The sequence below is a fragment of the Lepisosteus oculatus genome, chromosome 25 (assembly GCF_040954835.1).
Source record: "Lepisosteus oculatus isolate fLepOcu1 chromosome 25, fLepOcu1.hap2, whole genome shotgun sequence".
In the NCBI taxonomy this organism is placed as follows: domain Eukaryota; kingdom Metazoa; phylum Chordata; class Actinopteri; order Semionotiformes; family Lepisosteidae; genus Lepisosteus; species Lepisosteus oculatus.
The window spans coordinates 13,364,867-13,486,762 of NC_090720.1; the positions used below are offsets into that span (position 1 = coordinate 13,364,867).

At 38.0% G+C, this 121,896-nt stretch overlaps 4 protein-coding genes across 13 annotated transcripts in view; 3 read left to right on the top strand and 1 right to left on the bottom strand.

Annotated features, from left to right (window-relative positions):
• Positions 1-20,661, top strand: part of LOC107075499 (up-regulator of cell proliferation) — a 24,207-nt gene extending 3,546 nt beyond the window's left edge. The window contains exons 2-5 of one of the 8 annotated variants that reach the window (XR_011183619.1): positions 2,389-2,505; positions 10,451-10,561; positions 13,921-20,153; positions 20,533-20,661. Coding sequence is in view for 5 of the 8 variants with exons in the window: in XM_069183806.1 (XP_069039907.1) it covers positions 10,540-10,561; positions 13,921-18,659 (4,761 nt within the window). In the remaining 3 variants the exon portion in view is untranslated. Of the gene's footprint in view, positions 1-1,878; positions 1,990-2,388; positions 2,506-10,450; positions 10,562-13,920 lie in introns of those variants that run through there. The other 7 variants (XR_011183621.1, XM_069183807.1, XR_011183620.1 and 4 more) reach the window with 7 other exon arrangements.
• A 26,659-nt stretch (positions 20,662-47,320) lies between these two features.
• cldn19 (claudin 19) lies at positions 47,321-70,668 on the top strand. Of its 2 annotated transcripts, none has more exons than XM_015336794.2 (5): positions 47,321-48,184; positions 59,401-59,565; positions 60,970-61,054; positions 61,425-61,571; positions 67,836-70,668. In XM_015336794.2, exons 1-5 carry the CDS (start codon positions 47,962-47,964, stop codon positions 67,870-67,872), a joined length of 657 nt encoding a protein of 218 aa, XP_015192280.1. In that variant the 5' UTR covers positions 47,321-47,961; the 3' UTR covers positions 67,873-70,668. The 2 variants fall into 2 exon arrangements, with proteins under 2 accessions (XP_015192280.1, XP_006641921.1); XM_006641858.3 differs by having other exon boundaries at positions 47,322-48,184; positions 68,353-70,668.
• A 19,932-nt stretch (positions 70,669-90,600) lies between these two features.
• On the top strand, positions 90,601-103,019 carry LOC102685572 (claudin-16-like). Of its 2 annotated transcripts, none has more exons than XM_015336752.2 (6): positions 90,601-90,691; positions 93,144-93,273; positions 94,621-94,723; positions 99,365-99,529; positions 101,109-101,300; positions 101,937-103,019. In XM_015336752.2, exons 1-6 carry the CDS (start codon positions 90,666-90,668, stop codon positions 102,023-102,025), a joined length of 705 nt encoding a protein of 234 aa, XP_015192238.1. In that variant the 5' UTR covers positions 90,601-90,665; the 3' UTR covers positions 102,026-103,019. The 2 variants fall into 2 exon arrangements, with proteins under 2 accessions (XP_015192238.1, XP_015192240.1); XM_015336754.2 differs by having other exon boundaries at positions 93,152-93,273.
• A 7,529-nt stretch (positions 103,020-110,548) lies between these two features.
• LOC107075491 (claudin-16-like) lies at positions 110,549-117,178 on the bottom strand. The gene is made up of 5 exons (XM_069183953.1): positions 116,619-117,178; positions 114,936-115,071; positions 112,928-113,092; positions 111,516-111,580; positions 110,549-110,968 (listed from the first exon to the last, which is right to left on the bottom strand). The coding sequence occupies exons 2-5, from the start codon at positions 114,979-114,981 to the stop codon at positions 110,741-110,743; spliced, it is 504 nt and encodes a 167-aa protein (XP_069040054.1). The 5' UTR covers positions 114,982-115,071; positions 116,619-117,178; the 3' UTR covers positions 110,549-110,740.
• Between the last annotated feature and the right edge of the window lie 4,718 nt (positions 117,179-121,896).

Sequence of the window (121,896 nt, forward strand, 5' to 3'; positions counted from 1 at the left end):
GATGGCAGTAATCCTGGCCAGGTGCAGACAGCGCAGCTTTAACCTGTTTATGAATATCACTAACAAGTTTAGACATTTTCCGGCAATATGCTACCAAACATTCGTCTAACCGGATGATGTCTGTGGCCTCTCCCTTCATTCCTGGGAGCCCTATTCTCATGTAACATCCAGTAAGAACCTCGTGTGGTGAGAGCCCCGTAGTGGAATGTGGCCTGGCCTTTAAATACATTAGCACCAATGGGAGGCACATCACCCAGTTCATTCCTGTTTCGGACATCATTTTGGTTAGTTTATTCTTTATGGTCCCATTAACTCGTTCCACCACTCTACCACTTTGGAGGTGGTACGAAAAATGCTGTTTTAAATCAATGCCCAGGCCCAGGCAGCTTTCAACACACCGTTTGACAAAGACGCCTACGTCTTGCCAGCGAAATCCTGATGCTTTAGCAAGGGAAACATGAGGGTGCATTCCTGCTCGATAAAGTGTTTTCTGTTAAGGCAATAGCTAGTGCTGCAAAGTCTGTCGAGATTAAATACCCATTGCCTGTTAGCCTATCACTACACTGTCCGACACGGAACCACGCCGTCTCAAATTCTTCAGCTGGACGTCCAAAGCTAGCCTCCGCAGTACGATGTAAAATTACTCACATCTTGAAAATCACCAAGGCCTGACCACAGTATTTTAACATCCTGTAAAAGGAGTTGTGGTGTTTGTTCATCATCCTGCACTAAGTCCCAACTGTAGAAGTAGTCAGGGACTGTGGTGCGTGGCAAGCAGTCTTCATTGCGGGTTAGCTCAAGCCCCTGTTCTGAACAGACGATGCTGAGGCCCATTTTGCGGAGTAAATCTCAGCCACACAAATTAACAGGGCATTTTTTAGAAAGGAGGAACGAGTGGTTACCAGGCCCAAATACATTCTGCTGGCATTCCACTGTTAGGGGTGTAGTAAAATAAGACTTTGTCGGATGTCCCGTTACTCCTACTGTTAAAATGGACTTTGAGGAAGGTTTGAACCTATGGATATTGTCCCTGAGCAACGAGTGTGTGACTCCAGTATCTACTAAAAATTCATAAGGGTCTCCATTTATGTGTAAAGCAACATTGGGTAACTGGGACAGAGGGGAGAGGGCAGGTAAGATAAAAGTCTCTGTGCCCTTAGGGCCTACCTCAGCTTGCGATGAAAGTCTGTCCTTTTGCGAAAAGATTAATCCCTAATACAAGAACTGTACATGACCAATAAAGTGATCTTATGATATACTGGGGTTCTCAGAAACAATAACAAGCATGAATTAACGCAATTCAGTTTTATAAGATCATGATTGCAAAACTGCAACTTATCTGCATGCTTGTCCCTCCACAAAAATATACTCCATTGGCAAATAGACTCCATGGGGTATGTGACAACTATGAATGGCTTTGCATAGGAAAGAATATAATTTCTTTTGTGGATAGTACTGTGAATTAATGGGATTCAATTCCAAGTTGTTTTTGGAAATGTGAACTTGTAATAATGTTTAAAGAAAATCTGGATATTTTCACTGAGATGAAAAATGGATCTCAGCTTATCAGGCTGTAATTAGAATTCTTATCAACTCTTATCTTCAGTCTTTAAGAAATTCTTATCAGTCAGTCTGAAAGGGAGCTGGTTACTGGAATACCAAAGTGATCAATTAGTCCCACACATGACAACATCATGACCTGGGAACACCTGAATCATTTTAACTTTCCTACTTTTAAGATATATAATCTTCTACTACATTTAATGTGACGAAAGATATAAGAGGTGAAGAAAGGGTTAACTGATTCTTTTCTGCACAAGGACTGGACTTCTTGTGACACAAGGCATTCCAGGAAAGGGGAATAACTGATATGGATTCCAGATGCCAGCTAGAACCCCCCCCCCAAGGAAGGAAACCTAAAACTGAGCATTAAGAGTGGTCAAAGCCTGGGAGACTGTCTGAACACCGTGACCTCTCCCCATGACCATGGTAATGAGCTACATCAGAAGCGGCTGAAAAGTGCTATATAAACAGAAGGTTTTGTACTGGTACTTTGAATAATACTTCGGTTTTATTGTTACTTGCTATAATTAGACTGCCCTGACCCCACCTCTGAAGTGTGAGGATTAAGCCAGGGGTGTAGAGGGGTGGTGGGAGAACTACGAGAGAGATGCACAGTGGAAAATCCTGTGTATGAGACTTGTGTGTTCAGGGAAGGGAAAGTGTACGAGATTAGGATCTACTTTATTATAATCCCATACAAACTGAGTTTAACTGATAAACACCCTTCTTAGAAAAGCAATTTCTTTTCTGTAGGTGTGTATTTTGGAATCGGTTAACGTGAATAATCATGAAGGGAATGAGGAAATAATGCTTTTTTTCCTCAAGATAACACCACAGTTAATAATCATTCAAGAGAGAGACTGCACCTGCACACTCACATGAGCAGAAGCATTCAGGGAGTGTCCACATTCAAGGATAATGCTGAGAATTCACATATTAAAGGTAAGCTTTTTAGTCAACTTTAAAAGAAAACATTACTATTAAGAAATCCTGTGTAATATATTGATTCAGTTTGAGGTAGGACTAGGTTCTTGGTTAGGGCTCTGCAATTGCAACTGTAGAGTTGTGAATTTGAATCCCATGTGAAACACAGCTGTTTTAATTCTCTGTTTTAATTGAAGTAGGTAATTGACCTGAATTGTTCCAATAAAATTCCTAGCTCTACAAATAGGAGCAAAGGCAAGTTGCTTTGAATAAGAACATCAGCTGAGTAAATATAAAACTAAATATATGAAATACTTTCAACAGAAAATGAACCTTACATGGAATGAATTCAGAATGTTTGCTTTCACCTTTCCAAGCCAGACATCTTGGAAGCTATAGATTATTGGATTATTAAACACCTGGACCTCAACAGAAGAGAAATATAAAGAAACATGCTACACATTTTCTACATATATACTAATGTAATAGCATTTATATATAGCAATTTACACTTATTTCCAATGAGCACTTTTTCGCTTTTACATTTTGTTTCATGGAGATATACAATGTAAGTAAACAAACCAATAGAACCTGAGGCAAAGGTAAACGTCTGCAAATTACGTTTGGGAGAGGAGTTAAGGGCTCCTCACACTTTAATATGAACAAAAGTACAGTTGCAACTGAAGGGAGGATTTTTGTCCCATTTTGCTCATTTGGTAATTCGGCATTTTAAATTAATTTGAATTTTATATCTTGTTAAAGGATGTCAGAGTTTGGGCTTTAAACACTGAGACATTAAGAAAACTGTGCCCTCATCTTTTTGTGTGAAGGAGAGTTTTTTTTTCAGTCCTAACTGAACCTCCTTTGATTTTCTTGTGCCTACTCACTACAGAGCTTGAAATAGTTACTGCTGTCTGTACCCCTTGCTATGTCACGTACGCTGTATTTGGATCTAATCTCTGCTTGATCTAATTTGTTATAAAATGATTTAGCTGCTTTAACATACAGTATGTGTGATAATCTCTGCTCTTTTCTGTCAATTCCTGCTGGTGGTATTCATGGGTGGGATATAAAGGCAGCAAAGAGGTGGAGAGCGTCTCATTTTGAGAGACTGGATGGAGATGATGTTGGACAATCTGATGCTTATGTGAACGGGTCAGTGCAAAACGTATCCATGCTGGCATGATCTGAAGCCATGTAATGCAGTGGAAAAATACAGCACTTATTCCCCATCTAAAACTTCCCCTTTCCTTAGGACAAGAAGGATTACAACATAAAGACAAAAGAGGAAGCGCCAGTACATATTTTGCAAAGATTAGCAGTTGCATTCTGATAATTTGGTAATGTAGACAGTATATTCTGTTGTGAGAAACAACTGTCTTATGACAATCTGCACGTAGCACAGCAGTTACACCCTGCTTATATATTTTCAAAGACTCCTTACATTTTAAGAATCAATTTACCTATTAGATTCCCTTTTCAATTCCCTCCTTTTTATTCTTAAAATGTTTAAAAGTTAGATCCTTTATATGGATCCCCAGGAGGTTCCCATTCTTCGGATTCTTGTGTTCTTAACAGAATATACTGATGCGTAAACATACTTATTACCATATTGCGAAGCATTGGAATAATACATGTCATACAGCAACATAATAACAGGAATGCAATAATGCAGCCACTATAACCGGTGCCAGCAACTTAAAGAAAAACATTCTCCATGGCCCAAACAGTGACTCTAACCAGGAGAAGAAAGCAGGGGTATCTTTAATTCCTCTTTCTCTGTTTCCCTTGTCTTTAAGTGCTTTCAGGTGGTGGATAGCAAGAGTAAGGTTCCCATGATCATCATCATTAGCAGGAACATATGTACAACAGGAGTCTCCTATTAATCCACAGACTTCTCCACAGGCTGCATTTTGGAGGTCTAACACGAATCTATTCTGAAGCTCCATTAGTCGGACTCCTCTTAATTCTTGTTTGATTGCGTCTAACCCTTCCAGCGTGATATTAATAAAAGAGTATATTTCATAGCGAGTGATTTGTAACCAGTGGGCATTAGCTATAGACTGAATACTTAGTCCTGAAGAAACTTAGTATTTCATTTCAGCTGTAGTAAATAGTCTATAGTCATTTGGTATATCAGACATATCCGGGCCATATCTGTCAGCCCAACTGAGAGTGCGTTTGACCCTTGGATTCCTCTGAAGGGGCTTCTCTGAATTTAATAAGTGAGAGTTTACTGGGACCATGAGAATGGGGTGATGGAGAGTGACTAGAGCAAACACTCCTCTCCACTGGGAAGGAAGGCTTTCATAACCATTCGCACTGCATTGCCAATACCAATCCATTAAAACCAGAGTGCCGTCAGATAAAGTATGGTTCGTAACCGTGGTGTTACAGCCTCCTGTTCTTCCTAATGAGGGGCCATGGCCTTTGTTTTTGTAGCAATAAGGGTGAGAAATCATTGAGGACAGGTGGACTACAATTTCAACGGGAGAATCAGTTCAGGTAATATGATTTTTTAGGTAATCCCATAAGGGAGGACATTCTGATCGGTCGCCACCAACATTGGAGTGAATAGTGAAATTCCCTGCTGAATCGCTGAGTGAGACGAAGTCCAATGCTACTGTAGTAGATCTCTTTATCTTCTGGCCTTTTAAATATGAACGCCCCTTGGAGTAATTTAAAGACATTATGGTGAAGGTAGGAAAATGTTTAGGGTTTGGCTTTGGAAATCCTGCCACTAGACTTTCATTCATCCTGCCACTAGACATTCAGAGATGAGACTAACAACCGGTCGGGGAACAAGTCATGTGGGTGAGGCTGTAGAATGAGGCATTATTGTGCATATGTAACAAGATACATTCAATTTCTTTGATTTAACAGTATGATTCATATATTTATACCACAAATTATTCATATCCCCATCATTAGCAGTCTCATTCAGCCAGTCTGCACATGAAGGGACTTTGCGTTTAGTTTTTTCTTCTTTCGGAGTGGTGACAGGCTTCCACATAAAAAGAGCTGTCCACAGCAGTCCCAAACAGGTGAGTCCCATCCGTGGAGATATCACTTCTGCATTCCTCCTAGTTTTCTCGTGAGCTTTTTACAGTGGGATGAGTGGATCCAAGGCACCCTCTCAGCGACCTTCATGGCGGAAGCAGTAGTCAGCAACACTTGATAAGGTCCCCTCCACCTGGGTGAACACCACTTCTTCCTTTTGAAGTCTTTCACCAGAATCCAGTCTCCTGTCTGGAGGGGATGGCAGTAATCCTGGCCAGGTGCAGACAGCGCAGCTTTAACCTGTTTATGAATATCACTAACAAGTTTAGACATTTTCCGGCAATATGCTACCAAACATTCGTCTAACCGGATGATGTCCGTGGCCTCTCCCTTCATTCCTGGGAGCCCTATTCTCATGTAACATCCAGTAAGAACCTCGTGTGGTGAGAGCCCCGTAGTGGAATGTGGCCTGGCCCTTAAATACATTAGCACCAATGGGAGGCACATCACCCAGTTCATTCCTGTTTCGGACATCATTTTGGTTAGTTTATTCTTTATGGTCCCATTAACTCGTTCCACCACTCCACCACTTTGGGGGTGGTACGAAAAATGCTGTTTTAAATCAATGCCCAGGCCCAGGCAGCTTTCAACACACCATTTGACAAAGATGCCTACGTCTTGCCAGCGAAATCCTGATGCTTTAGCAAGGGAAACATGAGGGTGCGTTCCTGCTCGATAAAGTGTTTTCTGTTAAGGCAATAGCTAGTGCTGCAAAGTCTGTCGAGATTAAATACCCATTGCCTGTTAGCCTATCACTACACTGTCCGACACGGAACCATGCCGTCTCAAATTCTTCAGCTGGACCTCCAAAGCTAGCCTCCGCAGTACGATGTAAATTACTCACATCTTGAAAATCACCAAGGCCTGACCACAGTATTTTAACATCCTGTAAAAGGAGTTGTGGTGTTTGTTCATCATCCTGCACTAAGTCCCAACTGTAGAAGTAGTCAGGGACTGTGGTGCGTGGCAAGCAGTCTTCATTGCGGGTTAGCTCAAGCCCCTGTTCTGAACAGACGATGCTGAGGCCCATTTTGCGGAGTAAAACAAATTAACAGGGCACTCTTTAGAAAGGAGGAACGAGTGGTTACCAGGCCCAAATACATTCTGCTGGCATTCCACTGTTAGGGGTGTAGTAAAATAAGACTTTGTGGGATGTCCCGTTACTCCTACTGTTAAAATGGACTTTGAGGAAGGTTTGAACCTATGGATATTGTCCCTGAGCAATGAGTGTGTGACTCCGGTATGTACTAAAAATTCATAAGGGTCTCCATTTATGTGTAAAGCAACCTTGGGTAACTGGGACGGAGGGGAGAGGGCAGGTAAGATAAAAGTCTCTGTGCCCTTAGGGCCTACCTCAGCTTGCGATGAAAGTCTGTCCTTTTGCTCCCTCTGCCAGGGTGAGCTCACGGTTACCCCGGCTGGAGGGGGTGGATCCCAGTTGTCATCGTCGTTTTTTCCTTCAGCTGCATCTTGTTCGGGGCAGTCATGAGCCCAGTGTCCCACTCGCCCGCACTTGAAGCAAGCCTGGGAGTCCCCTCTCGGGCCTCTGCCTCTTCCTCTTCGTCCTTCACGGCCGCGCAGCCCTCGCCATTGGCCTCTACTGTGGTTACCCTGGTAAAACTGCAGTTGAGCCATTTGCAGTTGGTAAAATTGATGACTGTCCTTTCGGGCTTTTCGCACTCTTTTGTCTGTGAGCTGTCATTCAGTGTGATAAGCATGACGACATACTTCTGTTAATCGGGCGGTGTCCCAACCGAGACAGGTAGTTTTTACCATGCCGCCTATTTTGGGAAGCAGTCTCTCTACAAAAAGGTTAGTGAGTTGGGTTTCATAAACTGACCCTTCCCCTCCTGCTAGGGGTTCAGGCAGGCCACTAAGATTACTGAAAAGAGGAGTCAGTCTCTCCAAAAAGTCATTGCAGGTTTCCCCGGGTTTCGGCTTAATTTGCAGCAGCACCACCCAATCCACTTTCCCCGGATATCTTGCCTCTATTCTGCGACATATGCCATTGAGCTGGTTCTGGTAGCCACTGTCAGCATCACCGCTGTATGGGTAATCGGGGCTAAAGGCATCTCGCACATCGCCTTAATCAAGCTTTAAAGTCTTTTGAAAAATAGTCTCTTGCTCTCCGCTCGTGGGTCTACACTGTGCTATCAGGGCTGTCGTATACTGCGCCCATTGGTTTTGGGGTTTTGTAGTTCCCTAATGACTGGTGCCATCTCAGTCAGTTTCCATGGGCAGAAAATGAGGATGGTAGGTTCCTCATCATCACCAGTGTGGGGATTAGGACATTCACTCGTTGGCGTGTGAGGCACCCTCTCATCCTCATCTGAAGACGAGTGGGGAAGTGGAATGGTGGAGGGGTCCGTGGAGCGACCCCCACCATACTGTACCCCTCCTCTGGTGTTGGGTGGAGAGAGCACCCTGCCAGGATCACCCTTTCCCCCATTACGTCGCCTATTATCTCCCCCGTATGGTGGAGGTGGCGGGGGGGGTCAATCACAGGAGCAGTAGCTACTGCAGTACAATCCAATTCGGGGTATGCTTTAGTAGTACTCAACATCATCTGTTCAGGCTTCTCACCCCATGGTGGTCTATGTCGTCTAGCACAGTCATCCCACACACTTACACATTTTTGCATATACTCATAATTCCACACTGGATCTCCCTCTGGGTTAGGCGGATCTGTCATTTCGTGTATTAATCGTATGGCCTATGGCTGAAAACTACCATCACGGGGCCATCGTTCACTTATCCATCCTGACATATCGTCAGTAAAAGGTTGACAATATACTAACCCATATTCTCTCCCCACTATGTTCATGGGTGTTTCTGTCTTTTTTCCACTGTTGCCCAGTTTAATTTGTCTGTCTCTAACCTGCGCCTCAGTTTTCCACAGCTCAAAACCCTTCCAGTCGACTTTCTTGTTTCCCTTTTTCTCCTTTTCTTTAAACTGTTCTTCTAGTTGTTGTACCTGTCTGGTGCTAAAACTACCATTTTCTGGAAAACCTAACTTACTCCATAATGGAAGACACTTTATTCCTACTTCCCCAAACTTATCGTACATGTATTTCGCTGGACCACTCGGTCCCGTTTTTGTCTTTGAATTTTCATTTCCCATCTCCCCAATTACTTGAAAGCCTTACTTAAAACCTAATCACATTAACTACCCCGCAGGGCACTAACCACACGTCTGCGTTAAGATAAGTTCTTTTCATGAGTGCCGGACTCATCAAACTCACGTGAGAACACCTTTGTCGGCCTCCTATCCCTCTGCAACAAAACTGCAGGAAACACTCTCAACCATCTTTTTACTTTTTGACCACCCATTTACTCAAGCCCCAGGCTTATAATGAGATCACCTCTATGGTTTGGAAAAAAAGATTTGTTAAAAGGATCACTTACTGACCTCAGACTGCCGTGAATTCTCCAGACACTCTCTAAGCAGTTTATCCCCCGAGATTCGTCCAATTTGCTAAAATTGCAGCCGTCCGCACTCAGGTTTGTGATCCCATCCTCATCGCCAAAATTGTCATGGAAAATATACCTATAAAGGAAGCCACGAGAGAGCTCTCACCTGAGTAAGGTCTTTATATCAATATTGAAAATATTGTCTTCCTTGATAGGTATATTTTCAATGACACTACAGTACTACAGGTGCTGCATTGGTCCACTGTTGTAAAGTGACAATTGAGATCTCGAGCAAATCCTTTAGTTTACATGGCAACCAGAATGAAGTTTCTCTTGTCACACTGTTGGGTTCATTCTGTGTGAGAGCAGTCAAACCTCGTAAAAACAGTAAACCAGTCTGTGCAAGTGACATATGCTACAAATACTTCAGTAGGCACTAATGAAAAGTCTTGCCATTTTTACTTTACATGTCTGCTTAAGCTTCATAAAAGCCTCACAATTTACCATTCTCTAGAAGTGATTGTTTTGGTAAATCAGAGGTTTCATGTCTGATTTAGGCTCCTTAGATTCAGATCTAAGCCTGATGTAGGTGCTGACATACTATAGGTAGAAAACCATTTAAATTAGCAGAGGAAAAACAAAGGTGGAGTGTCAAGCACAGAAAATCATCGTGCTAAATGACATTTAACATTAATAAGATAAATTCATACTGGTATGGAAAACATACAATATAAATATTATAATGTCCACTGCTTAAGGTGGAACTCAGCTGGAGTCTGTGGGTCATAAGATGAACCTATTGTAAGAGCAGGCAATGGTGATCAGATAAAACACCATTCAAGTCATGTTCTAGCAAAGAGGACAGATCCAGGAAGACATGGTAGTGAAGCACAAGAAAAGTCCAAACCTAAGGTTGACAGGATTGAAACTGAATAAACACAGAAGACTGTATCATGTGATTGGGAAACAAAGCCAAAACCATTAACAGAGTGATATGCACTGCCAGGTCAGACCCTAAATAGAATAGCTTGCATCACCAGGAGATGGGGGTGATTACCCACAGGTGAAGCAAGCTTCCTGTCTAAGTGCATATCCATAGCAACTGGCACTGAGTGACAGATGGAAGAGGTGTGGCCAGCAGTACTCCACAGCACTCCAGTGAGGGTGGAGGGTGGGCATGACACATATCTCATGGGGATTGATCTGGAAGCTACTAACAAAAGAGACTGGATTAACTACTGTATGTGGATTTTTCTGTTTCCATTTCTATTTGTCAAGACAAAGTGTGGAAGTACTGGTAAGACCTCATCTAGAATATTGTGTTCAGTTTTGGTCATCACACTACAAGAAGGATGTTAGATTTCAAAGAACAAATATCTTTTATTGACAGTCTTGATGTCTTTGCAAAACCTCGACAACATTAAGCTACTAGTGACTAAATAAGAAAGATAAGTTAAAAATGAGAAGAGATGATTTGACTTATGTTTTTCAGATAGACTTTTTCTCAGACGAAGACACTGAAGAAAGCTCCAAAGTCATTGTTGCCAGCTGACGCCAAGGATTCTTCCAAATCTCTTCATCATGGCAGCTGCACACACAAAAGGTGAGAATTCTTGGAAATGAAGGTTTTGCTGTTGAAAGGTTGTCAGGTTATTCTTCCCATACACAACAGAAAAAAAACTTTGTAGACTCATCCATCCTTCTATCCATTTAATAACTGCTTTATCAGTACAGGGACACCAGAGTCTAACCCAGAGGTTATGTAATAGATTTATGACCCTGTTGCAGCACACACACAGATAAACACACACTCATACCAGCCAATTAATGTATGCCTTTGACAGTGGAAGGAAACTGGAGCACTGGATGAAACCCACACAATCTTTGGAAGAACATAAAACTCCACACAGATAGCACCCCAGGAATCGAATCATGCCAGCATGCTGAGCTGCCCACATTATAGAGTGCCTTGCAAAATAATTTACTCCCTTCCAAAGATGTCCCTTTGTCTTGAATGATAAAGGATGTATATACAATCTCTCAATCTCAAATAAATATGTTTGATCAAAATGTTAACAAAAACTGCAAAACACAAAAACTAATGTTTTTGATAAAAACTTAAATTAATATATTTGTATATTAATATATTATATATTAATATATTTCAAAATGTTATGCATACTTATGCAAATAATATTGAAGTTCTTTTATTTTTAACGCTGTTAATTTAAAATCTAATATTTAACATCTCGCTCATAAAAGTGTTCAGTTTTAACTTCCAAGTTCCAATTAAAATATTCCATTAAACACATCTAAGCATTATTGATAATTTATCAAAGAAGGGGTTGAGTAGGGATTGAATACTTTTACAAGACTTTATATACAAAGACCTTTATTTAGGAATTTAGGAACAGGTAAAGGTTTATTTCATGCTGAAAAAAGAAGAAAAGAAACACAATGTTTCCAAGTGTGACACTTCTTCCTCTGACACCTGAAGAAGCCTCCTCAGCCAAAACGTTGTGTTTCCTTTCTTCTCTTCTACAGAATAAAATAAACTTTTACTTGTTTCTTTGTAGCCTATGCATGCTGACACAGCTACCTACGACTATAAAATTTGTTGAGAAATAGATATTGAAATGTCTAAAATAACAGTTTTAAAAACAGTATAAACATATTTTCATATATGTTTTGGACACACATATTTGAAACACTTTCGCAAACTGTTCATTTTCTGCATTGAATGTTACTGTGGAAAATGATTACAAAAATATTTTTTCTATAGTATACTTTGGATCAAAAGAAACATATCACTCTAATGATGAAAGTATGCTTTATAAAAAATATATCATTATCATTTCATCAATATATCATTAGTCTGTTTTGTGATTGTTTTCACAATGCCAGTTCCACTCCATCAGAAACACAAGGTCCTGTAGTTCCTACAAGACAACATCTGCAACCTGATGCAGAGAACGCACTGCAGCTTGTAACACTCCCGTCAAGAACCACACATGCTGCTAGCTTGTGACTTTCACAGTAGATGTCTTCTTCTGATGAACTATGTTGATGTCAAATGATAATCAGTATAATGCCTTCACTTAGGTCAAGTCTAAATAAAATATAAATTATCATCCTAAAAGATTGTCATCCCCCTGATAACCATGAATTTGTAACAGTTCTAAGTGATATGTTTGCTCTGTATCAGCTTCTTCTGTGGCTTCAGACTGAATTTAGTGACAGAGCAGTACTTTAGTACTGTAATCTAATTTGTGAGGCATTTAATTTTTGAGGAACAAATATAAAATTTAGGCTAAAAAAGGTGCTTTAAAGGGGATCTTTAAAATAGGCATGGCCAGGAATACAAACAAACACATCTGTAAGGTAAAAACAAACTTTGCTTTTTTATTTACACAGCAGGAATCATAATATAAAATAGAAACCAAAAGCCAAAATTATTTTTTCGATCTACTGACCGACTTCCTCATTACCTCCCAAAAAACAATCAGGCAGCTAAGCTGTATACTGGCTTCTTAAACTATTCTTAAACACAATACTCTCTCTAGGACTATCATAAAACTCTTCCAAAGTTCCCACAACTTACAGACTCCAAAGTTTCAAGGTTTGTCACTTAATACACCCTCTCATGAATTTTCAAGCAGAGAATCTACCCTTTGTACCCAGGCAGCAGATAGACCAACTCTGGAAGTATCTCCTTCCTGTTCTTTAAACTACAGTATATCCTCACCAGCTGTCTTCCAGTAACGGATCCGGTGACTGAGGTCAGCACTCCGGGAAATGTAGTTCAGACAAGGAAATCCATCTTGTCTTAATGAGAGCTGAAAGACACATCTATAGTTTGTAGATAAGATAAGATCACTTTATTGGCCAAATACAATTTCTTGTATTAGGCATTTTTTCATATTATTATATATCATATTACTCTCCATGAGACACACAGACAGGGAGAGAAGCTTGGGGTCAGAGTGCAGGGTCAGCCATTTCTATGGCACACCTTGAGCAGTTGGGGTTAAGGGTTTTGCTCAGGGGCCCAACAGAGTATGATTCCTCTGCCAGCTGCTGGACCTGAACCAGCAACCTTCCAGCCACAAAGCCACCACACCACCAGCCAGTATACAGCTTAGCTGCCAGGTTGTTTTTTGGGAGGTAATGAGGAAGTCTGTCAGTAGCCCAAAAAAGTTAATTTCACTTTTCTTTTGGTTTCTATTTTATATTATGATTCCTGCAGTGTTAAAAAAAAGCAAAGTTTGTTTTTACTTTACAGCTGGCCAGTATTCCTGGCCAAGCCTATTTTAAAGATCCCCTTTAAGGCACCCCACCCTCAAGTACTGTATACCTTGTACAGGAATATTAGTGTGTAGAGGAAACCCCGACCCAGGCAAATGTGGAAGAGGCCACAATAAAACTGGGTGAGAACGAAAAGTAGGAATAATCAACCACAGCAAGTAATGGAACTAAACGTAAAGACTAAATCTTTTTAAGCCTAAATTTTATATTTGTTCCTCGGAAATTAATTAAGGTTAATTCTACACTGAACAGTGGAAAGAAAGGAAACAATGTTAAGGTCTTCTGCGTGTGTGCTGCACTGACACAGTTCCTCACTTGAACCTTTAGTAACATGTACAACTGTTTGGATGTATGATGACACAATAAAAGCAAATAATAAACTGTATATATAGCATTTGTAGACAGCACACTTGATAAGCTCTGAGAATGTAAAAAAGCTTTTAAATGGCAAGCTGAAATTTAGAGAAATACAAATACTGTATAAAAGCCCCTTGCTGGAAAAGATGTGCAGTTTATGTCTGTTAGGTGTTCATTGTTTCTAAAAAAACATTACATCCATCTGTTTAGAGTTTGCACTGGGTAACTTCAAATGGTATTTATAGTGTGAGACTTGGTGAATATGAATGTGGATTTATTATTCTCTTCTTCAAATTGTAGTGGATTGTCTGGAGGAACTGTTGTGCAAGTTGGGACTGGAACAACTCTATCCAGGCAAGCTGACTCTCAGTTCTATGTTGGAGATCAGCCGAGAAAGCATAACCGATGAACAAATGCCTTCACTCAGGACTCTGCCATGGCTCTTTCTGAAGAGGTTAATGATGATCAATGCAGATGCAAGATGTATTTCATTCAACAATGAGGAAGCAGACATACAGAAGATAGTGGAGAATTTTGAGAGCATGAAGAGCATTGTCAACCTCTACAATGAAGAGAGTGCTGATGAAAATCTTGTGAATCCTCTGGACGTCATCACAGCTCTCTTCCTCTGTGCAGACAGCTTCTTCCGTCAGGAGATGATGCTGAAGATGTCCATGTGTCAGTTTGCTTTGCCTCTCCTGTTGCCTAAAGGTCATGGTAACCAGTGTACCTTAATGCTGTGGGCCCTACAGGATATCCTGAAGGAGTGGAGACCCCATTATTTGGCTGAAACTAGGGGGTTTGAAGAAGACAACATTGTCCATGCTGAGATGCCTCTCATCTCTTTCGTCAGGCTGAGAGACTGCAGTTTCTCCAAGTCGCAGGTTCTCAATCAAGTGTTCAGCAATCCTCAGCAGTTCCACAACTTCTTCATGCACAGGGGCATGGAGTGTGGGGACATTCCCAGGACAGTCTCCAGTGGCTTGGTGGAGATCTTCTGGTACCTCCCTTGTGGGAACAAAAACCTTGACATCTTCCCAGGTCCTGTGGCCATCACCAACTTGCGAGGTGATATCTGTAGCTTTCAAACACAGTTCACCTTTCTTATGCAAACATCATCAGCTGTTTTTGTTTTTTTGGACAGAATGCAGGAGGCGGAGTACAATTTCATGGCATCTTTAAATACTATCTCAACTGAGCTGTTTCTGGTGATTAATTCTGAAGGAGTGAAGAAGAAGATGGATTCTGATGCAATAACAAATATAGTGAAAGCACTTAAATTAGAACCAAAAAATATGTTAATTAAAACACAAAGAGTGAATGAAGCCAAGTTTGCTAATATGCTAAGTGCAGCCATTAAAAGAGTCATGCAAAGTAACTGCAAAAGATTTAATTTGCAAAGCATATCAGCTAAAGCACAGGACTTGGGCATCTCACTTGATGAAGTTCATGATAGTGTATCATGCAGCATTGCAAAAACAAGAGCTGAAGAAATCATCAAAGGGATTGGGGTGCGTGTTATAACAGAGTACAAGGCAAAATATTTGCCTCTTCAAGGTGAGCTATGGAGGAGACTGGCAAAACTGGAGAAAGAGGAGTGCAGACTCAAGAACTCGGGAGACCAGAGATTGGAGGAGTATAAATCTCAGTTAAAGGATGAGAAACAGCGCATTAGAGAAGACCAGAGCAAGTACAAAGTGACAAGACCAATGTGGAGCTTCATTGATGCTGTGTCAGCCCCAGACAGAACAGAGAGAATCTTCTTTCTGAAGTGGCTGAGGATTAAGCTGGATATGACTTCGCGCAAACGCATTTCTGTCCTGCGCCACAGATACAATGAGCAGTGCAACAGTGCAGCCCAAGACAGGAAAGCCATTGCAGAGTTGGACCAACAACTCCTTGACAGCTCTCTGGGGATTGAGCATTACATGAGGGAGATGGGCCAGATCTATGAGGCTTCCCTTTGTGGCTCAGAAACTAAATCTCCACAAGTACTCCATCTCCCTAGTCTGGCTGCTGACCTCCTTCTAGATGGCTTCCCACTGGAGCTTGTGGATGGAGATGCATCCAACATCCCAGTGAGATGGGTGAGTGATGTTCTGATGCAGCTCCACAAGAAGGTTGGTGAATGTAGCCGGCTTTTAGTGGTAGCTGTGCTTGGGGTCCAGAGTACGGGCAAATCCACGTTATTGAACACCATGTTTGGGGCCAACTTCTCTGTCAGCAGTGGCAGGTGCACCAGGGGTGCCTTTATGCTGTTCCTCAGAGTAAAAGAGGAGCTAAAAGAGGAGCTGGGTTGTGATTTCGTACTGTTGATCGACACAGAGGGCCTGAAGTCCCCAGAGCTGGCTCAGCTGGAAGACAGCCATGAGCACGACAATGAACTGGCCACACTGGTGACAGGCCTCAGTGATGTCACCATTATTAACATTGCCATGGAGAACTCTACTGAAATGAAGGACATCCTGCAGATTGTGGTACATGCCTTCCTCAGGATGTCAGAGGTAGGCAAAAAGCCCAAGTGCCAATTCGTGCACCAGAATGTGCCTGGAGTGTCAGCACACAAGAAGAACATCACAGAAAGGAAGCAACTCCTTGAACTGCTGAATGAGATGACACAGATAGCAGCTGCTATGGAGAAGCAGCCTACAGTAAAAAAATTCACTGATGTGTTGGATTATGATGCTGATAAGAATAACTGGTACATCCCAGGGCTCTGGCATGGCACCCCCCCAATGGCACCAGTCAACACAGGGTACAGTGAAGCTGTGTATGAGTTCAAACAGAACCTGTTTGGAGTTCTAAAAAGCTGCAAAGATGAGAAACCTCCCTCCCAGATACCAGAGTTCCTGCTGTGGATGAGTAGCTTGTGGAAAGCTGTGAAATATGAGAATTTCATTTTCAGCTTCAGAAACACACTGGTGGCAGATGCTTATAACAACCTGTGTATTGAATTTTCAAACTGGGAATGGTCTTTTCGAAAGCATATGTACTCTTGGTTGGCCAATGCAGAGGATCATATTTCTAACTTTCAGTTGGATGGAAGTTCTGATGAGATTAGCAGTTTGGAAGTATTGCTGAGACATTTGAAAATGGAGGCATCTTCAGAACTGACATCTGAAGAAAAGATGATGATGGATAAACTAAAGAAATATTACGGAAGAAAAGAAAGACACATCCCTCTGGTAGAGAAGTACAAGGCTGACTTTTTAAACAGCATCAAATGTCTTCGAAAAGAAGTAGAGCATTCTTTGAACAACAAGTTGGAAAATGCTGTTGAGCTTTCAAAGGAAATGACAAAGGTGAAAGAGATTCATCATGAGCATACAGCCCTGGTTGAACAGAAGGTATTACAGTTGTTGGAGCATTGCAAGAACAGAAATATACCTCTGAGCAACCAGCAGCTCAAAGAAGAGTTTGAAAAGATGTGGAATGACACAGTATCTAAGCTGAATTTTCGAGGTCTGGAACGAAAAGATATTCATTCAATTGTGCTTCACCAGCTGAGACACAATTTAGACAGACGTGGAAGTTCAGTTAATGAGGAACTGAACAAGATTGAAAATTTAGTAGAATATGGACACAAAAATTTTGAAGCTCGTGGCAGACATTTAAAAAAGAGGGAAAAAATTCGGAAAGTGTTTCTTAAAAATGATAAAAAAGCACAAGTACAAAAAGTTGCAGACGCTATCTTTAAGGACTGCAAGCAATTTGTTTTAGAAAAAACACACAAACTGATGGATTTCAATGAGATATACATCCAAGAGTTGTTACAAAATATTGATGAATTCTTGAAAAAAAACACACATCTTCCAACGAACTCCAAGTTTGAGGTAGACCTAAAACTCTGCATTTGTGGCTTTGCTGCCCAGGCCTTCCATCAGATGCATGAGAACTTCCTCAGAGAAAAAGATCCTCGCAGACACCTTGAGAAGTTCAAAGCTCAGTACTGTTCAGATTTCCAGGACCTGTACAACAAGAAGGATCAGGATCAAAAGACAGCTCAAGACTTCACTGATCTGTGCCTCAGACCTGCAGTGGTAGAGTCCATCAGGAAGGCTCTGGGGATTGAACTTGTGGATGAGATCTTAGCCAGCAGCCAGTCTGTGCATTACAGTTCACGGTACTTCTTTCAGTTCACCATTCTGAAAGAGCTGTTGGAGAAGAATAACTTTCATGATTATGTTTCTTATATTCTAACATATGAGACTTATGTCAAGGACTGGATATTTAATCACATCATGGAACATTTTTCAAAAGAAGCTTCTGTTGTTGGTTTGAAAGTAAAATGCCTTGAGAACATAATGGCAAAGGTTGAAAGGGCTATAGAAATGGCAAGAAACCATCTTCCATCAAACTACAGTGAAAACCCTGCAGAGTTTCTTCAGCGTGTGTGCAGGGCCCTGGGCACAGACATAGTCATTCCACTGGATGCCATAAGAAGATTACAGCTTCACACCCCAACCAAGTGCGATCTCTTTGCACAGTCTCTCTTAGCTTCTGTGAAGGAATTGAAGGCAAGGCTACAAGCAGAATTCTCTGAAATATCAGATATTAAAGGGACCCTGGTGAACCTCCCTGTGAGACCCCAGGATGAACTGTTTAAAAGGGTGTTTGGCTGTGGGGAACAGTGCCCCTTCTGTAAGGTTCCCTGTGAGGCTGGGGGAAGAGATCACAGAGAACACTATGCCTTGGTACATCGACCTCAAGGCCTTGGCTACAGTAAATATGTCTTTAATAACAAACTGGTGGAGACAATTTGCACATCTGAGATATGCAGTGAACACACATTTGAGAACATTGACACACAAGAGAAACCTCACCCATTTAAAGATTACAAGGCTGTTTACCCAGACTGGAATATTCCCCCAGATATCAGCATAGAAGCCTCAGACTACTGGAAGTATGTGTTGGTGCAATACAATGAGTTATTTGCAGAGTGGTATAATGTGGTTCCAGCTGATTTCCCACCAGACTGGAGAAGTATTACCCAGCAAAAAGCCCTGGATAGTTTAAAGACATCTTTTAACATCAAATAACTGGACTGAAGTTCTTGTTCTTTGTGCCTTCTGTGAGCCACTGACGATCATCACTCTGCATCTAAAGTATATAGGATTTCTGTTTTCAATTTCTTCTGGTAATGTCAATTAAAATTCCACTTCTTCTCATGATGTTTAACAATTTTCATTTGCCATTAAATATAAGTAAATAAACATATAAGAATATCATTTCAGGGTTTTGGACACATCATTGGAAAGTCATAGTTTCACATCTTGGGTGGGTCTGATAATGGACCCTTGAAGTGCGGCGAGGAAGCAGATTGCAACAACATCATGCCAGACTTTACAGGACACCTGGGGCCCCGAGCTCGTGTCTGGTTGACCCAGTTCTACACACCGGTCATGAACTAAAGCACCATCCCAAAGATATGATGGAGAGCTAGGGTCATTGCCACACCTAAATCTGTAAAAGACCCCAATTTTCTGTAAAAGACCTGATTTCCCAGACACACAGACTCCCCCAAGGATTGGTATCGGTTCCTACCCTGCTCAATCTGCACATAATTGACCTCCCAAAAACCAAATCCTGAAAGTTTATAAATGCTGATGACATCTGTCTGGCAACACAACCCCCCTGTTTTGACGCCTCAGACCAGATCCTAAATGAGGGCCTAACACAACTTAGTACTTCAATACATGGCGACTCAAACCAAGCCCCACAAAAACAGAATCCAGTCTATTCCACCTCTACAGCGCACAAACTACAACAAAGCTCAACATTCAGATGAGCAATCTGAAACAGCAGCACCAGCCAAGGTGAAAACAATGAACAATCTGATCTCTGAACTTGGTGAAATATGGGGCGCTGCCACTGCCACCCTCCAGACCTCATCCTGGGCACTGTCTTTCTTAGCAGCAGAATACTGCCCTCACTGTCTGGTCAAGATCATCAATAGGCATCCAGCTGAGTTCTATCATGAGCAACATCACTGGAGCCCTACACTCCACCCCACTCCCCTGACTCCCACCACACATCTGATGACTTGCAATCACCCAGGAAATGCTCACAAAGTTCCGAAATGCTGCTCACTTGCCCCTACATGGGGACATATTTAATACAAAGTCCACCTGGGCTCAAGAATGGGAATCCCTGGACCTAACAGTCACAGGCCCTATCCAACATCCCCCTGACCTTCTCTTCCCAGGACACTCTGAGTTGCTTCAGGACTGGCCAGGGTCTGTGTCCTGCCAGCCTCTATAGACGAGGAATCGATGTCTGTCTTCTTGTGGGATTTAGCAAACTATGCAGCTTATCCTAGATACCTGCCCACTCCACAGACTCAGTGGAGGTCTACTTACCCTCAACAGAGTGACCAGAATCTATCGCTGGGCTCAGGGACTTTTGATTCACTAAATAACTATAAAATTGTTCTGAATTTACAGTGACAGCTTTACTGACCACATTCAATACTGAATTAATACAAGTTTTCATTTATTTACAAAAAACGTGGTTGTTAATTGGAGATGCTGATGGTATGTATATATATATTCATCAATGTTTTTTTCAGAGCTGTACTTCACCTTGAATAACATCACACATTATTAGAATGATATAATGCACAAATCTAAGCTCACAAAGAATTCCAATAATTTAATTTTTATCAAAAGAATTTATCTTTCGAATGTGATATACCCATTCATTGGGCAATTTATGATGCAATTAATAATGATTAGCTGATTTTTGTGTTGTTTCTAATTGTCAGTTCTAAGGCTTTTCAACCTATAGCTTGCCAAAATATGAATATAAGTATGTACTAATAACTGTATAATTGAACTATATAAAAATCTTTAAATATTTAAAGATTGGCATGAATTACCTAATCAATATGCATATATTTTATTTTTTCTATAGATTCACTCAAGGTGAAGACAGCTATGGTTCAATTAGTCTTATTCCTAAAACAGTGGATTGTCTGCCAGTTCCACATGGATTACTGCACATGATTTGGATTGACTTGAGCCAATAAATGATTAAACACAACCATATTTGCGCAAGCTGATCTTTATTTCTTTCTGTTTTTTCACATTTTATTTTATTGGAAATAACAAGAAGCAAGAAGAAAATGCATTTAGGAATTTTTATTGAGGCATTTGGCATAGAAATCCACTTGACTGAGGACAGACAAATTGAGGAATTTGTAACTTTTTGGGAAGTGATGTCATGGATTATGAGCTAGAGTACCAGGGGAGAAGGAGAACCCATTATCCATTATCCCCTTCCTATCCTTTGTTTCAGACTCTGTTCAAAAACTTTGGCAGATATTATGAGGAAATCTCTGATGACAGAGATTAGATTATGAGATTATCTTTTTGGGGGGTTAAAAGTAGTCACTGATAAAAACATTTTCACCAATAAACTAATAGACATAATTTCCTTTCAATTTAGAATTGCTTTTCAGAATTTTCTAGAATTTATTTTGTCCTGTTCATATTGGGGAAGTTTTTTTTATCATAATGCACACAACAGCAGTGTATTGATCATCCCTTATGAACACAGTATATTGTGAAAACATTCAACTTGTGGTCCTGACACCAGGGTGCTTAACACCTCCCTTTTACGAGACGAAAACCCTTCCCCCTTTAGTCAGGAATGATCCCCAGTGTGGCCACATGCTTTTGTTTTGTTTCTGGCACATGTATCAAATACAGTTGAGATTAAACTGTCTGCCTTGGCATCATCAGCTGGGTCTGTCCTTCACTAGAAGTTTCGTTCCTGAACCCAGTACTGTACTTCTTCAGGATAGTGGGACAGCAGTGATGACACAACTAAATCAGATTGTTTCTCTGGACTATGTCTGGAAACACAAGTCACTTGTCTAGGTCGATCTCCATTGACCAGTCTCTGCTAAAGTGTCTTCGAAGGATACCAGCAGGTCTAGCTCCAGCTAGTGCTGTGTACTTTTCTCCAGCCCTGATAAAGTTAGATCATGCTGGTTGAGGTTTTATACTTTTTCTAAATGTATCCAGGTTCATGGCTAGTGCCCTGAGTACCTTTTGCATGATGCCACCGATACCTGCCTTGCCCTAGTGCCACACTGCAAGACAAAGGAACTGGTGGTAGATTTCAGGAGGAAAAAGGTCAAACCTACTCCTGTCTACATCCATGGGAGTGGCGTGGAGATGGTGGACTCGTACAAGTACCTGGGAGTGCACATCGACGATAGACTGGAATGGTCTAAGAACATCGAGGCCATCTATAAGAACGGACAGAGCCGACTTTACTTCTTGCCGTCATTCTTGCCGTCTGCCATAAGACTGTACAACGCATCCACCTTGCGTCTTGGCAGAGGCAACAGCGACAGTGACCTGTTTCTGGACTAAACGCATATACACATATACTGCTACATCTGTTCTCTTTCTTTTTCTTTTTCTTTTTCCCGTTTACAACCACTTTTGTGCAATATATGCCAGGGACCTGTGCAATACATTTATATTTATATTTATATCTATGGTTACATCTATATTTATATTCATACGTGTGATACGATTTTCTGTGTACTGTTCTGTTCTAGTTTCCTCTTGTGTGTCCGGACTGTGAGTAACTCTTGTATTGTATTGTATGTATTGTACTATTAGTATATAATTCGTTACACTGTGGCTGTGTTGTGTGTGTTAAGCTGCTGTTGCACTGCAATTTCCCTCACGGGATCAATAAAGTATCTATCTATCTAAAACATGTTCAAGGTTGCCTATTCTTCCACACAGTGTGCAGCAGGGGCTTTCAGTTAGCCCCCATCTATGGAGATTACTTGGAGTGACATCATAGACTGAGTGTAATAGAAACCGAATCCGCAAAGGCTCAAGTTTCCAAATGTCACTCCATGCTAGCTTTGTATCTGTTGTTTCCCATCTAGTCCAAGCTCCCTGTTTTCCCAACTGTATAACTGTAGTTTTCGAACTACGAACCTCTCCTTCCTTCTTTCTTATCTCTTCTTGAATCAAGCTGCTTTCCTTGACTTTCTTTTGATACTTGTAAATTCTAGACCTTGACGACCGACAGTTGGCTCACCAATAATTTTTTGGTACTTCAGTTGGCTTTCTGCAGATTCCACTGCACTTGCTGCATTCCATTTCCTGCCTGACCTAGTCTGTATTCTTGCTTTTCTCATCCTTTTATCTTTCGAGTCACGTAAAGCTACCGCAACTCTGTCTTTTGGCTTTTGACTTTTGAACTCCTCGACCAAGGCTGAAACTGTAACTTTAAGGATCTGCTGTAAAAGCCAAGGCTAGCAAAGCTAGGTGGAACCCCTAGCCAGCAGTGGAGAAAGCTGTTTACCTTCTTCTCCAAAAATTCATAGTGGTTTTTGCAATTTCATAGAGCATTAATGGTCACAGAAGCCTTGGCAATAATTCATATTGATAAAGCCAGACCTCTAACTTGCTTAGTAAACCAGTCCTGTCGATCACCCTCAATCCCTCTTGTGTCTGTACATTTTAAAAGTAGTCTAATAAACAAGAGTCCAATTTAAACTATGTTTTTTACAATTATAATAGCTAATTAAACACAACACACAAACTATAATCTACAAATTACTTATATAAACTGCAAGTTCAAGCATTCTACAGTCCCTTGTCTGCCTGTCCACTTGTCCACTCAAACAAGTATTTAGAACCAACCTTAATTAAATCTAATCAAGAACCAGCTGTTTAGTGAGATGATTCTATTTTCTAATAAAAATTATGTTTGGGAGAATTTTTTTCTTAACCAGATAAGGAATCCAGGGAATAGATCATTCTGTCATATAAAAGTTACAGGCCTTTTCCCTACATTTACCAGCGGTCTCTTCAGTGCTCTAAATACCTGTTAGATTTCAGTTCTCTGTTCTCAAAGAGTAGCTCCAGATTGCTTGACTGCTTCATCTAACAGGTAGTGGAACTCATTCACATTATGGTTAAACTTTGATAAACTGAGCAAGACTTCTTGACTGGCCAGTCTGTGATACCATTGCTATATTTGGTCATCTTATACACAGGGCTCAGCTTATGTGCTTTTCACACTCAAAGAAACAAAATTGTGACTAAACTGGACGGTTATTTCCTATTTTCATCTCCAAGCCCCAGTGAAAGCCATCTTCTAATTGAACTGAATGCTGAACAGAAGATTCAGATTGATTTTATATTAATCAAGTTCTTCCTGAAACTGAACTTGTAGATTTCAGTACTATAAAGAAGATGTTACTGGTCTACCCAAAAACTAAAACAGAGAACCTCTGTTGTCTGTTAAACTGTTTTACAGAGAGAAATCAGCACGCGGACAATTGAAGGTGAGTTTTCTAATAACATTGTGCAAAATGCCATACCTTATTTAGTTCTGTTTGTCTCAGGAGTGTCCCCAAGCCACCCCCTAGTGGCCTAAACCAGTATTAACCCAAATCCAGCTTCTCTTTTACAACGAGAAACACAATATTATGTAAAAATGCTTAAATCAGCCCTTTAAATCATGCTTCTAGACTTGACCATAATATCCCACTTATCCCGTGTTGTTTTAGTACAAAACTGGCCTCTCACAAAAATACAATTAAAGATTGAAAACCACGTACAAATAAAATCGCAATACTGGAAGTTTATAAATAAATTCCCTGAAGGGCAACAAAGGGGACACAATAATGAATGTGATGATTACCTGTTTCAATCAGGAAAAGATAATAAATAAAGGATATAAATAGGTAAATATTGAGTGTCTTCCTTCTCTTATATAAAAGTCGATGTTCAGAATAGACTTTGAAGCTGTACAGATGATTGCATTGAAAGCAATAAAATTTAAAACCTTAATGAACTCTCTCCAATGAGATGTCATAAAATATTCTCCTGGAACTAATAACCTCAGTACTGTAGGAGTGTTTATGATTAGGTATTATATGGCATTTTCAATATTTTGAACATTAATGTTAATGTAAAATGAGGAGATAACATTTACTGTAATATGTGCAGTATTAATGATTTCTCAATATTTCAGTCATTTGGCCTGGTTTCTTTCCTAAAAGAAATAATTCACAGTATATAAATAATTGTAATAATTTGCCACCAGCAGTAAAATCTACAGTACTGCATTTGTTAGCATTTATAACACCTAGTCTTATCACACTCTCATGGTATTGATAAGTGACAAAGAAGTGAATTAAGAGCATGATTCTTCACTATGTTCTCCTTATGTTAAAGCCGTACTTTAACTTTTAAAGGAGCCTGTAACATTTCATATTCAGAAATTTCCTTGTGTTGGGTTGCATTGGCACACTTTCAGGGATAGTAGTTCATTACACTTCTCAGTATAGGAGCCTCACTAGATACTCAAGTAAGAGACAGGACAGAGGGCTTGTAAGATTCTGATGCAGTGAGTCAAGGGGATGATTTGAGTTTATTGGGAGTAGTTAATACATAGGTGCATGATTCCAGATTCCTGAAGGTTTTCATTGAATGTGTCTCTAAATCATCTACAGTAAAGACTTATGGAAAATGTTAAACTGGTCCAAATAATTTATTAATTAGTTCAATAATGACATTAGAAGCAGATGTGGAATGGAAAACTGCAGACATTGTGGCCCTCCAGGATAAGAGTTGTGCATTATAGATCAATTCTTCATAATTTGCCAGGTAAAATATGATCCCGTGGAAATTCTCTGAAAAAAACAGGACAGAAACATGAATAACTGAAAAGGTATAAATTACTTTCTCCTGGATGTACAGTATGTAAAAGCAACTATTACATGTATGGGAAAAACAGATCGATTTTTGCAAAGAAGTTCTATACTTTGTGATGTCGAAATACAAAAGTTATTAACTAATTAATAAAAATGGCTATAAACAAAATTAGGAAAATTGTATTGTCTAGCTCATTTGATTGATAGCAGCTAATTGACCTGCGAATCTCACCAGTCATAGCTAGAAAGAAACCTGAGTAAAAGATTTGACAACAACCTTATATGGGAAAGACAATGTCTGTTTACTACAATGTTTGTCATTTCCAAACAGATGTGACTGGAAAGCCTTTCCTGAATTAACTGACTTCTTTCTATCTTGTATCTTCGGTTCTTCTAAAAAGAATCATCATACATGTCACAGGAGAATTGTCCAGTTATTCACAGTGTAAAAACAAGGCCACAATGTAAAATTAAATATCAAGCAAAGCCTTATAATCTGGTTTATGATTTTGTATTGTCAACAATGCTTTGATTTTGCTGTGAGAAGGGTACAACCTGTATTCCTAATTGCTAATGGGTTATGAGTTTATAAGAGGCTTTTATAAGACATCATTTTCAATAAAAACTTTTTTAAAATAAAAAACAAACCAAAAAGCAATCTAAATAGTTCACTTTTAACAGCCAAAACATTCATTCACAGTTTATCCCACATGATGGCAGTGTAGATTTATCATACATTATTATTAGTACCCTCATTCTGTGCAAAGTCAGAACAAAAGACTACGTACAGCAGATGTAGAAATACTCCCTAGAATATTACTTATTTCTGTTGTCTTACATGCAGGTGGGCCATGGAAGTGAATATACTGTACCTTGTGTTCTTTGTTTAATTGTTTGGTAATGAAAAGGACTAAGTTCATTGCTCATCTGAAGGTATAGATAGGTGAAAAGGTCAAAATAAAAATGAATGTACTGTGGTACCTGTCTCAACAAAAGAGAGAAAGAAAACACCTGGATAATTGTGATGAGGAAGAACATAAAAATGGTCACAAACTGAGAGAAGGCCATTCATTCCATCCAGCCTGTTTACTAGTTAATATATCAGAGGATCTCATCCAACTGTTTTTTTTTAAACAAAAAGCCAAGTTTCATGTCTGGGTACCCACTTTCATACTCCCACAAACCTTTATGTTAAAGAAGTGCTTCCTTTTGTCAGATTTAAATGCTCATCCATATAGAAAACTCATGCAAACACAGAAACTCCACACAGATGACACTTCAGGAATTGAACCCAGGGCCCCAGTGCTGTGAGGCAGTAATGCTGACAACTGTCTGCTATTCACCCTAGTGTGTGGTTATTATTTAATTCTGTTTTTTTTCTACATAGTGGGTGGAATAGCCTCATAAAAAACGCCCCCACTGTAGCTTGATTTGATTTGCCCTGCTGGGTATATTGATTTTACTTACAGCCCCCACAAGGAGAGATATTCATGCAGCAGGCAAATTAGAAATGTAAATAATTTAGATAAACTATTTCAGTGATTTTGAATTGCAGAATAAAGTGATTGTTCATAGATACAGTCTTCGCATAATTTGGGAGTTGAAAGCATATATGTGTATATTTGCATAAAATCTGAGTAATTTATATGAACATCATGTACATTGAACTGTAATGAAGTGGTTTAATTGATCTAAGGAGGAACCAGCAACATTAGATATGAGCTTTTTTTAAATAAGTTTTTCAGAGGCTCCCAAGTGGCTCAGCTGCTGTGCTCACAAAGACAGTGGACAGTTGCCAGTTCTGGCAAAGTGTTGGCTGTTTTGCTATCTGACTGTGACAGAGATTTCAAGTCAGGTTGAGGTGAAGTTTACAACACTGAATGTTGGTTCCCAATGAATGGGAGCAAACAAGTCCAAAAACAGTCCAATGGAGGAAATCCAAGGTGCAGTCCAAAATCCAAAACCAGGCGATCCATCAAACACATGACGATTAAAAACAGGAAAAGGGACAAGGAACTTAGAAAGTAAAAACAGAGTGACGAGGCCAGGAGCTAGGTCAGGACGCCGTTAGGAAGCCTATGCCTTCAAGTCACGGACATGGGTGACTTGATGCTAGGTGGGCCTGCGGGCCTCAATCTACCAATGTGAGCCCTGAGCTTCCGGAGCTTAAATAATACCGTTGAATCCAGGGACAGGTGTAAGTGATAATGAAACAAACACAAAAGGGTTGGAGCGCCCTCTAGAGGAGGGATGACGATCGTGACAGGTTAGCCTTGACTGTGCAAGGCTGTGATTGGCATGCAATGTGGGAACAACCTGTGAGCCTTCTTGTGTGCCTGCAGGCTGGCACTGTTGCGACAATGCTTTGCACCTCCAGTGAATGCTAACCTTCTGGCAAGGCATTGTGTAAAGTACAGTGTATAAAACAACAAATGTTTTGGAGGGGAGTGTGCAAGGCCCTTATGCTAGTACAAGGGCCAGAGACGTGATAAGAGTTTATTAAATTGGATGTTAATAGCCAAGAATAAATGTTTGAGAAAGAAGCTTGTAGAACTGTTCATCCAGCAGTAGACTGATAAAAGGCTGCTGATGACACATACCGTATATATGCAGTAAATGGTAATCATGACGTTGCCTTAATCAAAGCATTGTGCTAGATGGCTTTACATATATTTAAAAATATTGTTAAAAAAATAACAATACAATCAGTAAAATTTATCTCAAAATTGTAACTGCAAATCACAACACTCTCATTAAAGCTACTGTAAGTTTGGCTAAAGGGCTGGGAAATAATTATGTTTTTCTAGACTAAACATTGTTCTTGGTGTGTTACAATAGCCATTGAACATTCCGAAGAGACTTCAATTTGTTCAAACACATTTGTGATTACAGTATGCAGTACTTGTAATTGTTGTTTCAAGTTTCAATTAAATTCTATGTAAATTTTTTTCAAGGAATAGTGTTCCTTGTGTTTCTAAGAAAAAGAAGCTTCCTTTGTTTGTACTCCTACAGTTGCTGCTTAGAGTGGGAGTAACAAGCAATGACCAGAATGTCAAGACTAGCTGGAACAACGCTTAAATATTATAAAGAGTGCAATGATAGTTGCTCTAATAACAAACACAAATGCTTCAGGCTTTAAGCTTTAAAAATTTAAAACTTTATCATTTTTAACAGTGACCTAAGATGTAATTTCAAAGGTTTTGTGTTGGACCAGAAACAAAGAAAAACCTATAAACATACAACAATGGGAGAGGTCGGGTACATGCAAAAAGAGTTTAGTTTTAAAAGGTCATTGGGAGTCTTACGTGTTCAAAGAATTACACTATAGAACATTACTAATGGACAAAAAAGATAAGTTTAACATTTCTGTTCTCTAGGGTTTATGTAAAGAATTTATAACATGCATAAGTCCCATTAACTTTGAAATATTTACTGTGGTGTATTCAGCTTTCTGTTCAAAAGGCATGGGTCACAAATCTCAAAAAGGTTTCTCAGTTAAAGCTTCTGACAACAGAGCCTGTGGAGAGCTATAGCCAAGGGACTGCAAACAGCTACATCTCCTGTAAATCTCTTGGAAGCCATGAATAGGGCATCTGTTTTATCTGGCCTGCAGCCACATTTAATGACACCTTAAAGGAGTAACTCTGGGCATCTGCGTCTCCCTGTTATTACACTTTCTACATGTCACCTATCCAAGTGTTTGTTCAGCCTGATTCTCGGTTTTCTTCTGTCTGGGCTGTTATTACAGATCCTAACAAAATGTGTTGGACAAAAATCTGAAAACAGTTTTCTAAGCTCATTGGGGGATGAGTCGAGAGCAGCTGTAGAAAATACTTTCAACACCACAAGCTATTTTCCTTATTATGCTGCTGTGCTCCTCCACATCTTTTCCTCCCAGTTCAGCCAGGAAGTCTTTACCGATGCTATTTTTGCTGGACTATTTCTGTAACAGGTAACCCATAAAGTGGTCACAAATGTGACTCTGAAACTTTGACTAGAGATTGTTTTATGTTGTTATGAATCTGGGGGTTTTAAAATAGAGAGGTTTGTAAATCTATATAAAAAATCAGGTCTTGACCACATAAGAGTAAGAGAAAGTTCTCAAAGGCAAAAAATAAAGACAAATAATTTCACCCCCTGAAGCCAGGACTTACTGAGTGTTACCTGGTGAGCTTGCTCTTTGTCACACAGCATGATAACAGAGTAATAATCAGACCCAAATTTGAACAGATAAAAAAATATTTCTTAATAAACAACTTTAACAAAACAACACAATATATGGAATGTCCTCAGAATCAGAATTCCCTCTCTATAATCTAAAAGCACAAAACATGTTAACAGGCCAAAGAGAGACAGCATGTGTCCTAATAACCGCAGGGGATCCTCACCACTACATCTCCCTCTCTACAAATGAACATAGATCATATTTTCCTATTTTACATAAAGACATCATGAAAATAAAATAGATATTTAGCCTGTCAGTTGTATAAATAATAGTTTTCAATTAAGTAAGACAGCTAGCTATTTTTCATGATAAAGCTCAGAATCAGGTTCTCTCCCATTGCCAGGTTAATCATTTAGAAAAATGGTTTAAAGAAACTGGTTTAAAGTCTGATTAGAAAGACGCACTCTCTCATGACATAATGACTTTTGGAATCAGTTTCTGACTGTGATTATAACTGGCCTCATTTCTCCCTTTTCTTGCCTCTGCTGATCTTTCATTTTGCTATTTTGTTGTGGTACATTCCAATGGAGACTAACTTAATGACCTCCTTAGGAATGGCACAGTCACACAATCTACTGTATTCCCAAATATTGCAGTCTTAATGTTTTACAGTGAAGTTACTTACCTGAGCAAATGATTAGGACTGCTTTTGATTATCAGTGTCTCTTTACCTTTTAATTTTCCACTGAGTAAGGCAATCAGACTGGGAAGTGTGGACAAGCCAATCACAGCAGAAACTCAGCTGTCTCCCCCTTCCATAACAAAATTATTTTTTTTCAGATAGATCTTGGGCATGCAAAGAAATGGCTGCACTTTATTTCTTCACAGCTAAGAAATCTGGCAAATCACTCATTCGCCACCCAAAGAAGGCACCACAGCCAAAATGTTTCCTTTTGTGTTTCCTTTTTTCTCTTTTCAGCCCAGAATAAACCTTACTACGTTCCTTTGCAGCCTATGCATCCTGATGGAGCTCCCTACTTGAACTAAATCACTCATTCCACATGACAAAAGTGATCTTTAAATTTAAGGCAATATACTTGTATACAGTATGCTGTCATACTACATCTTATAAACAGTTAAAATCATTACTTACAGTGGGATTTTGCTGGGTAACCAATATGTTTTTACATGATGTGCATGAGAGCAAAAAAGATGTTTACTGAAGCTTTTAAACACCACATTTAATCTCGTAACCCCCCGAGTACTGTTCTTGTAGTGGGTGTATCTTTACAAAGAACAGCTCATTTTGGTAGATTTAAATGAATATTTAACTAATTTCACTCCAGTTGGAATACCAGATGACCCTCTGGTCCTGGAGAACTGGTTTTGAAGAACAATGCCATAGATAAGAATAAATCTGGAGAATATCACTTTGTAAATTAATCATTTAGATAACATAACATACTGGACTATTATTTAAGGCACTCAGCATAATCCACTGTCAAATACACTAATTATTTTTGTCACTGTTTCACATCCTCTGCCAACCTGAGATTTTTGTAAAGCTCAGGAATCATTGATGAATATTGATTAATGTTTGTCAGCTAATGCAGGTCTTACAGTATGATTTAACCATCCACTAATGCAAAGGTACTTGAAAAAATAATAAATATGGGATAGGTTTAAGTCATAGCTGAACATAAAGAGAATGATACTGAATTAAATACACTGTGCATGAATTTATAGTACACTAATGGTATTGACCCTTATAATGTTTTTAACACCACTCAGAATATACTGTATATATGATAAAAATTGTCAGCATTTCCCTAATGACACAGGAAAGAAAAAAGAAAATTTTAAGCTATCCCTTATCCCAGTTTTGAAAAAATGGTAAATCTCACAGCACGGAGGCTAAAAATGGTTTGGACATTCTATTGCTTTTTTAATGACCAGAACCAAAAATTCGACTGCAAACTTGTTTGGGAGCTCAGTGAAAGAAAAAGATGGGGGAGTTGAAAATACTGCCAAATTAAACTACTATTAAGCATTGCCTCATAGCTTTTGGGTTCTATTATTTAATTCCACTCTTAAGAATCCAATTTATTATTACTGATTAAGCTGGTTGATGCGTTTATCCAAAACATCTTACATTTGCAACCATTTGTGCAGCTGGACATTTTATTAGAATTATTCTGGTTTAGTACCTTGCTCTAGAGTGTGATAGTGTGTCTAACAAGGATTTTAAGCCCCTAACTTTCCAGTTTCAGGTGCAAAAACCTGATCACTGTTCCACATTGCTGCAACTTCTTTGTCTGGGGAACATAATTGTGTCTTTTCATGGCTTTTCTCTGGGTGAAATGGCCTGCCTGCTTCCAAAGGCATGCTGGCTAGGTTTGAAGGGCAGCTCAAATTGACACAACACAATATAAATCCATCCGTTCTGAGAGGGCTACCTATTCCTGGTAAGAGTCACAGCAAGTTCGTACCTATCCTGGTAGGACAGGGCACAAGGCAGGACTACTGCCTGGACAGGACACCAGTACATTGCAGGACACACTCACACAAGAACAATTTAGAGACACCAGTTAACTAGCCAACATGTCTTTGGAAGATGGGAAGGAACTAGAACACCTAAGAAAAGCTCACGCAGACATGGGAATATCATACAAACCCCCCTCAAACGGTGCCTCGGCAGAGCAACAGCAACACCATGTCACCATACAACCGACTGAAGAAGATTCTGACATGGAATTCACCTTTTTTTGGTACATCCATCCATTTTCTAACTGCTTTAAATAATTCAGGGTCTCAGGGGAGCTAGAGTATTTCAACAAGCAATGGTCATAAGGTACTAGATGGAAAACCAGCCCATTGCTGGGCACACACAGACAAGCACACACTCACACCAGGCCAGTTTTTCCAGGAGCCAATTAACCTACCAGCATGTCTTTGGACTGTAGGATGAAACTCGAGCACCTGGAGGAAGCCCACACAAAAACAAGGAGACCATACCCACCACACACAGATAGAACCCCAGGAAGGGTCCCAGGGCTGCAAGACAGCACTGCTAAGTATGGCTTCACCACGCCGCCCTCTTTTTTTTACTATTTAATAATTTAATAATAATGAAAAAGTGATTTCTGTATAGACTCTGTTTGCCTGCTTTTTGTTTCTGAATTCTGACCTTTATCATCTCAATGAGAGAAAGTATTGTGGGTTTTAACACAAACGTAAACAGATCTCTATACAATAGCCCCTGTCCTGGACATCCTGTGGTTGACACAGGCATTCATTGTTTTCTTGGTATCTTCTGAAAATCTTCTAGGGCTTGTTAACATATCATCACCTCTTTTGACACTAAAGACCAGCACAACATAGAACCACAACATTTATGTCACCAGACATCTGCAGATAATTCTTCAATTTCTCAATGGCTCTCTGTTTTAGACCAACACTTCAAAAGCAGTATTCTGTATAATCTTAAAAAACATTCAAGGAAGCATTTGTATACCTCAAACCCATGTGCAGCGGATTGAAACATTTACTTATTTTTGTAATCTGCGGAGAATCCTACAGATCTCTTCAATTTTTTTAATTTACAATGTTAATTCTGAGAATGTCTACATGCTACCAAAATTGTCAAAATTGCTCCAGTAAAAGCCCTGCTGTATCAAAGGGGCTCTTGGTCATATTTTAAAAGTGAATTTATTCTTCATTGATTTGGTAAAAAAGGAACAAAAAAGCTTTAAACACAGTAGGTTTTTAAAAGCTTGTAATTGAAGTGGAAACAAATAGAAGAAGAAATGAGGATTTTTGACATTGCACTGCCAAATCTTCTCATTCAATTTATTGCTATTGTAGAACGTCTTTGTGCCCCATACTTGATACTAATTGTTAGGAAAATATTATGTATTGGCTGGAGACTGGTAACAACTAAGGACACTTCTTTGAAACCTTTTATGTTTAAAACTAACAGGGCACGACTCTATTAAATCTCACCTCTGAGGGCAGATTATGCTCATTTTCTTCACTCTGAGGAACTTTATGGATGAAAGCAACCATTACCGGTTACCAGGGTAACAGACCCAGCATGCACCTTCCCTGGCAGGATTAGGCCAGGCACAGCAGGCCCCAGCCTAGCTAGATTCCAACTCTTTCAGCGGGGAAGATGGTTGGAAAACTGAAACAACACATGGTAAAGACCTGAGATGTGAACCTTGGAAGGGCACCCTTGTATTAAATACAAATACAATATGTTTTTCAGTCTCACTCCTGTGTTGTTAAGCTGAAGTCCAAGATCTTTTTCACTTCCCAAAGAGACATTTCATAACACGGAGCTACTGTTGAACTTTTGGCAGACTGGGAGGCACATGCACAATTAGGTTCACATTGAGAGTATCAAGAGTTTAAGACTTGTCTCTCTGAAAACAAATTCTAAAAGACCAAAGGTTACTGACAGACAACAGTCTTCTCTCTACTTAGTTTTCAAACTTCATAATTCACAAATATATGTCTACTTATTAAGTGCATAATAATAATGAAATCTTGTTAGATATACTGTATCTGTATTCTTATTATGTGTTGGATATCCATGTTTACATCCATTCATTACTATATAATATATTCAATTGCTATAAGAGAAAACAGTGTTTAACTTGAAATCACAGTCCGACGTGTTTGATTAGAAAAGAACAGTGAGAGAAGTGTGCAATGTTCTCATAATTCACAAATATATTTTCCCTGAAATACTGTGTATAGGACATATGTTTCACAAAAAACATTCTTCATACACAAATCTTGCTTTCCTTTCTTTATGTATTCTTTTATTAGATAATAATTTGGAACTGGCAATGATCTATAACCATTTTTTACTGCTTAGACCCTCGAACTAGCATGGAAGAAATGGTGGACAGGAACCTGTTTTCCGAGGACCTCGTTGTCATCTGCTGTTGTTATAATTGAAAGTACAACACAGCCTATGGAAGAGTTAGCATTTTATCATGGGCTGAATCAGCTCTCACCAACACTACTGCCAGTTTGGAAATCCACTGGTGCTACTGTTAGGGGTAAATCCAGGATTTCCTTGCTGCCTTCTGTCTATGCAGCTTTGTGTCCTCTGGCCAATTGTGTGAATCAGGTCACAGTCAACTAATAACCTAATAACCCAATCAAGAATCATGCTGTCCAGACTAGAAAGTACTACAAAATTCTGACAAAGTTATTTCAAGTGCTAACATTATTATTATTATTGAAATCTAAAGCAATTTTACTTGAAGAAATGCCTTGCTTTCATATAATTCACTGAATATAACAAATTATTCATTTATATCTATATGATAGGATTCTGAACTTTGAAAATGCCCCTGTGTTATGATTAATTTGTGGTGGTGATAGCTTGTGCTCTGTGCTTTACTTAGATTGTCTGGCTTACAAAGGTAAAGTCAAATCATTTTTCATGAAAACCGGGTGACTTTCCTTTTAAAACCAAAGAACTGAGGATGAATGTGCTGATGCTGACTCCAGCAGGCACTGGAATGAACTGTCTTGTTATTCTAGCGATGTACATAATTTTAGTGCCTGGCTGGGACAGGCTCCAGATGTCCGGTCACTGCGGTAGACTGTCTGATATCTCTGGGCGAGTCTCATTGGAGCTGGCAGTGCAAGGGGTACCAGGGTATGTGAAGGGAGCTGTTCACAAAGCTGCGTCCGGCAAATGGATTAGAGATAAGTGGCTTTCCAAAGGATTCTTTATAACAGGAGAGTCCTTTCTACAGTGTACAGACCTGAATGGGATTAAAATGTAAAGAACTAATATTTTGAAAGCAATGGGGAGCGCAAAACCATAAAGACTGGAGAATAGCATACAGCTACTTCAGCGCTACAGTTTCATGTGCATTTGACAGGTTATGTTAACTTAGCCTCACTAATGGCACCGATGCCTTAGCATTCTCAGCATATGAGATTTACTGTACAACGGTATTTATGCCTTTTGTGAATTTTGTTTCTGCAGACTTTTGTCAATGACCTTATTGTTGACTTACTTATGGAATTCTGTCAGTCAGTGTGAAGTTTAAATTCCCCACTGGTGCTCACCGAAACATTCATGTGAAGCCCTGCATTGTCCTGGGAGGGGCAGAGGAACAAAGCCCACATGCAGGCATCCTCTCACGGTCGCATGCCCTCAAGCTGGGAGCTTCGTTTCAGCATACACTATCATGCAAAAGAGTGCTGCTGATTACCAGAGGAGCAAACAAAGTGGCAGTCCAGCAGTCACATAGCCAGTTGGCTGCTGTTGTGTGGTAATACTGTGGGGCTCTCATGCTTTTGTATCATCACAGTCAACTAGATTTACAGAAGTTTTAGAACTAGTGAACCCAAAGCTCTATTAAATATTGTAGCATTTTTTTGTAGTCCTTCCTTCACAAGACCTTGCTTCAGAGAGTTTGGGCTGCTAGTCTGCATTACTGGATTGTGGCACTTGTTGATTGGAATCAGCCTATTCGAATTGTTTGACTCTGACATCAAACCCTTATTGTATTATGATTTGTCTGATGTCATGAAAGAGTTGTGGTTTGATTAATTACTTAACTTGTCATAACTGTTCAGTTGAATCACCCAAAATCATATGATTTTATATTTATTGAGTTTAAATGTTTTAGTACGTTTTTCAACAGGCCTTATGCAGACCAATACAAATTTCCTTTGGGGTAGGAACCCGATTAAATATGGGCACTTTTGAAGGTCTACATCCTGCAGACCTTGATGAGTGTTTGCCTGTCAGATAAATATGTCATATGTTGTCATAGAGATAGAAGACAAAAACTTCAACAACAGATGGAAAGACAACGGCAGGCAAGGCTTTGTTGCGGAGCACATTGAAAAGTAAAAGAACGTGGTAACAGTTTAGAATAGGCTATAAACATAATTTCTGAGTAAAATCATAAACTCTCAGAGACGAACCTACAGTATATCATTGAGTGCATATTATTATTATTAGCATCATCATCATCTGCATATTTGTGTGTCTGGACTGGTGTCCTGTCCAGGCTGTGCCCTGCCTTGTGTCTGTTTCTTGTCATGATAGGTTCCTGACCTTGAATTCGATGAAGCAGTGTGAAAAGGATTTATTATTATTAAATGTTAGAAATAATTGAATAATTACGGGTGGAGGGAGTTGTAAAAGGTGATTTACTGCACTGTATGTAGGCAAATCTAGGTGAAACACACCTAGGTGAAAAAAATTGCGATTAATTTACAATGAAATTAAACAAAATGAAAAACAAAATATAGGCTCTTTTGTGAGATATAACTGCACTTGTCTCCAATTGTCTCTCTGTAGGTAGCTGGGAAGCTGATGTGAGTCTTTATCTGAGACTGAAGCTTCTCTCTAAAACTCTTTTTCCAAAAATAGTCTTTCTGGTAAAACTGCAAAGTTGAAGTCTTTCCCTTCTGTTCCCTTCTTTCTGTGGGGCATAACACAGGCTCCCTGTCTCCTCAGAAGCATCTGCTTCCTGGTTTTAATCTTCCCCTGACCAATTGAAATTTTCCAATTAATAAGGTCAATGGTGGTGTCACATCCGCTGCTATTCGGAATACTCCACACAGACGGTCTCGCCCCAATCAAGTACCAGCTGGAGGCAATCCCTGCGAACGCTGCAGATCAGACCCGTTAACCAATCAGGACAGCTCACTGGTTACCTCCACATCCAGACATATTTAAACCCTCTCCTATTCTCATTTTATTGCTCTGTATTGGTAGCTCCTTAGGAATGCCTTGCCTTGCATTTATTGATCTCTTTTATTACTAGTGGCCTTGAATTTCGGAATCTGTTCTTGACTTTGTTTCTCATCTAGCGATTTGGCTTTGGTAGTACCGATAACTTTCGCAGTTCACATCTGTTCTGACCAGCACCTGAAACTCTGCATAGGGTCCATTATACTGCATCAGCACTGCACACCCTGACAGATGGTGGCTGGGCATTCCCAACATCTTCAGAAATGTGCATTTCAGAAATGTGTTGCCATCAAATTACAACATGTTCTTAATGTGTGTAATTTACTTATTACACATTTATAAGGTGTAAAGTGCAACTTACTGAAGTGTTATCATCTTATGGAGCATTGTATGCAAAACACTGATTGAAACAGGTTAAATAATTATAGAAAAATAATTGATTTACTACTTGGCAGTGTGTGTGATAGTGTTTTAGTGAAACTCTTAAGATTACAGCAGTGAAGGGATAGTCTTTCATTCATAAAATGCATTCACAAGCTGACTCTTCTTCCTAGAACTGACAGAAAGCTTGTGTATTCTAGTACACAATTATCTGATTTTACCCTGAAAATAAGACTCACAGACTGCATATTTATATAGATAATGTCCACACACATTATTATGATTCAATACTTGGTTTTGTACTGTATTGAACTTTTATTAACCATGTGTATTCATGTGAAGTGCTTTTTTAACTTAGTAACTATAATATCCACATTTTTGCACTATAAGGTGTCTCCCCAGTCAGTACCACAGAGGTACCATTGACTAATGTGACATTAATGTTAAATACACACTTAAGAAAGACTAGAAAGAAATAGGGATTTGGTTACAGAGTTTATAAATATAATCCAATAAACATTTAATTTTGTACATTTTACAGATTCACAAACTTTTTTCTATGCATTTATTGCAGTAAATGTGTTTTAATTACAACATGCTTTAACTGTTATGCCATATCTCAACCACAAATGAGTAAATGTTAGGCTTTACTGGATACCAGGAAATAATTTTGTAAATATATTAAAAAGAAAAAACGCAGACAACCTGCCCTACTTCTGTGTGAGCTGTAAACAGTTTTAGAAACTCTTCAAAGGAAATTCCTTCATGTCCAGACGTTCATTAAGGAGACAGAAAAGTACATCGTAGGAGTATACGTTTTTTTTTCAGCAAAAGCAAAACGAGCCAAGTGTGCAATGAATTCGAAACGGTACATTAGGCATTGTTTGCTGACTGACTTCAAGTGAGGGTTTTGTGTTTTCAATGACAGCCCTTTTCCCCCCTTCGTCCCTGAAGCTGAAAGACTTCAGCATAATGGAGGATTAGCCTGGCACATTCCGTCTCTAATCTGCCCTTTTCCAGCTCCATTGCCCAGCTCAACTGCTCTCCCCTGGGGGATTGTCTTATGGTATGCGGTTGTTGCTCAAGCCCTTGTCCGTTATGTGCTGTAATTCCCTCAGACAGCCCAGTACCAGGTGGGGATACCTCTAAGAAATGGCCTCCAGGGAATTTTCTCTTTTCTTTGTGGCAGGTGCTTTCGAGGAATAGCACAAGTTCCACAATAGACCTGTCAGGGCTTGACATACTATACTTACACACTTAAGAGGGGTCTCTTGTCTGATCTGAAGCCCTGAAATTATCAAGTGTACAGTAGTGGCTTGGAATTGGACAAGATACTTGATACTCAGACCAGGCCAGGTGAAGGTCCCACCACTGAGAAATGACGGGGCACAGTATGTTTTGGCCCTTACTGGTTTGTTGCAAGGGAAGGGTGAGTGAAGAAGAGTAATTACAGAACTTTAATTGGGTCCTACAATCACTTGTGATGAAAGCTCTTTCTTTCCCATGTCAAGGCAAGTAAAGGTTAGTCTAGGTCTATGGGAGGTCATGGCCATGCAGTGGGAAATCTACAGTCTCATTAGCAGTAAATATGAGTTTTGTTCTTTGATCACGTCGTATGAGTTTTGAACTGAGCTTGGTGATGGGAGGGACCAGAAGGGCTTGAGAGATGGTCTATCAAAGGTTTTGAGAGTTTAACCAGAATACTTACATTTTTCTCCTTCTTAATGTTCAGTGGCTGCATGGAAAACATGCAAAGCAAATGAGAGAAATGGGATAGGAACCATCTGTACCTGTAAAACAGCAATGAAGTGATGAGAAGTCAGGACAGTTCTGCCATAGCATCTGAAGTCTGCTATGCAATTATTTACAACCTGATTATTTCTAATCATGAAATACAATGAAACTGGTTTTTCAGTTGTCTGAATTAACTTGCTGTGTCTTTGCGGTGTAATTTATTTGTATTTTTTGAGAAAAGAGTGAATTTAAAATAATCAGTGAAGAATAATAATAAAATTAGGTGTCTCAAAGTATATTTACTTTGTACAATAGGTATAATCATATTTTAATTTGTTTGCAATGGCTTAATTAGACTCATTTAAATTGTGACACAAATCTACAGTATGTGTGAAAATGATCAAAATACAGCGCATGTAAATGAGTACGATGAAGTAAGATGAAGAAGGTCATATAAAAACAAAAAAACTAAAAGAAATAAGCAAAAAATGTGACATATTGGTCAATGATCTAAAATCTCTTTATTCACTGGTTTCACCATCTTTACTGAGGTAACTCACCTGACCTAGGAGAGTCTGTAAAGGTGATCCAGAGACCTATTGCAAGGATGAAGATGGGTTAGAGGGACTGAAACCTATTAGTAATTCACAAAGTTAACAACTTATTCTCACTGGCATGAATATTCAGAGCATGAGTAGTTGACTTCAGGGACACAAGACTGACGTCTATAGCTGGTGAGGAATGGAAAAGAACCAGCTCTGTAGAATAAATTGTGTGTATTGCCAATATTTTAGCAAACAGAAGAACAAAGTGACATAAAATACATACTGTATTTCAGTTGTATGTAATTTAATTTAGTTGTTTTTGCTGCCACTCTGTGTTTATGTTTTGGTGTTTCCTTCCTCTTTGTATCAAAGCATACATGAAAATAAGCATTTAATTGCACTTGTGCAAATGCCAAATAAACTGAACTGAATGAAATATGTACTATATGGCTTGCAGAGTACCTCTTTTATCTTTGATGAGCACATGGCTGACTTCATATCAGATAAAACCTTTTCAGTTTCTAGTTACTAACCTCTAACCTTCCAGAATTCACTGGGAATGACAACACCCAAGACAAAAGTGTCATGGAGTGAAATTGTGGCTTAACCCGCTTGGCTGAGGGCTGATCATTATGTTGCATTTTTCAAACCAACCAGTGGAGAGGTATAAGTATGAGAACATGGGAAAAATCTCCTTTAATCTCCTTTAACACAATAATTTGTTCAGTGTAGACTGAGGACATCTTCCACAATACATTGAAGAAGTGCTTGGGCCAACAGTTTTTTGGTTCTCAAACTGACTTAAACGGATGTAAATTTTCTATGAGAAATTACACAACCACAGTGGTTTTTGTAGTCAATTTGTTCTTCCCGCTTGAATCCGCTAGAACATCTGTGGGCCCAACTTGCTAATGCAACATACTGGAAACAAACTATAACCAACAAACCTGTGATCGTTTGTCCAAAATATGATTAGCTTTATGCATCAGTACTGCCTGATGGGATAGGATTGAGGCATAACTAATTCTAGCTTGTAGTGCATTCATTGTTGATAGTGTGTCAGGTTTGATAATGAAAATTGTAAATCTTCCTTCTGCATTCTTTGGTCTGTGTTCATGTTTTCTTTTAAATATGTGGAAGGCTAATGAGATAAGCTCTGGTCCTCTCTAGATGGTAATTACAGAAAATAGATACACTTCACTCACTACAGCTGTGCTACACCCTGCTTAATCAACTCTCATTCCCTTTTCAGGAAACCATGACTCTTCAAATAGTCTGTGCCAGCCCTCCAGGGCCATAAATCCTAAAAGCTCTGGAGTCTGAGCATCTGTTTTTTCATTTTTGGAAATTGTTGTTTTACAATTAGTTTTTTTTAAAGATTTTGGTCTATTAGGCAAAGCTGGAGGTTCTCTATTATTGAAAAATAATTTTCCTTTTCTTTTCCTTTTTTCACCTTGGTGGTACTGTATCACCCTTAAAAAAATGTTTTGTTGATGTAACATCTTAAGTCTAACCCTTCTCAGCAGTTTTGTCTTTTAATTCGGCTTGGCAGGCTTTATGCTTTTTTAAAATCCACTCGACCCGAGTACTGTTGCTTTTTTAGACCAGTCTGCTTTAGTTAAGTATCTCCATTAAAAGAAGAATTGTCCTTAATTCAGAAATAATCACCTGTATCCAAACAAAACAGCAGTGAAATAACTTAATCTTAGAAATAATGAAATTGTTGGTTCCAAACATTTGTCTACAAAATCCATTCAGTCATAATTTTTATTGAAACGGCTTTTTTTAATGTTTGGAAGAGTAAGTTCTGAATTGTAAGATAAAAATTGTACCACTGAACTGATGAATTAGTTTTCTTCAACGATCACTCCCTGTTTTGTTTTAAAATTCAAAATCCTCCTTGGTCTAATCCTTACTTTATTTTTCTCATTTCTGAGCCTAACCCTAGAATGATTAAAAGCTGATTAGTTAATAGTGAACTCTACTGTGAGTTCAAAGCACTTTTACAGGAACTGTGTTGATCTGGGGACCTACAATGCAAGATTGTAATCCACATAAATTACAGACTATCCCTGTGACTCTTATCAACGCATCGGAGAAGTTGCCTCTTATTCTTTAATAAGTGATTCTTATTAAAGAATCATAGAAGAATTACCAAACACTATAATTCAATAAAATCACATCCAATTGTTTCTTATTCTTAAAATGTGTATTATTTCATGGACACTAAGAACAGGTATTTAAAACTGGAGTCTCTGAAGCAGTTCCTGAAGCACATGGGAATGTCACTCTCCTGCAGTTACTCTGAACCTGGGAAACAGGTCCTTTTGGAGAAAATGTGGAACATTTATTGACGGGCTGCATCTGATGTTTGTTTTAGCAGCTTGTATGTTATGATGTGCCTGAAAGTTCTATGTGAATCTGGGGGAATAATTTGAAGTAGTTCTATTTTGATGTTTGCTAACCCGAAAAGAGTGCAAAATAAAATGAGAATGTGTGCAATGTCAATGACTACTTTTGTTATACCTAACCTGCAGGGCTATGTTTATTCATATAAATTCTATAATAAACTTCCAGTCATTATATTTAATTTGTATTATGGAATCACATTTTGGCAGGCAGGGGAGAGAAAAGTGTCCACAGACATGTTTTTCCCTTGATGTTTTAGACATACCCTAAATGCTAATCTGTGGCCTTTTCTAATTATAGGATATATTAAACTGCTGGTTTGGGTGAATTTTTTTCCATAGGAGAGAGTGAGGGAGATACAGACAATAGCAGATACAGATTGTTCTGACTAGCAAATTATGTCCAAAAGGAATAACCTTGATAGTAAATCTACAACAAATTTGAAAATATATTACATGAAAATGTACTGATGGTTACCTATTGCCTTTGCCAGTAAATGAAAATAACAATTTTATTCATTTTGGGGGCAATATTTGTAATTGCACTCCAATCAGTAAAATAATGTATATCTAATAAAACTTTAACCTTGACCAAGGTGTTAATGGCTAATAGAACAGTGAGAATAATGCTATTAACTTAGAAACCTTGTTGCAGATTATAGCCTCCAGCTAAAGCTAAATAGTTTTTTCCCTACTATGTTAGTTAATGAACAAGCTGAATCTTTCCTTCTGAAGCCCTGTAAATCTCTTTGTTGCGATGAGAAACCCACAATGTGTTTCCACAATTAGAAATAAGGATTCTATTTGCATTTAGGTTTCTATGCTCATTCAGGAATGACTCACTTGCTTATTCATTCCCTGAGGCCTGAATGGACCTGTAGATTGTTCACAGAAGAACCTGTGTAGTTCAACATGCTCTCTTGTGATGTTTACAGTAGATATATACTGTATATTAGTCTCAGAGACTTTTCATCTTGCTTAGTTTTCTCAACAACCCTTTCCAGTGCAATTGTTTAAGCTTTAAAGTGTGCTAAACATCAGCACAACCTCTGGTTTAAACAACTTATGTTTTATACTGTATATATTTGAAATGTATATGTGTTTCTCAGGGAGGTGACACTCTGAATTAGGGATAACTAATGCCGTTCATAAAAGTTTAATAAAAGAAGAAAGTATTCAAAGACTGATAATAACCAACTTCCACTGTAGATTGCTTTTATTTCAGTGACAAACCCTCTGCCCTGGGTGATGCACTGTTATGTAGAGAATGTACTGTGGTAAGCTGCATTTTATAATAAATGTCACAACTGTGAATTTTAAGCCTTTGTACTTGTAAATACAAATGAAGCCCGTTCACTCAGAGTTGACCGTAGCAATGAAATAAGAATGGCTTCAAAAACCTCACTTCTGCTGAATTCAGAGATTCTAGAGAATCTGGAATCATTTCCCTACTGGAGGAATGAAAAGTTATTTGTAACAAAGCCTTGATATGATAATTTCATTTTAAAGTCTAATGAGCAGCTGTTACCTTCTCAGCCACTTTTGTTCTACAAGAACAGCCCAGTTAGAATACACTTGCATTTGCATAGAACTTCAATTTTCATTAGAAATACTAATCATAAAGTGATATAACATGGCAATTGTCAATCAGGTAATCTTATGTTAATTCAAAAGTTGTATTTGTGCTGTAGGCACCTCACCTCACAAAATACAAATTTATGTTTGATTGTTGTTTCTTTACTCAGACCTTGAGGGTTTTTCTTCAGCTTCAGTGATTTCCAGTACACTGGGTATAAAAATATTTTTTAGCACCATGGACCATTTCATAACTATAATTGGCTCTTTGAAAACAGGAGAAAAATCACACCAGGAGCTTACATTTTTTACGTTTTTTAAGTGGAAAATCTTTTTTTTATCTCCAGACATTTATTCGAGAAATAATCTGTTTAACAGTGTCATCATGGTAAATCATGCTCTTCTAAGAAGTTCCAAAGCAGTACATTAGCCCGTTTCTACTCTCAGATCATGATATGTGTTGGAGGATTTGCTGTAGGTTCTAAGCTTATTGGATTTGCTATCTTTGTAGTAATGCTCAACTTACTACTTCTAATGTTTATTTCTGTGCAGCCTTACATGCATTTGTAAATATTTTCAGGGAAAATAAACTTTTGTACAGCATTTTGTTTTCCAGTAGGGATCAATAGCTATTCAGCCGTTGATTTCACATCAGTTCTGACTACATGCAGTTCTTTGTGCTGGGGCACACAAGCATGGCCACATGGTGTTTTAATCCCTCCAAGAGTGAGTGCTGTTTGTGAGGGTTCATTGAAGGCACGTAGTCCACTGTACTGCAGCCCAGTGTAAATACTGGGAAGAGGCTCCGCTGGAGAGGTCATGGTTATCTAAATAATTAACCCCAACAATGACTGCAAATCTAAAGGGCGCTCTTAGCAGAGTTCCTTCCCTTTCAGTTTCACATGAAAAGGATTTAATTCTTTTCTGACATGGATCATGGAGACTGCGTCCTTTATAAAAACCCTGGAAACTTGGTTAAATCAGTGATCTGCACTTCCTCCTTCTCCTCAGTAGAGAAACGTACAAGGATTCCTGGTTTATTAGTCGAAGTAAACAAGTTGTGTTGAATCTCTGACAGAAACCTGTCAGCAGGAGCTAAACCTATGGTAGAGGGCAAGTTTCAGAGTTCCAGTAAAAAATATATTTAAAAGGTACCAGAAAAAAAATATCCTACACATTCATATACCTGTGATGAGGCTTTTAACTCTTATAGGACCTCCATGAAATTTAGGAGAAAGGTTGCTGTAAATCAGTACCTTCACATGCAGTGTGCTGATGTCATACAGCTCAGGGGAAGAATATGTACTGAATAATCAAGGCTGTATCAACAATCCTACAGTCAGTAGTGCCTGCTACTGAAAAGAATGATAACATGAAATTATTTATAAGGGATATTACAGTATATAGCTTTTAGTTATTACTTCAGAGATCTGTGAAATTGTATTAAGCAAACATAAGTCTAAAAGTTACAAAGGTCAGTAGTACAGGAATTCCCCTATGGTTCTATTTTCAAATAATGTGGTACATATAGTATAATAATGTATTAACCAGAATAGATATTCTTTGCTTGCATGTAGTTTATACACTTAAAATAATTGGTGTGGTATCCCACTGTACTCTCCATCCTGAAGGAAAACATTTGTGGATCAAAGCACTTTCAATGTGTGTGACGTACTGTATACAAATCTGGAGTATTTTTAATTTGCAAAAAAAGAAAAAAATGATGTGAAAGTTTTGTGTGTTTTATTTATATGAGGGGAGGTTAATGAGAATGAAAACATTGTCTATTAATATGTGTTAAGTGTGTTTTTTTCCTGTTGTTTCCTTCTACCATTCACCTTATAAAAATCTTCACCATTCATTGACTGACATTTTCCACTCCTGACTTTAACTTTTAACAATTTTCATTTTTTCCCATTCTACAAAAATAATGCAGTATGCATTCAATCAATCAATACAGTTCATACATGATTGTGACAGTTAAGTATGTCTCCATCTGTCCCTGTGTGGCTTTGGGTTCCTTGTTGATATATCTGTACAGCAAAATACTGTCAGAAAATGTATCACAATTTGATGCATTTTGTCAGGTTTGCATTAGGGAGGCCAGAAGGACTTAATCTCAAATCAAGTTAATTGCAGGGATATTTACAAAGCTTTTCTTCAACTATCATCATAATAATACAAATATTCATCATCATCATCATCATCAACTTCCTAGTACAACACCTCACTGTGTGACACAAGATGGATTATCTCCTTATTTTAAAGCAGGCTACTAATTCTACTTTTAATACTCAGCATCTGGTCTCTTATTAATGCACTTAGTTGCTGGCTTGCTCTTGAATGCCTGATTCTCACAGAACATCATTTTCAAGGTTTCCATGATGATGTCAAGATTGTTGCTGTCCAGATCTGGCTTTCCACTTTAATTTGCACATGTGGGGTGGTTTCAGATGGTTTTATTTTAGTTATTTAGTTAGTTATATTTTAGCTTTAAATTTAATGAAAAAGGGAAAGAAACAAACTAGGAATTGTAAAAATACATATTCTTGTATCTTTTGATATTCTGCCAAAAAGTTCTTAAGATTAAAACACACAGGTAGAAATATTTCAGTCACATCACAACTTTCCTCCTTGCTACCACAGCAAGTTAAAAGGACAGTGTCTCATTGCCAACATTTAAAGAAATAAAATAAAGAAACAAAGAAAATAAAGACATTTTTCATTAGAGTTAGTACTTTCATTTTACACCAAGGCCAGGTCAACAAAGATTTGCTGAACATGATTTTAAAAAACATAATCTGTTTAGTGTTATTTTTTATCATTTAACTCTTGAGGTGTCTTTCTGGTGATAATGTTCATGAATTAACTGTAAATGTGGATGAATTTGATTTGGACGCCTTATTAAGACCCATCCTTCACCACAAAAAGACAACAGTTAATGGGATGTTTCATGATTGGTAACAGATGCCAGGTAGCTAATATTAAATTAGTTAAATTAACATCAATAAGTGATGTCATTATTATGTGCTAACAAACAAGCATACGTGTATTTACTGTAGCTGAAACTCAATTGCCTGGCCCAATAATAATTTACCTAATGTGAACATATTGCAAAGTAAATGTACATTAACATGTGCTCTGCATAAACTGTAGGTACTTCCTAGCCTTTTCCAAAAAGTATTTGAATCTACTGTACCATACAGTTTCAGGGAGTTCAGAACTGAAACAGATTGTGTGGCAGTGGACTCCTCTGCTCTTGTCAAGGTTTTTCTTTGGTTGCAGTCTGCTTGTGGACTTCATGCAGATGGCTAGCATGGTATGTTTAGCAATTGCACTGCCGGGAATTTCTTATTCTTCCAGTGGGCGTCTCTTAGCAGCTCTGCAGACCAATCACCAGCCTCTCTTTCACCCCCCTATCCTTTTGCATTCTAAAGCTGTGCAGCCCATCAAGATCTTTCTTGCTCCCAGTGAAGTTTTTATTACTGTTCAGTCCCTCCAGCGCTTTCCAGACCCACTGGAGTGTGACAGGAAAGCTATGCAGGCTCTAAACAGCCTTCTTTCCTGATCCTTTGGGCTGCTGCACACACTGAGAAAACCTACAGACTAGTCCACCAGCCAGCAAGCAGGGGGCTTCTTAAAGGGACACTGTCACCATCGCCTCGAAGCTGGCTCCGTTCTGAATGCAGGGTAGCCCTCCCGTTCGCAGGCTTTTCGACCGCAGGGGAAGAAGAGGAACCTCCAAATGACAGAGTGTGCTGTGGCCACGATTGGCACAAAGAGGGACTTGCAATTGACTAGAGAGGCAACAAAAAAAGATACTGCCGATTGATTCAGATCTGTTTTGTTGGCTGTGTGGTTTCAAATCCAAAAGTGATTGTAGTTTGGATTAGTGGGAGAAGAGCACAAACTGTACCTGGTGCCACACTAGCTCAGTCTTCACAGAGGGGGGGGGACATCTGTTCAAATCTTTTCTTTATGAAGGATTGGCTCTGGGGAACAGTGCTGAGCTATCTTGAGGACTTTCAAGATTAAAACGTCACAGAAGAAGCAACAGAACCAGAAGAAAAAGAAAGGGTGCTTAACTCAAGAGCAAAATGGCCAATTCAGGTTTCCAGCTTCTTGGGTACTTCTTGGCACTGGGTGGGTGGATTGGCATCATCTCGACCACAGCGCTGCCCCAGTGGAAACAGTCTTCCTATGCTGGTGATGCCATCATCACTGCGGTGGGGCTTTATGAGGGGCTCTGGATGTCCTGTGCCTCACAAAGCACCGGGCAGGTGCAGTGCAAAGTCTTCGATTCTCTGCTGTCTTTGGATGGTAAGTATTGGTGAGAACTGTGTTGCACTGGGTTGTTCATTAATCTTGTTTAAGCAGCACACACACAATCACATTAGTAAATATATGGGAACCTGTGATCAGACACATTCTTAAAACCCTTATCTCTGTTCGTTGAATCACTGCACCATATTGGTGGAAGTAACAAGATATCTTTTTAAAGGAGTTTCACTATTAAACTGCTAATAGTTTGCACATTTATGCACAGTTGTATATGACAGTTCTGAAAGACGGCTCAAGTACCATGATGGAATTATAAGTGATATCGATATATAATATTAATAGTGATTAAAAACAATAATGATCTATAACCTTGATGGTGTCTTCAGGTCTTACTTACTGTATCTTGTAGAAAATATGTAGAAATTTAATGTAAGGTAGAAAATGTGGCAGATTTGGATGGACATCCTGGTTTCTTGTTTTGGAAGAGTACTCTGCTCTCATACATTTGCAGGAGAATTTACCAGATCCTTGGAATAATTGTGGCAAGGAGAGAGCTAAAGTTTGTTTTTGCAAATGAGGCGAATTAAATGAGGCCAAAAAAAAACAGAAACGCTTATTTTAACCCATTTCGGGGTAAGTGTTTTTGGCTGTTAAAGAAAAAAAATGTTGTTGGATGATATTCCCATTTAACTAAAATATTGAGAATTAAAATAGATGCATTTAAAAATTCTAAACATTCAGCATAATGTCTGGATATTAAAGTTGTAAAAGGAAACATGCTCACCATCTACATTAGCTTTCATTCAATAAATGAAAGTATTATTATTAGCTGATCATTTTTATTCAAAGCAGCTTACAGAGTTTTCTACCACCTGTTGTTCAAATAGCAATTTTGGGAACCAATGTATACATCTGGGCTTGCTGGAATATGAGGTTTGACAATGGATTAGTGCATATTTTATGATCAACACTTGGCCCTCTTACTAAATGTGCGATTTTATACAAGCAGTTTGTAATCAGTCTTTTTCAGTCATCATTGTATTAAATACTTCTTAAGTATGACTGGTGAAGCTGGTGATTTCACCATTAAATACATAATAAATAATGCAAACTACAGTCATAAAACAGCAGCAAGGTATATTATGTACTGTACGACTTAACATATATGCACAACATAATGGGTGGCAAATAAATGAAATACAAAATTCTTATGTTAGCAAAATACTGTAGTTTAACTGTTTACATCAGTGTGGCACCTGTATTATACATCAAGGAAATTATGGTACTTTTTTAAAATTATTTTTCAGAAAAGAGTTTTTACTTGTAGTTTCTGAATCTGCACTTTATGAGTGTTTTCTGTAAAAGGTTGCACATTTTTGTTATTTGTCTGTTGTTGAGGAGTTTGGCAAAAATATTCTTGTAAAATAACCCACTGAATGTGTGGCCAATAATTAGAATCAGTGTGATAGCGGATGAATTTGCAATGGTTAGAATTTCCTGTGTATACTGTATAAATTGTCCTTAATTAAAGGAAAAGAGCATTCGACTTATTTTGTTGGAGTTGCAACAGTCAGAAACACTTTTCTTGCTAAATTCTTTATTACAAAGCTGAAACTTCGTAATTTCCCCCCAAGAATATTATAGTTTCTAAAAATGAAACAACGACATGATTCGATGAGTTGAAATACCTCTCTTTCCAAGGACCCAAAGGCTTCCACTCTGCCTTTGCCTGTCACTTTCATAAACAGTTCTTTGTTTCTGGTGGTTAAAACAGTTGTTTTGAGAAGAAAAGCTCACTGTTAGGTGAAGAGCTGCCACAGCTATTTTCAGAATGTAAATCCTATTTTCTCTGTCTAAACATTGTTTGCTATTTCTGTGACTACACTCTTCAGTCTACTGTAACTACTGGGAAGCAAACACCAAACACTAATTAACTGTAGGTAAGAATTCCAGCCTAAATCAAGCCACTAAACCTTTAGCTTGCGTTATTTGGAGTATTGTTCCATGGTATTTCAAATACACCAGGGAATAATGTGATAGGTTATAGTTAAATATTGAATTAATTGCTAAATCTGTAACTATAAATCTTTAAAAGACTTCTCTGTTAATTAACTTCAAGACTAGTTGTCTTCCAACAATATTCTGTTCTGAATTGCATCAATTAATCACCTATGCATACAGTATGAAAAATATAAGTATGTTTCAGTATAAAGACACCTGTTTAACTATTCCCTTTTATATCTGCTACAGAAACAAATAAGGCAAGTCAATAGCCAAAATTAATACGTTAAAGCTCAACCTCAGTGATCAAAAGATTATGAATAAGTGATCCAGATATGCACACCGTTGATTATAGTCACACATCATGACAATGAGATCAGTGAAAAAAGTTAACAACCTTTGCAGAGGAACAAGTAATAGGTTTATTCCATGCTGAAAATAAGAAGAGAGAAAACACGTTTCGGCCGTGGAGCCTTCTTCAGGTGGCATCTGAAGAAGGCTCCACAGCCGAAACATTGTGTTTTCTCTCTTCTTAGTTTCAGCATGGAATAAACCTATTACTTGTTCCTTTGCAGGCTACACATGCTGGCGCAGCTACCCACCTGAACTAGTACAACCTTTGCGAGTTCCTTCTAAGAACAGAGGAATTATTTAATTCAAATAATTTGTAAATAATTACATATATCAGTTAATATGTGTGTTAATGACACTCTTTTCCATTCATTGTATAGTATGGTTTATTCACAATATATTAAATATTCAGGAATCAAATGGGAAGGTATTTATGTAATAGATAGAGAATACTTTATTAATCCCGTAGGGAAATTGATTAAATTGATGAAATTCTGTACTAATAACAGCACAGAGTAATTCTGTGCAAGTCAAAGATTGTGGTTTGCATCTTAAAGTTACTGCATTAATTCACAATGATAACAGTGAAACTAAAGACAGAAGAGGTATGCAATTAACAAAACACTGATTTACTTTTGTTAATTTGTTTTGTTAATTGCTTCCTAAATTCAGATAATTTAAGGTAAGGTAAGGATTTAAGGTAAGTAAATGTTATCTCTTTCTAGGTTATAGGATAAGAATTTCTGTACATTAGTGAAGTTTAATTACACAATTGTTATGTTGATGTTTTGCTTGTAATCAACTAAAATATTTTTTTCCATACACAAAATAAGAACTTAGTATGCCTTTGAAACTGATTGGATCAATCAGTTAGGTATCAATTTTAATCAGCATGATCTCTGTTAAAGTGTTTGACAACATACTGTATACTGTTTTTATTTAAATCAAAACATACTGTAGGTTCAATTCAATTTTAACTTAATTTCTTTTCTTCTCTAAAAATGGTAAAGTATTCCCTGGTCAAAATGAAACAAAAAGAATAAAAATACTCTGGTAGTGAAAATAGTGACTTCATAGTCAAATCTCAAAGCTGTAAAATAGCACAAGGAGCCAAAAGCATTTTTGACAAACCCTGAACAAGGCAACGCCATATACAGATACCACATTGGACTAATATATTTAAAATGTAATTATAGCTTGTGTTAATGTTCTAACTGGCAACACAATGTGCTTTTCTAATATGACTTTAAATGTGTTCTTTGAAAAATCCTTACAAGGTTGATGATTGTAACACTATATGAGGTCTTTGGGATTGTATTTATGCTTGAGGTCTTGTTAATGAAATAGGTGCCTGTATAACTTCATTACTGATGGCTTCCTTCAGTTTTTCTCCAACCTGCAATGCAGTAGCCACACCATGTGTATTGTGACCTTTTTCATTGGAATTTTCTGAGCAACTGTGTAATCGTTCTCATACTGTTGTAGTAACGATGTGGGGAGGACAGTGATGGTTACTGCTGCCACCATAGTGCTCTGAAGGTTCTGGGCTTGAATCCAGCCTTGGATATTTTCTGAGGAGTTAGAATGAAGTTCTTGGTGCACTGATTTCCTCCTGTCGGATGTGTGGCTCTGTGGCTCTTGCTGGTTAGGTTTGTCGAATCCTGTCCAGGGGTAGAGAAGCTGTGTGCTCACAGCTCCCCTGTGCATGTGCTCCTACTGTAAACTCTGGTTGCTTTTGGCTCTCCCCAGGATAAGCGGCTTACTGATAATGGAAGGAAGAAAAGATGTTGCACCTGCAGAATTATCAATTCTGTGGTGCTGAAAGAACAGTTCTTTTTGTAGAACCGAACTGTCCTTCATTGATGATTGCAATGGATGTTTTTGCAATCGACCCTTCTAAGCTCTGTAAAAACTTTGAGGATAGGAAATGTTTCTTCTGCTCTGATAGTTCTGAAGCATATCTAATGCAGTTATTGCTGAATAAGGCTTATATAAGGGAAAGAGGAAAACTTTCAGTCCACATATGTATTTTGGTATTCAATTAATTATTTCTAAGAATATAAGCATAAAATATACATAAAAGCAGTTATAAATGAGAGGAGTCTTGCTCATTTGGTCATTAGTAGTTTGTGGAACCAAGAATGTCATCCATCCATTTCTTGTAAAGATGCCAGCATATCAGCTTTACCAGCATGGCTGGGTAGCGTGATCCAGATTTCCATAACACTTTGGATAGAGAAATGTCTCCTGTTATCAATTTTAACTGCAGTTCCAAGCACTGTCCAATTTTGTCTTCTGATTCACTTTTCACTGTTTATTTCAAAGATGTCCATTGGATATAGTACTCAATAATGCCCATGGATATTTCTCTATGAACTGATTTCAGATTGGTAATATATTTTCTATAATGCGGAAAAATAGTACACAATATACAAGCTATTGACTGTACGTGATCTAATATTTTTATTTTCCTCATCCATTACTTGCCTTCATTGTCTAGAAGATCTAAATGTCAACATAAACACCTACAGAAAGTGTTTTAGAAGCAGTGTGTTATAAGTAGCCTCTTCCAGGTTAATGTTTCCCTTTATTTATGGTCTGTTTGCTGCATGCAAAACCTTGATTAGAATCTTGAGTGCTTCAAGTACCGAAAACAGTTCTGCCTCTTTTATGTTGATTCTTTACTATTTAATAAAGATCTTTGTACTTTTGCTGCCTGGGGCTTCTTCCTTAGCGAACACCTGAGTGAAATACTCAATTGAACAGCTTCTTTGATTGTTTAACAGCTTTCCATTGTTCTTCTGAACACATTCATGTTAGTGTTCAAAGAACACACCTCTGTCAAAAACTTGAATTGTTAATACAGCTACAAAATGACAACAGTAAAATTGCTTTGAGCAATTTTTGTTGCTTTTTGCATTGCCTGAGGGAATCATCCTACATAAAATGTGATGCATTCAACAGCAATTTGGCATTCCTACACCAACATTCCAATAATATACTGTAGCAGTGATGCGTACTGTAATTCAGCTTCTCTGACTTTACTATACTGACCCATTGAAGTCAATGGAAAAAGATTTTGGGATTTAGTTAAGATAAAAACGTGACTGCTAACAGTGCTGGCAGCACAACACTACTCTACATGAAGTCTGTATTAAGTTCTCAGAATGACACAAAGAACGTGTCATACTGTAACAGTTTGCTAAAAAAACTCCAATATTTTTACAATATTAATATACAGTATATGTATGATACTGCATTATATACTGTATAATATTTGATAATATAATATTTGATCCAGGTGGATGCTGCACATTGTTGGTGGTGGAGGGGAATCCCCATTACCTGTAAAGTGCTTTGAGTGGAGTGTGTAGAAAAGCGCTATATAAGTGTAAGCAATTATTAATTATAATTATAATATCTATGTTCACAGAAAATGTTCTGCCAAGGTGGATCAATACAGGTCACTAAAGTTAGTCTTCTAACATTTTCTGAATTAAATAAATAGCTTCTGTACATCTTTATGCTGTCTAGCTGTTTGTGCCTGTTTCACCGAAGACTATACATAAAAATGTGTTGTGTGCTTTGATAAAGGCTCAAGAAATCACTTTTTTATATTTTTATTTTGCTTTATTCTTTTATTAAGTTGATAATAACTCATTGGTTTTAGTAATGCTTCTTATTGTTGTTATTTTATTCTTATTTTGCACTGGAAGAGAACTATTTAAATAAATAGCACTTTTGGAACGGGGAGCTATTTAAATAAAACTGTTACTTCAATGTCTGGACATAATTGAAAAAAAATTAGGAGGTGTTATAAATCTTTCCAGTAACACTAAATATTGCACTCAGGCCCATTATACTCCTGAATGGAAGGTCTCCTGCATAAGCTTTGGTACCGTCCCATAATGAAAGCTAACAAATTACACATCACCGTGTTTGACAGACAAATGGTATTCACTGGGTGATATTCCAAGTGGGAGTCTAATCCCATTCCCATCCCACAGTGGTAGAGGCAGAGAGGAGATGTCTGTTGGACTGCTTGTAGAACAGTATCCTCCATGTTCTTCATGTTACATACTAAGTGCTAAAATCCTGCATTGCGTTCATTTCAAATAAATCTCTGATGTCTTTTCTTGAGTGATATATTGTTATAGTATGTGCATCACCAGCTAAAATCATCTGAAATATCTGTAATAAACCAAGATCTTTCATAGACCATAGCATAGCCAACTGTGCTCAAAGGAGAGTCTTTTTTGCAGGGCTGAACAATACTAAACATTTACAATGCACACTGCTCTGTGAAACTATAAAAGCAATTTGCTGTATTTTTCAAACCGTTAACTACAGTAAACACATATAGTATATAATTTTATGATTTTGAACATTTACTTAAAATATAGCATAAAAAAGACTGTTTTCTTATAACTTGTAATTTGCAAAGGAAATTAAACACATTTTACTGACCTAGATTAATTTTTAAGGTATTTTGGCTCCTTATCATCTTCATATTAAAATTTTAAACCTTGTCAGAAATAGTCAAATTAAAAAAAATGTAAGTGACTTCAATTTATAGAAACCGTTGATCTCCAGAAACTGTAGTAGATTTTTTTCCTCAGTATTTCTGAAAATCATTATACTGTATACTTTTATACTTTTAAATACAGTAGTGAATGTTTTCTGTGCAGTGGACTATGACATAAAAACAGTCACGTCACAGTGCCTTCTTAAAGCTTTTTTTCTTTGGTTGAGAGGTTAATGAATTCACAGATATTTTTTTTCCATTTTGAAAAGTTGCAGATATCAACTTCATGATTTGAACAGAAAAAAAGTTGATAATTGTATGGTGTATACATCTTGCTGCATAATCTCAAAATCTAAGGCTGAAGATGAACTGGCTGTTTGACACTGGGACACTGGATCATAGCCATTGCAACATGGCTACAATAGTGGCATGATATCACAATAAACAATGTAAGCTGGGAAAAAAAGAAAGTACAATGAACACCTTATTGGAACATGTTACTGACTGCATTAGCAAATGCTGTTGGGCTCCTCTTGACTAGAGCCAGGCACTGCCAGGCTTGGCATTTTATTTGAAGATGGTGGGAGGCTTGGCACTCAAGCTGCCTTTCTTGAGGAATGTGATTAATTGTTTTATATGATTAAAATATTTTAGTTCAGGGACTCCCATGAGACTCAATGTCAAATGGTTTGATACTGTTTTCACTTGCATCAGATAACATGTTGTACAACAACAATAACAGTCTGTGCTTTGTAGTCAGCACTTTATGTTTCTATTTATGGTACTTGTTGTATCAAGGAAGTGAAAGTTATTCAAGGAGAGCGTGTAAACCTAAAAGTTACATGTTAAATTCACTTTCAGTTCAATTGAAGTTTTCCTGGCACGGCATTCTCAAACAAACCCATTATGCCAAATGGCCAGCCACTAACATACAGGAGTCCTGGGTAGTGATGGCGCTAAAAAAGAAAATTCAAAATTCAGAAATACTCAGTGTTTTTTTTAAACATAACCAGACACTTTCAGAACAAAACATATACCTTCTGTCAGTCAGTTGAACATAAGACTGAAGAGTTTATGTTTTGTATGATTTCACTTACAGTATAAATGGAGTGTAGTCTGTGCATCTTTTATTATGGTGTTATTAATATGCCACCAGTCATACCAATAAAACTCTTTACATTTGAATTTAAGTGGTAATGCATCAGAATCCCATTAGGGTCCATGATAATGTGATGTTTAGTGTTGCCACTTCAGAGTTTCAGGACTCTGTGTACTGATTCTGGCCTCTGGAGTCTGTCTATAGGTATGCAGACTTTCCTCTCCCTGTAATTGTGTGGGTTTTTGCTGTGGACTCTGATTTCTTTAACCTCCAAAAGACATGTTGGTGAGATTTCATTCACTGTTCTACATTGTCCAATTCTTCATGACCCTTTGAATTATTGGCATCCTGTTCCAGTTGAGAACTGCTGTGTTTTCAGCCCTGCCTTGTGCCTCTCAGCTCTGCCATAGACTCCAGTTTACCTAATCCCTCACCAGGTTAAATGGAGTTTTGCATGGATGAAGGCAAGAAAAGCATATTGCACATTGAAAATGATCTGGTCCTCACCTTTTGAAAAAAGAAAGCTGGGATAATTGGTACAAAATATGTTTTTCAAATGCACTGCAATTTGAATTTTGAACCATATGATACCAGTTTTAGCTATGAGTGCTTATGTGGATGTATAAGACATGTTCTAAGACACAAACACATTCACAGAAATAGCCATAAAGTTAATAGCAGACTCATAAATTCTGAGTTAAAGAGAAACTATTCTTTTCCAGTATACTGTATGGTATTCATTGGTTGAACATTCGAAATGATCAGCAAAATGTAAAAACTGAAAATGCTTATTTTTCCAAAGAAACAATATTCTATGAAACAAGTTTAACTTTAATAATTGATTTGCATTTTACAGACAATGATTTACTCTAAAGTGGTGGGGATGAAATCCATCTGCATCAGAAGGCCTCTAATTCCTTATAAAGGGTGTGGCACACTGGAGCCCACACCAGAAACACAGTGTGCAGGGTGGCATCACACCATGAGCACTCACAGTAAATACACAAGCACACAGGGACAGTTTAAAAACACTAAGTACCCAGGCCAGCATGTCTCTGGAAGCCTGAAGGCTGATCTAGAAACCAGGAGAACATAGTGCTTTGGAGAACACTGTGGTTTTGCTTCTTCTCTAAGTGGATTATTTCAGCCATTTTAATTTACACTTTAAAACCTCAGCTTGTGCTACAGTATGTATTGAACAGAAATGTTCCATAGCTGCTTTTTAGTGTTATTGTTGCTTCTTTGTAGCAGGAGAATGAATGTTATCTTTTGTCCAGGAGCAGTTAATAAAAACTACATAACGCTTTTAAGCGTTGGTGTTCTCATTTATTTTAAACCAATGGATTTTATAATTCTGTTGCTCTTCTAATATATACACTGTTAATGTTCTTGATATAAATGTTTTTGATATTAGATCACCACTGTCTCTCACAAAACCCTTCAGTTGACTGAAGGCACAAACATATTAAAATAATTATGGCTCACACGCAGGACAACAAAAATGATTTATATATCCTTCCAAACCAAATAACAACCTTGAATGCTGCCCTATTTCAAAATCCTAATCATACTGTATATCTTGATGAAATATAGAGAGTGTTTAAAGACTTCAATGTGGGAGGTATTAACTAGAATTGAAGCTTAAAACATTTTTTTCTTCAAATATTGAGCTATGAACCTTAAACAAAGGCTGTGGCACAAGCAAGAACAAATCCCCCTTTGTGAAAACTAATCCCGTCTGTATGAGACATGTAAATACATCACTCCTACGGAATTAGTGGACCTCTGAATTCTATGTGGGTTATTCATGGAATTCAAAGAAGCAGGGACAACATAACTATACAGTGACATAGAGAGCAGTGCCAAAAAATGGGATTTCCAGAAAATCTAACTATACTTCTGCTCCCGATCTTCAAATTAAATTGACCCAGGAAAAAACAGGAAAAGTTCAATAGATGCATACACAAAAGTTAGGGAATGACTTGTGACATATGTATATGTTGTTTGAGTGGTACGTATATCTTAAATAATCAAAGTTATCTAACAGTTACTGTATACTAGTCTACATCCTGAAATGAAACCAGGGTGTCAGGACTTCAGGGCATGTGAACTATGACAAGTACATCCAGCCATGCTGGGGTATAAGAAGTACTGTAAGTGGCAATGATCACAAGGAATAAGGCTTCACATGACAAGGGAGTCAGGTGCAGGAAGCAACGTAGAAGTAGGTCAACCCTCTGCTCTTCAAACAGATCTCACACTGCTCGTACCACTCTGGCTGCACTGTATGTACAGTAAAGACAGTGCCTTCAGAAAGTATTCAATACCCTTGGATTTATTCATAATTTGTTATGTTGCAAACTTAAAAATTCATCTGGGATTTTTCTTTTACTGATCTACGCAAATTACTCTATAATGTTAAGGAAGAACAAAGGTTCTGTTAAGGTTTTACATTGAATTTAAAAGAGAATACTGAAATGGTTAACTCACTTTGTGGACATGATCTCAGAAGAATACACTAAGGGCCCTCTGCTGAAATCACTGTGATATAATTGTGAGGAGACACAACACAGTATGTGGGGAGTATAAAAACATATCCAAGGTGCTGACAGATTTTAGGTTCGGAATTAGGAAATGGAAAGAGAAAAACACTCAGACTCTGAGAGCAGGCCATCCTCCCAAACTGAGCAACTGAGTCAATCAGAGAAGTGACCAAAAACCCAATGACCACCTTGACACAACTACAGAGTTCCACAGCTAAGTTCATAGAAGCTATCCAAGGACAACAGGCTCTGTGGTACAACACAGATCAATACATCCTCTATGGGGGATAGGCTGGGTGGAAGGTAATACCACACAGTGAAGTTTGTAAGAAGACACATTGCAGACCCTGAGACTACTGGTCTGATGAAAGAAAGACTGAACTTTCTGGGTTGAACACCTGGCACTAACCAAACAAAGCTCATCACCTGTGTATTATAACTGGATATAATAAAAGTGATATTGGAGTGATATTCCATGAGTACCTCGAGTGTAAACCTTGCAATATAAAAGCAAAAGATGGCACTTCACTAATTCCTAAATCCACTACATCTAGCTAATAGACTAGCTATCATACACTACTTGCTCATTCACTGTCCACAACTTTAATTTAATATTGCTGTCTGTATTTTTTGGTTTATCTCCCAGAGCATATTCACAAAAGGTGCACATTTTACTGTGCTGTGTAGTTCAGTCTGTAATTCGCTAATTTGCATGGTTTTCTTATTTGTGTTCCAGTTCATATCCAGACATGTCGGGCTCTGATGGTAGTGTCTGTGCTGATGGGATTCATTGCGATCATTGTCAGTGTGGTGGGGATGAAATGCACAAAAGTGGGAGATAACAATCCCATCACAAAGGGCCGAATCGCAGTCTCGGGAGGAGTCCTCTTCCTCCTCGCAGGTGAGGTTCAGACATTTTTTGCCTCAAATCTCAACATTTAGAAATTGTAAAAACAGTGGAAAATAAAAACCCAACATGTGCACTCTGACAATATAGTGCATGTTCGTCTTAGCCCATTTAGTTTGGGACCAGTGGATCCTGGTTTCTTAAATAGGCAGGAATCCTCTCCAACTGCATAAAGTGATTTTTTCTTCACTGTTATCTTATTTATTGCAGTCATTGATTACATGTCTGCATTGTTTACATTCAAACTGTTTACTTGTTTACTTGTACATTGTCTACAGTTTGGAAGACAGTGCATCATATTGTCTTGATGCACTGTCTGCACCTTGTGTTTTACATTCCATTATACTAGTACCTGTTACATATGGCAATAAAGTTTAAGTTCAAGTTTTAAAGTAATATGGTAAAGGATGTAGCAGGTGGAGGAATTCGCAACATACTGTATAATGTGAAAGACATTGAGCTAAGCAGTGATTCCCTTTTCAAGAGTTTTGATTGACAAGCTGAGTGAACTGGGGTCGAAGGTCCTCTTGGATTTAGGTAAGATCAGAGGGGATTTCCACACTGGAGCCCACAACAGTTATGATTTGCTACACCAGAAAACATCTGTTAATCTTACTGTAGTGAAATAGTGCACTTTATTATTGTGATGAGACATTATGGGCTTCAAATGTTGCCCTAGACATCTCCAGAAAGTATGAAACATTTTGATTTAGTTTAGGGCTAGAAACTGCTGTGTGAAATATTCCAGAAAGTATGTAATTGCCTTGTCATTCTTACTTAAAAACATACAATTCTTCAACTGGAACAATTACACAACAGAATGCTATTCCATAACTGGGACAATTCCACAATTACTTACAGTACAGTACTTCCTTTATTGTCCCAGATGGGAAATTTGCTAAAGACACAACACAATACCATAGGATTATACATTTAACACACCATGAGCCCCTTAAAAATAAGAAACATACATGTATAGCATACATGTTTAAGTAATCTTCACAATCAAAAAGACAAATAAAGAAATTGGGTCATCAGTGTGAGAGATACTGTACATACATGATGAAAAATTGAAGTAAATTGAATGCTATCCCACAACTAGAAGAATTCCACAGTTCCACACTTCATTGACTCAGATGTACCTGGACAAAGATCATGGAAAAAATGTATTGTTAATTGATAGGTTTATAGGTTTATTGTGCTGAGTACATGTACTGTACCTAAATCTTTGAACAGAAAATATCAGGAAACTGAGAATGGGAGAGAAAACATTTACATTTCAATTAGTGAATGGGACTAGTGGTGATAAAAGTAACCATTTTCTCATACTTTGTAAACATATGAGCACACTCTTATGATGTATTTCCTGTACATGTTTATGTTTTTTTTTCCCCATAGGGCTGTGCACACTGGTGTCTGTGTCATGGTATGCCACACAAGTCTCCCATCAGTTCTTCAATCCAAACACACCTGTAAATGCCAGGTAAATCACAATTTATTCTGTTCCCAGGATGATTTAAGTGTTAACGTTACACACTGCTCTACCCAGTGTTTATTCTGCTCCATAATCCATTAACCAAAGAAAAAATCAAACTACACAATTCTCTAAACTGTATGTATTGTAGAATGTTTTTATTTCATCTTAATATCCCCCTATTTTGATTTTAATTGACCTGAATACCATGCCAGCAATAGAAAATAGTAAAGTTCAAGACTACCAATGCTGTCCCTTCTAAACTAAATGTTGCAAGTGTAAAATCACATACTAACGAATGGCACGTACCTAACAAAGTTTTGTACTTTATAAATCTTGATTTTCAAGAGCGGTTTTTCCTCCTGTCTCTCTGCTCCAGGTACGAATTTGGCTCAGCTCTGTTTGTGGGCTGGGCTGCCGCCAGCTTGACTATGCTGGGGGGGTCCTTTCTCTGCTGCTCCTGCCCCAACGAGGAGAGGAGAGGGCAGCAGTACTACAGGCAATCGCAGCCTTCCACAGCCAGGGAGTACGTGTAAATAAATACTAGCACATACCCCAGAGAAACCACCACCCTGCAGAGAATAGAGACTGTAAAACAGTCGAGGCCGGAGTTCCTTAATCCCACCATGATTACACCCCTGTTTCCTGCTTCCATGCTGGACACAAATTTGGAAGAAAAAAACCCATCGGGCCATAGGGTAAATTGTTTGGGTTCAGATCTAGAGGATTAAGTGGGAAGAATGCATTCATTTTTCTGTGTATTACTAGTGCAAAATGGGTTTTGCATATGAATGCGAAGCAAAATGAACACTTAAAATGTGTGAAAATGACTTTCCTCTGCCATTAGGTGAATTACAATCTTTTTTTTCTTGCACATCGCTTTCACTTTTAAGTGATAATTACCTCAGTCAGACTCCCTCTAGTCTCCTCCCAGAAAACAGAGCCCAAAGAGTGGGAATAATTTTATAATCTGTTAGAAGGTTCATTAAAACAGCAAAATGCCAAAAAGATTTCCATATGACCGATCGAGGTGCTTTATGAAAAGTAGTACCCTTTTTCACTTTAACAAAACACATCTTCTAGCTTACAACCAAATGTATAGTGGTAAACAATTCAACTGATGTAAAGTATAACAATTTTCACATGCTCACCAAAGAAGCTTTATATTTTGGTGACAAAAGCTGCTTCTCATGTCATGAAGTAAAAATCATCCTCAGGAAAATGGGAAGACGGAGTTCTGTTTTAAGATATTCATGAATCTTCTTAAATTAAAATGGATCATTTTTTGACTGAACTAAGGACTAATTTTAGTGCAACGATTTACTACACTACTTACTCATTTAAAATGTTGTTCCTCACCACAGAAACATTGTTTGGATTAAAAGCCTAGAGCTCTGGGCTCCAGTATTCAGTATTTCTGAATGAGACCCACCTCTACAATGAAACCCATTATAGGACAAGAGGGTCATACCCAGTCCTCTGAGGACCACAGGCTTTTGATCAAACCCAGCACTCAGTTAATTGCCTGAGCAATTTGATACTGGAAAAACCTACTGCTTCTGCTCAGGCTTGATCGTGTTTCTCATCCTCGATTTCAGATGTAGTGTAGTACTTCAGTGGTGATTTCAGATGTACAGTAGTGTAGTACTTTCCTCCTAAAGTATATCTATGGCACTTTGGCATCCTTCTGGATGAAAAGTGCTGTAGAAACATAGAATATTGTTTGCATCGTAAAAAGACCTCAAACGATATTGTGTTGAGCCAATAATTACTGTAGGTTATCTGAGCTAAGAGACAAATTTGAAAGTAACCCCCCCCTTCTCACCAGAAACTAGGTTTGAAGCCCTGAGTGAGGATATTACCCTGTTTAATTCATAATTCTGCAAACAGTTTTTAGCCCCACTTTGTCCAGATATGGACCTGACAATTTCACTCATTGTTAGACTGGATACAAATGGCCGGCAGATTTAATTTCTTAATTGGTGCAGTTTAAAAGAACTATTATAGTTATAAAAATCAGATCTTGTTTTATTAATGCATCAGACAAGAAGTCAATTACTAGCACTTTTTTAATGTTTGTTTATTTACATGAATGTTAAGATCTTTTTATCTTAAGTGCAGAATTAGGCAATAGAAGATTCTTAATCATATTAAAGAATTGAATATCAGGTGCTGTTAACACAAGGGAAAATACACTCTGCTCTGCCGCTATTGAGGAATGAAACTGGTATCACATTTGGCCTATCATTAATATTCTAACTTTGCAATGAATTAAAACAATGTCAGTCAAGTTTTATTTAATAACTGACGGGAAAACACAACAGCTATGAACCTTCTTTCCCTAGGAAAAAAGGAACAAATATGGTTTATAATGGATTAATGTGTTGATTAATATCACTTTTCAAACTGATCAGCAAAATCAAATGATCACATTGGTTCATTCCATCTACAGTGATTGATGTATGGGGCTGGGTTTGGAAAGAGATGTGTGCAATTTACATAGTAACTTGAGGGGTGTTTGTGTGGGCGCCCCAGGGGTTACTGTATAAAGAAACACTAAAGAAAATTAAGAGCAGAAGTCCCCAACAGGGAAGTAAACAGCGGTGTAATCACCATGGAGAAAAGCCGACAGCAGTCAGAGCTGCAGTTGAAAAACAAGAACAAAACAGGATGAAAAGCAATAGCCATCCCTTTCAGATGTTACTTTTATTGCCTGGCTTGCATTCAGCTTTGGAACTCTGGTTGACTGTTCCACATGACTTAACAGGAGAGCCAGGCTGCCTCTGCATTGAAGATCTTGGAAATTAGGAGCTTTTTGCTCTCTGTGATGCAACTGAATTCTGTGGGACCATTCTCCGAAGGTAAAAGGAAACATAAATTATCACACTTCCTCAATGGGGGCTTTTTCACATGTTGATTAAGGTACACCGACCTTAATTAGGAATATCTATATTACGTATGATGAAAACTTACAAAAATTATAATAAAATAACAAACGTTTGCGAATAAAAAGCTCCAGCAAAGTTGCCACATTTTGTAATTCTTTGATTTTTGATAAAGAGGAAACAATTCTATATCAATTTTTGGAGTCTAGCTCAAACCTTTTTTCCTAACTTTATATGAAACATTTTTAATGAATCAGGAACAGCTACAGTAATTTAAATTAATTTAAACATTTTCTTTTTTTGATATAATCCTATACACAGTCCCCATTTTAATTTTTTTGCCATAATGTACCATTTTCGAAATTTGGGTCAGAATACCTACCATACACAGATACTGTTGTCAATGAATCAAATTTAAGGCTCCATTTCTTTCATCTCTCCAAACATTGGCTAGAGGAAGGCACAGATGCATGTGTTTGGAGGTATAATTAAGTCTTGCACAAAACTAAAATTCTGATTTTAATTTTGAAGAGGTACAGTGCTTAATCAGAAATCAATTGCATCAGAGTGGAAAAGTGAAATCTCCTAAATGCAGTATTAATCTGATCCCATTTGTTTGTATATCTTTAAAAAAACAGTCACTATAACCTTGCTTTAATACCCATCACAAGCTGTGTCTTAATGATCTGTTAACTCCGGAGTTTAACATTGAGAGACAAACAAAGCATTCTGGAATAATTGCCATACGGCAAACCATGTACTATAGAGATCTCACACTTCTGAACTATTTCAGAATCTACTTTGGAAACAAAATGTCAAAATCTTGCAATATGATTTTCCAATTGTATAGCAAATAATGGGTACGGCGATCACAAATTGAGTTGAATGGCCTGAAGATGGGTTTCCCTTGGTCAAGATGTTATCTGTCTGTACTCTGATATGAGATAATGGTGTTAGCACAGCTAAAGCTTATTCTCATTTTAGAACAAAAGGCACATTGTACTTTGCAAACTGAAACAAAAAACAGTAAACAAGCACTGCAATTGTCAACAGTAGATGTACTGCAATCACAGCCCAATTAGCAATACAGCAAGATAACATAATTTTTACAACCTTAAAGACCAATTAATAAGGATTAAAGACTGTATACTATAATTACAGTATATGTTTACTATAACATATGAATATTTCTGCCTATATATCTAAATATGACAAACTGACTTACCCCAGCCAAGCCCAACTCTAGCAGCACATGCATTGATGCACTGGTAATCCATTAGCTTTAAATGAATTCATTCATAAACCAAAATGCATTATTCTCCAGAAATAATCTGGCAAATTATGGCTTTCACAAATACACAGTTCCATTATACAAACAGGGAAGTGCTTTTTAAACTCTGCATAACAGAGAAGCAGTAAAGAACATTTTGTGCTGATTATCTTTTTACAAGGAAATGTAATTGTGCCTGCATTTTGAGATTAAAGTTTGTGATTGTAATTTTTCAGTTTTACAATTATTTTTTTTCTGACACAGTACAATCAATAATATTGCACAGCCTCCTTATGTAATAACACATAGCCAAATTCAACATCTCTTAAATAGAATTTAAGAGACATTTAATTGAGGAAGAAAAGCATCAATGGCTCACTCTACTGAAAGACATACTTTCATTTTCTTAGTTTTTCTGGCTGCCAGGCCACTGAATGTAACACTGACACAGCTCCCTACTCAAACGTCTTTGCTGAATATTAATCACCTACAGTACACTGCCAGGGCAGGACATCTTTTACAGCCTTTTCATCTATTGCAAGATTTGTTAAATACAATTCCTTATTTCGAATTTAAAGTCTTAATGCTTTGTTAAAAACTTACTCATTTCTGTAATTGTTTTATGAAGCTCGAAACAGCGCAAATGCAGTGTAGTTACAGTGTAGTATATTTACAAGTATTTTCAGGTCTTTCTATATTTTTATAATTTTTGGCTGAAATCTTAAGAGGAAGTAGAAAAAAGAGGGAGAATAAACAAAACTCATTGTGCACTGTTATATGAATATAAAATGATTAACAGTTATATTAATGCAGTTATATTTTAAAATGTCTATAAATGTTTGTCACATTCCTTAGGAAAACAATGCTGTAAGCTTCAAGGATACATTTCCTTTTTTATATAGTTTTTTGAAAATCATAATTGAAAATGCTGTATTATCCTTATGCTTCAGGTACAGATATGAAATTAGTAAATGGCAAGACAGTCACAATCCTCACTGAAAAGGTTTGCTCTCATTAACAAATTAATAGCTTGGACTAACTTGTTAAGTCTACGTTTTGTATCTCAGAATGTCTGGGGCTGTAATTATAAGTAGAATCAGCTACTGTACATGACTTTCAGGAAGCGAAAAATAGACCTTCTGTCTCAGCCAGTACAGTATTAAGATTTTAAAGTTAAAAGAACTGGAGATGCACATGTTATTTCCCAGTCACAGAATTTCCCACATCTATCAGCTTTTCAAAACAAAAACCCCCATCATTACACAATATGTTGGTTGAAATCAGATATTGGATATATTGTTTATCCTGAACTGAGGGAAAAACAAGCAAATGGTTTGTAGGTACAGCATTAAAGTTCAACCAGAACAAGGGTTTCCAGCCCTTGTAGTCTGTACCCTTGTGTCTTATGGATTTGAAACCCTTCATTTTCATTGAGGTCTTAATAAATGTGGATGTTTGAGCCATGGAACCTAAACATTTGTCATAATTCATCTTTCATAATGGTTTTTGGCTCTACTCGAAGCACATGGGTAGTAAGTCATAAAGTTATACAGTAGATGGACTGAATGACCTCTACACATTAGTAACCTTTCCTATGCTCTTATTGTTGAGGGCCCCCTCACATTTAAGTCTATTGCTTTCAGTGAAAGTGAATATGACTTTATTACAGTACTGATAGAGTGTTTTTCCCACCTATTCACAATTAGAGGCAATTAAAGCCCTGGAGGGGAAATGTTTGTGAAAGACTTGGAGGACAGATTGACCCAAAGTTGTTTGTTAAATTCATTGGGGTCAAACAAGACATGGTATTTCAAAAACTGAGAGTTGAAGGCTAGGAGCTGTCGCATATGTTGTTTGAAAAAATAGTTGTAAATGCCAAAGTAACAAGGAGGTCAGTGGGACACTGACTGTAAGACCCAAGGATACTAGAATCAGGGTTCAAGCCTTAGCTAGCTGGCACACATGCAACCTACTGTACAAGAGCTGTGCCAGTCATCCTAACTGGAGGTTACAGTGGAACAGTGGTTAAGATTCAGCCATAAGACAGACAAATCACCCAATAAATACAGCCCTGTCATGCCCAAACGGAAAGCCTCCTCTTCTAGCTCTGGACTTGAAATGTTTTTCCCCAAATAAACTGTGAAATCTGGACCTGAAGCGCAACCTCAATATTCTGTATTTGACTTGTGTTTGAACATTCACGGCAGTAGATTGCTTTGTCACTTGACTTTCTCGCTAAAAGGATTTAATCAATGCAGCAGTGTTTCAGTTTTGTAAAACGTTGCATACGCAGAGACATAAAAGGAGAATGCTTTGTTTGTTGGTTTCATCTGTGGCTCATCCATCTTCCAGAACATTCTAAACTTCCCCCAGAGATTAACAGAAATTAGTCAGACCCACCAGCTTTTAGGAGTCCCCTTCACCAACTTGCAGTACAAACAAACAGTCTGAATCATTAAAACCGTTTGTGTCTTTGGTTTTTTAACCTTTCACACAACACAACTGTGGCTTCTGCACAGCAGACAAAAAATGTAGTCTTCTTCATCTGCTTTTACTAAACATTGAACAAATCAAAATGTGTCTTCCCTTCTCTTTTAATGCTGTTCTTTGACTTTCTCTTCTTTTTCTAATTCAGGGCTGAGTTGTTGAGCGAAAGTAGTTTTCCTGACTGATCAACCCCCTGCCTTTTTTCTCGAAGATTGTCCAAGTTCCACTTACCTTTTCCGTTTCCTTGTTCCTTCCTAGATTCAAAATTTGGACCCTTATCTCCTCGCTATAGTATAAATTGTACTCTCTAAATAGATGTGTCTTTCAGCATCTGCTATTAAAAAGTATCACCAAGGTTCCCTCTGTCTGCTCGCGATTGCCCTCACATCCCAGTGAATGAGGACTGGTTTTGTAGGACTTGTGGGCAAAGACACTCTCAATGAAAATGTGGGTTTGATGCTGCATCCTGTGCACATGTGGCTAGTAACATGTTTGTATGTTGCTACTTTGATTATCTATGCTTTAATGCATACGTCATGATGTCTATAATTTTTAAAAGTCTGAATCTGTTTATTGTTTCGGTTGTTATTGGTTTTGTTTTCTTGCAAATACAACTGTATATTGACTTAAACATGTTTTTTTTTTTCTTTTCTCTTAAATTGCAGACCAAATGTAAAAAGTTCTCCACCCGACAAAGGGGAGCAGTACTTGTAGTTTGGGACAGTGAGCTACGCCCCCGTTGGTCACATGCTGTTTAGATTTTGCAAAAGACATGGCACTCCTTTCAGGCAAAATGTAAAGCCACATATGTTCTATATAAATGATAGAAATAAAAAAAATAAAGACAATAAAAGTGCCTCTAGATGTGAACCACACCCAAATGGATCTAGTTCTTGAAATGGAGCTTGCTTACGGACAACCATTTTAAAAACAATATATGTATGGAAATTAACCTGATAATTAGAAAATTCTATCCCAGCTGGTGTGGTTGTATGCCAAAGTTAAGTGGCAGGTCAGGAGCCACTTACTCTCATCTGCTTTCTTTTAAATGTCTTATGGCTACATTCCGAAGAACAATACATGTTACTGGGACTTCTAGATATTGACATTTATTCCTGCCACAGCTGCTTCCCTGTATAGTACATGTCTGGTGTGCTGATGAAACAGCGGTGAAACTGACTTTAATACACCTCTTTTCATTCCGAAAGAAAAATTCAGTGCTGTTAGACCGTTTCAGTGACCTAGCAGGCACATTGCTGTGTAGAAGTTGGCCACAACTTGAATAGCATCCTAATGTTAATTTTAATGAGAATGTAATGAATCCTCCACCCTTTAAGTGATTTTAATCTCTGTGTTATTGAATATAAGAATACTGTATATTTTGGTGGAATTAGCTCTGTCTTCCTTATGTGAATAAGAAACATAGCTTAATTGGTTATTACTAGCATATAAATGTGCTTCAATTGAAGAAATCAACTTTTAACATTTCAACTTAAAAAACATGCTAAAGAGACAAAAATAGTTATCAAATGCCAGCAGTGATAATTATTACTCATAGCATAATATCTACACATTTTCATGCCCTTTTACAAAAATTCTGTGCCCTGGGACATACTAATGATAAATTCTTAAATATGCAAATGTATCCATCAAAAACTAAAAGTGATCAGCGATCATTAGGCAATGGGTACAAATTCCCGAGTTCATTCTGCTGTGGCCTGTGAAGTACCCTGTAAGTTCCATTCTAGAGATGAGGCTAATTCAGAAGCATAGGCACAATATTTTCCAAAAGCAAAACAGACTTTCCCATAAAACATAATTTCCCTCAGGCTGTCTAAGCACTAATATGGTTCCATAGGGTAGCCATAAGACCTTTAAAGTGACCTGATTAAACATTGAAGTTCATCATCAAAAATTGTATTCATTTCTGTAATCTAAAGCAATGTGTCCTAAGTTAGTTGGTAGGGCTGCTCTGACACAAAATCTTAATGGTAATCATGACAATATCCTCACAAAATAAAGAACAGATGTGCTACAAAAATATGAACCTCCCACTCTTCCTATATATGATAACATGGTACTGTATATATTGTGTGTTTTGAAGGGTATCCTGTTAGTAGACCAAGAATTTAATGGAGAAAATACACACAAAATGTAGTATAACTTTCTTTGAGGAGATTTAGGGGTTAGGAAGTGGTAGACAGTTGAACATATTCAGAGCATTCACTCTATTTCTCAATAAATGAAACCTAGTTTTATATACCGGGCACAGGAAATAATAGGTACAGATGGTTACAAAAAAACAGACAAACACAAAAATGTCTGACAACAGCTCTAAAAAATAAATAATATAAAGGACCATATATGCATCTGACATTTTGCCAGAAGGAACTGTTTCCCTCAGAACAAAAACAAATCAGTTATAAACTGTTAGACAAATCAAACAGGATGCTAAGATAACAATTTCAGTTTTTCATTTTAAGGATTTCAGCATCAGAATTTTGTTTTTCCTTTAAAAAAATATAGATGGGAATAGTCCAAAATGAGACAAAAAGATACTGTATATTTCATCAAACAGCATGAAAACTAATTGAAACACAATATTTTATCCCTAGTATTATCCTAGAGAAACAGACCATCTTTCTTGCCTGTGTTTTCACGATCACCTGTGGCAAATAAAAGTTTCCTGTGTAATTTCAGAAAACACGAAGAGTGGTTTATGATATCTGTTCCATTATTTCATTTAATTTCATATGGCATTGGATAAGGAATCCTCTGTGTGATACACAGTGATAAACTGTGGCTGTTTTGTGCTGACACCCAAGAATACAAACTGCATTAAAAGTATAGTTCCTATACTGTTAGCTGAAAAGGTAATATTGTTCAAAAATTATGTTAAGTACATTCATTATTGCTGCTTTTGTCCATTATACATTGTTGTAATTAATCAAGATGAAATATATTAAAACTAGTAAACTTTATTTTTGTTGTATGATATCTTATATACTGTATGAGTATGAAAGGAAAACAAAAATGTAGTGAACTCTCCAGTAAAAAGTATTACCTGCAACCTATCCTCAAACTGCAACTACAGCTGACTGTAAACGTATGCACTTCATATGCATTATTGAGTCTAGTGTGTTGTTAGGATAATCCCTCAGAAACTACAGCTTCTGTGAACTCACTGTGTCTTTTTACTGGCACAAGCTGTCATTTAAGAAAACCTCTGTCTTCAAAACATACTTTTGAAAGTGCAAATGAAAGATTTTTTCATTTATGTGAAGTGCTCTTTTCTTCAGAATAAGCTGCTTGAGATATAACTTGGTATTTTTCACAGGATCTGGCGGTAACTGGAAGGACACAAGCAGTCATTTCACAAACCACCAGCCATTCATATTCCACACAGTCTGTAATTATCTGTGATCTGGCAAACCTTAACAATCACACAGTGGTTCAGAACTACAGGCTATCTCTCCAAACTCATTATAAGCACCTTAAAAGAAATTCTATTTCTCTTCTTTTGTTAAGTAAACACATTGGAGTACTGGACTCTGAAAAACATCATGCTAAACTATGTTCCAACTCAAACCTCTGACATTATCCTCCAACACATTGCAGTGGCAATCTGTTATACTTCAGAACAGCATTGTCATACCGAAAATCTAGGAGAAAGGGTGAAGGAGATTGTGAGTAGTTAAGATGGTCTCTTCATTTGATTTTTTATCACATTCACTCAGACAGGCTCCTGGGTCTAATCTCTGGTCAGACAATAAGGTGAGAGCAATCCAAAGAGAACGCAGACACCTTGGCCCACCAGGACCTACTGCTTCTTGTAATGTTAATAACAAAAATTCACTGGATGAACTTACAGGCCATTCAAAATCCCCAGTGTGCTCGACATTTCCCCCTGTTCAAACCAGGTTGTTTTCTTCATAGGTTGCTGAATAGCTGAAAAACATGGACCATTCAATAAATACATTTTTTAGTAAATTTACCGTAAATGACTAAACTAATTTTCAGTTAATGTCTTAATTTGCTCAAACCTGGGAGATTTAATAATATTTCTTGCAATCTAGGAATACTGAGTTTTTTAGTTGAAAAATATTTGAAACCTTAATTGACCTAAATGTCCTCTTTAATGATATTAATATTACAGTGAAGTATCCGACAGTAGGCTTTTAAAATGATCATATTGCAGTAATAATTATATTTCTTGTTTATGCTGAACAAAATCAGCTTTATTATACTGTTCATTAGTTTTTATATGCAGCAATTATGCAGCTGATTTAGTAAAATTCAAGTGGTTAAAACATGCCCAAATGTGCCTACTGTATCTAGAGAATCAAATCACTAACCAACAGGAACTCGATATCCATATACAGTATACAGTACTACAGTATGTACTGTATGAATATCCAATTCACATATAAAACTAGAACTAAACCACTTCACTTGAATACCATGTTCTCATCCATTGTACTTAATTTAAATATGTTCCAGAATAATAAAGTTTTTTATCTTTGTAGTTAATAACAAACTATATTACTATTGTTCTCTGAATGTCAATGAGGTAATTTATTTATCCATGAAAATATATTACCCAGGGCAAACATCATTGGTCATCAGTTGTGTGCTTCTTCAGCACTTCTGTGCAGCCAATAGTGAATAATCAAAGACAGGTAGATGATACCTTACTAAGTGTCAGATTTCAAATTGTACCTTATTTAGGATGATCCCAATTTCAGTTGCAGTATTTTACAGAATCTGTCTCTTTATTTCTTATTGGTAAGAACAAGATGTTGAGACAAAACGTATGTATATGAGTAAAAAATATTTTGATTGTTTCCTGCCCCACTGGAAAACATTTCCTGATCTCAGGTTCATTTCCTGGTATAACATTGTTTAACCTCAATCTACCTTTTATTGAAAACAAAACTGATAATTGTTGTTGTGTTCTTGTTTGTTAAAACTTCAATAAAGAAACTGAAATAAAAATAAGTCCTTGCTGGCTAATCCACTTGAATGAAACTCCCATAGCAGTTGAGTGGAACAGAAAGATCGTTAATCTACAGTGGCTGCATGATATTGTGTTATAAGATGAGGTGGGATAGTTTAAAGCATCGACTCTTGCTGCTGACGATAAGGTTCTGTGATGTCGCAGAGGAATTTGGAGTGAATTCCTTTCATTTTCTGGACACTCCACTCAAAGCTCTTTATAGGTAATGGGGACTCCCCTTCACCACCAGTATGCAGCCCTGCCTGGATGATCCGGAAGCAGCCAGAGTGCAGCAGTACGCTCACCACACACCAGCTCTCAGTGGGGAGGAGAACAGAGTGATGAAGCCAATTCAGAGATGGAGATTATTAGGAGGTCATGATTGGTAAAGGCCTAAGGGAAATTTATCCAGAGTGCTGGGCTTAACACTCCTACTCTTTTTAATAAATGCCCTGGGATTTTTCAGGATCTCAGTTATACATCTCATCCTTAGGACAGTGCCTTTTTACAGTATAGAGTCCCCATCACTATACTGGGGCATTACGACCCACATAGACTCCAGGGTGGGCACCCCCTGCTGGCCCCACTAACACCTCTTCCAGCAGCAACCTTAGTTTTAGTCTCTCATCCAGGTACTGACCAGGCTGGCATCTGCTTAGCTTCAGTGAGTTGTCAGTTTTGAGTTGCAGGGTAATATGGCTGCTGGCTGTCCAATTTACTTTAAACACCAGAGTTAACCACTACTCTCTCAAAACTGGGGATCTTTAAAGACCGTGTGGAGAGGACATCTGTTTACTTTTTCATCCGAAGGACAACACCTCCTACAATCTATTTTTCCCTATGTGAGTAGTACAATATATTTTATCATATGGAGCATTTATTTTTAAATTCTGGCTCAGAAGGAATTTTAGTGGAGCTTATTTGGATTTTGAAAAAGGAGCAAAGATTTAATTGGATCAAATGTTACTTAAAAAGCAGTGGATCCAGTGTTTTTGTCAAAATAACTTTATCAATACTAGGTTGTCACATTATGAAGTAGAAGAGGTTTTAAATAAAAACTTGACAGCAATTTGCAGTACTGTCAAGTAGATCAAATAAATAATGTGTCACCGTTTATTTATCTGTTTTTATCTTTATTTATTTGTGTCTGAGATACAAATAAACAAGTATACAAACGAAGACAGAAAAGACATGGTTAGGGTTCTGGAAATTTATATTCTGACTGCTGTTGAATTCTTGAACAAGATACTTAGCCAACTCCTTGGTCTACTGAGCAGGTGGAGATGGTGGAGTGTTTGGTTTTCTTCAAGCAGGTGGAAGAAAGATGGAGAGCTGGAAACAGCAAATGAAAACAAACAAAGAGCACAAGTGAGTCAGCAAGAAGTGGGATTCTTATCCCACATAGGTGGGTAGAATTTAGCAAGACTTGAGTTTGATCTCCCCCAGAACTTTAGTTCTAAACTTCATTTTGTGAGACTTTCAGAAAAACAATCTTTGAGTTAACCGAGTAAAACTTAAGACAACTTGAACATCAGTAATGAAATGATAAAATGTGTTTTAAAGGGCGTGTAAAAAATAATGCAACTCAGAGAAACATTCTGCTCATTCCTTTCCTGCATATTGTGATATGGCAGATAATATTAATCACAGCTGGAAAGAAATCGAATGGTTTCCTTCAGAATATTTTTCCATTTTCTATGCTTTGTAAAATCTGACATTGGATTTGGTCTAAAGATTCTAATGTTCCAACCTTCCAACAGAAATATGGACCATATTATGATACTCTTCAGGCCCAGTAAGGGTCAGATTAATCTGTTTTTTCGGCATTAGACAAACAAGCTTCTTGCTTCCCCTCAGTGTATAACAAATACATGTTTAAACCCCCCACAAACAACACCTGTGTGTAAGACCAGTGCTCAAGCAATTGTATAGTCTAATGTTACTCTTATTAAATTCAAATCTGAGGTAGCATTCATGAAAAAATAAACGACTTTTTTACTCTGATTACTTAAAGGCTTCATAGCTGTTCAGTTATTATGCAGTCAGGCATAACACCTTTCAATATCAAACATCTCAATTAGGGGGTTGCATAAATGTCTTCATTTTCCCTTTGCTGTTTTTGCACTTCACTGCTCCTAAAAGAGCACTGGCTTAATCGCATTTTAGAATGAGCAAATTTAGCAAACACACTGTTCATTTTTCTTTGTAGCTCACAGTAGCAAATAATGAAGTGGAACTTGTGCAAACATCTTGGTATACTTCATTAGCACAAGACTGGTCAAGACGTGCTGTAAGTCTCTCAGTATGGGTAAATAAATCAGAGCTTGTTTCTAGTGACATGGAGTCAAATCCCATTTATTAGATGCTTAAAAACATTTCAATCTAAACATACAATGGTAGTTTATTTGAAAATTAAAATGGACAATTAGCACATCTGACAGGGCCCCTCCTAAATGTTTGGGCCCTAGGAATATGCCTAGTTTGCTTTTGCCTTAATATGGCCTATGCCCCTTCTTATCCTTTTATTACAATAATTTGTGTCACTAGCTTAGTTTGGTTCCACTTTGGATGATTACATGCAATTGAAGGATTTGGACTATTTTTAAAGACTGAATTCAATGGAGTTCTATAAACAGAGTTCAGTAATCTCTTTCAATATTTTAAAAGGAGATATGATACTGCAATCCAACAGAAAAGTGGACCATATTTACTCTAGACACCATTCAGGGTCAGTTTAAAACATTTTTGGGCTCTGAACAAACAACCTTGTCCCACACCGCCGTGTAATAAAAAATGCATTTTTATTACACCCCCACAAACATGTGAAACCAGAGTTATTGAAGAGTTAATTCAATGGCCCTTGGTTCGATTCCTGGTCTGCTATCTGTGTGGAAGTGTTTATGTTTTCATGTTCTCCCTACGCTCCCATGGGTTTCCTCTAGGTGCTTCAGTTTCCTCCCACAGTCCACAGTCACACTGGTTGGTTAATTGGGTTCTGGAAAAATTGGCCCTGTTTTAAATGTGTGTGTGTCCGTTTTAGTGTCTGCCCTTTAATGGACAGGCAACCCATCTAGACTGAGATATTGCCTTGTGCCAATTGTTTACTCCCTTGCCACCCTGAATTGGATAACGTGGTTAGAAAATGGGTGAATGAATGGATGAATTCAATTGCAGTTAGTTCTACTAATTGAGTTATAAATGAAAGCTTGGCAGGAAAGTCAAACCCTACCCTCGCCCCTTTCCGCTTACCTCAGTACCACCATTCTAGTGCACCTGCTTGCACAGCATCACTTCTCTTCCCTCCCTCCACCCCATCATGGCCCTGTGGTACATGCCTGGCTATGAAGAAACAGAAGGGGGTACCGAGAGCCCCATGCCCATGGGCTGGCTGTCATTCCTTCAGCCATGGGACTTCAACCAATAAATCATTCAAATTTTTTTTGTCTAAATTATTGTTTGGCTGAACTGCTGTAACTGTGATAGTGATTTTACAAAGGCCATTTTTGGACAACAAAATGAATATGCTGTTTTATGCTTGGAATCATGTTTCTCCATTTAAACTATCAGTATATTTTGTGTTATTTAAAAAATATATATTTTTAGACATTTTAATTAAAAATCTTTTAGAAAAGACGTGTGTTGTGTTTTTACTTACACTTGATTTTGTGGGTGTTTTAGATCTTTTAGATTTTTTCAGATACAAAGAATATGAATGCTTCCAGAAGTGTCACTTAACAACAGTCACCTGATCCTTGACAAAAAATTATGTTTTTAAACAGACAATGCAGGAGGAGGCCAAATTTCTGATCTCGCCCAATTCTGCTCACCTGTGTCTAAATATTTAGATGTTCATAGCCACCCTGGAGCTCTGCAATAATCACAGACACTTCCTTTCCTGCTCCCACTTCCTTCTCTCTTCAGTGTTGTTCTGCTTTCCACAATCTCTACTCTCCCTCTTCTATTTTTTCTCAGGTCTCCTGCCAACTGCACCATTGCCTCCAGCTTATCCTTGTTGTTTTGCCTTCTCTTTCCAATCCTCCTGCTGCCCTTGTAGGAGCCTTCCCAGTCATTAATGCTCACTCCACTCCAAAGGGCATCAGTTTGCATTGGGTCCAGGACTCTTTGCTCATAACTCGTGTTGCTCCTGGTGTAAATGACCAGGTGAGATAGCAATGGGTTCCCTCCACTATTACCCCTCTCCTGCAGGCATTCATCCAAAGTGGTATCAGCTTCCCCTCTCTCCCTTCAGGTTTCCACATGCAGGCCACATGGTCATCCCAGCTCTGGACTAGTTTTTATGCCACTGACACCACCTCCACCCCATTAATGCAAGCATACAGCATCAGTCTGCACTGGACCTAGAAACTTCACTCACAGCTCTAGCCACGCTAACCATGTTTCAGATGGTTTCAACATGGTCCCAACACCCCAAGTCCGAAAACCCACTTGAAACACACCAGACTTTCTGGAAACCCTTTGAAACATAATGGACTACTATTTCCACTCAAGATTCATCATTTTAATTACTATTATTTGGCTTCCTCCAAAATGCTCACCTATATAGTGCCAGCTCAATTTCACCACCATCCCTCTACATCTCAATTTTTATAAATTTGCATATCTTTCATCGTTCCTACCCACAGGCAAACATCAGAAAATGGTTACTCCCTGCACTACTTCCTACACCACAGACACATACTGTACATGAACTAATGAGCAATCTTGAGTGCATGTAGCCTTGTGTTGCTTGTCCTGGGACAGTGCAGTATCTTACTCTTGGTTTCCTCTTGCTGACCTGCCTCCCTGTTACAGCCAAATCTTTTGGCTTGCAACTAATTTCCGTGAGCAGCTTTTTCCGAGCCACCCATATTGATACAACCTCTTGCAAAACAGTGCATCTGTCACGGAACCTATACGTGAAATAGGAGGATCCTTATGCGTGACCGGAATCCCACAGGACACAGAGTAGCAAAGGGACAATCCAAAAGACAAAATCAAAAGGCTGGGTCAATAAGGGAGACAGAGGGTCCAGTAATGAGAGATATTCAAAACAATTCAAGGGCAAAATCCAGAAGGCGAGGTCAAGAGTCGGAAGCAGAAGATTCATAACAGGAGATCACTCAAAAGGTTTGGAAACACACACTAGAGAATACTAAGAAAGGCTTCTCAATAGTGAGTGTGGGAAGGTGTGCGAAGGGGGTTTAAATACTGAAAGGAAAGGGGTGTGATTAGATGATTGGTTAGGGAGTGAGAATTTGAGGAATCTGATGCATGTGAGAATGTGCTGGGTTCAATCAGGGATGAGATTGGGAAGCAAAGGTTCCGGGAATGTAATGTCGTTTGCGAGGGAGAGTGTGGGGCGTGACAGCATCTAGATGAAGGCAGTCTGACAGAATGACACTAATACTGTAGCTGATGTATTGTACAACATGGATAACTTTGGATATTCACAGAATTCTTTGACATTTATGGAACTTTGATTTGGACTTTACTGAGTGTGGGATTTTTTTGTAATAACAAATTTGTGTGTTATTTGTCACTTGAGGTTAGATTTACCTGCTATTAGGACTTGGTGAGGACTAGGTGAAGGTCAGATATGTTTTAATATGTAAAACCAAAAAAATCTTAAAAGGGTGTACTTTCTTTTTCACATAATTAGATTGGAGTGAATGAAAGACACATTAGTACATCTGTGTGAAACACTAGATAATAGTCTCTGAAATTCAGGAAAATGAATTTCCACTAGCTAATACCAAAGACCAGAGGAGATACATCACAATTGATTAGTGGGTGCCCAGCTCACAGAAGCATTTCATACTTATTGTGAATCACCATTTGTATTGGGGACATATCCGATATTAAACTGAGAAGATTATATTATATATCAGAATGTCCTGACTTACGGTACAGCTCCAATATATATTTATTATACATTATGGCTTAAAAAACTTTTTGTATTTAAAAACTCTCATACCGAGGAGCCAGGAAGTGTCTCCTGATTATTTACAATACAATATAAAAAACTACATTTCCTGATATTTCCTGAACACACATGTTAAAGAATTCTGTGAAGTAATATCCACAGATATCCATTCCGTACATAAACTATACTGCTGTATTAGCATCATTCTTTCAGACTGCCTTAATCTAGATGTACAGTAGGTGACTTTATTTACACCTGTTTTGCAAGAGATCATTAAAATTCTATTAACATGTTTTGATCAATGCATAATGTATCTCAGCAATACAATGGCAATTTGCAAGATTAACACTTTTAGTTGTTTTGATTAGTTTATAGTCACTGCATGAAATTTATTGTTTTCTGAGAATTTCTCTGAAATCAATTACTGTACATTAAATGAATGTGGTCTAATCTAAGGTAGCTCGGCTCCATTCATGGCGTGCAATCATCTTTTAAGAAAAAAAAGTACAGTCATTTTACATTTTAAAAGTTAGATTATGTACTGTACTTTAGATACTTACAGTATATAATATTATTATATAATAATATTATTATATAATGTTAGTATCCCCAAAGGGGTGGACCCCATTTACCTTGGACCCCTAGAGGTTTTTTCTCTCCTTTATAAGTAGTTTTTGGTTCCTCTTCTCCATTGTCTTTTGGTCTTCTGTTCTGTATTAACAAAATGTATTGTCAATTGTATTGTTAAGCGCCTTGGGACGACCTTGTTGTGAAAGGTGCTATATAAAAATAAATTGAATTGGATTGAATATATAACACATACAATATGTTATATCTTCAACAAAGCTGATTATTAAACTACAAAAAACATTAAATGAAGCTACCATTTCACTAATGCAATACGAGTGACACCTATGAATCATGAGTTTGAGCAGTGAAGGGCTGAATTTGGCAGGCTGAGTAGAACCATAGTTTACCACAGTGCACTTTCTGTTAAGGAGAATTTTGATGTGCATTATAGATGAAAGGAATTCCCAATGAAGAGATACAGTATGTGGATCCTGTGCAGACGCAGGAGTAGGTACAGATGCAGCCATTCAAAATGGGTGGGGTATTTTGCGGTGGGCTTGTCGCGGTATCACGCAGTATCATGCAGTACCACGCGGTTAATCGCGTCATTTGACGTCATGCCGGAAAGTATCCGGCATCACCTTGTAAAACCGCCAGGGGGAGCTTAACCTCTCATGTACAGCATTTGAGCTTTTAAATTTGAACTGTGTATTACAGCATGTTAATCATCAGTCATTAAAATGTTGGTATATTTTATGAAAGCAAGATTGCTCAGTTGGACAAAAGTACACAACCTACCTTTATCAGAAATATTTATGCATCAAAGCCTTTACCGAAGATATTGCTAATAGTATTAATAATGAATGACTTTGGACAAGCTGTATACTCAAAGTATAATGTCTTTATCACATTTGTACAAGCACTTGGAATCTGTCCAAGCCATACTTTGTCAGGCATTTTGTTTTACTTCAACAGGGATAAAAACTCCCTTGCTTTTAACAGGGCGTTTCATAATTTCTAACTACGAAAATGATTTAAAATGCGACACTTATCATTCAACTAGAGCTCAAAATATCACAAGGATCTTCAAGAGCACAGCAAAGACTGTATTAAAAGATACTTGTATGAGATACATGAGAATCCAGGCTTTTTTATCAACGCTTTCTTTTCCGTATACCAGATTTTATGGAACCACTTCAGAAGGGTGTCAGCCAGTCAGATTCCAAGAATCGGTACTTTAAAGGAAAAATACACACCGGTATTTCATTTCTCCCTAAACATTTTAAGCATCGAAGTTTTTAACTAACATGTGAAATAGCGTGTGAAAAAGTGGTAGTTTTAAGCTTTTCTGCTAATATAATATGGAATCGCGTATCTAAAGAATTTAATAACGATATGATTATATTTGTGTACTGCGACAGGGCTGTGTAGGGCTGTTTCGCCTCTCTCTTCATGCGACTTCCATTGGTCTACATGCCCGATTGCTAACTCACGGGTTGTGTGTTCAAATCCAGCTGGTGCTGGACTTTTCTTTTAACAAACATTTCTTCGAAAAAATAGAATAGCAATATTATGGACAATCAATTGACTTTTATATTTCAAAATATCACAACATGATCGATTCTAAGTCATTTTTGATATCAATGAATCTTCCTCCCTTCTGACGACGGTCCCTGCTTCTGCTTCCTGCTTCTATTGTGTGTGTGTAATAGAGTAAATTTTTATAGAGAAACGGAGGCTGGACAGTATGCGTTACAATATAAACATTTATATTGATTTAAATTGTGTTTTGATTTAAATCACAAACGCGTGTTTAATTATATGTGTTTTTTTAATCATAATCAGACTAATGCAACATAAATTGATACAGTATCTTTGTCTTCTAAGTATCTTAATAAACTTTCAGCATAGCTTTCTACCCATTTAGATTTATTTTTCTTGGGATTTTGGGATCAAACGTGGAAGGATTAGATTGTAATCGTTTTTATTTTTCAAATACATTTTAGAAAAGTGTAATCTATACCTGCCCAGACTGTGTGCCTTCCTAAACCCCACTTTTCACTCCTGTCCTGCTCTTCCCCGCGCACCCCAGCCGGGCGCTCTTCGGCCTCTGCCCGGGACGAATGTATATTTTGATATTTACACCCGGCGCGGCACCGAGGGAGCGTCTGCATTTATAACTTAGTTTTTAAAATTAGTCAAGCAATATGAAGCATCTCCTTTTACTTTTAAGTCCCTTAAATGCATTGAGCACAGCTTTTTCACCACTTAAGATGACTTTTTGATACCATCCTTACCCAAAGCAGAAACTTTCCGATGACATACAGTACAAAAAAGAAAGATTACAGATTTTAATCGTCTTTAATTTTGTTATGTTATACGTTTTAGGAACGTTTCATCTAAACAAACACCACAAAACTATTCTCGATTGTATTTCTGAATGTTATGTTACACCTACAGTAGTTCACTGCTTTAAATACATCGAATTAAGAAAGTTAAGTGTAGCACTTTAGATCTTTTTTTCTGAACCAGGGAAAATCTGATCATGTTTCTCTATAACAATAATAAAAAACTTTATTTTACATATCACCTTTAAAAGCGGCATCTCAATCGCAATACAGTAGATGGAAAAACAGTTAAAAGGGACCAAAGTAAATACCAGACAAACGCAAACGCGTTTTTAATAAAATGCTTTTATTCATTCAGCAGAGAGTGAGAGGGACATCCAGCAGAGAGAGACAGACACACCGGTTTCCATTGACAAAGTAATTGTTTTTTTTTCAATTCCTCTTGTCTAACAGGAATGTTTTGTTTGTGGACAGACTGTTAGACTAGAGGAAAAGAGCGCCTCCTTCTACGAAGCATTTCGTTGATCCGATCACAAATTATTTTCCAGTCGCACGAAGTAAGGGTTGAGAATCTCCGATTCACCATGCTACTAATGGTTTCCCGGAGATTGCAAGGCAAGGCACTTTTGCCTCTGGACCCATAGAAATTTACAGACGTGGTCCACCCCCAGTAAATTTCACAAATTTCAAAACACGAGGGCGGCGTAGCGGTCGGCTCTTGCTTTCCCGTCTATGCTGATGCACTGCAAGTACAACCCCCCCTCCATCTCTTGAGTGATGGGTAACAGTTGGATATCTGGGAGAATTATTCGTCCCACTGGGGTCTGTGAATTCCGCTCTGTAAACAGTGCTTCCTGGGGGGAGATAGACAGCGGGGACAGCATCAACAAATTGGAGTGTCCTGAGGTGGTGTGTGCTCTGCGGGGGGCAGAGCTTCCGCCAGGCATTGCAACCTGCGCGGCGGGGAGAGGCACTTTTCGGGAGACAGCTGCTCAACTGTTTGACTGCTGGAACATACTGTCTCCTGTCTCCTTCCTCTGCATTTTCAGGAGTGTCTCTAGCCTCCCAATCCTCCCCAGTTATGCGTCATACTGCTCCCGCTGCTGCCGAAAAGTCTCCACACAGGTGCTGCTCCTACAGGTTGGCACCCTGGCCAGTGGCTGAGAGCAGAGACCCACGGCCTGTGGCAAAATAACATAATTCATGTAAGAAATAAAGTCACACAGTAGTATTCATCAGTCGCGGAACAGACGTCAAAATAAACTTTTCTTTTTTTCCCGTCTAACCGCTTTCTTTTTTACTGTCCTGGTGGTAGATTTTGAAGATCGTTTCGCCCGTGCTGTGTTTTCTTGAAGAACGAAGAAATAATTATAATTGAATTTTAAATTCAAAACGGCAATAATACCTTGTAATATGCGCTGTAATCGTGTATTTCAGATGAAGTCTGCTGTATTTGCTTACCCTTCGCTCTTTGGAAGCTGGGGCGGCAGAAGCACCCCGTCTCTTCCCGTAAAAGGTCTTGGTCTCCATACTGTACTGTGGTCGCTGTAGTGCAGGTTTGCAGTTTTTTTGTGATGGGAGCTCACCCAATCCCTTGGTGTATTTATGCTTTATTCACATGTACGGCTAGAATGTTCATAGTCTTACAATGAAAGGCGGGTGCCTTTTGCCGAAGTCGGGAGACATTAGAGGCTTGCCACACCCGGACTGTTAAACCAACGCATTAGCACGTCAAAGCCCATTGAGGACCCAGGCTCAATAGTTGTTTTGTCGCTTGATTTACTGATCTGCATTAATTATGGAAATCGAGTTCCTGCTCTTTGCAGACGATCTGGTCCCACTCTCGCCCACAGAACAGAGGCTGCGCCAGAACCTGGCACTGCGGGAGCAGCACTGTCAGACCTGGCCGCCGACAGTCAATCTGGACAAGACCAGAGTTATGGTTTTCCAGGAAAAAAGCCAGACCTCAGGGAAACAGGTACAAATTCACACTTAACAACACATTAACACCTAACAACGGGAGCAGGGACGAATTAGGCCAGTACCCACTATTGTTAAACATACAGAAAAGAATATTAAAGTATTGAATATTAGTATTGGCTTTAGTATTAGCCATACAGAACATTAAAGTGTCCCTTTTCCATTCAGCTGGTGCCTGAGCTGCTGTGTCCTATCTTCTGACAGTCGCCGTTGTGAATGTCTGTAGAGTGTATCTTATTTTTAGTACTATATTTTTGTATTACATTCCCTATTAATCAAACTCTAAGAGTATGTATCGGCTTGTCCCCTCCTCCCTCCCCTCTCTGTGTACAGTAGAGCCTCCTGTCCAGCCAGCACATGTCCACAGACATTCACAACAGCGACATATCATAAAACGTTTGCACATATAGTTAAATTATTAGTTGTTTTTCAGGAAGTTAAAAAAAACACTTGAATTACTTATCCAGTCTCTCGAATTAAAGTTATTTTTCAAGCAATGCAACAAACGTCGGGCAATGTGTTTTTTTTAATCCAACATTGACAGCCACATCTTAAATCTTGTCAGTTAGCTCTTTTTTCTCTATTTGAATTGTGGCTTACACATCGCACGACTTTAAAAGCTAGAAAGACAGGTTTCGATTCACATTAGCTGGCGAGCCTTGTTAACAAAAAAACACAATACACAGGGAGGGGGAGGTCAAGCGAGAGAGAGAGTTTTTTACCCTCTGTCTAAAAGCCCAAATAACCCGGGGCAGAGACTCTGGGGGGATCATTGCGTGGTACAGAGCGGAGCTCAGTCAATTCTTATGGAATGTGTTTTCTTTCTTCTTTTTTTCAGCATGGAATAAACCTGTTATTTGATTCATATGGATGCCCGGTTACGTTATACGTTTTAGGAACGTTTCATCTAAACAAACACCACAAAACTATTCTCGATTGTATTTCTGAATGTTATGTTACACCTACAGTAGTTCACTGCTTTAAATACATCGAATTAAGACACCCAAATTAAAAATGTAACATGCCACTGTTTGTGCATGAACAAAGTTATACTGAGATTTCCTTAGATACGCGATTAAAAAAAAAATAAAAACAAATTTGAATCCCCGGTGGAACACATTCCATAAGAATCAGCGCTTTTACAGTATATATCGCCTTTAAAGGTGGCTTCTCAAAACACTTTACAGGATAAAAACAACAAGAACAGCAACAACAACAATATTGTATTTCATTGCACTTTGAAAACCAAGTAATAACTTAACTATATGTGCAAATGTTTCATATGTCGCTGTTGTGAATGCCTGTGGAGTGTATCTTATTTGCCTTACGTCCTGGTTATCTCGCTTGCCCTCCCCCCCTCTCTCCCTCAGTTCAATTCAATTCAAGGTGTTTTATTAGCATGACAGATGGGTACAATCAGTGTTGGGTATTTACTTTGCTTTGAGATTCCACTTTTAAAGGTGATATATAAAATTTTGACTAAAATAAATTGATATCTTTGTCTTCTAAGTATCTTAATAAACTTTCAGCATAGCTTTATCCCCGTTTAGATTTATTTTTCTTAACTAGTATACTTTAGATCTTTTTTTCTGAACCGGGGAAAATCTGATCATGTTTCTCTATAACAACAATAAAAAAACATTATTTTACATATCACCTTTATGTGATATCACCTTAAGGATGCGCAAAGAAATTTAAAATAGTCTTCTTTAGGTGTGAAGGTAGGAGTGGGTCGCAGCAGGCATAATCCACAAATTAGGAAAACAAAGAACTGGACAGGCGAGACGTTTATCCACAGAGTGAGTGATCAGAAGAAGGAACAGCTGCTACACCCAGGTTTTACGCTCTCTCTCTGTTGAATGAATGAAAGCATTTTATTAAAAACGCGTTTGCGTTTGTCTGAGTATTTACTTTGTGGTTTACATCTACATTACTGTATTGTTTTGAGATGCCACTTTTAAAGGTGATATGTAAAATAAAGTTTTTTATTATTGTTATAGAGAAACATGATCAGATTTTCCCTGGTTCAGAAAAAAGACGATTAAAATCTGTAATCTTTGCACTTGTATGTCATTGGAAAATACAATCAGTTTCTGCTTTGTGTAAGGATGGTGTCAAAAAGTAATCTAAGTGGTGAGAAAGCTGTTCTCCTCAAAGCGCTTTACAGGATAAAAACAATAACAACAATAGTGGCTGGGCAAACTATTTTTTTTTATAGAAATAAAAAATGAGATACTGTATAATGATGTGCATGAACAAAGTTATACTGCAATTTTCCTTAGATACGCGATTAAAAAAAATAAAATTTTTTAATCCCCAGCGGAACACATTCCATAAGAATCAGCGCTTTTATACAGTATATCGCCTTTAAACACATATATTTAAACGCGTTTACGATTTAAATCAAAACGCGATTCAAATCAATATAAATGTTTATTTTGTAACGCATAGGTGACTATTCATTATTATTAAAAATACTTAAATTCGATCATGTTGTGATATTTAGAAATATAAATTTGTTTGGTGCGAGTGAGGTTTTATTTATTCTCTGACCAAGGGAAACGTTTCATTTTTCATTCATCAAACGTTTACTGTAAATCTTTCTACGACAGACCAACGGACCATGAGTGCCCCTGTCGGTCAACCAATCATGTACCGCGGTACCCCGCGTCATCTTGCGTCACGATGCGCGACGCCGTAGCCAATTACCTCCGGTACATGTCTGTACCGCGCACTTTGAATGGCTGCATCTGTAGGTGTCGAGGCAGGCAAACAATTTGGTTTATCAGGCGAGTTCGTGATCAAAAGGAGAAAGGTGGTTAGAAATCCAGGAAGTACAAATAGTGGCAAACAATCTGAAATGAGAGGCAAGATCCAAACTACAGAATAAACGCCAGGTAGAGCTCTCAAAGTGTAGACTCAATACCGAGCAGCAAGAAGCCGGCTGCACGGTAGGGCGTCTGGTAGTGAGTTAACACATGTGGCGGCGCTTGTAATTATTGCCCTGCTGCTGGCACTGGTTAGCTCTCTTGGGGGCTAGTCTGGGCAGGTTGGCGGTTGTGACAGTAGATGGCTATGTCATTTCATGCCTCATCATAGATCTCTCTTCCTTGCATGATTTCCTTGTCCCCAGGATTAAAATTTCTTCTCTAGTTCTGCCTTTCCTCTGTGAAAAACAATATTCAATTTCTCTACACATGTTCAGAAAAAGAAAGACAAAATGCTTAGCTTCTGGCAATAGTCATCACTGAACCCCTTAAATGTATGCCTCTTATCAATGGAATTTCATATTACAACTGTTGAAAGAGCCTAATGCTTTTGACACTTGCAGAACGTAATTCTGCATTGGTGGTTTGTAGCTGTACTTGGTTCTTTTCAGGGATTCTTCATCCCATGGCAAGGAGGCTGTCTGTCATCCATATGGATTAAGCCAGATTTATTGTGACTTAAAAACTCAATAGACCTTTCAATGTGCTTAATACTTGGGTGTTGTTTTTCATAGTAAACTTTAATTATTTTCCAGTTTCCAGTTAAATGATATCTACTGGTCTACATTCCAAAGTTCTACAAGGTTCAAGAAGTATACATCATCGGGAAATACAGTAAATCAGTGAGGTTATGATGACACAAGAGAGGGAAGAGAAACACCAGACTGATCCTAACAACAGTTCCTTGTGCAGGTCCTTCCAGCCCCAGGGAAGGACCTGTTACAGCAGGTAAGACTGTGGTCGTGAAGAAGTACACTGATATAATCACTCAGGATGATGTCATAACTTGTCAGAAAAGATACTGTATTGTTCAGTTTTAAAGGATGTGGTGAACGAATTGGATGATGATGGGATATGAAATGGATAGACATGGAGAATGGATATTGCGTTACTCCCAGATCCAGAAAGGCATCCAGATAATGGTGATTTTTGGCATCTCCCCTCGAAGATAATTCTGGGATAAAATAGCGAATTGATATTCTTTCAAAATCAGGTGAAGTGGTATAAGAGATATGGTGCATTGGGGCATCTGGTAGCAGCAGTGTATAAAACAGGTACTGTATGTATGAAATGTCTGGAACTGGTTCATGACATGGAGAATAGCCCAGACAACAAAATGTGCAATCTATGTGGGGAAACAACTCATCTCATTAGTGGTTCCCCTGACACTGTATATTAGAATTACGACTGAGGAACTTTAACACTGGTAAGTTATCTAGACACTTGTCCTGATCAACTCAAACCCACTCTGGGATTTGAAACCACAACATTTGCTTAATCAAACTGCACAAGCTATTTAAATAAATCCCCTTCCTTGGTTTTTGACTGTCACGATTGTAATCCCTCCTATTAAGGGTGCTCCGGCTCTTTCACATTTTAGTTCATTTTGTGCACCTGCCTCCTATCCAGCCCCTGCTTATATAAACCAGATGCTCACACTATTCTGGGCTCTGCATTGGAACACGGACACCCAGAGGCCCGCCTACCACCAAGTCGCCCTACTGTATGTCCGCGGCTTGAGGGCATAGGGATCCTATCGGCATCCTGAACTTGCTGAGTCTGGGGTCCTGTTTTATTCCCCATCCCTGCACCGGATCCCGTTCCTATTTTTAACCCTTGTCTTGTCCAATCTCGTTTGGATTACCCAGCTCTAGACTTTTGGACTTCACCCTGGATTTCCCTTTGGACTCCTTTGGACTTGTACACCTGGACCACCCCCCACCCCCCCTGCACCAGTGGTGCACAGTCCCCCTGTTTGCCAACCTGCCCAGCTCCTTGTTGTCACCTCCCCGTGTCCATTTCACATGCTTCTGGATTATACCGTCTGCATAGGGTCCTGACCAATGCATCGTAAGAGTAACCAATGAACTTCTGGTTATAACTGATCCCCTATCAGGACAGATAACGCTAACCTATAAATTAACCTGTTGCTTTGCCCTTGACCTGACTTTCCTTTTGTTTGCTGTTGCAACATATCTGTGAGCCCTTTGGTTTGCCTGAGAGCTGCTTCTTCTTTAGCCCATCAGACAGACTGGAACTCCTGCCCATCAGAACTAACCTATAGGGAGACCTAACCCTTGATCAGCCCCTATCTTTCCCTTTACTCAGATACTAATCTCTGGGTGATTGCTTAGTCCAATCTTTCAGACCTTGCAAACAAGACAGCTTTAAACCTAACCATATAATGTGTAATGAGGCTCAATAAGCCTAGTTTCCACAACTCCTGGTATTGAAGGTCTGTGAGATCTGAAACTTCCTCCCTGGATTTGTAACAATAACCAAGTTCCACTTCCACAACCCTTTGCATAAAAAGGACTTCCTGTTCTCAGATTAAAATGTGTTTGAACTTTCCACATGTGTTCTCTGGTCTGTGTTTCACTAATGAAATTTGGTTGAAATGTGCTGTGTCACATCAATAGTTTTTTGCTTCAAATAGGTTAGGATACTGGGAGTATGCCTGAGAAATGTTAGTTTGATTGCAGCCTTGGACCAGTCACACACACTATATTAGTGCCATGATTCAGATCAATCAAAGGAATGTGGAGGAGGCATGGAGATTGGGAAATGAAAAGCATGAGCATGTTATAGTGACATACACCTTTGGAGCTTGAAAGGTGTTGCAAACCTATTGGATCACACGGCCAGTCTTATAGCTGACTGGATTTGATTGTTGCTCCATTGTTGCTTGTGTGCCATATTTCAGGGTGCTGGCAGATGCCAGAGAAGTGCCAGTTCAAAAACTGCAACATGTAAGAGACATTTAATTGTCAAAAGATAACATTTCTTCCTCACAATGTGTAGCAACTGAGGTTCAAATTACTTTTCCATATTTAATTTTTGCAGTTTGATTTTCCTAACCTTTTTAAGGATTTCTTTCTTTTCTTGTAAGTTTTTATAATGAAGAAGTTTGAGATGCCTTTAACATTGCCAAAATTAAAGTTTCTTTTTCTAATCTGTGATATTTCAATGTCTCAGAGTTTCAGATTTCTTGATTTTCCAGACCCTTATTTCCCGCTAGAGAAATTATTCAGGACAAAAACAATAGTTGCTGAACTGTACATTGAGATCAATCTGTTCAAAGCAAAAAGCTGTCTAGAACTACTTCTTTTTTGTAAACCTCTTAGTGGCCCTGCCATGGGATCTTTAATGATCTTGGATTGCCATCTCATCTGAATCATGGCACCTCCAATAATACAGCATGTCTGTTCTTTGATAATTCAGATCTGGAGAGCAGAGAGTGCAACCTGCTTGTTCTCCAATCCCACTTACAGCACTGTTTAGGATTTCCATTTACATTGCATGGACAAATATTGTCTTTTATATTTCTATCAGTCCTCTGCCTCCTATTTCTGTTTCTTGTAGATCCTCTCATCTACTCAAGACACTTCAGCCCCTGCCTAAGTTTGTACTTTTGTTTCAGTTGCTGGACGGAGTACAGTATTTCTAGAGCCTGCAGTTTATTCCAGTATTGCAATAACCTATGCCTTGTATTTCTATTTGTACCATGTGAAATGGGAAGATGTTGATGATTGTGTTAACAGATTTATTTTTGTTATACCACTTGACATTATGTTTTATGGGTCATAATTTGTTTTTACTGGTGATTGATCGTTTTAAATCAAAATTGCCTTGGCTAAATTAATAGCAGAAATCTGGCAGGCTAATTAAAAATTTTCAAACAGCTGAAATACACGTCATTCGAAATGCAGGCAGTGCACCTGACACCTCTCTCCTCACTTCACAAACTCTGAAATGTCAGAGAGAGGAAAATTATCGTCAAACAGCAGTTGAGAGAACATGGATAATGCCTGCAGCCCTGGTAGCACACCTTCAGGATCGTGCTATCCAACTCTTTAACAATGTTCTTGCACGTAAAAGTACCCCTTTGATAAAAATTCAAAGCACACCCAACATACATTGAACAACCTAAAAATAGCCACGGAAAACCAATGTTATTTATTTTTGGCTTCTGGAACGAAGGTTTAATTAGTGCTTTGCATTATTCAGATCAGGCTCTCTGTCCATGTAGGCCCTTCTGGAAAAATCCAGTTTGGTCTCACTGGCATTCAAAAATTTTTCTCACCTAAAAAATTCCAGTATCACAGCTCCCTTGCTACACGGAGGTCAAGATAGTTAGTTTTTCTACTGGCAAAGCTTCATGTAGAACCTTAACATGAGTCCTGCCTGCTCAAAGTGGAGGTAATCTGATTTTTTTAAACTATATACTTTTAATTCTTAAAAATAAATTAATATTTGAATGTAAGCTGAAGACAAACCTGAGATAGTTAATCTGTACAACAAATAGACACAATTAGAGTCTACTGGAAGGGTTAACATAGTTTGTTTTGTAATGTTTACATATCTCATTTAACATTAATTTTAGCTTTGGGTGTGTTAAAAGATTTGATCTTTGGAAAACCTGAACAATATGATGTAGGTTTTGAGCATGTATGTTTAAGTTATTTGCAAGAAGAAGCTACAAATAACTTTTTTTGTATACAGAAGTTTTCCTTGTGTTGTAGTAAAAGGGATAGTTCAATGGGACTGAAAACTTGACTGTTCATTGTTCAATTTGTTTGCCTGATTTTCTTGAATGTTAATGTGTATATGTTTGTTAAAATGGATCATAGTGTGATTGTCACATTTCATAGACCTCTTCTTTCTCTGTATTAAATATTAATTGTTGTCACACTAGTTTGTTTAAAATTTCAAATATTCCTACTGACTAAGGATTCATACATAAAAAACAAAACTCTGTGGTTTAAGATTATTTCATAACATGGTGTGCCTAGAAGAAAACTAAATACACTTTAAAAAAATCATTTGTGACTACCTTAAACCTTAAAGAAAGGAAACAGTAATTAGTTGTTCTTCTTATTATAACGAAATGTTTATCTTTCAAAGAGAATGATGTGATTTTTCCTTATATTAGCATTAAATAAAATGCAAATATAATGAAAATAAATAATTGTTTTACTAAAAATCCCTGTGTTTACTTGATTTATAGACATTAGTGTAAATTAAAACACTTGTTTCTTCTGTTTGAGGCAAAATAAATTTAAAACTCAGATTAAAATTCAGCACTACAAGTCATACAGTATATTTAAAAAACAAGGAATTGAGTGACACGGATCCAACTATATAAAGGTTATATATTGAGGTTTTATATGTATATTTATAGATTTTTGTCACTGTGTTTTTTAACTCCATCCAGTTATAAAAACAGAGATAATAACTTATATAAACTATCATCTTTATCTAGTGAGGGCAGGAGTCTAGACAGTTATGTTACAGGCCCAAAAGTTGCATTTAAGTAACTTTTTAGTATTTTTTAGTAACATTAAAGTAAAGTTTTACTTCACTGTAATAGTAAATAGAATTTTCTTGTTCTATTCACTTACATTAAAATACATTCGCAACATTAAAATACAAACTTATGGATTCATGCACAAATGCCAAACATCTTACTCCAAAATATGAAGCTTGGTGTACTCATAGAGGATATGTACTGTAGTACTGTATTTTATGGTTTCTAATTTATATATTAGAAATGTTTACATATTTAAATTATACATTAAATTATATATAACCATGTTACAAGTGGAAAACTATGTGGAAGTGATTTAAAACTGAGAACAGGAGACACATCTTTACTCCAAGGGTTGTACTTAACTTCAAGGGAGAGTCTGGAACAAGCTACCCAGCCTTGTTGATAAAGCTGATACTCTGTTTGTTTGAGAAATGGCTGGATAAGATTGGCTACAATGACCTACTACCTACCTAATGTGTTAGGTGGGCTGAAAGGCCTGTTGCTTATAACATTTCTTATTATGGATATTGTGATAATTTTGACTTGCTTCCATTTTTCAGTACAGACTTCTGTAACATGCTTCACAAGACTCATTAAAAACATTGTAGTTCTTTAAAATGTCCTCAAGATTGTGTAATGAAAAGCTTTACTGTTAATTGAGAGCTTTCAAAAAGGCTTTATCGTGACATTAAGGTTGGAGCTCAGTAAATTATATTTCTGTTATAATAAAACATATTTATATAATAATATAATTAATATTCTTCAATATGAAAATGAAACAAATGCATGTTGAACTTCCTCAAACTGATTAAAAGAAGAACTAATTTCTTTTTTAATACTTTTAAATACTAATATTGTAATGTTACTTTTATTTTATATATATCTAAAATGATGTTCTTTTTTATAATGTTGAACTAATACAAAGAAAAACTAAGTAACTTATAAGAAAGTAATTAATAAGGATTAAAAACATAAAAGCACTACTATTTTAAATTTGCAAATAGCAAAAAAAATGTTATGTGTAATTTGTATTTTTCACCTTGTTTACATCAAATGGTGCAGTATTTTAGAAAAGAAATCTTAGTCTAAACCAAAAATGTGTATTTCATTGCTAATTTCCGCAATGAATAAATATTTCAGTCAAATTACAAAGTATCTCGATGTCTCCATCATAAAACTTAACAGCTTGCATCACACCTTTTGGCACTGTTCACAACGACGACTGACACAATTTGTTTAATTTAAGACTTGCAAGGCTTTATAAAGAGAATAGAGGGACCTAAAGGGGCAAAGAGTGATTTTGGTGTAATGTGTTTGGTAAAAAGTGTTTTATTTTTGGAGTCCTCCAGAGTTGAGAATGATCGTGGTGCTCCAGTTCATGGCATTTTGCCTGGCCCTGGTGTCCACTGTCTTCCTCATCGTAGCAACCTGGACTGACTGCTGGATGGTCAACGCTGATGACGACTTGGAGGTAAAATCAAAGGTTGCCGAGGATTAGGAATTAAACATGTTTAAAAGAGAAAAAAAAGATCAGAAGAGACTGTCCCACCAACAGCGATTAATATGAAAATGAAAACTTATTAAATGCTGTTATGGCATTCAAATCTGTTATCATGTGCATGTGCTGTATACTGTATGTTTCGTAATTTTCTGATTCTTGTGATGGAAAATACACTTATCACGAAAGTTTCCATAAAGAAGTAACTCAGAGTCCCCCCGCAAAACAAAAATAAAACAATAACCAAATCAAGAAAGTTAAAAGTTCAGACTAATTTTATGATGTTTTTTCTCTTCCTGATATAATAATCTAAAGGAATCTACGAGCAGCTGTTTTCTATCAAAAGGAATGCACAGTATCTTGTGAAAGGCCACATACTGTACTGTACAAGGGTTTCACAAAAAAAGGAATATTGTCTGTAGAATCATTGCTTTATTATTGATAATAGGAAGGAAACAGACTAGGGGAAATACAGATTGTCTCTGTAAACAACACTAGCTTTTGTGAGGCCTCCCTCTGTAATATCTTTTTTTCTTTGACTTATCTTTGTTGAGACAGGATCTTATTGAAATTCAGAGCCTGTTAACAGTCCCTCTGTGTTTACTGGAATGCTGAAAAGAAAGAGAAAGGTTGTAAAAAGAACCATTAACATCAAATCATTTTCTGTATAGCTAAATCCAGCATGAATATAATTCCCTCGATATGGGCATGTTCTGAAGAAGGACAACAAATAATGAATCTGAAGGAAACTGAAATCGAATGATTTCTGGAAACAGCTGTAAGGTGTCTAAAACTTTGATCTTGGTGTAATATAATCATATGAAATCATAAAGAGAAAGAAATGGATGAAATGATTAAATTGTCATGTAACATGAAATAACATCATCCCTTTGATATGTTTTCAAACAAAGAAAAAGTACAGTAAATTTTCTACATCTGCACCTACAGAATTCTGATGACTTGCATGGATAGTTTGTTTCAATAATCCATTTCAAATCTTTGAATGAATTGGCATCATACATACTGTACATCCCTCTGTACATTGTTTTTTATTATAAAAAGTGCTTAAAAGTGCTGATGTTAGAAAAGATAGTACACAACTATGACTGGTTACAGAACCAGGTCTCACAGTGTCGGGTAAATTGTTAAGGTGATGTCACCTTTGTGACTTTCAAACTCCCGTCCCTGGTAGGGGGTCAGGCTTTTGGAAGGGTGTGTCTCCCTGTGTGTCGCAGCACTCCGGTGTCTTGCAGCTTGAGTGTGGGTTTCAGCCACAGGCCCTGTGCTCTTCTCTGTCAGTGGGTCCATTTCTCTCCACAGGTCAGCCAGAAGTGCAGAGGCCTGTGGTGGGAGTGTGTCACCAACACACAGGATGGCATTCGGACCTGCGACCAGTACGAGACTATCCTCGCTGAGCATCCGTGTAAGTCTGCCTCATTGTCTCAGTGCAGTACTGAATCTGTCATTTCAGGATCTAACATTGTGGGGTCTGGAACCTGCTAGTATGGCGTTTGAAGTTAATACTCTGGCTTCACTCATTAAAGAGCTGGTTGAGATCCTTGGATTAATCAGCTACCAATCAGCCGAGATAGTCCAACCTGTCTGTATTAGCTTGTAACCGTTCTTATGTTCTTATGAACACTGTGGCCAGGGGTCAAATTGTCTAAAACCCAAGCTTCTTGATGTGGGGTGCTTGTAAAAAAATGTCTACTTTGGGTTTGAACAACTACTGTAAAATCAAGTATTTGTTTTGTTTTTTTCCCAAATGTTATTGAAATGTAATAAATGGGTTTTCACTTGCTGGTCAGGTTTTCTCTCACATCACAGAAAGCATAAGTGTGACTGGCTTTTCAGTATTGCCCAGTATTGCCCCTTCCTCCATGGCTCACAATGAGCTCCAGACCAATGCAAGGGCAGGGAAGCAGGATTCTGCCTGCTGTATCGCTTCTCAGGAAACGCGTTTCTCTGATAATGGATGGAATTTTCATGTGTGCCACTGACTTTCAAGTTTAATCTTGATCACATAATTTATACATTTGTTTCTAACTGGGACCTTCCCTTGTTAATGACAATTTAGAACACCGACTGTTGCAGTAAAACAGGTCAAGGTTGATGAGTTTTAAACGCCACTATCTGGCAGTGGCATAACTAGGTTAAAAGGTTTAGTTTAACTGGAGACTCTGAGAAAGAGTCGGAGAGGCATGTCCCTCAGAGGACACACACAAGAAGATCTTGTCGGTCCCCATCAAAATTGAAGTGTTCATAGTACTTTGTAATTACAATGATTTGTAATACATTAAAAGCAAGTTTAGACCAGGGTAGACATAATTAATCTCTGTCAGTTGTTAGGGCACATGAAATGAGCTATACAATTGGCAGCATCTAGTTGTAGCGGCTTGTAGCACTTATCTAGAAAACAGTGTGTTTCTCCCCTGTTTTATTTTTTTAGATTTATATCTGATGAACACGGAGAACCTTGATACAAAATCATGAAATTGTCTTTCAGTGATGGTACATGTAGGATTTTACAAATGAATGGCTTGTGTGATGCACAGGTGAGTTTAGTTTCATTAGTAAAAGAAGCACTTGAAATAAATGTTGTACAGTAGGTCATCCTTCTATTCATTGGTAATAATTGATAGAACATTATTTTTTCTATATCTGTGTACTGAACATTTAGTAACACTAACTGCATTACACTGTAGGAATTCTGTTCTTTGGTAGCATCCTCGCTTTCCTGAGCACCTGATAATATTGAATTAAGAACACAAAAATGGTTACAAACAAGACAAGACCATTTGGCGCATCTAAGGTTGTTATCTAGTCTTTTCTTGAAAGAAGCCAAGGTATTAGCTTGAACAGAAGGGGTGTACAGCTTGTTCCAGACTCTTACAAACCTTTGTGTAAAGGTTCCTCTGGTTCCTGTCTCATTCATGTGTGGAAACTTTCTATCTGTGATGCTTTACAGGTAAACACTGGAGAGGTGGTGCATCCTGCAGAATAAAAAAGACAAAAAATAATTTATATTTAATTTTTATTTAGGTTTATTTTTCATTGTATTGCATTTCTTGTTTGCTGTGACCTTCACCAGGACAAATGGATAGAAAATGGATGGATGTATTTCCAATACAAAAAAGCACTGAAACACAGAGAAACAGACAGGAAACTGAGGAGAAAAAGTTAAATGCAGTCATTGCCAACTAGTCATTAGCTCTAAGGTTTTTGTGGAGAGGAAAGAAGATAAAGGTTACTGAAAATGAATACTAAGCTTCAAACATCCCCCAGTCTTTAACAAACAGGAAATTTCAGACATAAACATCCTCTTATTACCACAGAGAAAATCTATTAAAGAACTAGAGCACAAGACCTCATTTGTTTCATCACATCAACCAAATTCTGATAATCCGACGTGTATTTGTTTTCTCAGACTTGTAGGAATTTCTTAAGTGTTTTCTTTTTCTTCTAAATGAATGACATGTAGGGCGAAGGCCTGTCAAATTAGTTCTTGCTACCTGCAGTTCAGTAATTTCTAAAAATAAATTAATAAAGCTGCCTGACTAAAGCAAATATGCAGATCTTAACAGTAACTAGGGCTCAACTCAGACAGGTCTTTCCATAATAATACAAAACAGCCCAGCTCTGGAGTAGAAATATAAACTTTTAAACTGGCTACGGGGAATTTTACATTGATATCTGAAGAGGTCTTTCTCTGATACATTATAAAGCTATTTGGTTGTTTCCTTGTTTATGAAAGAGGTATAAGTTAAGTTGAGGACAAATCTTTTATGATGTGGCTTCTAGTGTTTATAGGGCCATCACCACACAAACACACACACTGCCTGTCCTGATTACACTCCTCTTATCACTTCAGCTTCATTGCCTGATCTCTCAGTCTTTGATTTGAACTAAAAATGGTGAGTGATTTAGCACATGTAGATAGATATTATTTTTTCCAGTTTCATACTTGCACAATATCATACATGCCATCTCATAGAATTGTTGAGCAAAACACACAGGATGAATAATTAGAAAAGATTATCCTCTGTTTTGTATTATTACTTCCTGAAGGTTAATTACCTCTCCCTGATGGGACATTGTGGTGCCAGTGTCCCGAGGGAATTAACCTGGGATGAGATTGAAGGGCCTCATTTTCTTTTTGCCAAAACAAGTATAAATATGTAAAAACATAACTATCAACAGCTGCCAATTATGATGCTTTTACATTGTAGAACACTTACTACAGATTATACAGTACAAAAATACAAATGCTTGCAAAACTTAGTAATTTGGACTTGTATGTTGCTGTCAGAAATAGGAATTTCTTTTCTTGATCCTAGGCTAAACTAGTATACATTGTTATTCTTTCTGCCTTATCACACTCCAGCTATTTCTAGCTATTTATTTGCCTATTTTCCCACATGCCGTTCAAGCGGCACTGTCTGATAACACTAAGGAGAAGAGCACTGCATCCTCGCCAAGCTAGACAATGAAAAATACAGTACAAAAGCAATAAAAAATAATGGCAATCAGAAATCTGAAGTCATCTCTAAATAAATGATGTTCAGATGCTGAAAGCAGATATTGAAAGCACCCGGGTTTCTATTTTTTGTGGCAAAAAGAAATCAGGCTCTTGTTCAGATCATGTTTTTACTCAACATCTGCTGGAAGCTGTTAACATTATTCCAGCAAGCAAAAGAAATCATCCAGTTTATTAGACCCACTTATTGTTCCATCCTCCTGTTTCAGTCAGAGCAAAGGCCAGCAGAGAACAGAAATTATGGAAGTGAATATATTTGTACACATTTTGTACTGATTAAGGGACCTGTTTAGTTCTGATCTTCTGAAACAGAAATTTCCATTTTTAATTGCAAGAAATTGATTAGTACTGTATTAATTGTCCTAAAGTCACAGACATTTGATCACCTGTGCAATTTTCACTATAATCTCATGCAATATGAAAAAGTGTTTTGGAGTTATAAAAATGTATTTTGGTTACTAGATTGAGCTAATCACAATATTTATCAAAAAGTGATACACATAGCTTTCCTTGTTTTTAAGTCAGTTGTAACAATTTGCTTCCGAAATAACTATATGGTCAGTTGCCAGGGTTACTAATAGTACTGACTGCTAAGCATTTAAAGAAAGGTTTTCGCACTGTAAAGAGAACTTGCTAATTTCTCAGAGGGATGAAAGGACTATCACAACACAGTAAGGTTATACACTGGCTCCCTCTGCTGGCCAGACTGTTGTATTTCATGCATGGTGTGCCTTACTGACATTTGGTTTCTATGTATGGAAGTTTCTATTAGGTTTTAGTGAATTCAAGATAGAAGCACCATTTCTCAGAAGGTGCAGAGGTACTCCTTGTGCTTCTCTCTCTGGACCAGATTTCCAAGACCATGATTTGTCCAGAGCCAGGGGACTCTCTGCTCTCTGCTGTAGGTCTTGATGTCTTTCAGATGACATGCTAAACTACAGTTCTGAAATCTAAGTCAAGAGAAGACCCCATGACACTGGTCATGAGAGTAGAAACATTGACCCTGGTGTCCTTGCTACACTCCACTCAAACCTTGTACAATCTGGCCTCCCGAAATTACCCAAGTCAATTCAAGTGAAGCAATTACTTACATCTCCACATGAGCTGAAGTGTAGAGAAGCTGCTCATGCATGAGATTGTAACTGCCCAATAGTTTCGGATCAGCTGAGGTTAGTGGCAGGAGTCTGAACTACAGATTTGGCTTCATCCCGCTTAGCTGAGGAAATATGCATAGGGATAGCACTATTGGAAACTCCACGCTAGCTGGTTTGAACCTATATCCATTGCCATGTTCATGAGAGACATAGATGAATACCATCTACATTGTAGTAAATAAGGAAAAATCAGTAGCATTCAATGTATTCTATATTCTATTTTGATTATCTTGAATGAAAGACTTTTGTTTGCATCAATATCAAAAGTGAATTGCAGAATGTATTTGCAGTTTTTTTCTTATACCAGTGTTGATCTTCCCCATCTGTAGCAAATTGTGGACAGCTCCTTCACTCTGCCTGCTTCTCTTTGCAGTGAAAATTGTGCTCACACGTGCTCTGATGATTACGGCGGACATCCTAGCCAGCTTCGCACTCATCATCCTGGTGCTGGGACTGGACTTCATCAAGCTGTTCAAGGAAGAGCCCCACATAAAACTGAGGATATGTTACTTTGCAGGATACATATTTGGGTTAGGAGGTGCGATGGCTGTGTATTTTGTGGTTGATTTGGGAAGGGGTTTGTTTTAAAGATACTGCTCAGACATTAGAGAAGATGAGCTCTATTTTTTTCTTTCCATCTAGTCTGATCATTGCAATCATTCATAAAGAGTCACTGATACTTTTTACTTCTCTCTTATTTTATGTGTATTTGCTAAGTATTAAGAACAAGATAATTATGTTGGGTGCATTTAAATTTGTCCGCAAAAAAAAAGTAACAGTATAATAAAAGAAAAAAAAATATTAACATATATAATAGACTCATCAGAGTTTTGGTTTAACAAAGTAGCAGTTCCTGCCACTGTAACCTTGCAGGGTTTCAAAGTAATTGAGTTCTAAAGAATTCAGACTGCTTCCAGCAAAAAGCGGAACTGCAAGGCAAGAGAAAGAAACGTTTTTGGAACACCTGTAGCAACACTTTCACACCTAAGCAAGTTGCAGCATTGTTTAGAAAACACTTCCATTTAAGTCAGATTGCAGCCCAGAAGACCTAATGGGAAACAGCTATTATCTTCCCTAGGTACAACATGGAAATCACTAGACCTAATACATTAGAGCAATATCTGAAATCCTTGATGGGTTTGGGCTTCTAATAGAACCGAAGTAGCAGTGGAGTGGTTCAGTTAAGGGCTCTGGGCTCATAACACTTTGTAATGAAATGAGCTGTGCTTTGGTTAAACATATCAGCCTAAATAATACTAATATCAAAATCATGAGGAAAAAAAAGGATGCCATTTACGTAGCTTGTGTTATTAGTAACTAATTGATCCAAAGGTCTCAGCTGATTCTTGAAATATACCAGGGTGTTGGCAAGTTGGTTGTTTCAGAATCCAAAAACAATCTACAAAGAAGTGCATCCTGTCCCAATTTTATTTGAGCTTGTATGTAGTTTCCATTTGTGTTCTCTTCCTGTGTTTCTGTCGAGTCTGAAGATGCCAATTGGGTGGTCCATGGCCTTGAGGATTCTGAACTTGAATCAAGTCCCCTTGTTCAAGGCTAAAAATGTAGAATTACATTAATCTGGCAGGCACTTTTAAAAATTGAACCTTATTTTTGCAAAGTCCTGCATCTGGCAGTTTTTTCTCTGTTTCCTTTCCTGAATTTAGTTGAAATCAGCTTGAATTTGTTTTGCAACTTCTGCAATGTTTGCTGACCCTCAACACTTGAGATGATTTGTAAATTTGATTAATCTGCTGGCTACTTATATACTTGAAAGTTGAATAACTTTGAAATCAGTAAGAACAGCGGCCCTCATACAGATTCCTCTGGTAAGCCGTTGTTCATCCAGAAGCCCCTATCTACTATCTAGCCACTTATTCTAAAAGGTCTCTAAATGCAGCTTTGTAGGTTATTACCAAAAAGGGGAATGGGGCTAAAATGTTCAGCAGATGATATACTCTCCATAAGCAGAGTGCCACTTCAGGTTTCATTAGAGATGTTGAAATTCCTGAATATTTTAAAACCTTTTATTCTGTACACTACATCACCCAGGGATAGAGTGGCATCAAGTGCTGTATAGAAGAATAAAGGTGGAGCTGGATTATATTGTGTGATTGCAGGAATCCCAGGGATGATTGGCTCTGTGTGGTACGCAGTGGATGTCTATGTGGAGAGAGCCACTCTTGTGCTGAAGAATGTCTACCTTGGGATGCACTACGAATTCGGATGGTCTTGTTGGCTGGGCATGGCTGGGTCGACTGGATGCTTTCTAACCTCTATTGTACTAACCTGTTGTCTGTATATTTTTAGAGGTAAGTGCTGGATACTCCACTATGAAACATAGGATCCACATGAGCTTCAGGCAATTTTAAGATATTGTGATAAGAAGTACGAATGTATAGCCACACAGAGAGTTTTTTTTATCTTTTTGAAATATTCAGATCCTAGCACTATGACTGGAAGTATTTTGTTGCTCCTTAAATTGAATGATCTTTGAATGGATCTTTTTCTTTTAGTGTTTTTTTCTTTAAATCCTACATTTGTCCTTACTTTCTACAAGAACGTATAGATTTAGTCCCTGACAATGACTTGGAGATTAAGTGATTTCAGAGAGGTGTAAATTGGACAATGTTTTTTTTAAACCTTTCATGATGTTTGTGAAGCTTCTTTGAGACACAATTGTCTACAGTAAACAAACATAACGATAATGCCTGTGCAAACAGTTCATTTTCTTTGAGCATTTATCAAGAACTTCATAGCACTGCTCCATATTACACAAACACTGCACAAGAGGTGCAAAAAGACAATGAAAAAAGTATAGCTAATGGAATAAATGACAAAAAATACAGCAGTAAAAACAGCTGAGAATTATAATTCAATACAGAAAGTACATACATAAGCATGACAAACGGTTAACATTCTTACCTGCCTCCTGTCTGTCTGTCCAGATGCCAGATCTTCACAATATAACAGATCCATATACCAGTATGGAAGGACAGCAGCGGGAAAGAAATATGCTATGGACTCCAGAGTGTAACAGGAAGGACTGCAAACCTGTAACCCAGGCGACAACAGGGAGGCAGTGGAGGAGCATCGGTATTGTAAATGGGGATTCAGTGGTAAAGGAAGTGACTGCAAGTGTGAAAGAGGCAGCCAACCTGCCTCAGAGAGACCATTCCACCAGCGGCTTGGGCCTGTGAGCATCATTGTGTCATTGCATTTTATAGCTGGGCATACGAAACCCACACCACTCTACTCACAGTTAGGACATGGGCTGTTGGCTCAGTAATTCTCTGGTAAATCTATGGATTCGTCTGCAGTAATGGATTTATGTTTTAGAAATGAAAAATTTCAGACAACAAACATTTCCATTTGGATAAAAAGGCCAATACATATTCATATACCAGGTTATTATAAAGTCAGTTGTCATTCTACAATGACTAAAAACATACTATGAGTCTGTTTTTTTTAACTGAAATTAGTGCCACCCTTCCTTGTTTTAACTTACTCAAGAGGAAATTCTGTGGGTACTTAGGTTAAGTTTGCAAAGCACCAAGAACCACAATAAGTAAGAAACATTGCTCAGCTGTAAATGTTCTTAAATACATATTAAATATAATTTAATACATGGAAAAACAATAAATTCCAGCTTCATAATCACCTGGTATATGTTTCTGATTTTCAGCCACAATGTGAATTTTGAACTCCAGTTTTCTGCCATTTTTTTAAGGGAAGAGATTCTATTCAGTCTATGAGATGACTATTCCATGATCAAGGTTTTATTGTGATGTATCTTGTTAAAGTTTCTCATACTGTTTTTTGTAACAGGACAATGCATCTCACCCAGCAAAATTATATTTATTTAGGAGTTCTGAAATGGTACTTAACCTTTGCTTGAGGGAAGTACTTGTTGTTAGTGCAAGGGCTCTTTTTTTGGATGTAACAAAGTGATTAACAATAGTTTAATGTCTGATTCTGAGTACAAAGACTGGTGACTTGTGTGAAAGCCGTTATTAAATTCAGCTATTGTATCTTCTTTCCACATTGGTTTAATCATAAAAAGAGGACTGAGCGAACATGTCACCATCAGTGATTTTCAAAGCGTTAATTTGTCTGTTGTACACAGAAGAAACAGGCCTGCAATACACAATGTCATCTAGTGGTCAGTGTACCAGTCAGCAGCTCAAACCTGAGGTGGATCAGATAGGAGCTTTATCAGTTTCTTAGAGTTACTACAGTAGATTGTGGGCAATGGAGTTGGGAGCTGTTGACCACGAATCGTGTGTATAAGAAGCATAACATTTGCGAAACCAGTTTAAAGCAGTGAAAGTACAGAATACCGGGATTGAAGGTTCACTATCTGGGAAACATTTTCTGATGACTATGAAAAGGCACTGTGAGCCATCAATGGAGAGATGTGGGGTAACAATAACTTAGAATTGCATATGCCTTTCTAAACTAATAAAAAATAATTTACTTTGTCCTTCCAAGTGTGGCTGTGGTACAATAAAGCTTTTTAAGTCTTAAACAAGTTTAACTTTTAAAGGTGCTTTTTGAAATGGTGATGGGGTCACAATGTCCAGTTTAAAAAGTATAGTGAACAACATATCCTCCATTTTGCCAATTATTTACTAATTTGTCTATGTTTTATCCCATTGTACTCCATGTTAACTATAATCTGAATTGAATGCTATAGTATATGTCTATGCAATATGCAAAATTAGTAGAATTGAACAATATTTCATGTATAAGGTCATTTGTCTTTCACAACAAAACTTTATTGTCTTTAAAAAAGCTAGTAAAGATGTTTAAATCTTAATATTTAGCCTTTAATACTTCTTACATATTTCATTCCTAATGAAACAGCATGGAGAGGAAAATTTAATACTGCTAATAAACTCAGAGAAATAGATCAGTTGTCAAACATGATTTAAAGGATGTCTGCTGAACAACTCAGTGATATCCTAGTGTTTCTGAAAATACAATTGCTCTGATCAACCTTATAAATATACTACATAACATAAAAAAGTTACAACAAGAGGAAACCATTCGGCACATTTACTGTAGCTGTCTGGACTGCTGGGAGCCAATGACATCCAGGAATGTTTTTGAAGTTTTCCCGTGTTCCCAGAATCAGTTTCACCTTGGGGTTGGTGTTTCCAGATATACACAAACCTTCGTGTGAAGAACAGTTTTTTTCATCTGAGCTTATTTTGCTTGTCCTCTGGTTTGTATTTTTCTATTGAGAATTGGAGCAGATATTGCTTTTTTGTGTTACAGTGACACATTTGACATAATTTTCCCATGTAATCTGTTATAGACAAGTAAAAATCATGCTGGGAATTATCACTGTCTGTGGAAACTTTGAAACATTTTTAGCTATAGCTGAAATTCCTCACTAATGGGTTTTGCAGGCCAGTTAAATTTGATAATTCACTTAGCTTACTGTAAGTTATAATACTAAACACAACTGACCCACATTAAACCCACAACTGGGTTAATTTATAATCTATTCATTTTTAGACAGCCATCCTCATCTGTTTTTTTGGGATCCTTTAAAAAAGGTCATCAGATGGATTAACTGTTAGCTGCCAAACAATCCAGATTAAAAAATCGATTTCCTTAGGCTATGCTCAGACATACATATTATAAACATATTATTTCCACTAATAACTTAATTCATTAACAGTGGATAAAATGGATAAAATAATTCGGACTTGAGTACAACATTTGACTCCTGTGCCTTGTCAGCTTCCCTGGAAAGAGCAATGGTTTCTGAAATAAAGCATTCTAGATATAGAGATCTGTTTCTGTGTAATTTTGTAATATCAGAATTGAATATCTATCCACATCTGAAGCATAATGCAACATAACAACATTTGGCTGCTGGTGAGAAATTAAGATTCTGTAAAAGGGGCTAAAATTAGCAATCTAACCCACTGGTGTTTTCTTACTTTTTTTTTACTTTACTTGAGTTTTGGGAATGTCTAGAATTGTGGCCTCATCATCTGACATTACTGGTTTAATCACCTTAGTTTTTGTTTTTTGTTTTTACTCCGGGGTCCTTTTTGCTGAAAGGCTTTTATGCTGTGCTCAGCAGTTCTTTTCATTGTTGTTTCATTTACAGGTGACTTTGTTAATTTGGCTTCAGAAGAAAATATATTTCTTAATAATGTTGATTTAGGGTTCATCCAAACCTAATACATTTTAAATAGGGACCATACCAAGTCATCACAATAAGTATTTTACAGTGTCATTGGTTTTATATGTTACTAAATGGGGCTTTATGACAGGGCTGTGGCCTGCAATCAGCAAATGATAACAGCAAAGAAGTCCAAGTTAGATACAGTATAGCTCTTCCTTGAAGTCATTTAAACAAGAATGTTCTGTATACTAGTGACACAGGTTTAAAGTGTCAATGCCAGTCTCGAAAGGGGATTCTGGTCCTGTGTCTCACTTGTTTTCTGCTTGCCTTTTGGAGAAAATAATGCTTCCTTTAAGAAATGCAGCACCAGTTGCAGTGAAATAGACAAAATGGCATTTTGGCAATAATTTCAATAAATTATTCTGCAGAAAAAGGCCTGAAATGAGCACCAAAGAACCCTGTAGAAAGAATGTAGACTATAATATATTGGGCTTACCGGACAAAAATTGCATACAATCTAGAAGCGCTGAAGTGTTATTGTTTTTCATTGTAAGAAATGTAGTATTTACCATAGTTAAAAATACAGAGAACTGCTGTACAATAAGTACCATTGTAAATGATAATTACCATGGTTTACACCACAAAAGTCCTGTGATATTTGTTACTATCCTTGTTTTCCTATGGTACATTTTCACCTTGGTAGTTCCAGAATAATGTAATGTACCCAAAGTATCTCCAACATCTATACTGTTACATATTGCACGTCACTGCATCTCTGTTGTTTTCTTCTGTCCTGCAGAAGTATATATTGCTAGCTGTGATAGCACATTTAGGAGTTTATGGGGGCTACAGATAGGACCATAGATTTGGAAAATCTAGGCTTAATGAAAAAAAAGATCAAAATGTATAATGTTGTGACTTTAAATTAAAAGGGTCTTAATGCTTTTTAAACTGTGTAATTAAAGGAATTAAGTTGTTCCAAGTACATAGTTTCATGAGGGACAAAAACAGTGATTTAACTACAATAATATTGTACCTTGTTATTTAAGTGTATTTTAAACTCAAAAGAAGGAGTTATTTTGCTTTAAATTATTTAACATTTTCACAATCATTCCACCATTAATTCCTTAATCTTTTAAACTGGAGAAATATAAAATATGCAAATTTACTTATAGCCATAGAATCAGACAGTTTAATTCATATACTTGCAGCTTTAATTTTATTTTGATTATTATCATTATTTATGTCTATCTCAACCCTTAACTAACACTCTTGAAAGAATGTGCTTATGTGCATGGAATGAAGGAAAAATTATTCTGCAATTACTCTTGAGAACAGGAAGTCTTCAATCAGCCAACATCAGAGGCACGGTTGTTAGCACAGCTGCCTCATAGCTTTTAGGCCCAGAACATGAATACTGCTTGGAGCACCTTTTGTCTGTAGTTTCCATGGTCTCTCTGGATTCACATGGGTTTTCTGCATGGACCTCTGGTTCCTCCATCCCCAAAAGACATACATGGTGGCTAGGCTAGGAATTGAAAGTGTACAGTATGCGAGTATGCACCCTACAATGGCCTGACATACTGCTTTGCACCCTGGGCTTCTAGGATAGATTCTTGGGTGCTACGACCCTTATCAAGAATAAGTCGTTTTGGGATAATGAATGAATTAACTTTTTACAAAATAAAGAATATCTGTTCATAAACATAAGGAATAATCTGGTCTTTTTACCTGCAACACCGCATTGATTAGAAAATAGATGGATGGATTTTCTTTTTATTTCCCACAAAGAGACTTAAACAATTTTTTGTTTCTTTATCTAGTGCTTTACATCTGAAAACCGCAAATTGTAAGACTGCATGTGTGTTTGATTGTATTGATGGCAGATTTTAGGTATTTATTTTCATACTTTGTAAGACGCACTTTTTTTCTTCGCATTCTAGAGTCCTGGTGTGTGATAAATGTGGATCAAGCACTTTGTCCTGCTTGGCAGCAGTATGGAGTAGTGGTTAGGGCTCTGTGCTCCCAGTTGGAAGGGAGTGGATTAAATTCCTGGTGGAATACTGCAGTTGTGCTATTGAGCACTCTACTTCACTCAGATTGCTCCGATTGTATCTGGTTAAATAAAAGATAAAATAATAAATAAACTTCCCAGCTCATATTGTGTAGCTCTCTGTCATTAAGATTTTGGAGCAGTATAAAGGCAAAATAAAGATGAAAATTGTGTGAGATGTTACAGTACCTTGTAATAATACAGCAAAATGTACTGGGCATTTCCATTTACAAATGAAATTCTGTACCAAAAAATGTTTAACTGCCATAAGGTAGACTGAACATTAATGTTAGGCCCTTGTTACATGAGTGGGTTCTGCATTGAAATGCTGCTGTGTTTTATAGATCACAGGAAGGCTATCCCATTCCAGAGGTTATAGCTTGCAAGTTCTATCCACTTACAGTAGTTTCTGTATACTGTATGCGACATGATGTACCAGCAGAAATGAGGGTAGTAAATTCTGCCACTAAAGCTAAATAAGGTCTCTATTTGTAAATAGGTTCACATGTGGTGCATTAATCAATTAATTAGGCAACTGGTGACAGTTTGAGAGACTCTTTCTCACATGGTGTTAATTTAGGCTAGTTAGATATATAAGGGAACCCATAGCTAAGAATACAGCTTTTATGGTTTTTGATCCCTTTGCTTGCTGTGAGTGTTTGGTAGAATTTAGACCATTAACTGACATTTCCTTGAAAATAACAGCAACCAAAGGCAGAGTCTAGTAGCTGTAGTGTTATGGCAGGATACTCATTGATGTTCTATCTGTAGGGAAAACCGGTTCAGGGACGCCAAATATGTAATCATAGTGGCTCTCTGAAGGCACCAGTTCTGTAGGGTTTGGGCATTTACTGAGACAATTATTAATTGTAGCAGTAAATCACAAAGTTGATTCTTTTGATGGCTTTAGAATCCAACCATGCGACATAACTCAAACAACGCGCACACACAGGTACTAATACACGAGGATACATTTATTAATACATAGAATATGCATGTAAAACTAACAGATCTTATCGAGAGGGTTATCAGAATACAAAAGGTATATTCGGTCAGTTACAAAGAGTTACACATATCAAGAGGACATACGTTCAGTATATCATTCATTAAGACCGTTTCGTAAAGTGAACTTGGTTACAACTTTTACATTAGATAGTCAAACAAGTACATAACTCTTAGGAATTAAATTGATATCAACTGGTTGGGATAACAATTGAATTCTCGAGCTGTAATGCATTGAAGTTGAATACTCATCCAATCTTTGGGGATTCAGATCTCCTGCGGGCACAAAGAAACAGTTGCAGGCTGTTGCTGTCCAATCGGCGCTCTCTGGCTCCGTGCCAGGCTGTGATGTGCGGCTTGCGACGGTGCGCTGCTGATGCTCATTGTTGGCTTTAACTAGCAAAGTTTGTGCACAGGAGAAAAGATGACTGTGGGTCCCAGCAAGTCAGGAAGAGGACCGGTTCGTTCCTGATGAAGAGCTAGTTCTGAATAGTGATTCAGCTGTCCACAGTTCCGACCTGTTCACGAGGCCTGCTGCTGGTTACTCTCTGGCAACCTCCACTCTAGACTCTTAGAACAAAGGAAAGTTCTGGCACTCGGAGACACTGGCCGTTCCGTGGTTGTCCGGGCTGAGTCTCAGGATGGTCAGGAGGCGCGCTGCGAGAATGTCCTGCCCTTGGGAGCCTTCTGCTCCTGGGCCGTCCTGCCCTGGAATTCTCCTTTGAATTCCCTTTAGAATTGTTGAATCTGAATCTGAATCTCTCAGGCTCTCTGTGTTGCCTGTTTTTACCTGGAGGAACTTCAGCTCATTGATTGGCTGAAAGTTCCATGGGCATCAGAGTCCCACGTGGGTTACTCGGCCCTACCGGTCCCTGATTGGTTGATCAAGGTGAGATATGAGTCACTTACTCCTGACACTTAGTAATGCAGTCCAGATGTCCAACTGGCACTCCCCAAACAGATAGGCGCCAATGGATGACCATTGATCATGATAGCCAGGCTTAGCTAAGTGCATCCCCCTGTGGGAGCTGTCCTTATCAAAAGAAAACATCTTGCATGAATAGTTTCTCTGTGGCTGCACCACAGAGATGAACAGAGAAATGGGGCCTCATTTGGGAAGCTCAGAAACACTTAATTCTGCCTTATTATTAAGCCTCGCCGCTACATATCCAAAGCAGTAACTCATGTAACAAGGGCTTTTAGAAACAGGGATAGAGAAATGTATTATTATCAACAGGATTCATAATATTAATAAGGGAGTGGTTTTACTATTAAAATTCTTCTTTCGGCTACAAGAGCTACTGTATGCTAATCTATTGTAGATGTTTACAATAATTCAGTCTGTCATGTGGAGAAATTAACATGCTTTCTCACATTTACTTTTTTTTTTCCCCCAACACATCCAGTGCAGTAAAAGAGAAAACTGGTTTCAAGTTCCCCTTGTGTTTCAGCATCACAGCAAAAGAGGGAACATGACAGCAAAGCTAGCGGAGTACTGATTGAGCACAGCTCCCATGTTAGTACTGTAACTGATTATTTCTATATTAACCAGACGGACTGATTTCCACAGGCTTCCCCAAGGATTCAGAAACAAAATGAGAAGATGCTGAGTTCTCTAAAAACAAAAAGGTAAAGCTGACAAACCTGTACCTTTAGAATCTTCTCTTGTTTAGTTTTCCCATTATTTCTGGGGGAAACTATTCTTATGACACTGTTATTGTATTTTAATAATGACCAGCTTAAGACAGTGGGCAGTTTGGTACACTTTGATAGCATATATTTCAAGTTTCGTCTCATACAGTACTTATTCCATTGCCTACTGTAAAAAAATATGCATGCCAACTCCCTATTTGTGGGTACCTAGCTCTCTATATGCAGTAACTTCCTTTGATCGCAAAGACTAGACTTGTTGATCTGACTGTGAGGGCTGGATGTTGCAGAGGCGATGTAAGAACAGAACTACATTTTCTGGCTGAAATCCAGCTGATATGGTTGATCCTGTTTGGCTTGGGATGGGTCTCTGTAACAGACACTGCCATGCCTGAGGCCTCAGACAATTGCTTTTTGCCCTCTGTCTTCATATCTGTCTGGTTATCTGCATAGCTGTGACATACTGTAGGATGTATTTGTTCTCTAGACACCTCTCATCTGTGAGAGCAACTATGCCTTGGTACTGATAACTGGCCATGACATAATGTTAGAGTGTGTCTCTTTTTTTTTTGCAGAGTGTTGTGTATGCATAGAATTTTACAGATACACAGAAGTAGAAATAATTATAGAAGCACAGGTCATGCATAATGTGTAGCTGCACAGGCAACCTTTTTTTGCTTTTAAAGGATTTTCTCAAAGCTATGGCAGTACTAAGAATATTAGAATATTAAATTGCCAATTGGGCAATTAAAAAAAAGACAAAAGGAAAAACAAAAGCATATTCCAAAAGCAGTATGCGGACGTTTCTTTCAAGCAACCCACCTTGTAATTCACTTTACTCCCATGTCACTTACTAGAATTGACAGTGTCTTCAGAATGAAGAGTAGCCCAGCAATGTCCCGTTATATGTATGTTTGACCATTTTCAGTTCTGTGTCCTGGGTATTTCAAATGACTCCAATGGCTTAGAGGCAGTACCGTGGGTCCAGACCTGAAGTCTGCCTTCCTCTGAGCCATGCAGTGCTGTGTCAGAAGTGTTACTGCACTAGTCACTATACAGGCCACTGCCCCTGCTGCCAGCCAGTAGGAAAAGCCCAGCTCATAAGTCACCCCAGGAATTCCAAATTTAACCTGTTAGACAAAATCACTTTCAGGCAAAGCAATGACAAATAAATAATTCAGGGTTCTCTAACTTAGGATAGTTAAAGTTTATTCAGGTCTTCATTATAATTAATATTTTTTTCTGGTTATGCTGATAACCATTGATGGCCATTAAACATTAAGTACTGACCATTTTATAAATTAAAAAAAACATGCACTTCTTGTTCTAAAAGTTCAAATTTTAAAAGCTTATTGCATTTTCTGTTGTAGCCAGATATTATCACGTATTTTTAAAACACCATATAAGAAGAATTCCCCCAACCACCCTAATCTCTAGCTAACATTAAACACCAAAGATGTGAGTACACTAAAATCCAAAATAGTAACTGTTTATAATATTACACATCAAAATGCATAATTTGATGATTGAAAGGTCTGTGAATATGGTCTGTAATGCAAATTTATCTTTGTACAACTGACTCCAGTCCTAAAATAAGTGCTTGCTCAGCACTGAATGTCATTCATCAGGCCTACCCATGATGATCATTGAAGTAAACTAGACTGATTATATACATACCTCTTGTCTGTATTTGATCAAGGTGTCAGCACCATACCAGAGAAGTCCAACAGCACCAGATACACCTACAACAAATTGTACGGTTTAGTGTTGTAAATGCACTCTTTTTGCATGGACTCTAAAGATTGTTCAGGGGATAGAGGCACTTAAATCTCTCCATTCTCTGTAAGGCCATGAAATGAACAGACCAGTGTTTTTTCAGCCACAGCTGAAGTATCCCATGAACACAAGGAAGTAGATATAAACTCCATGCAGGTCCCCCCTGTATTGACCCCAGGATTGTAGGCTGTGAGGTAGCAGTGCTAACCTAATTGCTGTCCTGTTAATCAATTAAAGGGCCCTAAAGGAACAGAAAGCACTATGTCCTGCAAATCATTTATCTACCCAAGATTTCTAATCTTGTATTTAATGGGGTTTTGCTGTCATATTTTTAAGACTTTTAATTTCCCTCCCAAATATACTGATGTTTCTACATGGAGCATTAATCATTACAAAACACAAAACTTCTTGCTCAAACATTTTATCCTAGAAGTGGATTGAATAGAAGCCTAAAAACCACTGTTTTAAATAAATGCAAATGTGAATGTATGTTTGTATGATGTATTATGTTGATAACATACTGTATGATCTCACACATCTTTTTCCTATAAGTGCTATTTGTGCAAAGATTAGTAGATATACACTGCTGAGAAAGTGTTAAACATCTAAGCCACAACTTGAAGTTAGTGAATGTATGGTCTGAGCACCAACAATTTCTACAAAATGTCTGCTAGTGTTTATTTATTGCAACTGTATTTAAACAGCTTAGTTTGAGTGAGATGAAACCAAGCTTGAAATTTAGCAGTCTTTGATTCATGTTTATCAGAATCTTCAAAACCTTGTTTGCAACAAATCAAAGAACAAATTAACTGCTCATGTATGGTTAAGATTAATGGTAGCTTATAAATTACATCTACTGTACCATTCACATCTAATTGTCTCATTGTCAGGTGTATTCCATCATTAACATAAATTGTTCCTCTCTGTGAAGGTAAACAATACTTTTTTTATTGTCCCAAAATAAATATGTATTGAGATAAACTATTTACTTGAAACAATTACATTCAGATGATAGCCCTGTAGTGTCTGCATAAAGAAGCATAATGCCGTAGGAGTTTGTACATCAGTGTAAATTTAGAGTAGAAGCAGTCCACTACAATATAATATTTTTTAATAATACCCCCAGATACTCTTAAATTACATTTCAGATGATTACATTTTTGCCCCAAGGTTTCTTTTTTGTTAGAACTTATGTTATTAATTAAACCGTGCATTTACTTGTGTCATAAAACAAATCACGAAGGACACGAATCCCAATGTGTTCTGAGCACAATGAGAATATTCTATTGTCAGTGCAATGCTACAATACTCACCTCCAAAGAGGAAGAGAATGCCGGAGCTCAGGATTAGTTTGACTTTCTGATTTTGGATGTCACTGATGAGCTTTGTACACCTCATTCCACAAATGAGTCCCGGGATAGCCAAGATACAGACTGTACAGGTTATTACAACCACAGCCCTTGTTACAACCATTTCCACTACAGAGAGAGGGAAATGATGTTCAAACAGACTGTCAGGACATTGAGGAAATAAAACTTCTCCAGTATGGGAGACTGGAGCACGGGCTGAGCTCTATAAGCCATACATTGTTAATGTGTTCTTAGGTGACTGTGGCCAGAAGTCTCTGGGGTTTGGTGATGGGTAAGTACCACATTGGTTGCATTGGCAGGAGCCAGACAGATTTTCATTTCATGATGGAGATACTTATGACTGGAGTCTGCAGGTTCTTGCCTGTGAGATCATATTTCTACCTACTCCCAGACAATTTAGGCTAGGTTAATTGGTCTTTCTACATTGCCCCTGTGTGCTCTGCTACATCTGTGCCTTGTGACAGACAGGTTATACATCTACAGTCTAGTCCTGACTTGTACACTAATTATATTTCCAGTGTAGGCTCTGGGTAATCATAATATTTACAATACCAGGAGTAAGAAGCTTTCTAAGAGTGGATAGCTGAATGGGCACTCTGCGTGTCGCTGCCATAATTGAGGATTTGTTCTCCAGTAACCTGGTTAAGTAAAAGTAATGCACTACTCCAAAGTAAATTTTGTAGATTGTATCAATGTCTGAGCACACAGAGGCCTTTACCAGGACATGGCTGGAAAGGTTTTGTAAAAAGAGCTGCAGTAACCCCCAATTTCCTATCTCCTCTGTGGGAATTCACAGTCCTCAACCTTCCATGTTGGTGATAAAGCTGTCTTTGTAAATCTGAGTTTATTTAACAATTCCAATTTAGAGCTGCAATGCAAGAAAAAAGTTATTAAAAGTGGTTTAATTAAATATTCTCCAGATATTGGTAATATCATAGTATGATTATGTACAGAAATAAATAATTCAATTTTCATACACTGTGCTTAAATACCATCCTCCCATATGAGATACCTGGGACAGGGCTCGGATGACTCCCAAGACAGGATATGCCCATAGTAAAACTGAATGTACTCTAAATCCATCTTCTAATCCAGCTCACTATGTATTGCATTTCACCTTAAGAAAATTAAAGTCATAGTCAAGTGAACAAAGTTTTTTATTATCAATTAATGTAAATGCACAAACCTCTTGCAAAGATATGTTCATGGGGATCTGTACATATCTTATTCAGGAGATAAGGAACTACTGTATTTCAAGTTCGGTGAATTCTGGCACTATTCACCTATTGAAAGTGCTCAAAGTCAGCAGTGCTGCTTTTGTAACTTTCTAAGCACCCAGATTCAGAATTGTCAATTTAATATTTAGCTTAATGCCCTACCACCACTACTGTAAACATGGAGAAAGGAACAGCATGCAGATATGCCTTTCTGACATGCCATTCTGTCAGGGCTATTCTTCATCTGAAGCAGCACAGTGCTTTAGAGGACACTAGGTCATGCCCATTGTGAGACTGATGTCTCTCTTCATCACTACAAACCTGCAGGCACCCAGCAGATTCCAGGAACGACTTACTTTACTTCAAATGCTAAGGAAACCTTGGCCAGCTAATCCCCATCTAACTGGTCCAAATGTGTGCCATCATTTGGGGGATCCTGGTTACAATCAGATAATGTGGTTCACGTTCAAACCACCAATATTATGACCACAGCGTTCAGCCTGTGGTGTTACACATCAGACCTTTTACAGCATATTGCATATTTACTTCTGCCACATTCAAAATGTAACCCATAACAAATCATATACTGCAAATCTTCCTTACTGCCTTATATTGCACCTAACTATAAACATCCTCCTTTTAGTAATACAACTGCCTTGTCTTCAAGCTGCCAGCTCATCTCTGGAGCTGACGCTGGGAATAGTCCCAGAGTTAGCTCCAGACAAACAGCTCACCAGGCAGGTCTCCCAGGAACGAGAGGGGACTGTCACAGGTCCACATGTTTGCTGTGTTATCAAAGACGCATTCACTCCACAGGCCCCGACACCTGACACTTAGGCCCACTGATGAGAACTGGTCCTTTGCGTCGTGCTGGAAACAAAAGAACGATAAGACAACACAGAAAAGAATAATTCCTTACACTTATATAGCACTTTTCTGGACACTCCACTCCAAGCGCTGGAAATAAGCTGCTCTGCTCAGGTAGTGTTGTGTGGAGAACACATGATGATACCTTGTTTTTGAAGAATGTTTTACACTACAATATGCCCTGAAGTGTTTAAGCGATAAGAGGGGGACTTGCCTTACTGACTACATTTCAGCTCCTTCTGTAGTAGTAGACTACATTGCTCACTGGCGAGCAGCTCAGTGAGGAAGCAGTGTGTTGCTTGAGAGCATGATGAATTTGAAAGGTCAGACTTAACTGGAATTATACCAAGACATTGGGTTAGTATCCCCACTCTTTCAAATATGAGGGAACCTCAGCGATAACACCCTGCTAAAAACTGAATACTGAAGGGTGGATGTTAACAACTTGCATAACAAGTGAACAATGGAAAGAAAAAGTATTTAAATGGTACCACAATAAGCCAATCAGTTAATTTACTAAATTTTTTTATTATAACAAGCTGATTAAATCAGTATTCAATAACACACAGTATCTGGGAAGCTTGTGCAGACACACACCACCCTATGTGTAAAGAATTGGTTTGTATTGTACTGTAGATCCTTGACTCTTAATTTACATGTGCTCTTGGATCTTTCTTTTCTTGTGGATTCTTAACTAATGTATAGGATCATTAATGCTTTTTTCAATACCTTTCAGGAGTTAAAAGTACTGGGTGTTTTCTTAGCCTCGTCTGCTCAAGACTGGAAAAGGTTACGTTTTTTTAACCTGTGTTCAACTTTCCTGTTTGACCATGAATAAAGCTGGTCTCTTTTCTAGGGACTGTTTCCAGGGCACCGATGTAATTTTCATAATATGGTGACCAGAGTTGTACACAGTATTTAAAAGAGGTCTGCAAGGTACACTTATAAATGTATCATTACTTCCCTTGATTTGAAATGCTGCTTGTTAAATAATATCCTAGTTTTTCATTGATTTCCTACATTGTGCCGAAGAAGAGAAATGATTAGTAAGAATAAATATCTGAATCCAATTCATAGGGACTAAACTGTAAGACTAAAAAATGAAAGAAAAAAGAAAGAACCCTGGTACAAATAATACGGGTTATCTGCTTTTACAGCACACTGTGATTTTCAGAAACAAAACATTGAAACAGTCAAAGAAAGTGACAGAAAATCCCAAACTTACCAACCCAAGTCAGAAATCATAAAGTATTTTAATAGTCATGCTCTATTGTCACTGATCTCAGAAACTACCCGTAACAGTGTAGTAGGCAGAGCCACGGCGAGCACCGGTAAAAAGTCAACATCCCTAATTGAGGGACGGTATCACCGGTGTGGGATTAGCAGGGACTGCAAATAACACACGAAGGGGTGAAAATGAAACAAAAGGCCAAAAAGAAAGGTGTACAGCTGTGCATCGCGACCTCCAGGCTGGGTTTACCCTATTTAACGGGTTCCAGCATGGGAAAAAAATAGAACTGCTAGCACAGCGGCGACCAGACAGGACGTACCCTATTTAGCGGGGTCCAGTCTGGTACAGCAGGGCGCGGAAGGCAAAAACAAAACAAAAACTCAGTGTGTGAAAAAGGAGTGCCTGCCCTGGTGAGGATACGTGACAGGGAAAACAAAAAAAGAAAAGAAAAAGAACGCTTTGCGCATGTGACTGTTGCGGTTCTGCGCAGGCTTGTGCCCTCGGCTCTCCACCTCGCCGGTTCGTCCTGCAACACCTGGGCACAAACCCGGGTCTCCGGTGTAATGTAACAGGGAACACGCCGAATGAGCAAAAGGAGTCCTCCCTCAACCCACGCAGCTGAGGTCCCTGCTATGCGCTGGTAGGCGATGACGTCACCGTGCGCAAACTAACTCCTCTATACGCAGCTACAATCCCCTCCTGGACCGCCGGTGAAAAGATACTTCCCTTCTGGGGCTATCCAGTGAGTGTACCTTTATACTGTAGAACCTGCACAGCTGTGCTTAATCTTCAAGGAACTGGGACAGCTGTTACTACAAAGGCCAGGCATCACCCTTCCTGCAGGGCACCGCCTCCACACTGCCCACAACCCCGCGTAAGGTCACATACTATAATAATAATAATAATAATAATAATAATAATAATAATTGCTTACACTTATATAGCGCTTTTCTGGACACTCCACTCAAAGCGCTTTACAGGTAATGGGGACTCCCCTCCACCACCACCAATGTGCAGCATCCACCTGGATGATGCGACGGCAGCCATAGTGCACCAGAACGCTCACCACACATCAGCTATCAGTGGGGAGGAGAGCAGAGTAATGTAGCCAATTCATAGAGGGGGATTATTAGGAGGCCATGATTAGTAAGGGCCAATTGGAAATTTTGGCCAGGACGCCGGGGTTACACCCCTACTCTTTTCGAGAAGCGCCCTGGGATTTTTAATGACCACAGAGAGTCAGGACCTCGGTTTTACATCTCATCCGAAGGACGGCGCCTGTTTACAGTATAGTGTCCCCGTCACTATACTGGGGCATTAGGACCCACATGGACCGCAGGGTGAGCGCCCCCCGCTGGCCCCACTAACACCTCTTCCAGCAGCAACCTTAGTTTTTCCCAGGAGGTCTCCCATCCAGGTACTGACCAGGCTCACACCTGCTTAGCTTCAGTGGGTTGCCAGTTGTGAGTTGCAGGGTGATATGGCTGCTGGCTATACCCCAGAACATACCCCAGAACATCATGTGCAGTACCCCAGGAAAGAAATTGGCAGATCGCCATAATAGTTTTGCTGATGATTTTGCAAGTGCCTTCACCCAGCAAGGCAGGACGCAGCTTTTGTCAAGGCAGGGGAGGGGCAGAACAGCATCCAGCATCAGTACAGGACTCCTGGCCGCAGCATGAGACAGGCAGCTGATGGCTGACATTTCCAGTCATTATCACAGAGACATCCCTCTGGTCTGAAACATCTGAACAAACCATCTTGCTGGAGCTTCCAGTCGCACGGGACGAGCAGTGCCAATCAAGGGGCTGGAGGGCAAGGTGCATGTCTATTGAACAGGGCTGCAGGGGCTTTGCAGTGAAATCCCTGAAGAGGGCGACAGCGTGCTGGACAAAACACCCCATGACCTCAGGATACTGTACATCACCAATGATGCATCTAAGTGCATCACAGTACACATGAAAGTCCATACAATTGTTTTGTTATACAGTAGGTTAAAAAAGTTTACTTTAGATATCTGTAGTTACTGTATGGACAACATGACTGAAATGTATTTTTTTACTGTAGTTCTTACTATTGTTTGCTGTACAGATAACATAATTTAAAGAGTTTATAGGTTAGTAGTTTTTTTGCAATAATTTGGATCAATACAAAACATCAAATAGCAGGCTAATGTACATTTTTAAGCCTAATGCCTTAATATATATCTTTGTGGAAATACAGTATATTTTTCCTGGGAAAATAATTCCCAGAGGAGCAAATGAGGTATTGTATTTTCTGGAAATAATCTCCCAAAGTTCTCTTTGGCCATAAACAATACCTTGATCTGCCCAGGGCTCATGAACTTACAGGATCTGCCCTTTCCGTGTGTAAAGAGTGTGCTAGCCAGCCCTACTTAGAGCATGGAGAGCTCTAATGCAGCTAGACGGCTCAGAGAGGTACGGGCTTGGCATTTTGGTGCTAAGCTTTGATCTTTTACTTAATGTGCGTGCAGGACCACAGGAGCCTGCCTGCTGTGTCAGAACAGCAGCTCTGTTTCACATCCTTAGGCAAAGGAAACATGACAGTGCTGTTTTTTTCAGAATTATTTGTGTTTCCTTCCTTGAGAAAGATGACATACAGTACTCAATTATTGAAAATATCTACTTAGGAAACAAATCAACTGTGCTAGTTATTAAAACACCCATTTATGAATCAACCATCCTTCCAGCTAACCATAACTTTGTTATGTAATAATTCAACAGCCACATGCACAATATTTCGCACATAAATAAAGGCCACCAGTTCAGAGGCTAAAACAAGCTGTCCTACAAGAGTGCACAGCACAACACTGTCTACTAGTGTACTCTTCTTCAAAAACTATAATCATTCTGGGAGGTTTATTAGAGAATTTAACATGCTTCCTATGAAAGAAGATCTTGTAACAAACTGTCCATGTGAGTGAAGCTTTACTGAACCTGTGTTCCATGTGGGAGTTGAACCTGCAACCTTCCTGCTACAGTTTGTAATTTTTCTTGTGTTCTATAGACACAGATGCTCTCCTGGGACTGAATCTTCAAAATATGTCAAGACAAACACAAACCCTTCAATCATTTTAAATATTATGATTTTATAATTTAATAAAAAGTGTGTCTCTACCTTTACATATAGGGTCTGGTGAAGAAAATGGTTGTCTCTCAGATAATCCGTGATGTGTCTCAGGGTTCTCCATGCAGGTAGTAAAAATAAAAACTACACATACAAATTGGGAAATGCTGAGCTAGAAGCGGCTGCTTGTGAAAAAAGACCTAGGTATTTATGTTGACACATCTCTTGCATTTCCCAATGTGGGCAAGCAATAAAAAAGGCAAACAAAATGTTAGACTATATTGCTAAAAGCATAGAATTCAATTGAAATCAAGGGGTGTATAATGTATTAGTAAGGCCTCATTTAAAATACTGTGTATAATTTTGGTCATCATGTTACAAAAAATATTTTTCTGCTCTGGAATCATTCCAGACAGGCATAAAAAAGAACCTTCTTAGTACCAGAAAGAGAAGACTACCAGGGCACCTGATTCAAGTATTCAAAATTCTCAGTCATTGACAAAGGCAGTCTGTCAGATTTCTTCTGAATGAACAGTGGAACAAACATCTTAGGACAAAAGGGGAAACTACCTGGAAGTCCATTTCAAAGTGGGAACAGGAGGCTCTGCTTTATCCAAAGGCTTGTGGGAGTGTGGAACAAGCTGCCTACCCATGTGGTAGAAGCTAACAATTAGGCTCCATTCACTAAATGGTTTAGATGGGCTGAGTCTCCTCTACTTTACAACCTTTCTTACTGTATGTTCTGAAATACCAAATTCAAAGCTATCACAAAAACATTGTTGATTTATGATTATGTATTTTTAAATTAAAAACAATTAGACAGAGTAGAAATAGATATTTTCCAAGGCCAGTTTCAAAATATTTTACAGTAATGTAAACACAACTTGTGGGATGGTATTGTAGAAGACATGCAATACAGTGAAGTAACAGGCCTGTTTGTGCTGATGTACTCAAACATAAAGCAGAGCTCGGAAGGATGTCTGGTTTGACCTAGAAACAGGGTCTCTTACCCTCCAGCAGTCTATTTCATTCGCCAGGATTAAAAGAAAGATGCCAGCAAGCCCTAAAACAAGAGCCAGAATTTCCACTGCAGCATTGTCCATTGTCTGTCAGTCTTCAGCTTGGTCTGTTTTCAGCTCCTTAAAGCAGAAACTCCTTTTCAATATTTGACAGAGAGCAGCCTCCTAGGTGGCATCATTCTAAATGACATGAATGGAAAAATGTCTGTTGCTCAGGAAAAAAGTACATTTTTGAGTGTTTCAAGATTCAAGTACCATAAAATGAAAATAAAACCATAAAGGATATCCACAGAGGAAGGCAGTTTGTCATTGATTTTAATTGCTAATTGTTCTTGAGCTAATTGAGTTAATTGTGAGTTGCAATTGACCCTCAAGCCATTAGGAATTCAGCTAATACCTTCTTTCAAATTCACTGTCATTCAGAACAATTACTAAACTGTACAAAGACACAATTGTGCATAAAGTACATGATATAAAGTCAAAAGACTTTCACATCCATGAACTCCATCCCTGAATCAATACAAGGATGAAAGACAAGACAAGGATGAATTGTACCATCCAAAGCCCGAACAATGAGGGCTCTGAAGGTGCCCCAGAAGCTGCCTCAAAGTTAAACAGAATTATTCAGTTGTAGAATTCAGTCAGATATAATTCCTCCATGTTTCAAAGCCTGCCCCTCTGTCTGACACAGGAGGCTGCTGGCTGTGTACAAGGTGTAAAACCTCTCAGACTCGCCTGGGTTTTAGAGCCAAGAGAACGACAGCCTTTCAGTGACTCTCTGCTGTCTGGACACTACACTGAACTGTGCTGTGACTTCTTGCATCCCTACAAAGTGAAGTTGGAAGTAGTTAAAGAAATAGTTTAGAAGGTTAGGACATTAAGAATTGACACCTGGTAATAGAAAAAATGTTGTTCATTAATTTATTACAAATAGCGTGTTTTTATAGTGAACGACACAGTAGTGTAGTGGTTAGCATTGTTGCTTCACATTGCTGGGGGCCATGGTTCAATTCCCAGAGTGCTGTCTGTATGGAGTATGTATGTTCTCCCTGTTTGTACATGGGTTTTCTCCAGGTGCTTTGGTTTGCTCCCCCAATCCAAAGACATACTGGTAGGTTAATTAATTGGCTTCTGGGAAAGTTGGCTCTGGTGTGAAAGTGTGTCTATGTCCTGTGATGGACTGGAGTTGTATCAGTAGGCTTCCTGGAAAAGGCTCTGGCAATGTCCCCCATGACAAAGTATCCAATATTGGATACTTTTAGTCAGTATTGGATAAAGAGGTTAGAAAAAGAATGGATGGTCAGTGTTTACTTAATTGTCAATAGCACATTTTCTGTGCTGTGTAACCGAACAATCATTTAAGCAGATGATGGTGAACATTTTTCAGAGAATTATCTGATTTAAGGTATAGGATGCCAATCCATATGTCAGCTAAACTAAAGACAAATATCAATGGTACATGTTCCCATTAGTGACAAAACAGTAGATATA

Bases quoted from the DNA above. Each gene is read 5' to 3' on its own strand.
- cldn19 (XM_006641858.3), top strand. From the start codon at position 47,962: ATGGCCAATTCAGGTTTCCAGCTTCTTGGGTACTTCTTGGCACTGGGT. The intron at 59,566-60,969 runs GTGAGGTTCAGA...TTTTCCCCATAG, and splicing joins AGTCCTCTTCCTCCTCGCAG to GGCTGTGCACACTGGTGTCT. The intron at 61,055-61,424 runs GTAAATCACAAT...TCTCTGCTCCAG, and splicing joins AACACACCTGTAAATGCCAG to GTACGAATTTGGCTCAGCTC.
- LOC102685572 (XM_015336752.2), top strand. From the start codon at position 90,666: ATGAGTCCTGCCTGCTCAAAGTGGAG. The intron at 90,692-93,143 runs GTAATCTGATTT...TTATTTTTGGAG, and splicing joins CCTGCCTGCTCAAAGTGGAG to TCCTCCAGAGTTGAGAATGA. The intron at 93,274-94,620 runs GTAAAATCAAAG...TTCTCTCCACAG, and splicing joins ACGCTGATGACGACTTGGAG to GTCAGCCAGAAGTGCAGAGG.
- LOC107075491 (XM_069183953.1), bottom strand. From the start codon at position 114,981: ATGTGGACCTGTGACAGTCCCCTCTCGTTCCTGGGAGACCTGCCTG. The intron at 111,581-112,927 runs GTGAGTATTGTA...AATTTGTTGTAG, and splicing joins CATTCTCTTCCTCTTTGGAG to GTGTATCTGGTGCTGTTGGA. The intron at 110,969-111,515 runs GTATGTATATAA...TTTGTCTAACAG, and splicing joins TGATCAAATACAGACAAGAG to GTTAAATTTGGAATTCCTGG.